At 43.0% G+C, this 121,896-nt stretch overlaps 1 pseudogene; it reads left to right on the forward strand.

The window, feature by feature from the left end:
- The first annotated feature begins 30,064 nt into the window (after positions 1-30,064).
- On the forward strand, positions 30,065-121,510 carry LOC120990972 (annotated as a pseudogene).
- The last annotated feature ends 386 nt before the right edge of the window (positions 121,511-121,896 follow it).

Raw genomic sequence — 121,896 nt, forward strand, 5'->3', positions numbered from 1 at the left:
CTGCACTGCTGAACGGAAAATAATATATATTTTTATGCCACTAATACACGCCAAAAAGGTCTTTAGAACATACACTCACCTAAAGAATTATTAGGAACACCTGTTCTATTTCTCATTAATGCAATTATCTATTCAACCAATCACATGGCAGTTGCTTCAATGCATTTAGGGGGGTGGTCCTGGTCAAGACAATCTCCTGAACTCCAAACTGAATGTCAGAATGGGAAAGAAAGGTGATTTAAGCAACATGGTTGTTGGTGCCAGACGGGCCGGTCTGAGTATTTCACAATCTGCTCAGTTACTGGGATTTTCACGCACAACCATTTCTAATGTTTACAAAGAATGGTGTGAAAAGGGAAAAACATCCAGTATGCAGCAGTCCTGTGGGCAAAAATGCCTTGTGGATGCTAGAGGTCAGAGGAGAATGGGCCGACTGATTCAAGCTGATAGAAGAGCAATGTTGACTGAAATAACCACTCGTTACAACCGAGGTATGCAGCAAAGCATTTGTGAAGCCACAACACGCACAACCTTGAGGCGGATGGGCTACAACAGTAGAAGACCCCAACGGGTACCACTCATCTCCACTACAAATAGGAAAAAGAGGCTACAATTTGCACGAGCTCACCAAAATTGGACTGTTGAAGACTGGAAAAATGTTGCCTGGTCTGATGAGTCTCGATTTCTGTTGAGACATTCAAATGGTAGAGTCCGAATTTGGCGTAAACAGAATGAGAACATGTATCCATCCTCTGATGGCTACTTCCAGCAGGATAATGCAGCATGTCACAAAGCTCGAATCATTTCAAATTGGTTTCTTGAACATGACAATGAGTTCACTGTACTAAAATGGCCCCCACAGTCACCAGATCTCAACCCAATAGAGCATCTTTGGGATGTGGTGGAACGGGAGCTTCGTGCCCTGGATGTGCATCCCTCAAATCTCCATCAACTGCAAGATGCTATCCTATCAATATGGGACAACATTTCTAAAGAATGCTATCAGCACCTTGTTGAATCAATGCCACGTAGAATTAAGGCAGTTCTGAAGGCAAAAGGGGGTCCAACACCGTATTAGTATGTTGTTCCTAATAATTCTTTAGGTGAGTGTATAATTGCACCACTGAACGCCAAATAATATATATTTTTTGCCACTAATACACGCCAAAAAGGGCTGTAATTTTATCACTTCATCAAACAACGGCTAATAAGCCCTTTTTTCCCACTAACACAAGCCAAAAAATGCTTTAGAACATTTAACTGCACCGCACAAGGGCAAATAAGACGTAGAAATATTTCCTTGTAATAAAACCCTGTTAATGGCTGTATCAAACAGCACTTGCATCCTAATAAGAATGGTTTGCTGGAATTACAGAGCTGTATAATGGCAATTTGTATCACCAGTCAGTGCAGCAAGGTGTACTAGGATTGTTCCTATTACCCAAGCTGTAAAACTCCCCTACTAAACCCTGTTCTGCTTCAATACTGTGGAATTTTTCCTCCCTATCCTTTCTCTGAACTTCTATACAGCAAAATAAAAGTTTTAAAGGGAGTCTGTCATCAAAGTTTCACCTTTTTAACCCTTCCCATAGCTTTCAAAAAACGTTACCTTTATGAGCAATTCTGGACTTATAAAACCGGCAAAAACAACTTAGTAGCATATGCAAATGAGGGCTCGTAAGTGCCCAGGGGCGGCGTTACCCTCGTAGGTGCCCAGCTAGCTCAGCCTTATCGTCGCTTCCCCCCGGCCCATTCTTTCCCTCTGCCCGCCCATCCTTTCCCTCTGAACGCTCATCTACTTACTTCTTGTTTCGCCGAGATCCCGCGCCTGCACACTCAGTCCGTCGGCCGGCACATGCGCACTGCGATGCCCATTCCTTGTACGGCATCACAGTAATTAATGCGCATGCGCCGGCTAACGGCGCGAAGCCGGCGCATGCGCATTAATTACTGTGATGCAGTACAAGGAATGGGCATCGCAGTGCGCATGCGCCAGCCGACGGCCTGAGTGCGCAGGCACGGGATCTCGGCGAATCAGGAATGAAGTAAGTAGATGGGCGGTCAGAGGGAAAGAATGGGCGGGGGGAAGCGACGATAAGGCTGAGCTAGCTGGGCACCTATGAGAGTAACGCCGCCCCTGGGCACTTGCGAGCCCTCATTTGCATATGCTACTAGTCCAGGATTGCTCATAAAGGTAACGTTATTAACTGTAAGGCTGCTAGAAAGCTATGGGAAGGGTTAAAAAGGTGAAACTTTGATGACAGACTTTTCTACCACTGTCCCTAGCGTCTGCTGACGTCTCTTCCTGCACTAAGTACACTGGAAAATGGCTGAATCCAAGATGACTGATGCTATTTATAGGGTTGTGACATCACAGGGCTGGCTGGCTGCTGATTGGCTGCATGCATGGCATTGTGGGTGATCCCTTGTTCCCAGAGTTCCTTGCTCCATGTCCTAAAATGTGCAGCAGCCATTTTAGGAAAAAATTTAATTCGTTACCATGAAGCGTGAGGAAATTCGGATTCGGTGCGAATCAAATTTTTCCTGAAATTCTGAACGAATTCCACTTCGTCAACTTCGATTCGCTCATCTCTAAAAGGTACCAAATCCATGTCTTATAGTTTGTAAAATACAATAAGATATTTAACACAGTACTACAGATTCTAACAAATAAATCATGTCTTCAATAAAATCCTCACTTGCAAAAGTCAGAATGGGATTTAAGAGTGACATTTTTCCATTACAATGTAATTGCCTTGCTAGATTTGTGATTTTCCAAACCAGTTGGCTGGGCACTCATCATCACTTTAAACTCTTCAGTATTTAGAGAAGGCATTGATGATTAACCTTCATGGCTGGGATGCTAGCATGCAAAAATAGCTCTATGTCAGAGACAAGCAGCTTAGTGAATTTGTCAAAATGTGCAAAGCGTTCAAAAGACACACAAAATGTGTCAGCATGAGTTATCATAAAAAGACAAGACCAGATAGTGAACAGGACTTAATTAGATTTGATAGAAACATTCATTTATTCAGATTTATCAAAAGGGGTTTTTATCTTTTTTATATTCATTTTTGTTGTTAGCCTTTTGTCACCCTGAAGATATTTTTTAAACTTTTCACTGGCGTTCATGTTGAATGGCCAATGCATATTCGATCCATAAGGCCCCTTTCACACGGGGCGAGTTTTCCATGCACTGAATCCGGACACATTCATTTCTATGGGGCTGTGCACATGAGCAGTGATTTTCATGCATCACTTGTGCATTGCGTGAAAATCGCAGCATGCTCTATATTGTGCGTTTTCCACGCAACGCAGGCCCCATAGAAGTGAATGGGGCTGCGTGAAAAAGTGCGGATGCGGTGCGATTTTCACGCATGGTTGCTAAGATGACAGTCTATTCACTGTATAAAATGGTTATAAGGGAAAATAATTGCATTCTTTAATACAGAATGCTTAGTAGAAGGTCAATTGAGGGTCAAAAAATAAAAAAAATTAACTCACCTCCTCTTGATCGCGTAGTTGCCGATCTCTTCTTACTTCTTTAATCATGAGCTGCCGGCTAAAGGACCTGTGGTGACGTCACATCACATGGTCCAATCACATGGTCCATCACCGTGATGATGGGCCATGTGATGAGCTCAGTGATGTCACCACAGGTCCTTTGACAGGTCCTGAAGAAAGAACAGGAGACCGGCAGCTACGCAATGAATTGGAGGAGGTGAGTTAATTTTTATAAATTTTTTTAACCGTCAATTGACCTTGTACTAAGCATTCTGTATTAAAGAATGCTATTATTTTCCCTTATAACCATGCTATAAGGGGAAATAATTACATCTACACAACGCCGAACCCAAACCTGAACTTCAGTGAAGAAGTTCAGGTCTGGGTACCACATTCAGTTTTTTTTCTCACGCGCGTGCAAAACGCATTGCACCCGCGCGATAAAAACTGAACAACGGAACGCAATCGCAGTCAAAACTGACTGCAATTGCGTACCTACTCGCGCGGGTTTGCCGCAATGCACCCGGGACGCATCCAGACCTAATCCGGACACGCTCGTCTGCAAGGGGCCTAACTTTCAAATTGCCAACAATTGAGTGCTAGCTTATCAAAGACAGCTAGACACCCAGTAGATTTTTTAAACCACATTTAACGTGGCTTTGTACTCAACCCTAGTGCTGTGGGTGTGAACTACAGCTCCGTGTAGTGTTGCTGCCAGCGGCCCCGCTCTCCATTTATTCACTTAGGAGGTCATTTATTAAGACCAGCATTTTAGAAGCCAGTCTTAATAACGTAATGCACTGGGGGTGTAACCGCCAAAGTTATAAATCACTATGGTACATCCACTGCTGGTCTAAATCTACGCCAGCTTCCTTGCTGGCTTAAATTTAGACCATTTTCCATGCCTAACACAGGCGTAGAAAATGAATAAGGAGACAGGCCTGTCATTAATCTGCACCATATATACGCCAAAAATACACAAATTTCTGTTAGTAAATGACCCCCTTAATGTTTGCCCAGACCTCAATGCACTATTGAAAAAAAAAAATAGGACAGCAAAATTCCACCCCCTAAATCCTGCCGCCCTAGATTCATAGGTGGCAATCATATTTATGACCCTGTTGGCCTACATTTCCCACAATACAACTCCTGGAAGACCACATCCATCATTCTCAACATGTTTAAAATTTGATCAGTAAAGAGATGTACAGATTTGGCACACATTCCAAAGCAACTTTAAAAAATTTTTTACACAAAAACTGGCATAAACCCTTGATTATACGCACACAGTGCATATTATGCATGGAATTTTGTGCAGAAAATATGCAGTGTAATACAGTACCGGTTAGCTCAGTACATAAGCCTAAATTTGAGACTTTATGGTAGAGATTTACATTTCTCAGTGCCAGTTCAAAATTTAGCTTCAAGTGACGTTTCTAACCCACTCTTTCCAAGAAGGTGTTATGGAGACTGTGGGAAAGACAAGGCCAGCGGGCCCAGCAAATTTATCTTCTTTTAAGCTAGTTTTTTAGGTGCATCCTCTGGTAGCGTGCGGGATTTCAAGACCAGCGTACAAACTTGTCTTGATAAATATCCCCCTCTGTGTCAAGAAATGTAAACTTACTCATAAAAATACATCCCCAAATTTTAGTAATATGAGCAATTGTGATTTTCTTGGAAACTAACTAACTGAGATTCCCTTTTCAAGAACAGTATAGTTGAGCGGACACCTGGATGTTGTTCAAATGCTGCCTCCTGCTAACATGCTCCATATCAGCAGTTGGGGCCGGTTGTTATGGCGTGGTGACAAAGCTTTTCCACATGTCGGCCATGCTAACCCTGCCTTCTGAGGTGCTGGCGCTGATACAGCTGTGTTAGCGACCTCTTCCTCCTCCCCTGCCTTTGCCTTATGCTTCCACTTGTCCCCCGGCGTCAGTCGGGAATGCTCTCAGGAGCGCGTCTACCAGCGTGCGCCTGTAGTCGCGCATCTTACGATCACGCTCCAGTGAGGGAATTAAGGATGACACAATGTTTTTGTAACGGGGATCCGGCAGGGTGGCCACCCAGTAGTCAGCACACATTAAAATCTGGGCAACTCTGCAGTTGTTGCGCAGGCACTGCAGGATTTAGTCGCTCATGTGTGCCAGGCTGCCCAGAGGTAAGGACAAGCTGTCCTCTGTGGGAGGCATATCGCCTGCGTCCTCCGTATACCCCCAGCCATGCACCAGTGATGGGCCCAAGCTGCGTTGGATGCCACCCCGCTGTGAACATGCTTCATCCCCATCCTCCTCTTCCTCCTCGTCCTCCAGTAGTGAGCCCTGGCTGGCCAAATTTGTACCTGGCCTCTGCTCATACAAAAATCCTCTTTCCGAGCCACTTATAAAAGACTGGCCTGAAAGTGTTAGAGATGACCCCTCTTCCTCCTCCTCGTCCTGGGCCACATGCTCTTCCATCATCGCCCTAAGTGTTTTCTCAAGGAGACATAGAAGTGGTATTGTAACGCTGATAACGGCGTCATCGCCACTGGCCATGTTGGTGGAGTACTCGAAACAGCGCAACAGGGCACACAGGTCTCGCATGGAGGCCCAGTCATTGGTGGTGAAGTGGTGCTGTTCTGCAGTGCGACTCACCCGTGCGTGCTGCAGCTGAAACTCCACTATGGCCTGCTGCTGCTCGCACAGTCTCTCCAGCATGTGCAAGGTGGAGTTCCACCTTGTGGGCACGTCGCATATGAGGCGGTGAGCGGGAAGGCCGAAGTTACGCTGTAGAGCAGACAGCCGAGCAGCGGCAGGATGAGAACGCCGGAAGCGTGCACAGACGGCCTGCACTTTACGCAGCAGCTCTGACATGTCCGGGTAGTTGGGAATGAATTTCTGCACCACCAAATTCAGCACATGCGCCAGGCAAGAGATGTGCGTCAAACCGGCTAGTCCCAGAGCTGCAACGAGATTTTTCTCATTATCGCACACCATCAGGCCGGGCTTGAGGCTCACTGGCAGCAACCACTCGTCGGTCTGTTCTATACCCCGGCACAATTCCTGCGCGGTGTGGGGCCTGTCCCCCAAACACATCAGTTTCAGAACGGCCTGCTGATGTTTACCCCTGGCTGTGCTGAAGTTGGTGGTGAAGGTCTGTCGCTGACCGGATGAGGAGATGGTAAAAGAGGAGGAGGAAGCCGAGTAGGAAGAGTAGGTAACAGGAGGCAAAGAATGATGCCCTGCGTTCCTTGGCGGCGAAAGGACGTGCGCCAAACAGCTCTCCGCCTGGGGCCCAGCCGCCACTACATTTTCCTAGTGTGCAGTTAGGGAGATATAGCGTCCCTGGCCGTGCTTACTGGTCCACGTATCTGTGGTTAGTAGTGATGAGCGGCATGGGCAATATTCGAATTCGCGATATTTCGCGAATATTTGGGCGAATATTCGCCATATATTCGAGAATTCGCGAATTCATGATCTCCAGGCATTATTTTCTTGATTGCGAAAAGATTTGCATAAAAACTCGAATATTCGCGATTACATTTTGCGATATTCAAAATATTAGCGAATTCTCGAAGTGCCGATATTTGCGATTAAAATTCGCAATTAGAATATTCGTGATCAACACTATATGGGTAAGTACCAACACTCCTCGGAGTCTTGGAGCGCGGGTGCCATTTCTGCATGGTTGTTCTGGAATATTCTTTCCATGAAGGTAAAAAAATGTTCTTTTGTCTCTGGTATCCTCTGAAGTTTGTGTTTGAGGGAGATAAATCGGCTGTCAACAAGTTCTTTTTTGTTAGGTAAGCGTTGTCTCCGGGGTTTAAACAGTAAAGGTGCGACCCAGTTTTTTACTTGTCTTTTACTATTCCTTGATCCATGATATCTAAGAACAGCTTGTCTTCTATGGACATTGCGACCTTGTTGTCTAATTTGTTCTGTGGAAGACCGTGCACCCTAAGTGATCTTGCTCACCATCGCAGGTGTGGTCTTCACAGGAGGTATCTGCAAAAGGACAAGGCACAGGAGCTCTGTGTGGCAGTTTTTTTTTATCAGGAAACTACTATGACATGGCTGGCATAGGGAGGGACATCCATTTTAAAGTGTGTTGGTGAGCATATTGTTGACTGAGGTCGGCTTGTGTGCTCCTCCTAGAGAGACGTCTCCTATGATGACCCATCCAGGTCTCTGAGCGTATGGAGCGTTTTGGGGACCATTAATCTGTCCTCTAACCTTATAAACTCGTATTATGTCTCTTCCAAGGAGTAAGACTATACGCCTCAGGTGGGGGTGGTATGCTGCTACCTCTGGTGTAGGTATCTCAGACCGGTAGTCAGGAATGTGATTGCACTCCAGTATGGTTGGCAGGGACAAGCAGGTCTGACCATCCGCAGACTCTACCTTGTACCCAGTTGCTTTCCTCCCCGACGTCTCAATGGTACTGCATATGTCCTTAAGGAGTAGGGAGAACCTACGATGTTGAAGGTGTCGAAGAGGGTGGATTTAGCTAAAGACCTGTTGCTTTGATCATCTAAGATTGCATATACCTTGATCGTCTTATCTCGGTGACCGACTGGATAAACTCTGACAAGGCAGATTTTTGAGTAGGACTTCCTTCCTGCAAGTCCTTTACAGATCTTTGTACAGTGAGAAGGGACTACTGCCATGTCTATGTCGGTGTCTATCTGCTTCCTGTCATTTTCCCCTACTTGGGATGATACCTGAGAGGGTGGTCCAGGGTGTAAAGCTGTGTTGTATTCTGTGCTACCGCATTCTGTGCATGTCACACTGACCTTACAGTTCCTGGCGAAGTGCGATGTTGTAGAGCAGCACCTGAAGCAGATGTTTTATTTGAGGAATTCTTTGCGTTCCTCTAAAGACTTTTCCCTGAAGGCTCTGCATTTTACAAACCGGATTCCAAAAAAGTTGGGACAATAAACAAATTGTGAATAAAAACTGAATGCAATGATGTGGAGATGGCAAATGTCAATATTTTATTTGTAATAGAACTTAGATGACAGATCAAATGTTTAATCCGAGTAAATGTATCATTTTAAAGGAAAAATACGTTGATTCAAAATTTCACGGTGTCAACAAATCCCCAAAAAGTTGGGACAAGTAGCAATAAGAGGCTGGAAAAAGTAAATTTGAGCATAACGAAGAGCTGGAAGACCAATTAACACGAATTAGGTAAATTGGCAACATGATTGGGTATAAAAAGAGCTTCTCAGAGTGGCAGTGTCTCTCAGAAGCCAAGATGGGTAGAGGATCACCAATTCCCACAATGTTGCGCAGAAAGATAGTGGAGCAATATCAGAAAGGTGTTACCCAGCGAAAAATTGCAAAGACTTTGCATCTATCATCATCAACTGTGCATAACATCATCCGAAGATTCAGAGAATCTGGAACAATCTCTGTGCGTAAGGGTCAAGGCCGTAAAAACATATTGGATGCCCGTGATCTCCGGGCCCTTAAACGACACTGCACCACAAACAGGAATGCTACTGTAAAGGAAATTACAGAATGGGCTCAGGAATACTTCCAGAAACCATTGTCAGTGAACACAATCCACCGTTGCCAGCTGAAACTCTACAGTGCAAAGAAGAAGCCATTTATAAGCAAGATCCACAAGCTCAGGCGTTTTCACTGGGCCAGGGATCATTTAAAATGGAGTGTGGCAAAATGGAAGACTGTTCTGTGGTCAGACGAGTCACGATTCGAAGTTCTTTTTGGAAATCTGGGACGCCATGTCATCCGGACCAAAGAGGACAAGGACAACCCAAGTTGTTATCAACGATCAGTTCAGAAGCCTGCATCTCTGATGGTATGGGGTTGCATGAGTGCGTGTGGCATGGGCAGCTTGCATGTCTGGAAAGGCACCATCAATGCAGAAAAATATATTCAGGTTCTAGAACAACATATGCTCCCATCCAGACGTCATCTCTTTCAGGGAAGACCCTGCATTTTTCAACAAGATAATGCCAGACCACATTCTGCATCAATCACAACATCATGGCTGCGTAGGAGAAGGATCCGGGTACTGAAATGGCCAGTCTGCAGTCCAGATCTTTCACCTATAGAGAACATTTGGCGCATCATAAAGAGAAAGGTGAAAACAAAGAAGGCCCAAGACGATTGAACAGTTAGAGGCCTGTATTAGACAAGAATGGGAGAGCATTCCTATTTCTAAACTTGAGAAACTGGTCTCCTCGGTCCCCAGACGTCTGTTGAGTGTTGTAAGAAGAAGGGGAGATGTCACACAGTGGTGAAAATGGCCTTGTCCCAACTTTTTGGGGATTTGTTGACACCATGAAATTCTGATTCAACATATTTTTCCCTTAAAATGGTACATTTTCTCAGTTTAACCCCTTAAGGACGCAGGGCGTATCGGTACGCCCTATTTCCCGAGTCCTTAAGGACTCAGGGCGTACCGGTACGTCCTAACTTGAAATCAGTATTCCGGCGCCCGAGGGGTTAAACGGAACGGGATTTCGGCTGAAATCCTTCAGCCGGCATCCTGTGACAACGCCAGGGGGGGTCATGTGACCCCCCCGTGTCGGCGATCGCAGCAAACCGCAGGTCAATTCAGACCTGCGGTTTGCTGCGCTTTTTGCAGTTTCTGATGCCCGCGGTCCCTGACCGCGGGGATCAGAAACTTTTGAGTGCCTATAATCTATATTTTTCACCCCCCCCTGCACCCCTGCACGATTTTATGCCGGCGGGTGGTGCGGGGGGGGGGTGTCGCATGCGGTGGGGGCGTTGCGGGAGGCGGGCGGTGCGGCAGGCGGGATCGCGATCCCCCGCCCGCCTCCCCATGAATGATCGTTGGTGTCTAGTGGTTATTCCAGGGTGCCAGCACATTGCTGGCACCCTGGTATAAACGGCTGACATCTGTGCAGATGTCAGCCGTTTAACCCTTTCCATACCGCGGTCCGTACGGACCGCTGTATGGAAAAAGTTAACTGTCGTCGGTCAGGGAGCTCCCTCCCTCTCCATCGGGGGGCTGCTGTGCCTTTGCAGCCCCCCGATGGAGAGGGAGAGAGCTCCCAGAGAGCCCCCCTCAGCCCCGTGCTTACCCTTCCCCGTCTGCGAAGTTCTGAGCAGACGGGGAGGGTTCCCATGGCAACAGGACGCCTGCTCAGGCGTCCTGCTGTCCATGGTGCTGAACAGATCTGTGCTAAAAGCACAGATCTGTTCAGTGTAAGTAAAATACAGTACAGAACAATATATATTGTTCTGTACTGTATTATACAGACATCAGACCCACTGGATCTTCCAGAACCAAGTGGGTCTGGGTCAAAAAAAAAGTGAAAAAAAGTGAAAAAAGTTAAGATAAAAAAAAAACATTCATCACTGAATAAAAATTAAAAAAATTAAATACACTACACATATTAGGTATCGCCGCGTCCGTAACGACCTGATCTATAAAACGGTCATGTTACTTTCCCCGCACGGTGAACGCCATAAAAATAAAAAAATAAAAACTATGAGAAAATTAAAATTTTGCCCACCTTACTTCCCAAAAAAGGTAATAAAAGTGATCAAAAAAGTCATATGTACGCCAAAATAGTACCAATCAAACCGTCATCTCATCCCGCAAAAATCATACCCTACCCAAGATAATCGCCCAAAAACTGAAAAAACTATGGCTCTCAGACTAAAGAAACACTAAAACATGATTTTTTTTGTTTCAAAAATGAAATCATTGTGTAAAACTTACATAAATAAAAATAAAGTATACATATTAGGTATCGCCGCGTCCGTATCAACCGGCTCTATAAGAATATCACATGATCTAACCCCTCAGGTGACCACCGTAAAAAATAAAAAATAAAAACGGTGTAAAAAAAGCCATTTTTTGTCATCTTACGTCACAAAAAGTGTAATAACAAGCGATCAAAAAGTCATATGCACCCCAAAATAGTGCCAATTAAACCGTCATCTCATCCCGCAAAAAATGAGACCCTACTCAAGATAATTGCCCAAAAACTGAAAAAACTATGGCTCTTAGACTATGGAGACACTAAAACTTTTTTTGGTTTTAAAAAGGAAGTTATTGTATAAAACTTATATAAATAAAAAAAATTGTATACATATTAGGTATCGCCGCGTCCGTGACAACCTGCTCTATGAAATTACCACATGATCTAACCTGTCAGATGAATGTTGTAAATAACAAAAAAAAAAAAAAAGTGCCAAAAAAGCTATTTCTTGTTACCTTGCCGCACAAAAAGTGTAATATAGAGCAACCAAAAATCATATGTACCCTAAACTAGTACCAACAAAGCTGCCACCTTATTCCGTACTTTCTAAAATGGGGTCACTTTTTTGGAGTTTCCACTCTAGGGGTGCATCAGGGGGGCTTCAAATGGGACATGGTGTCAAAAAAACCAGTCCAGCAAAACCTGCCTTCCAAAAACCGTATGGCATTCCTTTCCTTCTGCGCCCTGCCGTGTGCCCGTACAGCGGTTTACGAACACATATTAGGTGTTTCTGTAAACTACAGAATCAGGGCCATAAATAATGAGTTTTGTTTGGCTGTTAACCCTTGCTTTGTTACTGGAAAAAAAATATTAAAATGGAAAATCTGCCAAAAAAGTGAAATTTTGAAATTGTATCTCTATTTTCCATTAAATCTTGTGCAACACCTAAAGGGTTAACAAAGTTTGTAAAATCAGTTTTGAATACCTTGAGGGGTGTAGTTTCTTAGATGGGATCACTTTTATGGAGTTTCTACTCTAGGGGTGCATCAGGGGGCTTCAAATGGGACATGGTGTCAAAAAAACAGTCCAGCAAAATCAGCCCTCCAAAAACCAAACGGCGCACCTTTCCCTCTACGCCCTACTGTGTGCCCGTACAGTAGTTTACGGCCACATATGGGGTGTTTCTGTAAACGGCAGAGTCAGGGCAATAAAGATACAGTCTTGTTTAGCTGTTAACCCTTGCTTTGTTAGTGGAAAAAATGGGTTAAAATGGAAAATTAGGCAAAAAAATGAAATTCTCAAATTTCATCCCCATTTGCCAATAACTCTTGTGCAATACCTAAAGGGTTAACGAAGCTTGTAAAATCAGTTTTGAATACCTTGAGGGGTGTAGTTTATAGAATGGGGTCATTTTTGGGCGGTTTCTATTATGTATGCCTCGCAAAGTGACTTCAGACCTGTAGTGGTCCCTAAAAATTTGTTTTTTGTAAATTTCTGAAAAATTTCAAGATTTGCTTCTAAACTTCTAAGCCTTATAACATCCCCAAAAAATAAAATATCAATCCCAAAATGCTACAAACATGAAGTAGACATATGGGGAATGTAAAGTCATCAAAATTTTTGGGGGTATTACTATGTATTACAGAAGTAGAGAAACTGAAACTTTGAAATTTTGCAAATTTTTCAAAATTTTTGGTAAATATGGTATTTTTTTATGCAAAAAAATTTACTTTTTTGACCCAATTTTAGCAGTGTCATGAAGTACAATATGTGACGAAAAAACAATCTCAGAACGGCCTGGATAAGTCAAAGCGTTTTAAAGTTATCAGCACTTAAAGTGACACTGGTCAGATTTGCAAAAAATGGCCAAGTCCTTAAGGTGAAATAGGGCTGAGTCCTTAAGGGGTTAAACTTTTGTTCCGTGATTTATGTTCTATTCTGAATAAAATATTAGAAGTTGGCACCTCCACATCATTGCATTCAGTTTTTATTCACGATTTGTATAGTGTCCCAACTTTTTTGGAATCCGGTTTGTAGTAGAGAATATGGTTTCTTGTGCAAGGGGCATTGTTTGGTAAAATCTTTGGGTAAGTTCTCTTCTTAAACGGCCTGTAAGGAGAACCTGTGGAGGCAACGTTAGTTTTGTGGACTGTCACTGGTATTGACACAAGGGGTAGTTGGACATGACAATGTAAAGTCAAAACTGGGATAATTTCTAATCCTTGCCTGTTGAGTAACAGTCTACAAACACCAGGAAGGGGGGAAATGGTACATCATGATCCCTTATATTGGGAACCATGTGTTATCCACTTCTCCTGTAGATTGTAAGGGAGTTTTTGGACAATCGGATTGACACCTCTGGCGGTGTCTAGGAATGCTATCCCCGGCAGATCTCCTTCTGCCTGAAGCGAAGGTTGTAGCTTCTGTACTGTAGGGTGGTAGTTGTGGTCAGCATCGCTTTTTTTGCATACCGTCCTGCTCGAGGTACTACGGTTCAAGGTAGGATCTTTGGCAATCTGTATAAGCTGTCTGACATTCCTATCATAGTCATTTTCTGTCTTGGGATGCTGATGGACGTATTCTGAGACATGCTGTATTGGATCTTGTTCATCTAGGTCTGGCCCAAGTACTTGACTGTGTTTCTCAGATTCAGGAAACTCCAAGGCTTCTAGGAACTCTGCTTTGGGTACTGTGGCTGCCACTTCTTTCTCTGTGGTGAGTTTTTCCAGTGATGCTTGCAGGCATGCTGTCTCTTCTTCCAGTGACTCTTGCAGGCGTGCTCTCTCTTCCATTAATGATCTCTCTTTCTTTTGATGCTTGCAGGCATGCTCTCTCTTTTTCCCTAAATGTTCTCTCTTTCTTTAGTTGCATCTCTTGTGCAGCAAAGGAAGACCTTACTATTGCAGCCTCAGCTTCTACATGGGCGAGAGAAACCTTTTTTTTTATTGAGGACTTGCTAGAGCAGCTTGCTCATGACCTGGTCCTGTATGATGATGCCTGGCTAGCGGACATTGTGTGCCTTTGCTGACTGCTTAATGTCTCTGTGCAGACTCAGTCTAGGTAGGAACAGACTTCCGCGTAGTCTGGATTGTGCTGCACTTGTTTGGGGCTGCACTCTCACTTCTTGTGACTGTATGGCAACCGCTGGAATCTTGTACACAGGACCGTGTGTGTGATGGCTTCTCTGTATAGTCATATCCACTATTGCTTGTGACTAGCATCTGTTTTACTGTTCTGTCTTCATACACATTCACACAGTGTGCAATCTGACATTCAGCATAAACCATTCCTATCTTCCAAATAAGAGGACTGTTCTTTGTACTCTAACTTGTTTATTGGTAGAACAGGATTTTTGATTGGCAAAACAGGATTGTTTTGTAAAACTATAAGAATACAAATAGTAAGTATAAGTATAGATAGCATGTACTATAACATTTGCATTAACACTGAAAGCACATTGTAAAATGGTTGCCTATACATAGGATTACATGTCTAGCTAACAATAGTACTAACTTGTTGAGTAACAATTATAACTAGCTTAACAGCTCTGCATAACGTATGTACCTGAAACAAAGGTAGATCTCTCACCAGATATGATTTTACAAGGATGGTGGAGTTTGAGAAGGAGATATGCAAAACAACAGCTCTGCTGATGTGTCCTGGACACTGGAGGCTTCTCTTTCCCAGGATGCTTTGCACTCCCACAATGCAGTGCACCATCCACAATGCAGTAGTCTTTGCAACAGGAAAAACAAAGTGCAATACAACTTAACACCGCTAGATGGTGCTATAACCACACTAACCACTTGAGAAATACTAAGACTCTGGCAGAATGAACTGGAATCATTTTCTATCCCTGCTGGGCAGAACAAGGGCAATGATGTCTGCATGATGTTTGAATGTTCTTACCTTGCTGATGTGGTTATTTTGGTTTTCTCCCACATTTTTGAAAACATTCTGGGGTTAAAAAAAAGTTTTGCCAAGTTTTAAAGTTATCCCATAACTTTCTAACTTATTGGGGTCAGACTGCTGGGACTTCACCAATTTTTAGAACAGAGCCCCCGGATGTATACAGTATATAAACTCATTGACAAAAATAAAATAACGTCCAATAAGCAGTTGCTGGAATGAAATGAAATTTATATATGTGAGTATAAATAATTACAATATCAGAGCAAAAGGATAAATTAAAAGAAAAACTGTACAATTGAAAGGTAGCTCTAGAACCCTGTCGAGCCGCTTCTCGTCTCTGGATGGAAGATGAGATACATTTGGGTATTGAAGCATACAGGTTCCGTAAGGTATCCTGCAGAACATTTGCCCATAGATTTTGCAATTGGGGCTGTAGATCCCACACACTCCTTGGTTGCCAAAGGTGGTGATCCAGTTGGTCCCATAAATGCTTAATTAGTGATAAATCTGTCAACCGGGCAGACATTCCTGGGAAACCCTTACTGTGTGTGGGTGATCATGATACTTCCATGGCAGTGACATTTCTACCTGGGGGCATTATTTTTTTTGTCACTGTGCGTATGCATTTTAAATTGTACGTTGCCCAAATGTGAAAGTTATTGCCTGCTAATCTATTTCATTTTCTGTGTGTATTTATAAACAGCCTTTATATGAAACATTTATACATTAGAAAACATAAAATTTCATAGCTGTAATGTATAATTTAACTTCATTATTATGTAAAGAAAATATATTATGTCACAGAGACCGGGCCGCTGTTTTTTCCTCATCGGCCAGATTGTTCATGGCTCTAGTTCAGAATGGCTTGTAACTTTTTAATCAGTACTAAGTGCTGTGTGCTGTTTAGCTGCAAGATTAAATTGACTCTGAAAATAGGTTTTACAGCTCTTTCCTAATCTGTTGTAGATATATTCATGATAAAAATGAAACACTCAAACATGTTTTAAACAGGTTATGTTATATTCACAATGACACTTGTCTGGGAGCTTCATCTGCTAACAAGAAAATGGTTGTTTAGAAAAAGTAATTCTTCTTTTACTTTCTAAATATGAAGGGAGATTTTTTTCCCCTACTAGGCTTCAAGCTAAATACTACTATATTCTGATTGTGCACTAATATAGCTTCTGCACACATACAACCAATGGCGCATCTTCAGGGGTACAACAATAGGGGGTAACATAATGGGTATAGTTTCATGGGGTGAGGTGACACATGGTGGGGAGTCATGAAGTCAGGCAAACCAACAACCTTTAAAAAGGAACCCCTCTGTATCCTGCTGCCCTGTCATCTGAATGTGAAAAGCTCACTGGAGTATAGGGAAGGATCCCAAGTTTTGCCCAGATATTTATCTCCAGAGTTGCAGGTGCAGAGGAAAATGACTGCCATCAAGAGATAACTGATAAAGGCAGTCATTTGGAATATTTTGTGAGTGCTCGAGCCAACAAAATATTTGCATACCCTTATAAATCAACATGCCAAACATAAGCCACATCTAACGGTACCAGTAGGATGATGAGATAAACATGTGTCATCCTGTTTCAAGGGGGATACATGATTGTGTACCAGTCTATCATCTAGGTTCTCACATCTCCTATACAGGGCCGTAGATAATTTTTTTTTCCTGGGGGGGGGGTTCAGCTTTCTCAAATTATAAGACTTTATCTAGCAGACACACCAGGGTTTGAAAAAAATATACCAGCCATATCATTCCTAAACCAATCCCCATGTTAGCCATCAGCCCTCCATGTCATATTTCTCCCCGTCTACAGACATTGTCTCCGGCCCATCATGTAACCCCATTTTCACCCATGTCACATTTCTCCCCCTCCAGATGATCTTATGCTAAAAGTAGTGGTAATAGAGTCTCAAAGGTCTATAGAAGCAGGTACACTATTTTTACAAACCTTTGAGACTCTATTAACACTACTATCAACATCAGGTCATTTAGAGAAACAGCATTTTTTTAAATTATGTTTTTCCTTTAGGTGTTAAAACATAACTTTCATTTGATGTAACACCTAAAGTAAAAATCATTTTAAAAGTCTGCTGTGTCTCTAGATGACCTTATGTTGACAGTAGTGTTAATAGAGCCTCAAAGGTCTGTAAAAATAGGGTAACTGCTTCTATAGACCTTTCAGACTCTATTACCACTGCTAACAACATAAGGTCATCTTGAGAAACAGCAGGTTTTTAATTTGTTTTCCTTTAGGTGTTCAAGAAATCAAATAAGTTATGTTTTAACACCTAAAGGAAAAAGATAATTTAAAAAACTTGCTCTTTCTCTAGGTGACCTTATGTTTATAGTAGTGTTAATAGTCTCAAGGGTCTATAAAAGCAGTTACCCTATTTTTACAGACCTTTGAGACTCTATTAACACTACTATCAACATAAGGTCATCTTCTAGAGAAACAGCAGGCTTTAAACAAATCCCTTTAGGTGTTAGAGTAAATTGCAATCAAATGAACGTTATGTGTTAAGATTAGGGTCAGAAGCAGACAAGCAGGGTTTCTTTAGCCTCTTGGGTATCTTATTTTTTACATTGATAAAGCTCCACATTGAGCTTCCAGCAGCGGACAGATGCCAGGGCACTTCTGTGGTCACCTCACCTGGGCACATGGTCTTTGCTCAGCAGAGTCCTGCCATACATGCTGGGTAGATGCTGCCTGGAATGGATTTGTTAGAAGGAGGTCTGTGACGTCACTGGTCACATGCTCCTTCATGGTCACATGATCCACTGTGAGAACGCCTGCCTCCTGCTGTGTTCAGCTCCAGAGAGAAGGGGGTGTGAAAGGATAGACCAATGGCAGGGCAGCTAGCTGATACTAGCCAATCAGCAGCCTCCTGCTCCTATCTGTGGCTTAACACAAGCGCAGCTTAGAGTGAACACTGGCTGGGGAGGGCGCCCGGCAGCGCTGCGCTTCTGCTGGCAAGTGATTAAAAAAAAAAGGTTTGTTTTTCCACTCACCCCTCTCTCTGTGCAGGGTGCTCCCTAAGGCAGCCGCTTGGTCTGCCTGAGGAGGACAGACACTCTGGGGGGGTTTGAACCCCCCTATCCCCCCCTTATCTACGCCCCTGCTCCTATAGGTGATGACTGGCCTGTCCCGCACCGATTCTTCTATGTCAGGATCAGCTCGTAGTATACCCCAATAGTCCTACAGGACTTTTATTCCGGCGGCCTCTTGGCGCGCCCTGCCGTGCTGCAGCTGGAACTCCGCCCCGCCACTATTATAGTCAAAGGGGCCGGAGCGGCAGTTTTCGCACTAGCCACTAAGCCTAATAATAGGCACCAGTTTTTGGTCTCTACAGATCATTTTACTGCAGTTATCTGTTTATCTGTCATACTAATACTGCCTGAAATGATATCACCTCTATGTAAAGATAAGACAGGATCCACTATTCACAGTAGGTGATTGTCAAGGAAAACTCTCCCATAGAAGTCAATAAGGTCCCCTCCAGTCCATTGTGTCTATGGCCCATGGGGATTCCATAAAGACATCTTCTTAATGCTTTCTAAATGCTGTTAAGAACAGCTCAGGCAAGATGGTCGCCCCCATAATCATGTTCAGCAAATAGAATAAAAAATCTGTAATCAGAAAATAAAAACAGATTAGAAAAAAGGATATGGGTTGCTATCTGGTTTTAACTGGCAGATAAAAATTTTGGTGACACATTTCTGTTATGGAAATCAAATATTTTGCCTTTAAATCCTGATATATTTGAATTGTATCTATGACAGGTAAAGTGGTTGTCCAGGATACAGATATCAATGACCCATCGTAAGGATAGGTCATTAATATCAGATACGTGGGGTTCCAACTTCCGGGCACCCTCATTAATAGTGATAAGCGGCATAGGCAATATTCGTTTTCACGATATTTAGCGTTTTTTTTTTTGCATAATAATCGCAATAAATTCGCGAATTCTAGAATTAGTAATCTCCAGTCATTATTTTCGTGATTGTGCAAATCGGCACTAATGATGCGCATATTTTTTGCGCAATACATGCAACTTCACATTTTATCAGGTCTGAGTAGATATTACTGATTGGTGCACTAAGTATTGTTGAGACATCACAGCACTATGTCTGTAGTATGTATGTATGGACAGCAGATAAACAGTAATTCCTATCACACTGCCTAACACCCTGCACTGGAACCAGCTACACTATATCACTATCTTACCTACACTGACTATCTTCCACGGACTATCTGTATTATATATATGAGCTAACTAACTATCGAATGCAGGCATCCTCAAACTGCGGCCCTCCAGCTGTTGTAAAACTACAGCTCCCACAATGCCCTGCTGTAGGCTGATACCTGTAGGCTTTTCGGGCATGCTGGGAGTTGTAGTTTTGCAACAGCTGGAGGGCCGCAGTTTGAGGATGCCTGATCTAATGTAATTGGATAAGGAATAGGATTCAGATGAAAGCACACAGCACAGTAATGACACTGTTCTCTCTCAGAACTGGAAAAAAACAGCAGAAAATGGCTGCTGGGGAGTTGCTTATGTAGTAAAGGGATATGTTGCTAGGGATGTTGCTAATCTCTAACAAAGATATTGCTGCCTTCTCATTGGCCCACAAGCAAGAAGGGAGGTCGCATATTTTTTTGAATATATAGCACTATATGCTACATCTTCGCAAATTCTCGAAGTTCAGATATTCGCGATAAAAATTCGCAATTAGAATATAAGCGATCAACACTACTCATTAATCAACTGCTTGAAGGGACTGCAATACTTGTGTGAGCGCTGAGACCTCTTCATCCGTCCAAAGTCAGAAATGAAGGAAAGCCACTAGGCCTGAAAACCAGGATAAGGGAGAAGGTCACCTTCTATCACCACCCTCATCCTATCCCTGAACTCCTAACCGCATGAGCGAACCCAGATGGTAGGAGGGCTCATGCACCGGAACCTGGGCCCTACTGACCCTATCGGTCCCTGCAATATGGAAGTCAGGAATAAGAGATGGCCGAGAGACAGCAAGCAACAACTGAATGTCAGGTAAGTATCCTGTGGCCAGATGACCACAGACAACAGAACGACAAGATCACTTACCGGAAGCCACAGTTTGCTGTCTTGGAGTTCCCCCTCCAGGGAACCCCTTCCGGAGGTACAACAAACAGGACATGTCTAGCAACCATGCATAATCATCCAAATCATAGACAAACCACACATGGAACAAACTAGACAAACCTCAACCTATAAGTGCAGCACCACACATAACAACAATGGGGAAGGGTAAACATAGGCAAGGACCTTGATGTCCCACAAGGTGGCCTTCAAGGACAGGGCAGCTGGAAATGCCCAGAAAGGAGCATAGCATCCAGCCCCAATAAAGGCTGAAGTGAATCTGCACTCAAGCTTTCAACACCAAGACTATAAGAGCCAAGAGGCCACACCAAGCTCCACCTAGCACACACCTTAACCCCATGCTCACCAGAAGGGAAGGGAAACAGCCTTAAAGGTAAAGCTCACACACATGCATAAACAGCAACACGTTGCCACCGGCAACCAGTATGCACGGCAAACAACCTCCAAGCCGTGACATCAATGTTTACCTGCACGCTGTCTTCCTTGTAGTGGTGGTGTAATTACAGCTGTTTGTCCTGTTCAAATAAATAGGAGAGGAAACTGTAAACTGGACTGCCTGTACAATGGAGATTGCATGCAGGTAAACATTGAAGAGGACACAGCCCTTGCATGAGTGCTGCTGCCCCTTCAAACAACTCATGGGCATGGATGCCAGAAGTCCGATATCCACGTTCTGAAATTAATAAAATATATCCTGAGGATCGGTCATCAATATCTGTAGCGTGGACAACCCTTTAACCCTTTTGCTACCAGCGCCATACATGTAAGGCGCTGGAGCGTGTAAACATGGCTCCCACTCGCGCATGCAGTGGGCACCATGGCCGGCGGGTCTCTGCTGTTTCAAACAATAGAAGCCCGCAGCTAATTACCTTGACTGGCAATAATGCCGATTAAGTGTGATTACCGGCATCTAAAGAGTGAAGAACCCGGAAGTGCTCGCTTCTGGGTTAATACCAGCAACCCCGTGCGGCAATTGGGAATGCCGGCAATTCACTCTAATAGGTTGGGTCTCTCTGAAGAGCAGGCCAACATGAGAAATCAGCAAATCAAATATTACCATGCTGCTAATTGCAGTATGGTAATATTGAATAAAAAAAAAAGTATTGAACTTGGTAGGCTTCTAGACTGGCTACAAAAACATTGAAAAACAGTAAAGGAATATATAAAAAAAAATTAAAAATATAAAAATTTTAATCACCACCTTTCCATAGAATAAAAAGAATAAATACATAAATAATAAAAAATGTAAACATTATGGGCATCATTGCATCAGAAAACACCCATACTATAAAACAGAAAACACCCAAAAATATAAAAATGTTTTTTCAATACGGCGAATGGCGTTATCGAAAAAAGTATAAAAATGGCCAATTCGCTATTTTATCATTGCTTCTCTTAACCAAAAAATGTAATAAAATGTGATCAAAAAGTCACACACATTTCAAAATGGTATAAATAAAAACTACACATCATCTCACAAAAATTGAGCTTCCACACAGCTCAGTAGACATATCTATAAAAAAGTTATAGGGGTCAGAATATGGTGATGTAAAAACATTTTTTTTTTTAAGTTTTAATTTATTTTTACATACACTGACAAGCAAAAGGGTAAAAATGTATTGAACTTTTGACTTTCAGGCTCCATATCTGACCAACCACTACAGCTTAGAACGTGAGAGTACCATCATTTTCTAGACAATCATCTTGGCTATCTCATATATAAATTGGACTTGAAATTATTTAGCATATGATTAGTTATGCAGATTCTTGTCATGTAACTGCACTGTTACTGTTGTGCTCCTAAAATTCTAAATTTTGATTTTTATTATTTTGTTAGTATTTTGTAAATCCACCTTTGGCTTTCAACACTGCCTGAATCCTTCTAGGCATGCTCTTGATCAGATTCAAGCATGTCTCGACCGAGATCTGTTCCCAGGTCTCTTGTACACGTTCTAAATGTTGGTGCATACTGGTCTACTCACTTAGGTACGAATACAGCTTTTTCTTCAACTCTACCCACAAGTGTTCTATAAGGTTAAGGTCTGGGTACTATGGGGGTTAATCCAGCACCTCTACTTCATTGTCATTTAACCATTTCTTCGCCAATCTCGATGTTTGCTTCGGGTTTTTGTCCTGCTGGAACATTATGTTGTCTTTTTCATACCTGTAGTACTCGAGTGTATGAAGTAATTCATCTTGTAGGATACTCACATATAGGTCAGCATTAAGACCACCATCGATCCTGGTCAAGTATCTAATGCCTTTGCCTGTCAAACAACCCCATATCATCAGGCTTCCTCCAGTGGACTTGACAGATTCTTCAATTTCTCAATCCGTTAGCCCCCTTTTCCCTTGTTTCTCCCAGACCCATTTGCACCCATCAGAGCCCAATCTATTGACTTTCATCTCATCGATCCAAATCGCCCATTTCTAATCTTCTACTGTCAACTATACACTGCGTGCAGAATTATTAGGCAAATGAGTATTTTGACCACATCATCCTCTTTATGCATGTTGTCTTACTCCAAGCTGTATAGGCTCGAAAGCCTACTACCTATTAAGCATATTAGGTGATGTGCATCTCTGTAATGAGAAAGGGTGTGGTCTAATGACATCAACACCCTATATTAGGTGTGCATAATTATTAGGCAACTTCCTTTCCTTTGGCAAAATGGGTCAAAAGAAGGACTTGACAGGCTCAGAAAAGTCAAAAATAGTGAGATATCTTGCAGAGGGATGCAGCACTCTTAAAATTGCAAAGCTTCTGAAGCGTGATCATCGAACAATCAAGCGTTTCATTCTAAATAGTCAACAGGGTCGCAAGAAGCGTGTGGAAAAACCAAGGCGCAAAATAACTGCCCATGAACTGAGAAAAGTCAAGCGTGCAGCTGCCAAGATGCCACTTGCCACCAGTTTGGCCATATTTCAGAGCTGCAACATCACTCTAGTGCCCAAAAGCACAAGGTGTGCAATACTCAGAGACATGGCCAAGGTAAGAAAGGCTGAAAGACGACCACCACTGAACAAGACACACAAGATGTAACGTCAAGACTGGGCCAAGAAATATCTCAAGACTGATTTTTCTAAGGTTTTATGGACTGATGAAATGAGAGTGAGTCTTGATGGGCCAGATGGATGGGCCCGTGGCTGGATTGGTAAAGGGCAGAGAGCTCCAGTCCGACTCAGACGCCAGCAAGGTGGAGGTGGAGTACTGGTTTGGGCTGGTATCATCAAAGATGAGCTTGTGGGGCCTTTTTGGGTTGAGGATGGAGTCAAGCTCAACTCCCAGTCCTACTGACAGTTTCTGGAAGACACCTTCTTCAAGCAGTGGTACAGGAAGAAGTCTGCATCCTTCAAGAAAAACATGATTTTCATGCAGGACAATGCTCCATCACACGCGTCCAAGTACTCCACAGCGTGGCTGGCAAGAAAAGGTATAAAAGAAGAAAATCTAATGACATGGCCTCCTTGTTCACCTGATCTGAACCCCATTGAGAACCTGTGGTCCATCATAAAATGTGAGATTTACAAGGAGGGAAAACAGTACACCTCTCTGAACAGTGTCTGGGAGGCTGTGGTTGCTGCTGCACGCAATGTTGATGGTGAACAGATCAAAACACTGACAGAATCCATGGATGGCAGGCTTTTGAGTGTCCTTGCAAAGAAAGGTGGCTATATTGGTCACTGATTTGTTTTGTTTTGTTTTTGAATGTCAGAAATGTATATTTGTGAATGTTGAGATGTTATATTAGTTTCACTGGTAAAAATAAATAATTGAAATGGGTATATATTTGTTTTTTGTTAAGTTGCCTAATAATTATGCACAGTAATAGTCACCTGCACACACAGATATCCCCCTAAAATAGCTAAAACTAAAAACAAACTAAAAACTACTTCCAAAAATATTCAGCTTTGATATTAATGATTTTTTTGGTCCATTGAGAACATGGTTGTTGTTCAATAATAAAATTAATCCTCAAAAATACAACTTGCCTAATAATTCTGCACTCCCTGTATGTACTTTTTTACAAACTCGAGCCGGTGCTTCTTATGACTATATTGAAGTTGAGGCTTCTTCACCTTTTTTCGGGCCACCATTCCAGAAATGTGTAATGCACGTTGCACGGTGCTTGCATGGACATCTGTGATCTCGCTATTATGAAGCATACAAGCCACTGACATTGCAGTGTTTGTCACACCAGAACTGATAGACCTTGTAATGAACTTCTTAAAGGCATTGTCTCACTTTAGCAAATTGAATTTATCATGTAGACAAAGTTAATAAAAGGCACTTACTAATATATTATGATTGTCCATATTGCCTTAGCTGTTTTGATATATTTTTTAATCACATTATACACTGCTCCTTTCCAGGGGTTAGGTCCACCGCTGCAATCCCGCAGGGGTAGTTGCATTCTCTCACTATAAAAAAAGGGCTAGCTGGGACCATGGGAGCATGCATAGGCACACATTCACAGCAGCTTTTGTCTCAGACTTGTGAAAGAAAAATAAACCAAGCCAGCAAAGGAGACAATATGGACAATCACAATTCATTAGTAAGTACCTTTTATTAACTTTGTCTACATCACAAGTGCCATTTGCTGAAGTGAGACAACTCCTTTAATGACCAGGCATGAAAGTATTCTTAGATACTGATATTCTGATGACTCTAATTGCAATAAAGGTCAATCAACCAGTTGTTGGTGTGTTCCTGCACAGCCTGATATTTCCAGCATTGATTGGATAGTGTCAGCCTGTGGAGCGACACTAACCCCTCCCTTCCAAGCTGGTAACACCCAGGTGGACCTTTATTGCAGACTGCTGGTAATTCATTCATAAGAGTAGATGCTCCAGAATTGTTTTATTTTAGAGAATAAAACAGACATGGAAAGTTATCTACTGGGAATGGAGTGGGGGTGTTCTAAAAAAATAAGATGATCAGTAATGATGCTATTTGGTGGAACTGAAAATCTGTCACACGAAATCTAGTCCTTTCTAATAGGCAGTCTTTAGGAGAGGTTTCACTGTATTTCAGTAGCACCATATTGCAGATGATTAGATGCACCAACAAACCACTGTTTAATTTGTTCCTAGTTCACTATACATGTCATATAGGGAAAACAATGGCAAACTTCATTAGAACATTGCAAAAACTACTGTATAACATGGAGAGCATTAACCGCTTCCGGACTGCCTAACGCAGGATTGCGGTCCGGAGGCGATCGACTCAGGCTCCTTCACGCGCCGGCGCGTCATCTCGCGAGAGGCAAGATTTCCTGTGAACCCCTTAAAGGTATATTAGACGCTGTTTTGATAACAGCGTCTAATATACCTGCTACCTAGTCCTCTGGTGGTCCCTTTTGCTTGGATCGACCACCAGAGGACACAGGCAGCTCTGTAAAGTAGCACCAAACACCACTACACTACACCCCCTCCTGTCACTTATTAACCCCTTATTAACCCCTGATCACCCCATATAGACTTCCTGATCACCCCTGTCACTGATCACCCCCCTGTCATTGATCACCCCCCTGTAAGGCTCCATTCAGACGTCCTTATGTGTTTTGCGGATCCACAGATCCGCGGATCCACAAAACACATACGGACGTCTGAATGGAGCCTTACAGGGGGGTGATCACCCCATATAGACTCCCTGATCACCCCCCTGTCATTGATCACCCCCCTGTAAGGCTCCATTCAGACATCCGTATGTGTTTTGCGGATCCGCGGATCCGCAAAACACGGACACCGCGGATCCGCAAAAAACGGACACCGTGGATCCGCAAAACTCGGACACCGGCAATGTACTTTCCGCATTTTGCGGATCCGCACATTGCCAGAACTATATAGAAAATGCCTTTTCTTGTCCGCAATTGCGGACAAGAAAAGGACATGTTCTATAGGCTCTACAAAAAACGCATTGTTCGCCCGATCAGGCCTCATCTTGTGCGCACACTTGCGTTCAGTCCGCCCCACCGCAGTGACAGAATTATAATTTTTTCTGATCACTGCAAAAACACCGTAAAATCGCTGCGGCGCTATAAAAAGATCACTTTTGATTATTTTTTTTTGGCACAAGTTAGCGGAAATTGATTTTTTATTTTTTGTTTTTTTGTTTTTTCTTACAAAGTCTCATATTCCACTAACTTGTGACAAAAAAATAAAATCTCACGTGAACTCACCATACCCCTCACGGAAACCAAATGTGTAAAAATTTTTTGACATTTATATTCCAGACTTCTTCTCACGCTTTAGGGCCCCTAAAATGCCAGGGCAGTACAAACACCCCACATGTGACCCCATTTCAGAAAGAAGACACCCCAAGGTATTCGCTGATGGGAATATTGAGTCCGTGGGAGATTTTATTTTTTCACACAAGTTAGCGGAAAGGGAGACTTTGTGAGAAAAAAAAAATAAATAAATATTTTTCCGTTAACTTGTGGCAAAAAAAAATCTACTATGAACTCGCCATGCCCCTCACGGAATACCTTGGGGTGTCTTCTTTCCAAAATGGGGTCACATGTGGGGTATTTATACTGCCCTGGCATTTTAGGGGCCCTAATGCGTGAGAAGTAGTTTGAAATCCAAATGTGTTAAAAATGCCCTGTGAAATCCTAAAGGTTCTCTTTAGAATTTGGGCCCCTTTGCCCACATAGGCTGCAAAAAAAGTGTCACACATGTGGTATCTCCATACTCAGGAGAAGTAGGGCTATGTGTTTTGGGGTGTCTTTTTACATATACCCATGCTGGGTGAGATAAATATCTCTGTCAAATGACAACTTTGTATAAAAAAAATGGGAAAAGTTGTCTTTTAGAGAGATATTTCTCTCACCCAGCATATGTAAAAAGACACCCCAAAACACATTGCCCTACTTCTCCTGAGTACGGCGATACCACATGTGTGACACTTTTTTGCAGCATAGGTGGGCAAAGGGGCCCAAATTCTAAAGAGCACCTTTATGATTTCACAGGGCATTTTTTACACATTTGGATTTCAAACTACTTCTCACGCATTAGGGCCCCTAAAATGCCAGGGCAGTATAACTACCCCACAAGTGACCCCATTTTGGAAAGAAGACACCACAAGGTATTTTGTGATGGGCATAGTGAGTTCATGGAAGTTTTTATTTTTTGTCACAAGTTAGTGGAATATGAGACTTTGTAAGAAAAAAATCATCATTTTCCGCTAACTTGTGACAAAAAATAAAAAGTTCTATGAACTCACTATGCCCATTAGCGAATACCTTAAGGTATCTACTTTCCGAAATGGGGTCATTTGTGGGGTTTTTCTACTGTCTGGGCATTGTAGAACCTCAGGAAACATGACAGGTGCTCAGAAATTCAGAGCTGCTTCAAAATGCGGAAATTCATATTTTTGTACCATAGTTTGTAAACGCTATAACTTTTACCCAAACCAATAAATATACACTTATTGCATTTTTTTTTATCAAAGACATGTAGAACAATAAATTTAGAGAAAAATTTATATAGAAATGTATTTTTTTTAAAAAAAATTTACAACTGAAAGTGAAAAATGTCATTTTTTTGCAAAAATGTTGGTAAATTTCGATTAATAACAAAAAAGTAAAAATGTCAGCAGCAATGAAATACCACCAAATGAAAGCTCTATTAGTGAGAAGAAAAGGAGGTAAAATCATTTGGGTGGTAAGTTGTATGACCGAGCAATAAACCGTGAAAGTAGTGTAGTGCAGAATTGTAAAAAGTGGTCTGGTCATTAAAGGGGTTTAAGCTAGGGGAGCTGAGGTGGTTAAAGTGGTTGTCCCATCTTAGATATTGGGGTCATATCACTAGGATATGCCCCCAATGTCTGATAAGTGTGGGTCCCACTTCTGGGACCCGCACCTATACTTATAACAGAGCTGGCAAAGTCCCGGAGGGCGCACCTTGCATGTGCGTCCACCCCTCATTCATTCCTATGGGAGCGCCGAGTATCCTAGTGATATTCCACCAATGTCTGAGATGGTGCAACTCCTTTAATGGGGTATGTGGGCACCTTTCATCATATTGGTTCAGAATCATCATAATATCAGTATATGCTTTTGTTTTCCTTTAAGGGGCTGTCAGCTTAGGACAATTTAGGCTCCTCCAACGATAAGATTATTACAGGATACAGCAAGTGTTAAATTCTTCTGCAGGACTACGACAGGAGAAATAAAGCACTGCATAATTTTCCATTTTGAAATTGCGCTGTGTTTGTAATGCACTGACATGCTAGGTCCTCCAGAGCAAGATGCACTATTTTGTAGGCACCCTCCGCTCTGCTAATCGATAACTCTTGAAAAGAAAACTTCTATACTCCAAATTCCACAGTATTTAAAAATAGGGTTTCTAAACCAGACAACCCCTTTGAAGTAGTTTAAATAGTTGGTGTTATACATACGCACTAAACAAACTGAAGGATGGCCTGTTGAATAATTCTACCTGAATATTTTCAAAATGATATCTACAACAAGTTTAAACTCCATACTGTAACTTCTCATCATTATGTCAGTGAAATGAAATGTAACCTCTGCAGTTTCTGCCACGGTTTTTCATTTTGAATGCCATGGACCCACACATGGTTTGGCCCAACTGAATGGAGCTAAATTGTGAGTGAACACCTTCTGTTGCTCCAGTGGCTTTGCTTCTAGTGGCATGCCTTCTAGCATGGGAAGCTGCATTTGGGAGCGTGTCTGTAATGCCCCAGAGGGGCATTACCACCTTTTACACCTCTCAGCTATCTCCTAGGGTTGATATGTCATTATGTGTGTTTATTCCAGGTTCAAGCACTGTGCATTCTCTATTTTGCAACTGTTGTGTGTAAGTGTAATGTGCCTGGTTCACCAGCAGATGGCGGCATTAATGGCAGAGCTATTTTGCCTAGAATGGAGCCCTTCTTTCCATTCTAGCCCTCTCTAGAGAGCGAGGAGTTAATCTAGTTAGAAGTCAGTCTACCCTACCCCTTCAAGGGGAGAGGTCGTGTTGAGTGTACCCCCTCCTAGGGGATGGCTGTGCTCCAGCCAGCAGAGAACCTTCAACTTTGCTGGATATGGAGGCCAAAGCAAAGGGCCTCAACCACCAGGAGGAGAAGTTCCCTGGATAAAGTTAAAGATAAAGACAGTCAGACTACAGAGAGCTAAGTACAGCAGACAGGAAAGGATTCCTATTTAAGTCTGTTAGCACAGCAGAGCCAGAGAGCAACAGATGTAGCAGAGCCGAGTGAGTTTGCCTGTTAGAACTAATGCCAAAACCTGCTGGCAACCAAGACAAAGTTGGAAGATTGTTCCCTGATGAACGTTTATGCAAGTAAAGCTGTTATCAACTTCATCACTAAGTCTGGACTCAATCATTTCTTCAAAATCCCTCAATTATTCCCCCTGTTTGCTCTGCTCCGGACAACAGTGCCTGAGGTTCCATTTTATCCATGTAGGAGCACCGTGACATGTGCACAGCCACATCTAAAGGGACATTATAGACTACCCTTACACCACTCTGGCATTCCAACCCCTGGGCACCACCAACACCATCTATTCAAGGGGACTCGGTCACTTGTTGCTTCAATGCAACTGGCGTCATGACAATACTCACCATCAACTAATGACTAAAAAGGGGACCCCCGACCCAGGTCTCCGTCCGTTGCATTTGGCACAACGAACAGGATCCGGACAAGGTCAATCTGTGTGCCCATGAACTGTATAGCCTATTGGATTTACAAAACTACCTTTAAAAATGACTTTAATGCATTTATTGCGGAGCGGCAAGCTCAAAACCACTCGCGCCGGCATCCGAAGGGTTAATCAGCCATCTTTAACTTTGATGGCGCAGCTTCTTCTTGCCCAGCTAGAGCTGGAAAATCAAGGAATGCCCCCAGTTGGAGCAGGAAAGTCTAGCCCTGCCCACCAGGAGCGATGTTACTGTGTGAAGAGAGGAAGTGGAAGCTCCTCCCAGGAAGCCCCTCCTTCATCTCCAGTTTCTGCCAACACAAGAGAGAGCAGCATGTCGCAACCTTGTCAGCCAGACTGGGGCAGCTTTGTGTGGGGTGACGAGGACCCCGAGGCAAAGTCTGTGGCTGAAGAGATCTACGTATCGAAGGTACAGCGACCTGTGCCAGAGAAGCCGACGGCATTCCCCGTGCCAGCTAGCGCGGTGGAGGCGGTCGGAGTTTCCACAGAAAACACGGCTCATTCAAGGGACTCAACCCCATAGTTCCCAAAGAAAACATGACCCATGCGCAAAACATGTGGCAATATCATAGGGCCATTGAAGACTGGGCCAAAAGAGTATGGGACCGGCTTCAGCCCTGGGACCCGGTACTTGAGAGGAGGACCGGAAGTGTTGTATGGTTTTCGGTCGAGTGGGGGTCTGGATTTGTTCAAGACAATAAGACTGGCCGAGAACTATACGTTAATAGGCGCTCGGTGAAGCGGCCTTACCTGCCGCAAGCCCGCCATAGCCTCTACCTGGGGGACACCATGGAATATACCCCTATGGATTCTCTACAGGGCCTGTTTCCTGTGCCGGTAGTCCGTCTGCTAAAGCCCATGGTACCCCTGACCGCACCTGAGGCGTAACAAAAACATAAAAATATAAAATTTGGGTCAGCGCTGAGTGTTCCTAAGTAGAGGCTAGTTCACAAACATTGACTTCTCCTGAGGCCATTTCCCTTAATCTCTGGCTTCAGCCTCCTCGATCTCTGAACCGATCAGCAGCAGAAACACTTGTTATCCCTTCAAATGGAAAAAGTCTTTTCTTTCAACATTGCACATAAAAAGGTAATAGTCCTGCCCGACCCGGGTTTGGCTCCTGCTTCATCTGGGGCATCACAGTTTCATTCTCACTAGGGCGGTATTTATTGCCCCGTCACACTGGTCACATGTTTCACATGAACTCCCCAAGCCGATATTGATATTTTGGAAATTCTTGTCTATTTTTACCAAATATAAATTCATTTACATTTTATTAATAGCAGCAAAACACATATGCAATATATATATATATATATATATATATATATATATATATATATATATATATATACGTGGAGGAAAGTAGCAGATTTCACAGTACATGCATAGCTAGCTCAGCACACTATGAGCAAGGAGAGGCAGAAGAACAAGTTCTGCATTTTGTTATCCCGAACTGCAAACAGCCATACCAGTGAGGAACTGACATGGAGGTGAAAGGAGGAAACAAGGACAGTGCAAAACAAAGAGAAATGGGTGCAGAATCTTTCAGACCGGGTTCTCACCCAGCCTGAGATGGATGTCTTTGCTAAAGGGTTGAATTTCGCAATCACACCAAGAACCATACCATTAGTTGATATTATTTCAGCCACTGAAGCCTCAATCCACAGCAACAAAGTACCACAGGGTGAGGAGGAACAACTTCGCCTTAAAGTGTCTGCAGCTCTGGCCAGTGCCAAACCACCTCCTTCAAACTTGACTAGAGAAGAAAGGAAGGCGGTTACATCCCTGAAGAAAGACACAAACATCACCATCCTGCCTGCGAATAAAGGAAGATGCACGGTTGTACTTAATACATCTGACTACGATGCCAAGGTGACCACACTCCTGGATGACAACAACACATATGAGGCTCTAAGATGAGACCCAACCAGTGGCTACAAGAAGAAGGTTATAGAACTACTACAACAACTAGAAAAGGACAAAATCATTGATCGGGCCATGTATCATCGCCTCTACCCTGGGGAAGCCCCTCCATGTATTTATGGACTTCCTAAGATACATAAGGATGGGACCCCTCTCAGGCCAATTGTCAGCAGCATCAACTCTGTGACCTACAATGTGGCAAAATACTTAGCCAGAATCCTAGCGCCCTTGGTTGGAAACACACAACATCACATACAGAACTCTCAGGATTTCACCACCAAAATCCAGAACTTGGTATTGGGCACAGGAGAAACAATGGTCTCCTATGATGTTACATCCCTCTTCACCTGCATACCCACTACAGAGGCAATTGAAACAGTCAGGAAACAGTTGCTACTAGACAACACCTTAGGCTGCAGAACAGAACTTAGCCCAGACCAAGTGTGTGCCTTACTGGACCTTTGTCTGAGTACCACCTACTTCAAGTATAAGGACAAGTTCTACAAGCAAAAACATGGCTGTGCTATGGGATCGCCAGTCTCACCTATTGTAGCGAACCTGTATATGGAGGAAGTAGAAAGGAAAGCCCTGACCACTTTCATGGGAATTACATTGAGTCATTGGTTCAGATATGTGGATGACACTTGGGTTAAAATTTATAAACAAGAGTTACAGGCTTTCACCGACCACATCAACTCAGTGGATCATAACATCAATTTCACGTGGGAAGATATGCAGAACAACAAACTGGCGTTTCTGGACTGTCTTATAACAGTGGAAGAGGGAAGGAAGCTGGGACTAGAGGTCTATCGAAAACCAACACACACAGACCAGTACCTGCTATTTGATTCCCACCATCCTCTAGACCACAAACTCAGAGTCATCCAGACTCTACACCACCGGGCAGAGAAAATCCCCACCAGCACAGAGGCCAAGGCGAAGGAATTCAAACACCTCAGAGGGGCACTTAAAACTTGTGGGTATCCAGATTGGGCCTTTGTCAAAACAGAAGGAAGGAGAAGAAAGAGCACCAAGACTACCGGTGAGGGCGAGAAGCATGACAGACGCAAGAATATGGTTATCCCATATGTAGCTGGGGTGTCTGAGAAAATTAAAAGGATTTTTAATAAACATCACATCCCTGTCTGCTTTAAACCCAGCAACACACTGAGGTAACAACTGGATCCCCCAAAAGACCCAACGCCTAAACACAAGATGGACAACATTGTGTACGCAGTCCAGTGCAATGAGGAATGCTCAGAACTGTATATCGGCGAAACAAAGCAACAACTACATCAGCGTATGGCTCAGCATAGAAGAGCCAAAACCTCTGGTCAAGATTCAGCCGTGTACTTACATCTAAAAGAAACAGGTCACACCTTTGAAGACAGTCAAGTACGTGTTTTGGATAAGAAGGCCGATTGGTACAAGCGAGGTGTGAAGGAGGCCATTTACGTAAAAATGGAGAAGCCAAGCTTGAATAGAGGTGGGGAGTGGGGGTGGGGGGGTTAGACATCTATTGTCTGCCACATACAATGCTGTCTTGACACCTTTTTCTGGGAGGTCATTATCACCTACTGACTCCAATTAGGATAATGGAATCAACACCTTTGACCCCATGCTGGGTATAATGACCTCTGACCCCATGCTGGGTATAATTACCAGATGTTGATTCAGTTACATATTTATTCCCAGAGAATTCTTGTACAGTCACTCAGAATTGAGAAAGCTCGTTGGAAGAAAGAGTGAAACGTTTTCAAGAAATCTACAGTAAGTCCAGTTGCCTTGATTTATTCTTTACAGATATATATATAAAAACATCTGACTTCACGAATCCAATTCCTCGATAATAAAAATGAAAAACCTGCGTAGTGGTCTATTCTATGTCTGTCCCAATGATCTATCTTTTCCACTAATTCTCATACAGGATCTCCTAATCGATCTAAGCTTGGGCATCGTAACACAAAACACGCAGTTTGTATCTTTTTCTACATATTAAAACACATTTATTTCACCTCTAAAAAGTATAACTACGACCTAAAGCAGGCATCCTCAAACTGCGGCCCTCCAGCTGTTGCAAAACTACAACTCCCAGCATGCCCGAACAGCCTACAGGTATCAGCCTACAGCAGGGCATTGTGGGAGTTGTAGTTGTACAAGAGCTGGAGGGACGCAGTTTGAGGATGCCTGACCTAAAGGCTTGTGCTTTGTTCCGGAGGAATGCCATATTCCATCTGATAGTGGGTCTTTTATACACTCTGGACATAGGTATCCTAAGGGCCAAGAAGGTACCCCACGGTATGTATTTTACTAGGGAATATTCATATCACTAACTTAGATAAAATTCTAACCAAAAACCAATGAATGCTGTTTTTGTGAGCACCGTATGTCATCTAATAGAATCTTCCTCCTTCTATGTTTATTTCAGAAGTAGGCAGATCCTATTTCCCAAGGCGTACTTGCCCCAAAGTTACTGATGTATAATACAGCAGTGCCAGGAGTCATATTACATCAGTCTCCGCCTTATTGATGTAATTTGTTCTATTATTCTTTTAGACTCTTTTGCCACTATCTTTAGTAGACCCCTAAATATACTTTTTTTTCCTAAAAATATCTACCTAGGGGGGAAATATGTGGAAACATTAATCTGTCCACTATCTACATGATATCCCCCTATACATTACTCTTGAGGTATTACAATATCATATCATACACACAGATTTAATATCCCACTCAATGTTTAAACCTGCAGGCTGCAATGTACCCATATGATATATCCATTCTGCTTCCTTTTTATTTATCTGTTTCACCGGATCCCCTCCTCTACATTTTTTATGTACTAATTCCACCCCCGTATATTTCAAACCAACCAGATTTTTTTTTTTATAAATTCTTTATTAAGAAAATTCAGCATTCCATACAATATGGAGGGTGCAACCTCCTGTCTATAGCGTCAAGTAACAAACAACTTTTTCGTCACATAACTTAGACAAATATAAATGCAAGGATATTATCGTATAATAAAGCCTCCCTTTCCAGGGAACTGGCATACAAGAGAGAGATGGCAAGGTTTGGGCACAAAAGTATATTGGTAATGAAATGTGATAATGGAGGGTATTAACCCTCAGGTAAGACCTGTTTAGAACGTACCAGAGTCCCCACTGAACTCAGCTGATACTATTTGGCCATTCGTTGGAGTTCCTAAATAATTTCCATGCTTCCCACAATTTTGAAAACTTTTGGAAGTTTCTCAGTTCCCAGGAGGAAAGTTCCTCAAATCTGTGGATCTGGTCAACTTTTGAAAGCCATTGCTTGATAGGAGGGGTTTCTGTGGAGAGCCAGAGTCTAGGGATAAGCAATTTGGCTGCTACAATCAGATGTTTCAAAAGACCAAGATTTGGGATTTTATGATTCAAAGGGAAAATGTTCAGAAGAGCTATCTCGGGGGAGGGAGAAAGATCCCCACCACAGATGCGGTTGCTAATTTGGAATATTTTGTTCCACCAAGATAGTAATTTTGGACACTCCCACCAAATATGTAAGTAAGACCCTCTTTCAGCAAGACATCTCCAACATTTGTCACAACCGGATGAAGAATATCGGGAGACCACGTCTGGGGTTTTATACCACCTAGTAATTATCTTGTACCCATTTTCTTGAATACGTACACATCTAGACGCTTTGTGAGGAGAGTTTAAAATAATATGGATTTCTTTAGCTGAAAAAGAGCGTTTTAAATCTCTCTCCCAAAGACCGATGAAGGAGGGCAAAATGGAGGTTGAATGGGTTCTTATTCTGCTGTAGAAACTCGATATAATTTTTGTAGGGTCAAGCGAGTTCTCAACTAGGCTCTCGAACCAATTCAATGGTCTTATCAGGTCGCTATAAGAGACATGTTGAGATAAGTAGGCCTTAAATAAGTAGATGGGATTCCTAAGTGGAAGAGAAGGTGGGATTAAAAGGCTTTCTTTTAGACTATTAAGAGATATGGGCCTGTTATCCTGAAATAGATCTCTCAACTTAACTACAGAATCTCTCAGGTTAGTGGGTAAACTATCCCGAAAAACTTTAGGAGCGATTTGTAAAATATCTCTTATTTGGAGAAGTGGAGAGGGGAAGGGGACATGAAGATGAGTGGCTTGCAGCCATTTCCAGGTATTGTAAGTAGCCTTGATTAATGGGGTTATGTCTGGTGAAACCGGGGGAGGGCATTTATGGCCCAGCAGGAGAGCTTTAAAGGATGTTTTGGCTAAAGATTGTTCAATTTGGACCCAAGATTTATGGGGAACCAACCAGATTTTTTTGATGCATTTTTTTGAAATGTGCGGAAACACTATGGGTTTCCAAAGCTCTTTTAGGGTACTTTCACACTAGCGGCAGGACGGATCCAACAGGCTGTTCACCCTGTCGGATCCGTCCTGCCGCAATTTCGCCTTGCCGCCGGACCGCCTCTGTCCCCATTGACTATAATGGGGACAGGGACGGAGCTCTGGCGCAGCATGGCAGTTCGAGTTGAGAGGCCAGACTAAAAAGTCGGACATGCAGTACTTTTAGTCCAGGGGCCTTTCGCCGTGCTGCGCCGGAGCTCCGCCCCCTCCCCATTATAGTCAATGGGGACAGAGCGGTGGTCCGGCGGCATGGCGAAATAGCGACAGGACGGATCCAACAGGGTGAACAACCTGTCGGATCCGTCCTGCTGCTAGTGTGAAAGTAGCCTTAATATTTCTAATATGTTCACTTATCCTTACTTTTAATTTCCTAAGTGTTCTGCCCACATATTGAAGTTTACAAGGACACTCCAAAACATATATGACTCCCATACTCACAGGATAAGTTTCCTTTTACTTTTAACTCTCTTTGGTTTGCTGTCCCCACGACCATATTCCTAGTTCGATTATTTTTCTCCTCTTTAGATCAATTCTTACACCCTATACAAAAACAGCACCATGTGAACGTACTTCCTGCTGTCTGGAGTCTTTCTTTCCTCAAACAGCTATGGACAATCTTGTCCTTGACTGTGGGTAGTCGTTTGAAAATAAACCGGGTTTTGTTTGGAATTAGGGGGCCTATTACTCCATCATTTTTCAAAATTCCCCAATTTTTTTGAATGACATGTTTAATTTGGGGACATACTGTGGAATATGATGTCAAAAAGGCAAATTTATATCTATCCCCATCTACCGTTATTCTATTTTTCACTTCCACACTTCCTTGTCGTGCTTGTTCCCTATGGAACCTCAGCATCTCTTCCTTGTAACCCTTCTCTCTAAACCTATCTAAAGCAATCTCACTCTGCCCATAATATTCCTTTATCTGGGAACAATTCCTCCTAATTCTCTGAAATTGACCCTTTGGTATGTTTTTTTATCCAGTAATGACAGCTTTTTACATCTACAGTTACAAGAAAAAGTATGTGAACCCTTTGGAATTATATGGATTTCTGCACAAATTGGTCATAAAATGTGATCTGATCTTCATCTAAGTCACAACAATAGACAATCACAGTCTGCCTAAACTAATAACACACAAAGAATTAAATGTTACAATGTTTTTATTGAACACACCATGTAAACATTCACAGTGCAGGTGAAAAAAGTATGTGAACCCCTAGACTAATGACATCTCCAAGAGCTAATTGGAGTGAGGTGTCAGCCAACTGGAATCCAATCAATGAGATAAGATTGGAGGTGTTGGTTACAGCTGCCCTGCCCTATAAAAAACACACCAGTTCTGGGTTTGCTTTTCACAAGAAGCATTGCCTGATGTGAATGATGCCTCGCACAAAAGAGCTCTCAGAAGACCTACGATTAAGAATTGTTGACTTGCATAAAGCTGGAAAGGGTTATAAAAGTATCTCCAAAAGCCTTGCTGTTCATCAGTCCATGGTAAGACAAATTGTCTATAAATGGAGAAAGTTCAGCACTGCTGCTACTCTCCCTAGGAGTGGCCGTCCTGTAAAGATGACTGCAAGAGCACAGCACAGACTGCTCAATGAGGTGAAAAAGAATCCTAGAGTGTCAGCTAAAGACTTACAAAAGTCTCTGGCATATGCTAACATCCCTTTTAGCGAATCAACGATACGTAAAACACTAAACAAGAATGGATTTCATGGGAGGATACCACAGAGGAAGCCACTGCTGTCCAAAAAAAACATTGCTGCACGTTTACAGTTTGCACAAGAGCACCTGGATGTTCTTACAGTTTGCACAAGAGCACCTGGATGTTCCACAGCAGTACTGGCAAAATATTCTGTGGACAGATGAAATCAAAGTTGAGTTGTTTGGAAGAAACACTCAACACTGTGTGCAGAAAAAGAGGCACAGCACACCAACATGAAAACCTCACCCCAACTGTGAAGTATGGTGGTGGGGGCATCATGGTTTGGGGCTGCTTTGCTGCATCAGGGCCTGGATGGATTGCCATCATTGAAGGAAAAACGAATTCCCAAGTTTATCAAGACATTTTGCAGGAGAACTAAAGGCCATCTGTCCACCATCTGAAGCTCAACAGAAGATGGGTGTTGCAACAGGACAACGACCCAAAGCATAGAAGTAAATCAATAACAGAATGTCTTAAACAGAAGAAAATACGCCTTCTGGAGTGGCCCAGTCAGAGTCCTGACCTCAACCCAATTGAGGTGCTGTGGCATGACCTCAAAAAAGCGATTCACACCAGACATCCCAAGAATATTGCTGAACTGAAACAGTTCTGTAAAGAGGAATGGTCAAGAATTACTCCTGACCGTTGTGCACATCTGATCTGCAACTACAGGAAATGTTTGGTTGAAGTTATTGCTGCCAAAAGAGGTTTAACCAGTTATTAAATACAAGGGTTCACATACTTTTTCCACCTGTACTGTGAATGTTTACATGGTGTGTTCAATAAAAACATGGTAACATTTAATTCTTTGTGTGTTATTAGTTTAAGCAGACTGATTGTCTATTGTTGTGACTTAGATGAAGATCAGATCACATTTTATGACCAATTTGTGCAGAAATCCATATCATTCCAAAGGGTTCACATACTTTTTCTTGCAACTGTATATAGCCATTTTGGTCTGTTGGTTTAAAAAAGGTTTTAGTGTGTATTACACCATCTATCACCATGATTTCCAAGTCCAGAAAGTTTACTGACCTTTTGCTAATATTTTCGGTAAATTTGATGTTCCAGGTATTTTCATTAATATAAATAAATTCCTTCAGGGAGGTCTCCTCCCCTTTCCAGACAAACAGGCAATCATCGGTATACCTCTTCCATATGACTAGATTGCCTCCTCCCCTCTCTCTGTTAAATAAGGGGTTGATATAGAAATGCTCCCAGTAAGCCATGAATATATTAGCGAAACTGGGTGCGAATTTCGCACCCATCGCTGTACCTGTAGTCTGGACATAGAAACGTTCCCCATACAAAAAGTAATTATGACTCAGACAGTAATCAATACATTCCAGGATAAATACCTTTTGATTATCCTCCAATGAATCACACCCATTCAGAAAATGTCGCACTGCTTCCAAACCTATTATTTTGGGAATATTAGTATATAGAGATGTTACATCTACTGTTACTAAGTACATATCATCCGTGAAAATCCGTTGTTCATTCAATACTCTCAAGACTTGTCCTGTGTCTTTCAAGTAAGAGGATATGGTGAGCACATATTTTTTGAGGAATATATCTACATATTCAGAGACCCTGCTTGTAATGGAATCTATCCCGGAGACAATTGGTCTCCCGGGGGGAAGGGGGGGGAACGGGTTTACAGGGTCCTTATGCACTTTTGGTAAATATAAATAACGGGTGTGTTGGGGTGTGAATTATTTAGGAAATTGTATTCTTTCTTACTCAGGATTTCTTGTTTTAGCCCTCTATCCAGGGCAGCCAATCAACAAGCGTTTAACTTGTGTGCCTGTAGAAGCCATAACAGCCATGCCTACTAATGGCATGGCTGTGATTGGCCAGTGCGGCATGTGACCCAGCCTCTATATAAGCTGGAGTCACGTAGCGCCGCATGTCACTCTGCTCTTACTAGTGTAGGGAGAGGCTGCTGCTGCTGCTGCTGCGAGGGAGAGAATAGCAAATAATCTATCTGATATCAGAACTTGTTATCTCTGCGATCTACAGCGATTTTTTTTTCTGGGTGCAGTGCAACATTTTTGGACCCTGCCCTGAGCCTAGTGACACATAAAAATAAGTTTTATCCGTCTGTTAGTTAGGTGGGCGTCGGCGGCCATTTTGTGCAAGTTCAGTGTACCTGCACTGCAAATGTGCCAGGGGAAGGGAAAATAATATAGTTAATCCGTCTGTGAGTTCAGGGACCCAGGGGGTGACATATTCAATTTTTTTTCTGTAAAGTACAATCCAAGTAAATCCATCTGTTAGGTTCTGTGGGGACAAATTAAAAAATTTTTTTTGCTAAAAAGTACATTTGCGCCCTGCACTGCATATGTGATAGTAAAAGAAAATCAGTTAAATCCATCTGTTTAATTGTGGGTGAAAAAATCATATTTTTTTTTCCATAAAGTACCTTACGGCCTGTACTGCAAATCTGATAGTGAAATAGAATCAGTAAATCCATCTCTTTCACTGTGGGTGAAAAAAAAATAATATTTTTTTAGCCAGAAAGTACCTTTGCGGCCAGCACTTCAAATCTGATAGTGAAATGGAATCAGTGAATACAACTGGGACATTGTGGGTAAAAAAGAAAAAACACATTTTTTTGTCCATAAAGTACCTTTGCGGCCTGCATTGCAAATCTGATAGTGAAATAAAATCAGTAAATCCATCTGTTTAACTGTGGGTGAAAAAATTATTATATTTTTTCCATAAAGCACCTTTGCGGCCTTTGCTGCATTTCTGACAGTCCAATACAACCGTTAAATACTGCTGTAAATTATTATTATTTTTTTTAAAAACAACCATTTTGTGCTAGATAATACATTTGCGGCAATTGCTGCATTTCTGACAGTCCAATATAGCCTTTAAATACTGCTGTTATATTGTGGTTTTAAAAAACACCCATTTTGTGCAAGATACCACATTTGCGGCCTTTGCTGCATTTCTGACAGTCCAATACAAGCGTTAAATATTGCTGTTATATTCTGGTTTTAAAAAAAACACCCATTTTGTGCTAGATGCTACATTTGTGGCTTTTGCTGCATTTCTGACAGACCAATACAAGCGTTAAATACTGCTGTTATATTCTGTAAAAAATAAAAAAAACACCCATTTTGTGCTAGATACTACATTTGCGGCCTTTGCTACATTTCCGACAGTCCAATACAAGCGTTAAATACTCCTGTTACTTTTTTTTTTTTTTAAAACACCCATTTTGTGCTAGATACTACATTTGCAACCTTTGCTGCATTTCTGACAGTCAAATAAAAGCGTTATAAACTGCAGTTATATTCTGGTTTAAAAAAACACCCATTTCCTCCAGAACAAAGCACAAGCCTTTAGGTCGTAGTTATACTTTTTAGAGGTAAAATAAATGTGTTTTAATATGTAGAAAAAGATACAAACTGCATTTTTTGTGTTACGATGCCCAAGCTTAGATTGATTAGGAGATCCTGTATGAGAATTAGTGGAAAAGATAGATCATTGGGACAGACATAGAATAGACCACTGCGCAGGTTTTTAATTTTTATTTTCAAGGAATTGGATTCATGAAGTCAGATGTTTTTATATATATTTTTTGCATATGTGTATTGCTGCTATTAATAAAATGTAAATGAATTTATATTTGGTAAAAATAGACAAGAATTGCCAAAATGTCAATATTGGGGCTTGGGGTTGGGGAGTTCATGTGAAACATGTGATCAGTGTGATGGGGAAATACATACTGCCCTAATGAGAATGAAACTGTGACGCCCCAGATAAAGCAGGAGCGAAACCCGGGTCGGGCAGAACTATTACCTTTTTATATGCAATGTTGAAAGAAAATACTTTGTGAGTACAATAAAATATTGTGAACTCTTTTACTTACGGGTCTGCAATATGTCCTTTTTCCATTTGAAGGGATAACAAGTGTTTCTGCTGCCGGTCGGTTCAGAGATCGACTAGGCTGAAGCCACAGATTAAGGGAAACGGCCTCCGGAGAAGCGAATGTTTGTGAACTAGCCTCTACTTAGGAACACTCAGTGCCTACCCAAATTTAATATTTTTATGTTTTTGATACTATAGGGATAACGGACCTACTCCCTGATCTTGGGACTGCAGCTCTGATTAGCCCTAGAAACTACACACAAAACTTTCTGGTAATTAGCTATGCACCTGAGGAGTGGCCGGACGATCCCAATGCTAGCGGCAAAGTGCGCTGTCTACAAGAGGCAGACGATGGTGTGCTCCGTTTCAGAGAGAAACCCCAGCCAGAGCCAGAGCCGCTCATTCTAGACCTGCCAGCGCCCCCAACACTTCCTCCACAAGCGTGTGTGTCTACCACATCAGTGACCATCAGCCCGACCGTTGTTAACTATCACCTTCCGTGGAATGTGGAAGCAGAGATGAGGAGGGCAGCGCAAGATTCACCCCCAAGAGAAGAATACCATTTGCTGGCCCCTATACAGCCAGACATACTGGACCCCTTTGGGATGGTAGGAGCAACTGCCTCCGTGAAGCAGAAGATGGCAGCTGCTGTCAAAAGTGTCACTACCCGGTCAACACCAAGTTCAGCCACAGGAGGGCAGTGGCGCTCCACCACTAGAGCCAAAGTAGATTACCAGAGGCAGGACAGACCTCTCATGAGCTTTAGCAGCTCCAGTAGCGAGGAGGACCTGAGGCCCTTCCCATAAAGAGCCCCTTTCCAGCATCATCTTCAGCTTAAAGAACTACTGACTTCTGGGAGCCACTTTGTGGACTGGACCTGAAGGGTGAGGGCCTGTTGGCGTGTTGTTATGTTTTTATGTTTGCAGGTTGCCCCTGTTTTTATCCCTCACCCGGATGGCCATGTGAGTAAGGACTCCCCCCAGTTTCCATCATCTACCTCCCAGTTGTGCTTAATTTTTCCTTTTTCCCCCTTTTTCAGGTTATTTGGGAGCCCCTTTGCCTAAAGGTTCTCATAACCTGTGCTGCTATTCTTATACCCATGTGGATTACAAATGACTCTGCTATCTCATGTGGATTACAAATATTACCTCCTTTGGATTACAAATAATGAAGTTACGTTATTCCCTATGGATTACAAAAGACTTTGTTGCACTTAAAGTTTCAGTTCGGTGCACTTTATCTGCCAACATTGAAGATATGGACTCTAATGTGATTTTATTATTGCACTACCTGATTGCATTAAAAATGTGACTTATATATTTGCCTTATGTACTTGCATAAAATATTTGCACTAACCTTTTACATTTTCAGCAACGTTTCAAGCATTTTTGCCAATTGAGTGTATTCTTTTTCAGGTGCCGCAATGTCATATTATATGCACTTTTTGTACGGACTTTGGTGTAATTATGCAGTTATCCAGATAGTCAGTAGTGTTGAGCGCGAATATTCTAATAGCAAATTTTTTTATCGAATATCGGCACTTCGCTAATTCGCAAATATTTAGAATATAGTGCTATATATTCATTATTTCGAATATTAGTTTTTATTTTATTTTTTATTGTTACCCTAGCCTTTCAAAAGGTGGTACTTTTAAGAGAGGATTCCTTGCTCCCTGCCCGCTCAAGTCAGTGCCCGTTGCTGCCTCTATCTACTCCCCGTGCGCATGGAGCGTCCCCATTGCCATGGGAACGCCTCCATGCAAGAATGTACTGTCGGATTTGAGAATCAAGTTGCAATCGCAATGCGAATAATATAACTTGAATAAATCGCATAACGATTTTAACTTGTACCTGGTTTACAATGGTTGGCTTTCTTGAATTAGCGAAGATGGAGAATATTTCGTTTTAACTAAGAAAAATATTCGTCATCCTCGCTAATTGAAAGTAATTTAGTAAACCAGGTCTAAGTTGAAATCCCAATGCGATTAATTCAAGTTATATTAATCGCATTGCGATTTTAACTTGAAGCTGCTGCTGGGTCTCTAATGGAATGGGTCAGCAATTAACAAAGTTAACGAATATGGAATCTAGCAGTGCTAATTTGTAATCGCAATGCGATAATATTTGCTATTATTATTAACCGCATTGCGAATCCAACTTTTATAATGCACTATTCTGACATACAGTACTATATTTGTTTTATTAGTTAATTCTACCAATACCACCTATAGCAAAATCTCCAAAGGTGGAATTGCAATGCAATAATATTAGTCGCATTTCGAATCCAACACTATTGCTAAAAGATTTGTATTGCTTGTATTGTTATAGTTAACAAGTGACCACGACATCTTATTGGTTAAATGTCCACCATCGGTATTACTGACGGTCACGGACATTAGCCGTGGGTGTATGCAGCCACACAAAGCAGGTGGCCACGGCGCCCGCATAAGGATTGATCCATGTTTAATTATTCTGCTGGATGAAGTATAGCTACGTCATTGGGTGTGAAGCGGTAAATGATTATGGCACAAATTATAGTGGTTACATCACACTACAATGTCTGTAACATGTATGTATGGATAGCAGACAAATATCTCTCATATGCACATAGCACCTCCATTTTCGTGCTACACACTGTATATCCCACGCTAGAAAAAACCTCCAACAACCACCCCTCCCCCCTTAAACCCACCACCACCTTAAACCCCCCTCCATCAACCCCCCCCCCCCCCACCTCCTCACTCACACACAGTTTATGAGAAGTAATGATTGACCTCCAGTATTTCAGTATTCGCTGGTTCATTTACCATAACCCAGGGTGCACCACGTGGAGGCGAACCAGCTGTACACCCCATACCGTACCGTCACTTCACTACACAGGTACACCTCTCCTCACATGGCCATTGGCCAATACCCCATTGCTCATACCCCACACACATACAATTTAAATACAATGTAATGTTATAACGGTAACCTAAAATCAAATATTTTCCATTTATAGCTATAATTTTTTTTTTATTTTGATGACATGATCACATTAATTACTAATACTTGTATTTTAAAAGTTTTGGATTACATGTATGCATGTTGTTCAAGGTCTATGATTGGACCTGGTCCCGTCACGCGTGCTGCTAAGAGCGCCACAGACCGCAGTATTCGGTTTGAATTGTGGCACACACATGACCACCGGCACAAGAAAATAGTCATAGTGAATAAGTGGGGCGACCATAAGCGGCGCCATGTCTATTACCCTGTTTCCATGTAACGGCGGCTGCTGTATGTAAAGATAATGAATTATTACTTTAGCCCAGACTAAATTGTCCGTACTGTAACCCCATTGGTTACAATAAAACAAAACACAATAAATTTGATAGAACAATAAAGTTTAATAAAACAATCTTTAAATAAAGATAAATATTAATTAACAAATAACAGAAGCCCAAAAAAAAATGAAAAAATTAGGTAAACTTTTCATTCTTTTCTGCTCTTGGAGCAGTTCATCAAGGGCCTTTTGGTTGGCCTCCTCCATTAGGCCGAGCTGGTGGGATAATTGGAGCTTCAGCTCCCTTATCTTGCGCATCTGCAGCACCCTGAACTGCCTCATCCGTTCGCGCTGCTCCCGCTGCACTTTTTCAATTTTTTTTTTATCATGTTGTTGTGAGCTGTAAAAGTAAAGGAAATAAAAATTTTAAATGTACTTTAAAAGACAATCATTGATTAGTGTATAAAGCAGATGAAGTTCTGTCTGACCCAGGAAGAAGTACATCAGCGACTTAAAAAGATTAAGACAAATCGCCAGGACCAGATGGCATACACCCCCGTATCCTAAGGGAATTAAGTAATGTCATAGCCAGACCCTTATTTCTGATATTTGCGGACTCTATACTGACAGGAAATGTCCAACAGGATTGGCGCATGGCAAATGTGGTGCCAATATTCAAAAAGGGTCCAAAAACAGAGCCTGGAAACTATAGGCCGGTAAGTTTAACATCTGTTGTGGGTAAACTGTTTGAAGGTTTTCTGAGAGATGCTATCTTAGAGCATCTCAATGGAAATAAGCAAATAACGCCATATCAGCATGGCTTCATGAGGGATCGGTCATGCCAAACTAATTTAATCAGTTTCTATGAGGAGGTAAGTTCTAGACTTGACAGTGGCGAATCAATGGATGTCGTATATCTGGACTTCTCCAAAGCATTTGACACTGTGCTGCATGAAAGGTTAGTATATAAAATGAGAATGCTCGGACTGGGACAAAACATCTGTATGTGGGTAAGTAACTGGCTGAGGGATAGAAAACAGAGGGTGGTTATTAACCGTACACACTCAGATTGGGTCACTGTCACTAGTGGAGTACCTCAGGGGTCAGTATTGGGCCCTATTCTCTTCAATATATTTATTAATGATCTTGTAGAAGGCTTTCATAGTAAAGTATCGATTTTCGCAGATGACACTAAACTGTGTAAAGTAATTAACACTGAAGAGGACAGTTTACTACTACAGAGCGATCTGGATAGATTGGAGGCTTGGGCAGATAAGTGGTAGATGAGGTTTAACACTGACAAATGTAAAGTTATGCACATGGAAAAGTATAATGCAAGTCACCCGTACATACTAAATGGTAAAACACTCGGTAACACTGACATGGAAAAGGATCTAGGAATTTTAATAAACATCAAACTAAGCTGCAAAAACCAGTGTCAGGCAGCTGCTGCCAAGGCCAATAAGATAATGGGTTGCATCATAAGGGGCATAGATGCCCGTGATAAGAACATAGTCCTACCACTTTACAAATCGCTAGTCAGACCACACATTGAGTACTGTGTACAGTTCTGGGCTCCTGTAAACAAGGCAGACATAGCAGAGCTGGAGAAGGTCCAGAGGAGGGCAACTAAAGTAATAACTGGAATGGGGCAACTACAGTACTCTGAAAGATTATCAAAATTAGGGTTATTCACTTTAGAAAAAAGACGACTGAGGGGAGATCTAATTAACATGTATAACTATATCAGGGGTCAGTACAGAGATCTATCCCAGCATCTATTTATCCCCAGGACTGACTGTGACAAGGGGACATCCTCTGCGTCTGGAGGAAAGAAGGTTTGTACACAAACAAAGAAGAGGATTCTTTATCGTAAGAGCAGTGAGACTATGGAACTCTCTGCCTGAGGAGGTGGTGATGGTGAGTACAATAAAGGAATTCCAGTGGGGCCTGGATGTATTTCCGGAGCGTAATAATATTACAGGCTATAGCTACTAGAGAGGGGTCGTTGATCCAGGGAGTTATTCTGATTGCCTGATTGGAGTCGGAAAGTAATTTTTTATTCCCCTAAAGTGGGGAAAATTGGCTTCTACCTCAGTTTTTTTTTGCCTTCCTCTGGATCAACTTGCAGGATAAAAGGCCGAACTGGATGGACAAATGTCTTTTTTCGGCCTTATTTACTATGTTACTATGTTAATCCGTTATATATTGGTTTAGTTAGGATTAATAATAGTTCTTTTGACTTTAGGGTTATGGACTTAGTAGTTACGTTAATGCTTTTAATGTAGATTAATTACTTTATAGTGTTCATGTTTTATATTACTGTTGTGTGTTGTACGTTCTTTGTTGCCTGTTTTATAGTTTTTACACAATTTTTTTGATAAATATTAATATGGTTTTGTGCACTTTATTTTTTAGTCTAAGAAAATTTTTATATATTAGATGCTCGTTACATCTTAATTTAATTGTATGCCTCATTGAGATACTTTACGGAAATCAGTACAGCAGTAACATCAGATTGCTGTAAAAAAAAATTTTTACGTGGATTTAATTTGGGTCTGGGTTTTTGGACTGAGTGCCCAGACAGATATAGTGGCACAGGTCACTCCCGTACTCCATCAAGGGTTTTTATAAAGTGGGGATTAAAAATGCTGTTCTTTTCAAGTGTGGACAGGAGATGTGAAAACTGAACCTGCAGAGAAATGAGCATGGTCTCTGACAGACCCTAAAGAGTGGTGATATACTAATCTTTTTGTTACACTGCTTGGAGTGAAAGCAAAGTGGGGGACTTTAGGTTATGCAATATCTGAAGTCTGAATAAAAATTAGAGGTTGAACTTGAACTTGTTTATAATTGTTTGCTTGAATAAAATCTGCCTGTGGTGAAGACTAAACTGACACCTGTATGTGTGTGGGAACATTGAATAAATTAAAACATCAACAGAATATTTTTACCCTCCTGGCGGGGGGTGGTCACCACCTCGTCTTCTTCCTCCTCATCATCCTCCTCGACCTCATCTGCATCAGGTGGGCTATGGGCCTGATGCCCTGATGGTCCTCCCTGTTCCTGCTCCTCATCCTCTGTCATCTTCTTCTCTTCCACCACCACCTTCTTTCTAAAACGCTTAGCGCGTACTTTCGGAAGAGGAGCATCTGTAATGACCAAATTTTCCAAAAATACCAAGATAAACAAGGAAAGCAAAAAAAAAATAAGGTAACGGTACACAAATTAATCTATGGTGGGATCTGGATTGCATAATGATTACCCCTATGTTTGATTTTACTTGATTTGGTGTTAGATAAAACTACAAATGAAGTCTTTCAAATGGTTTACAGTTGAGTATGTTAATAGCTAGGATGAGGTAGCTGGGGGTATTGGTTCGGAAGGTACTGTTGCAGGGTGAGGTGGACCAAGTCAACTGTTTTGAGATTGGATAAGGGTTTACATCATATATCTGTATCTCGCTGTGAATGTATGTATATATTTTAAAGGAATAATCAGCTACGTGTCCCACGATGTACTAAATCCGTGCTGGAGAGCTTTTTTTGAGGCAGAACAGAAAACCAACTAATTTATTTATCTCAAATAGCCAATGCTACCATTGTACCTGAATACCAGTATAGTCTGTCTTTCACACAATTATCATTTTGCTGTAACAGCCTGCCTACATTCAATATGCTGACTGTGCTGTTAATAGTGTGCCTGCAAAGCTGTATGGTAGGAAATGTCTAAAGCCGATTAGTACGCCTTAGACCTTTTCAAGAGTATGCGGCCTACATAGAGGGCTCTGAGTGCCGCCTCTAGCACCCGTTCCATAGGTTCGACACCACTGTACTAAGTAATCAGTTGTAAAGGGATAGAAATACTTATTTGCATAACTGAACACATAAATAACAATAGGTGGGTGATAGAAAATTTATGTAAGCATCGTACCTGGACAATTTTTGTCTGACCTCTTTGATCAGATCCATCTTGTGTCGTTTAAGGTCCGACCATTTTTTTAAAATTGCGTTTTGGAATGAATGCTGCCATGCAGCTGCCATAGCGGGTATGGTTCTCTCCGTACAATGGCCTGCTTCTCTGTACGGGACCTTAAGTCATCATATCCCTTCTGCAATATATGCTGCAAGATAACAATTAAAGGATGTAATCCCAAAGTTGTAAAATACAATTATTAGTAATTATAGTCATCTCAACCATCAAAAATAAAATTTAATATCAAAACGATAAAAGAGTAGATATTTATATAGTTCCCTATGGAACTATATGAAAGTAAAATAAAAATAAAGACATTTATATTCTAGGCAAATATAAGAACTAAACTCCACAGTGGATGCCACTTTAACAGTGACTTTCACAGTTACCCCCACTTTAACAGTGACTTTCAACAACGGCCTCCCCTTTAACAGTGACTTTGACAACAGCCTCCCCTTTAACAGTGACAACGGCCTCCTCTTTAACAGTGACTTAAACAGTGGCTGCCCCTTTAACAGTGACATACTTGTTAGGTAGAATTACTTACAGTGATCAAAAATTCCAGCTCTTCTGGTTTGAAATTGCTTTTGGCCATTTCAGAGGTTAGTTCCAAAATCTCTGTAGAATCGGTCTCTCTCGACTCTCTTTCCGATCCAAAGACAGGCACGCACGTACAGGCGCACGCACGTACAGACGCACGCACACGATTATTTAAATGACGTATTATCGAGATAACAAACCAAACATAGTAGACTGTATAGGCAGGCAAATTTCATATTGGTACCTTGCTCTAAGTTGTATTCGCGTACGAATGAAACTTAATTCTATTGAGCCAACCAATAGTAAATCAGACCAATAGCTCTAATGTTCCATTCAAATGCGATTACAACTTATAGTGGGGGACCAATTGGAAAGTTGACTAATGTGAACAATTGACTGTTAGAATTAACAAATAAGAAAATAGAGCAGGATTCTCTTTATTGGTTGGTTAGGTTAAATCTGGACAGCTGTAAGTTAAAAGAGCAATGCGAGTAATTTAAGTTCAAATAAATCGCATTGCGAATACAACTTAGAATTGCCAGGATTAACACAGATATCAATCCAACCTATAGGGTGAGTTGACTAAAAGTTGTAATCGCAATGCGATAATAGTTACTACCATTATTCGCATTGCTAATCCAACTTATATAATGCACTATTCATAGATATAGTCATATATCTGTTATATTCGTTAAGTCTACCAATACCTCCTATAGCAAAATCGCCTAATGACGTAGTTGTCATTATCGCGTAATGCGATAGTAACTTTAATACGGTGTTATGCTAAGTTACTTTTGTGGAGCATTAAACATAGGGAGATAAATCGCCTTACTCGATAATGATGTAGTTGTCATTATCGCGTAATGCGATAATAACTTAAATTGAGGAAGATGTAGAATACTTCGCTATCTTCGTTGATGTAGATTCTACATCAACGAAGATAGCAAAGTATTCTACATCAACGAAGATAGCGAAGTATTCTACATCAACGAAGATAGCGAAGTATTCTACATCAACGAAGATAGCGAAGTATTCTACATCAACGAAGATAGCGAAGTATTCTACTTACAAGAACGAAGATAGCGAAGTATTCTACTTACATCAACGAAGATAGCGAAGTATTCTACATTGTAGAATACTTTGCTATCTTCGATGATGTAGAATAAAGAATACTTCGCTATCTTGATTCTTTTATTAATATAAAGACATAGAATATAGCACTATATGTGTGTTAAATCTAGATCTCCAAGATTAAAGAATAGGAAAGTTGCCTTATTAGTTATAAGGCAATTATAAGTTATAATTTATAACTTCTAATTCTAAGCTTAAAAATCGCAATATGCGAATGATTAAATCACATATTAAATCGCGATAAATTCAAAAATGACGAATATTCGATTTCAACGAATATAAGACGAATATAAGACGAATATTCATGCGGATATTCGCGAAATATCGCGAAATCGAATATGGCACCTCCCGCTCAACACTAATAGTCAGCACTTTATTGATTAGCTCATTATGGACTGCCTCTGAGGACATTTGGTATGTCACAAGCACGTCTAACATCGCTGTTGCTCATTATGGGTTGCCTCTGAGGACGTTAAAATACTAATAGTTCTTATTCTCACCTTGTGTTATATAGCCTATAGCTACACAGAGGGAACCAAGTGGTAAAGGTCACAAGCAGATCTAACAATGTGAAGGGTAACCCGCTGCTATTATGTGTATTGAGAGATTAGAGTGCCTTGCCTCATCCTCCTAAGGCCTCATGCACACGGCCGTTGTGCGGCTGTTCCGTGCATTGGGGACCGAAATTGCGGTCCCCAATGCATGGGCAACATCCGTGCAGTGGGCTGGACCCATTTGACTTGAACGGGTTTGTGGTCTGTCCGCACAGCAAAAAAAATATGACATGTCATATTTATTTGCGGTGCGGAACAACGGAAAGAAACACCACGGAAGCACTCCGTAGTGATTCTGGTGTTCCGTTCCATGACTCCGTTCCGCATCTCCGGAATTGCAGACCCATTCAAGTGAATGGGTCCGCATCCGTGATGCATGGTGCACACGGCCGGCAGCGGTGGATTGCTGACCCGCCATTTGCGAGCCACAATACGGCCACGGCCGCCCAATGGCTGTGTGCATGAGGCCTAAGTGTTATATGTTTCAGGGCATTGTGCTTAGCCAAGGTTGTTTATGTCCTAAGGCCTTGTGCACCGCCTTAAGGAAAATTGTGTGTAGCTACCTGGTCAGTCATTAAGGTGACAAAGCGTAAAGCATTATAAGGCCTCGGTGCTAGGAAGGGAACACAGGATGAAGCCAACATTCTATTTAGGGGCATATCATAGCATGTGGAGGGATTACAGTACATGACACCCCCCACGCTCCATATACAACTATGGCCAAGTCATGGAGTAATGAGCGCTTTGTGCAGTAAAGTGGTACCTAATAAAGTGAAGTACATTTACTTGGTTGGTTCGCTGCGAGAGGGAGAACCGTTGAAGACACCCTACTCAGGAGCCTGTAGGTAGCCGTCTTATATGTTAGGGTGGGTTCACACTAGCGTTATGGAGTCCGTTATGGCTTTCCTTTATAACAGGGTTATAATGGAACATAACGGAATCCATAAGACGGAAGGACTGATCCCATAGACTTGCATTATGATGAAATGCAAAATGGACGCTTTTAAAAAGGTATTCCGTTTGCTCTCTGTCCTAATAGAAGTCTATGGGAATCAAAACGGATCCGTCTGGTTCCTGTTATGCAAGACGGAAAACAAAGTCCTGTCGACAGGACTTTGTTTTCCGTCTTGCATAACGGGACCCAGACAGATCAGTTATGTTTTCCCATAGACTTCTATTAGGACGGAGCAAAACGGAATGCCTCTTAACTCCTTCACGACTGCAATCTGTATATATACGTGATAGCTGCACATACCCCGTGCAGCTACAACGTGTATAGACGTCATGGCAGCACTTTAATCCAAGCGCTGCAAAGCGCTTGGATTAAAGCTTCTGCCCCTGCCCTGCTGCTGTCACGGACAGCATACAGTTCACTAATGCCGGCAAGGGACCAATCAGAGTGGCCCCTTGCCGACAATCGATCCGATTGGTTAGTCTGTGCAGACTAACCAATCGGATCGCGGCAGTGAAAAAAATGCCAGTTTCAGGCTCTGATCTGCGCTCTGCAGATCAGAGCCTGAAATCAGGTAATGTGTCCTCGTACCCCCGCCGATCTGTGCCCCCCATCTGTGCCCCTCCAAGCCCCCCCTTGTGTCCGCCTGCCGCTGAAGCGCTTATCTCCTGCCTCCTGCCCTGAAGCGGTCCGCCCCCTCCCGAACCCATACATTCCTCCTGCGCCCTCAATGCTGGCCATGACACCCCCCCTTTTCCAGCGCTGCCCCCATGCCGTGCGGTCCCCCTGCTGTGTGATGGCGGCGGCTCCATTCCTGAGCCGCCGCCATCAACAGAGAGTGTCAGTTCTATGCTGACACTCTGCTGTAACCCCATAGATGCCGTGGCAGCGGCATCCTTGGGATTAATAGCGGGAAGGGGCTCCCCCTCTCCACCATCGGGGCTGCTGCGCCATGGCAACTGGACGCTTTGCAAAAGAGTCCGCTGTTGCCACCTACAGGGCATCTGATTGTATCAAGAGCATTGCAAAGTATAGTACAGCCATCAGCCCCACTGGATCTTCAAGATCCAAGAGGGACTTGATAAAAAAAAAATTGAAAATAATAAAAGCAAAAATAAATAAATAAATAAAAATGTAAAATTAAAAAAATAAATTGCTTTTTCCTATAAAAAATGAAAAATTTTTTTTTTTGAAATACACATATTACGTATCACCGCGTCCGTAACGACCGCCTCTATAAATATATCACATGATAGACCCCGTCCGATAAACACCATAAAAAATAAAAATAAAAAACTGTGTAAAAAAAGCCATTTTTGTCACCTTACATCACAAAAAGTGCAATAGCAAGCGATCAAAAAGGCTTATGACCCCCAAAATAGTACCAATCAAACTGTTACCCCATCCCGCAAAAAATGATACCCTATTTAAGACAATCGCCCAAAAAATAAAAAAGCTATGGCTCTCAGACTATGGAGACACTAAAACATCATTTTTTTGGTTTCAGAAATGCTATTGTGTAAAACTTAAATAAATAAGAAAAAGTATACATATTAGGTATTGCCACGTCCGTAACGATCTGCTCTATAAAAAACTGTCACATGACCTAACCCCTCAGATAAACGCTGTAAAAATAAATAAATAAAAACTGTTCCAAAACAGCCAATTTTTTGGTCACCTTGCCCCATAAAGTGTAATAATGAATGATCAAAAAATCCTATGTACCCAAAAATGGTACCAATAAAAACCTCAACTCTTTCTGCAAAAAACGAGCCCCTGCACAAGACGATCGGCAGGAAAATAAAAAACATATGGCGTTCAGAAACTGGACACAAAAACATAATTTCTTTTTCAAAATTGCTTTATTATGTAAAACTGAAACAAACAAACAAACAAAGTAGACATATTTGCTATCATTGCGTCCGTAACAACCTGCACTATAAAAATAGCACATGATCTACCCTGTCAGATGAATCTTGTAAAAAAAAAAAAGTGCCAAAACAGCCATTTTTCTGTTACCTTGCCTCACAAAAAACTTAATATAGAGCAATTAAAAATCATATGTACGCCAAAATAGTACCAACAAAACTGGCACCTTATCCCCTAGTTTCCAAAATAGGGTCACTTTTTGGGAGTTTCTACTGTATGGGTGCATCAGGGGGGCTTTAAATGGGACATGGTGTCTAAAACCCTGCCGTGCGCCCTTACATCAGTTTACGACCACATGTGGGGTGTTTCTGTAAACCGCAGAATCAGGGTAATAAATGTTGAGTTTTGTTTGGCTGTTAACGCTCAATGTGTTAAAGAATTTTTTTTTTAATAAAATAGAAAATCTGCCAAAAAAGTGAAATTTTGAAATTTCATCTCCATTTTCCATTAATTCTTGTGGAACACCTAAAGGGTTAACAAAGTTTGTAAAATCAGTTTTGAGTAACTTGAGGGGTGTAGTTTCCACAATGGGGTCATTTATGGGGGGTTTCCACTATGTAAGCCCCACAAAGTGACTTCAGACCTGAACCTGGTCCTTAAAAAGTGGGTTTTGGAAATTTTCTTAAAAATTTGAAGAATTGCTTCTAAACTTCTAAGCCTTCTAACGTCCTAAAAAAAATAAAATGACATTTCCAAAATGATGCCAACATAAAGTAGACATATGGGACATGTTAAGTAGTAAATATTTTATTAGGAATGACTGTTTTAGAAGCAGAGAAATAGAAATTTAGAAAATTGTGAATTTTTCATTTTTTTAAAATAAATTTGGGATTTTTTCATAAATAAAGGTGAAATATATTGACTCAAATTTATGACTATCAAGTACAATATGTCACGAGAAAACAATCTCAGAATGGCTTGGATAAATACAAGTGTTCCAAAGCAATTACCCCATAAAGTGACACGTCAGATTTGTAAATTTTGACCTGGACACTGGGGCATCAATGACCCTTGGTCATGAAAGGGTTAAAGGCTTCCGTTTTGCATTCCATCCTATGGATTCCGTCATGTTCCGTTATAACCCTGTTATAACGGAAAGCCATAACGGACTCCATAACGCTAGTGTGAACCCACCCTTAGAATGTCAGTGTATTTCCATGCAGCACTTTGTATTTTTCCAGGTACCCTGAGAGCATACTACTTATATTTACCCTAAGCACAAGCCGAGGGCAGCTTGACTCTTAAGTGCAGGGGAATGTAACGCCCATGAGGTGCATTACCACCTTTTACACCTCTCTACTATCTCCTATGGTTGATTCAATGTCATCATGTGTATTTATTCCAGGTTCAAACACTGTGCATTTTCTATTTTACAACTGTTGTGTGTAAGTGTAATGTGCCTGGTTCACCAGCAGATGGAGGCATCAATGGCAGGGCTATTTTGCCTAGAATGGAGCCCTTCTTTCCACCTAGATACCAATAACAACATCTATTCAAGGGGACTCTGTCCCTTGTTGCTTAAATGCAACTGGCGTCACGACAATACTCACCATCAACTAATCACTAAAAAGGGAACCCCCCCAGGCCCAGGTCTCCATACATCTTTCTAGTGATTGGTGGGGGTATAAGCCCTCGGATCCCTGCAATCACCTGGAGGGGAGGCAAGGAGGAGTGGTAGTGGCAATGATGATGGTAGTAGTACAGATCACAGTTGCAATCTTCATCCTGGCCCCCCCCCCCCCCTGGGTCATGCACGATGAATGAATCGTGTTAAAAAAACGGCTATTTCCTGACTGCAAAGAGTCTTTATAGTGGAGTAGAAACTGTGCCTTGCAGTAACATGCATAGGGAGTCTGCTGTGGTAGTGGAATAATTCTGTGAGTCCGTATGACATGCAGATGACAGGCGTCACTCTTAGAATCATTGCATACTTCACTTATTTGGTCAGTCAAAGGGCCAAAACTGACCAAATAACTAAAGTGTGAACTCAGCCTTACAGGTCCATGTTAGCTCCAAGAAGAAGCACACTCCTTTTACACCGTCGTCGGCTGATTCCACATAGATGTCTACAGAACCTGTTCTATTAAATGCTTATACGAGTAGAGCCCCCCCGACAGAGTGGAGAGGGGGTCAGCAGTAAGTTTGAGTTGATGTCACTGATTGGCTGGGGGTGTCTGATGTCACTTGGGACGAAGTGGATGACCGAGTCAACCATTAAAGAACCGCTGGGTTGCTGGTCAAGACACGACCACTAGATGACACTGGGAGCTCAGGCCTCTCCACTAAGCCCTTTTTTTCCACTAATACAAGCCAAAAAGGGCTGTAATTTTCTCACTTCACCACACAACGACAAATACTTTTTTTGTGCCACTAATGCACAACAAAAATGGCTTTAGAACATATAACTGCACCGCTGAACGGCAAATAGGCCCTTATTTTTTGCCACTAATACATGCCACAGAAGACTTTAGAACATATAACTGCACAGCTGAACGGCAAATATATTTTTCTTTTGCCACTAATACACGACAAAAAGGGCATTAGAACATATAACTGCATCGGTGAACGGCAAATATATTTTTCTTTTTCCACTTATACACGCCACAGAAGGCTTTAGAACATATAACTGGACTGCTGAACGGCAAATATATTTTGCAAAAAGTGCTGTAATTTTAGCACTACACCACACAACGGCTAATAAGCCCTTTTTTTCCCACTAATAAAAGCCAAAAAATGCTTTAGAGCATAGAACTGCACCTCACAAGGGCAAATAAGACGTAGAAATGTTTCCTTGTAATAAACCCTGTTAACAGCTGTAACACCCCAATAGCAAGAACGGTTTGATGGAATTACAGAGCTGTATAATGGCAATTTGGATCCCCAGTCAGTGCAGCAAGGTGTAATATGATTGTTCCTATCACCCAGGTTGTAGCCTCCCTTCTGAACCCTGTTCAACATAAATGCTGTGAAATTATTCCTCCCTATCCTTTCCCTACTCCTTCAATAATCATTTCCTGCACTTGTCGTTTTTTTTGCCAAATGCCGTTGTGATTTGTTACCACGAATCCCAAGGAAATTTGTCTTTGGTGTGAATCAAATTTTTCCTAAAACTCGGATCAAATTGCTCTTCGTCAGCTTCGATTCGCTCATCACCAGTTACAATAAATAAAGTCTATCTTTACGGAATTGATTATGAGAGTTGCAGTACAAGCAGTAGCAATTGGTACAGTCCTGAGATACGTATATCACAGAGCTTACTTCTCCCCAATAGCTGTGTATGGACTATGTAATAGTCCCTGAGTCTCTGTCTAAACACATTGCAGTCTTTCCAAGATAACACAGGCGTGCTGTTCTGTGCTGGTCTCTTTTCTTCAGGTGTTCTCCTATGATAAAGCATTTTCAACTTGTAGGATAACAGGCTGAACTGGATGAACAGATGTCTTTTTTCATCCTTATAAACTATGTTACTATGTTACTCTGTTAGCTGTCAGAGATAAAGAGATAAAGGTTCTCTGGGCTCTGGTCTAGTATGCAGGAGGCTGCACATATACAGTAAGTCTTATCTGTAGCTGTGCTCTACTAAGACTCTACTAACCAGGGGTTGGGCAAGGTTCATAACGCTGGTAACCTAACAAAATCTGCCAGTGGAAACTATATATAGCTCATATACCATTTTTCGCCCTATAAGACGCACCTAGGTTTTTAAGGAGGAAAATAAGAAAAAAATATTTGAACCAAAAGGTGTGCTTTTGGTGGGTTTTGAACTAATGGTGGTCTGTGGATGACACTATTATGAGGGGGGGAAAAAGAGACAATGCAGCAGCACCCTTCAAATAAGATAAAGTACAACAATGCCATAGTTACAAAAATTATAGTGCTAATGCTACGCTTATTTATAAAGTGAGATGCTTGGCCAATGCATTTTGTACAAAACCATCTGAGCCCGTCTGCCGTACATCAAGGCGATCTCTGTTAGACGGGTCCTAACACTAAATACTACCTGTTATGCCCCATAATGGCCGCCATAAAATTCAGGGAGTGTTGGATCCACATGCATGCTGGATCCACTCTGCCTTTTACCATTTTTGTTGCCATAATGGCCTCCATTACAAGGGATGCAGGTACCAACATGCATGCTGAGCCCACTCTATACCCTTCCTGGTGCTAGACAGCTTGCAATGAATGCAGTGAGAGCAGGCTACAGCTTTATACTGAAATAATTAAAATCAGCCTATGGGGCAGACAGGCTAATCAGGAGTGCACGACTCGCTGGAGTGCCACATCTCCAGCATTGTAAATCTGCAAAAAAAGGGGGTTAGTCAGCACCTCCCAGTGCGCAGGTGCACGCTGCCATGGCAAAGACCTAGGGAAAAAAGAGACAATGCAGTCCTGAGATACGTATTACAGAGTTTACTTCTCCCCAATAGCTGTGTATGGACTATGTAATAGTCCCTGAGTCTGTCTAAACACATTGCAGTCTTTCCAAGATAACACAGGCGTGCTGTTCTGTGCTGGTCTCTTCTTCAGGTGTTCTCCTATGATAAAGCATTTTTAACTTGTAGGTTAACAGGCTGAACTGGATGGACAGATGTCTTTTTTCATCCTTATAAACTATTTTACTATGTTACTCTGTTAGCTGTCAGAGATAAAGAGATAAAGGTTCTCTGGGCTCTGGTCTAGTATGCAGGAGGCTGCACATATACAGTAAGTCTTATCTGTAGCTGTGCTCTACTAAGACTCTACTAACCAGGGGGTGGGCAAGGTTCATAACGCTGGTAACCTAACAAAATCTGCCAGTGGAAACTATATATAGCTCATATACCATTTTTCGCCCTATAAGACACACCTGCCCATAAGACGCACCTAGGTTTTTGAGGAGGAACATAAGAAAAATAATATTTTGAACCAAAAGGTGTGCTTTTGGTGTGTTTTGAACTAATGGTGGTCTGTGGATGACACTATTATGGGGGGATCTGGGGATCTGTGGATGACGCACTGTTATGGGGATCTGTGAATGACGCACTGTTAGGTGGGATCTGTGGATGGCACTGTTATGGGGGCATCTGTGGATGGCACTGTTATGGGGGCATCTGTGGATGGCACTGTAATGGGGGCATCTGTGGATGGCACTGTAATGGGGGCATCTGTGGATGGCACTGTTATGGGGGCATCTGTGGATGGCACTGTTATGGGGGCATCTGTGGATGGCACTGTCATGGGGGCATCTGTGGATGGCACTGTCATGGGGGCATCTGTGGATGGCACTGTCATGGGGGCATCTGTGGATGGCACTGTCATGGGGGCATCTGTGGATGGCACTGTCATGGGGGCATCTGTGGATGGCACTGTCATGGGGGCATCTGTGGATGGCACTGTTATGGGGGCATCTGTGGATGGCACTGTTATGGGGGCATCTGTGGATGGCACTGTTATGGGGGCATCTGTGGATGGTACTGTTATGGGGGCATCTGTGGATGGTACTGTTATGGGGGCATCTGTGGATGACACATACCGTATATAGCATCTTATGCTATGTATGTGTCATCCACAGATATCCCCATAACAGTGTCCCTGTGTACGGTAAATAGTGACCCCAATACAGGGGGTGGAGGCAGGCAACTGGTGTTGAAATCTCGGCGGGGCCCCTCAAACAGGAGACTCTCAAGCACCTTCTCCTGGAACTCAAGGAGAAGTTGAGGGTTTCTTGAGCCTTTTTAAATAAAACAAAACTATTATAGGTAGCAATCTGAATGAGGTAGTTTGCTACCTTTTTATACCAGACCCTGTTTTTTCGCTTCACCAGGTAGGGTTGAAGCGCCTGGTCCGAGAGGTCTACACCTCCCATGAATTTATTATAGTCTGTCACACAGACTGGTTTGTGTTTGTCAGCAGTAGCCCCCCTCTCCCTAACTGCTACTGTGATGTCTGCGTGCACGGTGGTGAGCATGTAGACATCCTTACTGTCCTTCCACTTTACTGCAAGCAGCTGGTCATTTGCAAGGGCGAAGGATGTTCCTTTCTCCAAACGCTTGGACACCAGCAGTTGTAGGTATCCCACTCTATTTTTGCGGACTGTCCCACAAGCCCCTGTGTTTGCAGCATGGAAGGATTTAAAAAGTGGTAAGCTGGTATAAACATTATCAGTGTACACGTGGTACGCTTTGTGTAGGGATGGCGTCAATAGATCCCACACAATTTTTCCAGATGTCCCAATATTTTCGGGGCAGCCTGGGGGGTTAAGTTGGGAGTCTCTGCCCTCATATACAGACAGAGCGCAGGTACAGCCGGTTGTGCTCTCGCACACCTTATATAATTTTACCCCATATCTGGCACGCTTGGAGGGAATAAACAGACGGAAGGAAAGGCGGCCTTTAAAACTAAAAAGGGATTCATCGACGGATAGATTCTTATCAGGGTATATAATTTTAAGAATAAATCCTTAAAGGAGGGAAATAAGGGTCTCAATTTATTTAGGCGATCATAGGCTGGGTCAGTTTCTAAGGGTGACTTGGGAATTATCTGAAAAATGAATAAACCGCTTTAGGACTTCATTGTGGTTTCGGGACATAACCGCTGCAAACACAGGGGTTGAGTGGACAGTACTCGCAGCCCAATTGGATCGGACAGATGGCTTTTTTACAAAGCCCATGTCCAGGGTAAGCCTTAAAAATGTTTTAATTTCAGGGACACTTGTGGGGGTCCACCGTCTTATATAAATAGACGTGGGCTTTTGTACAGCAAACTGTGTGGCATACAGATTAGTCTTCTGCACAATTAATTCCAGGACTTTATCTTCCACAAATAAATGAAAAAAATCATAAAGGGTAAAATTGGTGATGTCCACATTAATTTGGGGAGTAGGTAAAAATTGGCGTACATGGGGGGAAAATTATGATGCAGGAACCCTCATAGTAGAAGGGATGGGAACGCTGGGTAGAGAATGAGATGAGGTGGTGACTTCTACCAGCATAGGGCTATGGGGTCTGGGGATGGAAGCGGAACTAGAGTCCCCGCTATCGGAAAATATTTCCACCTCTGAAGAGGTGTCGGATTCAGAGTTTTCAGAGCATTGAAATTCATATACCTGCTCTGTACTATATAATCTTTGAGCCATTTTTTTATTTACTAAAAAGCTCAGAAAGAAAAAAAAATATACTATATATATCCCACCCTAAAAATGAAATGTTCACTAGCGTCAGTAGCGGTGCGTCCACTGACCGACAATTATGGACGGACCCTAACAGACTAACAGATGCCCACTGACGACTAACAGATGGACAGTGACAAATGGCCTCTGACCGCCAGTGATAGACGGGCACACGGTCCCTAATGAAAGGAGGTAAGAAAAACAAACGAACCAGCACCTCCATAATAAGTAAATTTGAGAACGCAGGTGCACGCTACCTTGGCTGAAAGACAATGGAATTAGTAGAACTACAGGTAACAGCACACTGCTAGTCAATTGCACAAAGATATAAGCAAATACTGAATAAAATAGCTGCTTGGTGGCCATACTTACTGCAAGGGCAGTTAGAAGCTCTTTGCGCATATAATTGATCAAAAATATGTCAGGCCCATCTACCAGACAACAAGGTGGCTTCTAACCAGATGGGGCCTACTCTAACATGCCTCTCCTGGGCTTACAGCCTACAATCTGGGCAAAGTAGCACCCAGCTATATCCTACACATGCCTCTCCCACGCTGTCGGCCTGCAATATGGGCAAAGTAGAATACAGCTATACAATCTATCTAATTAAAAGCACATGGCAAATGGATGGTGGTGCAGAGACGGAGAAAGCTGGCGCATGCGTGATTACACTACTTGAGGCTGCTGCCAGGACACAGCATGGGCCCGGACGTGAGTAACATCAGCGCATGCGCGAGACTACAGCGCACTTAGAAAAAAAAAAAGACGAGGACAGCAGTGAATAATTAACAGCAGGGCGGTGGTGGGCTTGGCGATAATGGGCACGGCTGGGCAGCTCTATAAGCTAAAATGAGGTGACAGAATCCCTTTTAAATGTTTGAGGGCCATATTGCCATGAACAGGGTGCTGGGAGACCCAATCGGGGCATAATTCAAAACCATCTCTTCTCTCAGAGGAGAGAGAACGTGTGCAGGGGCGGCAGCAACTGGCTTATAGTGTACGCATGCACCGGGCCGGAGCTCCAGCGCTTGATTTAAGCGCTAACTTGGGCTGAAGTGCAGCTGTAAAAAGGCGGAGCTCCAGCCCAAGGCCCCTTAGTGGCCGCCGTAAAAACATGTATGGGTGGTCACTAAGGGGTTAAACATCTGGCTATATACTTCTGCTGCAATTAAATGCCAGCCATTTATTCAAATGAATTCTGGCTCATACAGAAGGGTCCTGAGCAGGGTTGCCAACCAGAATTTTTCTTTTTTCCTTAAAACTTATCCCAAACTCCCCTGCAGCCAACATTTTTTACGGACAAATTGGAAAGCCATAATTAACCACCTCAGCCCCCAGTGCTTAAACACCCTGAAAGACCAGGCCACTTTTTACACTTCTGACCTACACTACTTTCACCGTTTATTGCTCGGTCATGCAACTTACCACCCAAATGAATTTTACCTCCTTTTCTTCTCACTAATAGAGCTTTCATTTGGTGGTATTTCATTGCTGCTGACATTTTTACTTTTTTTGTTATTAATCGAAATTTAACGATTTTTTTGCAAAACAATGACATTTTTCACTTTCAGTTGTAAAATTTTGCAAAAAAAACGAGATCCATATAGAAATTTTGCTCTAAATTTATAGTTCTACATGTCTTTGATAAAAAAAAAATGTTTGGGTAAAAAAAAAATGGTTTGGGTAAAAGTTATAGCGTTTACAAACTATGGTACAAAAATGTGAATTTCCGCTTTTTGAAGCAGCTCTGACTTTCTGAGCACCTGTCATGTTTCCTGAGGTTCTACAATGGCCAGACAGTACAAACACCCCACAAATGACCCCATTTTGGAAAGTACACACCCTAAGGTATTCGCTGATGGGCATAGTGAGTTCATAGAACTTTTTATTTTTTGTCACAAGTTAGCGGAAAATGATGATTTTTTTTTTTTTTCTTACAAAGTCTCATATTCCACTAACTTGTGACAAAAAATAAAAACTTCTATGAACTCACTATGCCCATCACGAAATACCTTGGGGTCTCTTCTTTCCAAAATGGGGTCACTTGTGGGGTAGTTATACTGCCCTGGCATTCTAGGGGCCCAAATGTGTGGTAAGGAGTTTGAAATCAAATTCTGTAAAAAATGACCTGTGAAATCCGAAAGGTGCTCTTTGGAATATGGGCCCCTTTGCCCACCTAGGCTGCAAAAAAGTGTCACACATCTGGTATCTCCGTACTCAGGAGAAGGTGGGGAATGTGTTTTGGGGTGTCTTTTTACATATACCCATGCTGGGTGAGATAAATATCTTGGTCAAATGCCAACTTTGTATAAAAAAATGGGAAAAGTTGTCTTTTGCCAAGATATTTCTCTCACCCAGCATGGGTATATGTAAAATGACACCCCAAAACACATTCCCCACCTTCTCCTGAGTACGGCAATACTAGATGTGTAACACTTTTTTGCAGCCTAGGTGGGCAAAGGGGCCCATATTCCAAAGAGCACCTTTCGGATTTCACAGGTCATTTTTTACAGAATTTGATTTCAAACTCCTTACCACACATTTGGGCCCCTAGAATGCCAGGGCAGTATAACTACCCCACAAGTGACCCCATTTTGGAAAGAAGAGACCCCAAGGTATTCGCTGATGGGCATAGTGAGTTCATGGAAGTTTTTATTTTTTGTCACAAGTTAGTGGAATATGAGACTTTGTATGAAAAAAAAAAAAAAAAAAAATCATCATTTTCCACTAACTTGTGACAAAAAATAAAAAATTCTAGGAACTCGCCATGCCCCTCACGAAATACCTTGGGGTGTCTTCTTTCCAAAATGGGGTCACTTGTGGGGTAGTTATACTGCCCTGGCATTTTCCAGGGGCCCTAATGTGTGGTAAGTAGGTAAATGACCTGTGAAATCCTAAAGGTGCTCTTTGGAATATGGGCCCCTTTGCCCACCTAGGCTGCAAAAAAGTGTCACACATGTGGTATCGCCGTATTCAGGAGAAGTTGGGGAATGTGTTTTGGGGTGTCATTTTACATATACCCTTGCTGGGTGAGAGAAATATCTTGGCAAAAGACAACTTTTCCCATTTTTTTATACAAAGTTGTCATTTGACCAAGATATTTCTCTCACCCAGCATGGGTATATGTAAAATGACACCCCAAAACACATTCCCCACCTTCTCCTGAGTACGGCGATACCAGATGTGTGACACTTTTTTGCAGCCTAGATGCGCAAAGGGGCCCAAATTCCTTTTAGGAGGGCATTTTTAGACATTTGGATACCAGACTTCTTCTCACGCTTTGGGGCCCCTAGAATGCCAGGGCAGTATAAATACCCCACATGTGACCCCATTTTGGAAAGAAGACACCCCAAGGTATTCAATGAGGGGCATGGCGAGTTCATAGAAATTTATTTTTTTTTGGCACAAGTTAGCGGAAATTGATATTTTTAATTTTTTTCTCACAAAGTCTCCCGTTCCGCTAACTTGGGACAAAAATTTCAATCTTTCATGGACTCAATATGCCCCTCACGGAATACCTGGGGGTGTCTTCTTTCCGAAATGGGGTCACATGTGGGGTATTTATACTGCCCTGGCATTCTAGGGGCCCTAAAGCGTGAGAAGAAGTCTGGAATATAAATGTCTAAAAAATTTTACGCATTTGGTTTCCGTGAGGGGTATGGTGAGTTCATGTGAGATTTTATTTTTTGACACAAGTTAGTGGAATATGAGACTTTGTAAGAAAAAAATAAAAAAATTCCGCTAACTTGGGCCAAAAAAATGTCTGAATGGAGCCTTACAGAGGGGTGATCAATGACAGGGGGGTGATCAATGACAGGGGGGTGATCAATGACAGGGGGGTGATCAGGGAGTCTATATGGGGTGATAACCACAGTCATTGATCACGCCCGTGTAAGGCTTCATTCAGACGTCCGTATGCGTTTTGCGGATCCGATCCATCTATCAGTGGATCCGTAAAAATCATGCGGACGTCTGAATGGAGCTTTACAGGGGGGTAATCAATGACAGGGGGGTGATCAATGACAGGGGGGTGATCAGGGAGTCTATATGGGGTGATCACCACAGTCATTGATCACGCCCCTGTAAGGCTTCATTCAGACGTCCGTATGCGTTTTGCGGATCCGATCCATCTATCAGTGCATCCGTAAAAATCATGCGGACATCTGAATGGAGCTTTACAGGGGGGTAATCAATGACAGGGGGGTGATCAGGGAGTCTATATGGGGTGATCACCACAGTCATTGATCATGCCCCTGTAAGGCTTCATTCAGACGTCCGGATGCGTTTTGCGGATCCGATCCATCTATCAGTGGATCAGTAAAAATCATGCGGACGTCTGAATGGAGCTTTACAGGGGGGTAATCAATGACAGGGGGGTAATCAATGACAGGGGGGTAATCAGGGAGTCTATATGGGGTGATCACCACAGTCATTGATCACGCCCCTGTAAGGCTTCATTCAGACGTCCGGATGCGTTTTGCGGATCCGATCCATCTATCAGTGCATCCGTAAAAATCATGCGGACATCTGAATGGAGCTTTACAGGGGGGTAATCAATGACAGGGGGGTGATCACCACAGTCATTGATCATGCCCCTGTAAGGCTTCATTCAGACGTCCGGATGCGTTTTGCGGATCGGATCCATCTATCAGTGCATCCGTAAAAATCATGCGGACATCTGAATGGAGCTTTACAGGGGGGTGATCAGGGAGTCTATATGGGGTGATCACCACAGTCATTGATCATGCCCCTTTTACGCATTTGGTTTCCGTGAGGGGTATGGTGAGTTCATGTGAGATTTTATTTTTTGACACAAGTTAGTGGAATATGAGACTTTGTAAGAAAAAAATAAAAAAATTCCGCTAACTTGGGCCAAAAAAATGTCTGAATGGAGCCTTACAGAGGGGTGATCAATGACAGGGGGGTGATCAATGACAGGGGGGTGATCAATGACAGGGGGGTGATCAGGGAGTCTATATGGGGTGATAACCACAGTCATTGATCACGCCCGTGTAAGGCTTCATTCAGACGTCCGTATGCGTTTTGCGGATCCGATCCATCTATCAGTGGATCCGTAAAAATCATGCGGACGTCTGAATGGAGCTTTACAGGGGGGTAATCAATGACAGGGGGGTAATCAATGACAGGGGGGTGATCAGGGAGTCTATATGGGGTGATCACCACAGTCATTGATCACGCCCCTGTAAGGCTTCATTCAGACGTCCGTATGCGTTTTGCGGATCCGATCCATCTATCAGTGCATCCGTAAAAATCATGCGGACATCTGAATGGAGCTTTACAGGGGGGTAATCAATGACAGGGGGGTGATCAGGGAGTCTATATGGGGTGATCACCACAGTCATTGATCATGCCCCTGTAAGGCTTCATTCAGACGTCCGGATGCGTTTTGCGGATCCGATCCATCTATCAGTGGATCCGTAAAAATCATGCGGACGTCTGAATGGAGCTTTACAGGGGGGTAATCAATGACAGGGGGGTAATCAATGACAGGGGGGTAATCAGGGAGTCTATATGGGGTGATCACCACAGTCATTGATCACGCCCCTGTAAGGCTTCATTCAGACGTCCGGATGCGTTTTGCGGATCCGATCCATCTATCAGTGCATCCGTAAAAATCATGCGGACATCTGAATGGAGCTTTACAGGGGGGTAATCAATGACAGGGGGGTGATCACCACAGTCATTGATCATGCCCCTGTAAGGCTTCATTCAGACGTCCGGATGCGTTTTGCGGATCGGATCCATCTATCAGTGCATCCGTAAAAATCATGCGGACATCTGAATGGAGCTTTACAGGGGGGTGATCAGGGAGTCTATATGGGGTGATCACCAGAGTCATTGATCATGCCCCTGTAAGGCTTCATTCAGACGTCCGGATGCGTTTTGCGGATCGGATCCATCTATCAGTGCATCCGTAAAAATCATGCGGACATCTGAATGGAGCTTTACAGGGGGGTGATCAGGGAGTCTATATGGGGTGATCACCACAGTCATTGATCATGCCCCTGTAAGGCTTCATTCAGACGTCCGGATGCGTTTTGCGGATCCGATCCATCTATCAGTGGATCCGTAAAAATTATGCGGACGTCTGAATGGAGCTTTACAGGGGGGTAATCAATGACAGGGGGGTAATCAATGACAGGGGGTGATCAGGGAGTCTATATGGGGTGATCACCACAGTCATTGATCACGCCCCTGTAAGGCTTCATTCAGACGTCCGGATGCGTTTTGCGGATCCGATCCATCTATCAGTGGATCCGTAAAAATCATGCGGACATCTGAATGGAGCTTTACAGGGGGGTGATCAATGACAGAGGGGTAATCAATGACAGGGGGGTGATCAGGGAGTCTATATGGGGTGATCAGGGGCTAATAAGGGGTTAATAAGTGACGGGGGGGGGGGGTGTAGTGTAGTGTAGTGGTGCTTGGTGCTACTTTACTGAGCTACCTGTGTCCTCTGGTGGTCGATCCAAACAAAGGGGACCACCAGAGGACCAGGTAGCAGGTATATTAGACGCTGTTATCAAAACAGCGTCTAATATACCTGTTAGGGTTTAAAAAAAAACACATCTCCAGCCTGCCAGCGAACGATCGCCGCTGGCAGGCTGGAGATCAACTCTCTTACCTTCCGTTCCTGTGTGCGCGCGTTCACAGGAAATCTCGGCCATCGCGAGATGACGCATATATGCGTGACTGTGCGCAGCGCTGCCACCTCCGGAACGGGATCCTCCGTTAGGCGGTCCGGAGGTGGTTAATAGAGAGAAGTAATAATGTCTATAGCTCAATATATTAATAACAACAATATCAGCAGTTACTGTGAGATGTAGAATTGTGATAATTACCGCAAAAATAATAAGTCAAATACCACCAGCCTAAAAAAAAAATCATGGACACATCTATTTTTTTCATGGACACAGGAAAATAGACACCTATTTTTATGGACTGTCCAGAAATTTCCGGACGGTTGACAACCATGGTCCGGTGCAGGGAAACCTTCTCTGTGATGTTTATATGTCCTAGTAGGGCTTTGGACAGATGTTTACTTAGAGATAACCCTTTTTATATATTTACTTTAATATTGCATACTGACAGCATAGCACCATATATTGTATTATCACTTAGGTTATGTTCATACGATGGATTTTGCCGCTGAAATTCTGATGCCCAGAACTGTTCCTGCCTCCCATTGTTTTCAATGGGAGTCCATATTGCCATTTTCAAAGCCTTTGGTTTAACCCCCTGTATGACAGCTGTCATGTTTTTAAAGATGGTGCCCGCTCCAGAGCAGAGTGAGTGCCACAGCTAACGGGTGCCTACTGTTCCATATATCATTTAGCTAATGTCTGCTGCGATATCTCGGGGTCACTTAGCTCTCCAGGATTGCCATCTTCTCCGCTTAGACGGTTGGCACACCTCAAGAAGCCACTCCAACACTGCAGATTTGGGTGCAAACTGGCCACAACCAGCTTTATTGTCACTTTAACAGCAGACCAAACATAAATCATAAACACAAATCCTACGCCGTCTGGCCACTGACTGTACAGTAGTTCTCCCTCTCTACCACCCAGCTCCCCAAAACACTGCGGTGCTTACCCCACACAGGGTTAGCGGGTCCCAGCTCCCACAGGCCTTGGCGCAGCCTGCTCCTTCCCCAGACAGGGAGCACTGATTGAGGAGCTCAGCCCACATTTACCTGAGCTCCTTAGCTGGCTGCTAATTACCTTCATTACCAGCCTAGCTGCTGCAGACAGTGGGAAAAACCTATTTTCCCAGCCTTTCCTGTTCTCACCCAGGCTCCTCTGGGTGAGATACACCATTTCAATGGCCGTCATATGGCCTTCTGGTAGCTCCACTGCCACACCGCGATCAGTCGTAATGCCGACCAAAAACATTTAAACCCTCCTCACATTTGACCACAACGTCTGAGAGGACTAAAACCCAGAAGCACACGCTTCCGGTCAGGAACTCCTCTGCCGGGGGGAGATTGGTGAATTTGTTCCTTCACAGTAATGAGCCTGTACCTGTACTAAGTTTCCAGGCTCATTACTTGTACAGTATATTACAATTCAGGCCAGCAGGTGGTAGCCCTGAACTGTAATAAGCAATTTCTGTATATAATAAGGGTGCAAATTCAATTTTTTTTTATACAAATTGCAATCTAATGATTGCAAATTGGGGTCTAGTTGGGGACTTAGCAAAAAGTTTTGAAAAATATACAAAAAATAAAAAATTTCTAATCACCCCATTTACCCCAAATCAAAATAAGAAAAAATAAACATTTTTAAAAAATAACATCATGGGCATCGCCATGTGCAAAAACACTCGTATTATTAAAAAGCAAAAAATATCCCATACAGTGAATGGTGTAACGGAAGCAAAATGGCTGATTCGCCTTTTTTCATCTCTCCACTTTTAAGTTTTTGTTTTTTTCAGAATTAAAAAGAAAGAAAAACTATACAAATGTGGTATCGCTGTAATTGTACTGAGTCGGAAAATGAAGAGCACAAGTCAGTTTTACCGCATATAGAATACCGTAAAAACAAAACCCATAAACCATTGACTGGTAGCTCCTGATAGCAATGGACATGTTGTGTTAGACAACTGTTCACATGGTGCAGTACTGCGTGGTGGCCTTTGTTTTAGTGGCGCTGTGCTGGTGGGTTGGTGGGACTCAGTGCCATGGGTGGCATTGTCAGACAGCAGGGTTGCTGTTTAACTCCTGGGTCCCGCCGCCTATTAGGGCAGTGCCGCCTTGTCACCGCATTGTGCTGCGCCTTTTTGTCAGAGTAGGTCTCACTCAAAGAGGCGACCTTGGCGTGGTGAGTGGGCTTATGCCTTTTGATCAAAATGTACACTAATGCCTCTTGTACAGCATGCAGTATGGGGGGCTGTACACTTCAATATGGCACTGAGAAGCGAGTTTAATTAGATCAAAGCATAGCATTGTGGATATGCGATCCAGTTCTGTTTTTCTCGTCCTGATAATAACAAAACCCATAAAACTGTGACGGAATTGTGTTTTTCTTTTTTTTACAATTCCACCCCATTTGGACTTTTCTTCATGCTTTCCTCTATGTTGCATGCCATATTAAATTGTGGCATTAGAAATTACAACTTGTCCTGCAAAAAGCATGCCCTCATATGACTATGTGAACCAAAAAATAAAAAAAGTTATGGGTCCGGGAAGGCAGGAAGCGAAAAAAAAAAAAAACGCAAAGAAAAAAAAACCTGAATATTGCTGCATCAGGAAGGGGTTAAAGTCACAACTGCACCAATAAAGGAGATATCCTTTCTTTGTGTAGTGTCAGGATGGATGCCACTGGAAGATGCGTCAGGAGTCCGTTCGTGGCTTTACTAAATTCACTGGAGCTAAAATGCGAGTAATTCTTCAGCATAGAGAGTGAAAACCTGTAGAAGAAACTGCAGCGGCTTCTGCTGTAGAATACTTGACGGATTGTGCATCTGAACATACTGTTATTGTATTAAAAGACAAATCTGACAGTTTTCACTCTTTCACTCTTACCATTCAAACCCATAAATATTCAAGTTATATCTCCTCCTCTGCACTTTTCTGGTCTCCGTGTTGATTGAATAAGACAATATGGAGTAATTGCATAATGATAGTTATTATTCAAATATAATCATGTGCAAATACACTTTTATTATCTATTATAATGATCACATCCATATTTTATAATGATCACATCCATATAGCCGTATCTTTTTTCCCCCACTACAAACCTTTGTTTTCTTCAGCTCTTAGCAAGACTTTTGCTTTTCATAGTAATGGTGCCACACAGTGGTGAAGCCAGAGAACAGCATAAATATTTTAATTGTTTGGTGTTTTCTTGGTAATATATAACCTTGTTTTTATGTTCTTTTTAGTTTAAAAAAGCAATCCGTGTAGTCATATTGTTTGAAAAGATTTCACTTCTTAAATGAAATCTCATTTGCATATATTAAAACTTCATTTTTCTCAGCAATATGGGCGTATATGACCATGGGACCAACACAGATGGCTTCAGCTGCCTAGCACACATGTAACAGGTCAGCCAGTTTCATAAGTACAAATCTGCTGACAGATGCCCTTTTAAAAATATAGACATATTGTGACATGGATAATTTAGAAAAACTCTCCAAAATATTTTTAAAAAAATGTGATTAAGGGTGCTTTCACACTTGCGGCAGAGCGATCAGGCAATCTGCATGCAACTGGACAGCATTTGTAGACAGATCCGGATGCGGGTCGGTCTCACAAATGCTGTGCAAGAACGGATCTGTCTGTCCGTTTGTCATACGGACAAACGGATCAGTTTCTATTTTTTTTCACATTTTTAAAGGTCTGCGCATGTGCAGACAGGAAGGACGGATCCGGCATTCCGGTATTTTGAATGCCGGATCCGGCACTAATACATTCCTATGAAAAAAAAATGCCGGGTCTGGCATTCAGGCAAGTGGTCAGTTTTTTGGGCCGGAGATAAAACTGTAGCATGCTGCGGTATTATCTCCGTCCTGAACAGTCAAAAAGAAGACATCCTGATACATTCTGAATGGATTGCTCTCCATTCAGAATGCATGGGGATTAAACTGATCAGTTCTTTTCCGGTATAGAGCCCCTAGGACGGAACTCTATGCCGGAAAAGAAAAACGTGTGAAAGTACCCTAACACGAAAATGTGATTTACCAATAGGTAAATTTCTGATGACACATGTACACCTTCTGTGGCAATTTTTTTATACTTACATTTTACTCATTTGGGAGTTCATTTTTTCAATTGGTCTTTATTCAGCAACATTTGACTAGCTGTGAGAATCATACTTTCACTTTCACTTTGTGCCGTTCATCTAATAACTGTTATCTCTAAATTACTAATAGCTCAAAACACTTATTTAAATCACATTAGTATCAGTAAGATAAAAATTGAGCGTTTATAAGGTCAGAGATCAGCAATATGGAGCCGTCAACTGAGCTGCCTGATGGAACACAGTAAAAACACATAGCATGCTACATCCAATGTCGGGGATTTCATTAGCCATGTTTTTAATCCAATTTTATATTTTTAGTTCTTTTAAACACATGTATTTGTACTGGCCTGCAGTAAAATTGATATCTTGTAATATACCTCCAGCCACATAATCACTTGATCTTTTCTGTCCGGTGAATGCCTTATGTTTGGGGCCTGTAGTCCAGTGGCCTACAGTAACATTTTTAGCCATTGACTGCATAATGTACCTCGAGCCACATAATCAGAATTTCTTTTATGTCAGGTGAATGCCTAATTTTTAAGGCCCATACTCCCATGGCCTAAAATAAAAAATTTCTAGGCTCCAACAGGGCACATTTAAGAGAATTTCCCTTTAAGATGCATAAAAATGTCCCCTGATTAAGACATATTTCTCTCGCATGCGCCGTGCGCGGCTGTATTCGGCGCATGCGCAGTGAATGTCTGACCGCTTCCCTGCTCAGACATCTCCACTGCGCCTGTTCCTTGAAGCACTATGACGTCATCGGCGCAGGCGCAGTGGAGATGTCTGAGCAGGGAAGCGGTCAGACATTCACTGCACATGCGCCGAATACAGCCGCGCACGGCGCATGCGAGAGAATTTGTCCGCTGCGTCACACGGAGGATCGCATTCAGCAGGAGATGGGCGGGCTGGAGGGACGCGCTGGGCGGCGGCTGTTTATGAAGGTAGAAGGAGCCTCTAGGTGCTAATGACGCCCACATAGCACCTAGAGGCTCATTAGCATATTTATAAAAGTTCATTTTTTAGCAAAACGGCTGCCCCAAAAGCTGTTATATTAGGATGGTTGGCCAGAGCAGACACTAGCGGATCGCTAGTGTCTGACAGCTAATTATGTCATACGAAGTGATAGAAACCCTTTAAGGTCTTCAAGTTCCAGATTCACAAAATAAGGATACAATTTTTTGAAGACCAATTGACTTCTATAGATCCAAGGTCTGCATTTTGAGGACCAGAATAGCACATGTTCTATCTTGCGAAACTGACATACAGATGTGGAAAACACATGGGCGTCATCTGTGTGCTTTCCACATCCATATGTCAGTTATGCAAAAGATAGAACATGCCCTATTCTGGTCCTCAAAATGCAGACCTCTAATCTATAGAAGTCAATGGGTCTTCAAAAAAATAAAGACCGCACACAGAAAGTACTGTATCCTTATTTAGCAGATACGCGACTTGCAGACCGCAAAAAGGATAAGGTTGTGTGCATGAGGCCTAATCCTATCTTTTTTGGTCCTGACTGCTGAAGTGAAGATTGTGACCTATCATTTGTGATACACGAGTGATATGACCATGATCAGCCTAGGAAACAAGGTCCATGTGCAGGCCACATCTCCCAGGCCAACCGCACTCTCCTGACCCGTACTGAGTGCATCACAGTAATTTATGACACAGCCAGTCTCTATCTGATCGTGGGGTATATACAGTATACATGATTGGGTGAGTACATGAAAAATGTCCCGCGGTCAGATAAAGACTGGTTGTACTATAAATTGCTATCATGCAGTCAGTTTAGGTCAGGCAAGCTGTGTTTGGCCTGGAAAACATGACTGACACATGGTACTGTGCATGAGTCAGTCTTCACATACTCTGGAAGCCTGTACACTGACAAGATGGCCAATGCTCCCAGCGCATGCGCAGGTATCAGGAACAAGGAAGGATGGCAGGAGGCGGTCATGTCAGTGATGATGCGCCATCTCCAGCTTCAGAACAGAAAAGAACAAGATGTTGAGGCACCAGAAGCCCGGGAAGTGCTGCAGGAGTGGTCATGTGACTGTGAAGAGGATACTGAAAATGCCAGTGCTGCAAATAGTATTCATTAAATATTACTCCACAGGACAAATTTTGAAGGAGGGACCAGAGAAACACTTTAAGGACTCCGTTTCTCGCCAAACAAATTCAATACAATATCACAACATGCTAGAAAAACTCTTGACAGGCTGCAGTTTTTCATCACTTCACCTCCCCCCAAAAAATGTATAAAAAGTAATCAAAAAGTCACACACCATGATAGTTTCAATAAAAACTACTGATCGTAAAAAATGAGCCCCCACACAGCTCTGTAGACATACATTAAAATGTTATGGGGATCAGAATATGGCAAAGTTAACATTTCAGAGTTTTTTTTCAGCATTAAAACACAAAAAAATAAAAATAAATGTGGTATAGTTGTAATCGTACTGACCTAGAGAATGAAGATAACATAGGGAATGCCGTAAAAATAAAACCCATAAAACTGTGGTGGAATTTTATATTTTTTTTTATTCCACCCCATATGGCTATGTGAATGAAAAATAAAAACATTATATCTCCTGGAAGGCAGGGAGTAAAAAATAAAAACGCTAAAAATGGAAAATCGACATGTCAGGAAGGGGTTAATTATACTTCAAATGTGTAAATAGGAGTATAAAATTCCACTACAAGTAATTATAATATCAAAGGCAAAATAGCTGCAAATCCTGTCAATCACCTGCAGCCTGGTCCAGAATTATTCAACGTTTTTCGAAATTAAGACATTTATTCTTTCTTTTTGGTATAGTGCTAAGCTGAAAGGAATTACTTGCACTGCTGCTTCTACTACCTAAGGCCTCTTCCACACGTCCCTGTGTTCCCGCATACGGCAGGGCCGCAATACACGGGACACCGGCCGTGTGCAAATCCGGAGATGCAGTGCGGAACAGAACGGAAGCACTATGGAGTTCTTTCATGGGGTTCCGTTCCATGCTTCTGTTCCGCAAAAACTTGTCCTATCTTTTTGCGGAATGGACAGATCGCAGACCCCATTCAAGTGAAAGGGGTCGCGATCCGCATGCGGCTGGCCCACAATCGGTGCCCGTGCATTGTGGACCGCAATTTGTGGTCCGCAGCACGGGCAGCACACGTTCATGTGCAAGAGGCCTAAGACTAAAGAATAACTTTTTTTGTTTTTGTGAAGTTAGAACCTGATAAAATAGCTACTGTGTTATGAAGACAATGTTGTACCTCATAGATTTTCATTGAAGTGATTTTGAAACCATTTCTCTCAGATTATTGTCACAGCCTTTGCAATGTGTTGTGGTTGCATCATGTAGGTGCCTCCTCCTTTCTCCTGGGGCACAGCAACCGTGTCAAGACGCACACCAAAGGCCATGACAATTATATTATCTGCTCCAAGCCTTACCATTACAGAAGCTGCAGTATATGTATTTCAATTACCGTATCTTGTGTTTTAAGAAGTCAATGCTGTACTACAACTAAGGACATACACACATCTCACAGGGCTTAATATGGGATCCCCACTCCACCCAGTTTCCCATGTGTGCTTCAGTCACTTCCAGGCAACGCAGAACGCAAGCCACAGTGCCCCATTTCTCAGCCTAATTTACATTTTCTTTTAAGTGGAAGAAATTTGAATAAAAAAAAAACTGTAATAAAAATGTTGCCCTTCTATGGCAGAAAAAGGGGAACAGGTCATTCTGAGCACCATATTTCTCACAATATACAATGATGAATCTGCTGTTTGCCTGCAGCCACCACTAGGGGGAGCTCAGGTTTATGATGGTTATACGATGAGGCATCAGACCTCCAACCCGTGAATATTTCCCTGTGCAATAAATATCCGATTTGCACTGTCCAGGAGATAAAAAACAGCCCAGACTGAACTTGGGTTGTCAATATCTAAAATCTTTATTCCACAGCACATACCTATAGGGCTTTGGGGGGTGGGAACATAGTGTCTGGCAGGATACAAGTGAAACTTTGTTAAACAAAACTGGTATCTTCTATATAAAATACATGAAAGGGTTATTTTACATATTGACCAAGGTTAATCTAAATGCTAATAAGTTGAATGACTTATCATAGGTTGCTGTCATTGTATGTGAGATGTGATTTTAAATAGCCTTATGTTAAGGGAGGAATGTGCTATTGTGTTCACCAACTGGCAGGGTGTGAGATGTGCTAATTCGGGGTACTGTATTCCACAAGAGATGAGGCTTGTAGACCTTGTATAATCTGCGATGTATCAATAGTAAAATTATGAAAAATCCCTTTCAGGAATGTAAATACTTTCCATAAATCCCTTTGCAGTGAGCGCCACCTAATGGCCACTAGATTAAAAAATATTATTTTCTTGCCCTGAGAAGAGAAAGGAGTTCAGCATCGGGCCTCATAGAAAACGCACGGTCTGTCTACATTGAAGGTACTGCAATGACCACAACTAAATTTTGAATCTGACTGATCCATCTTTGAAATTTGGACATTATCTCACCACTGTTATTCACTTTAGAAAAAAGACGACTGAGGGGAGATCTAATAACTATGTATAAATATATCAGGGGTCAGTACAGAGATCTATCCCATCATCTATTTATCCCCAGGACTGTGACTGTGACGAGGAAACATCCTCTGCGTCTGGAGGAAAGAAGGTTTGTACACAAACATAGAAGAGGATTCTTTACGGTAAGAGCAGTGAGACTATGGAACTCTCTGCCTGAGGAGGTGGTGATGGTGAGTACAATAAAGGAATTCAAGAGGGGCCTGGATGTATTTCTGGAGCGTAATAATATTACAGGCTATAGCTACTAGAGAGGGGTCGTTGATCCAGGGAGTTATTCTGATTGCCTGAATGGAGTCGGGAAGGAATTTTTTATTCCCCTAAAGTGGGGAAAATTGGCTTCTACCTCACAGGGTTGTTTTTTTTTGCCTTCCTCTGGATCAACTTGTAGGATGACAGGCCGAACTGGATGGACAAATGTCTTTTTTCGGCCTTATGTACTATGTTACTATGTTACTGTGGACATCTCTCCACTGTTTTCCACCTCCCATGGTTTCTTTCCTGATCTCTATAATGTAACCATGTTTCAATTGGTTTATTATACCTTTCGATAATTAAGTTCTTTCTCCTTCTACTTCCGTGATAAATTTGTGCCCAGGAAACCACTACTATTAGTATCAGAGAGCAACTACTAAAGAACTATTACCAGACTGCTTGAGAACTTGATATCACACAGTTTTTTTTTTAGTTTTTTTTTATATCTGTGGAATTTGTGCTGCAATAACAAAAAGTATCTTTTTGAATAGAAATATTCTTCCTAAACATGTTTGCTTTGCATTATTCTGTGATGTATGGAGTGAGGATTAACAGCTCTGAGAGCAGAGTTCAGTGGAGGTTTGCATTAAGTGATAGCGTAGCCTAATTTTTGTTTTTCACTTGCATTAGGTGACAACATTATTTATTTTATTCACTGTAAAATGAAGACTGTCTGAAAAAAATCTAACCGCAGCATATCCAGTAGCTACCACAAGATGATAGCATAGCATCACTAGTATGGAAAGGTACTGACATCTCATCAGATAATATATCTTAATGGCCAAAGCAAAATTATGATTTTCTATTTGAAATAACAAAAACTGTGCTATAGACTTCAACATTCAAACAGCAACACATCCAAATAAATTGTAAGTGAAATATTTGATATTCTGCATAAGCAGTCTTTTAGAAGATTTCTACATATTTCATGTTTTGTGCAAAGTATGATATAATGCCCTGATTTTAGCTATATGTACTTCTCTAATCCCACCAAATTTACCTACAATTCATATTTATTTTCTCGTCTTTCTCTTTTTAATTTTTTTTTAATTTTTGCTTTTTTTCTCCCCCTCCCCCTTTAAAATCTTCAATGCAATGGCAGCACTGGCAAATTTTGATACAGTAACACTGACGTGTATAGCTATGGGTAAAGGCATGGTTGTAATTAAGAGATGGCTGGGATTATACATTCCCTTTTGTGAACTCACTGGTATTAATGCACTGAAATGTGCTGAAAAGCTAAATTCTAAATGGTAGCAAAATTGAAAATGTTTTTTAGAAAAAAAAGGGCAGATTGTGCAGTGTTTGCAGCAAAATATAGGCAGCTGGTGCTGGGAAAAAACGTAAAAAAACACTTATGAACTGTAGAAACAAGGGGGGTCTTTAATTAAGACTGGCGTTTTAGATGTCGGTCTTAATAACTCCTATATCTGGCGGTGGATCCACCAAAGTTATGAAGAGGCACAGGCTAAATGTAAGACAGATTCTTAGACCAGTTTCTACGCCTAAAACAGGTGTAGAAAATGATGAATGAGAAGGGCCTGCCAGCCGCTCCCCTTCCCCCACCCATATCACGCCCACTTTTTAAGACCTGGTGTGAGCGGGGAAATGTCACATATTGCAGCACAACTAACCGTTCTGCCGCAATCTGTGCCAGAAATTCACCTAATGTAGGCATATTTCTGGATCATTAATAGTGTTGATCACGAATATTCGAATCGCAAATATTATTTGTGAATATTGGCACTTTGAGAATTTGTGAATATTTAGAATTTAGTGATATATATTCATAATTTAGAATATTCTAGATTTTTTTTTCATCAGTAACATTAACATTAGTAAGAGAAGACATTAATACTAAATAGGTGGGTTCAATTATGCAGAAATAAGTTATGGTGAAGAAATGTCATCTGTGCAGGACTGAGAACAAAAGGAAATAGTACGACTCCAGCCAGATGCAACATCAACTGTAAATCACTTAATGGGGGCCTAAGTGGGATTATTAATTGTGTTTTGTTATGTGCATGATTTACCTCCCGCCCAATAACCAACCTCATGGTCCACAGGAAAATTATCCTGAATGAAATCGGCCCCTGGTGCAAAAAAAATTGGGGACCACTGATCTAATGCATATATATCAATGATATGGAATCTGCAGGTATGATTTTGGATTATTTTTTTGCTGCAAAACAATTTTCTTTGTTACAGTTATATATAATTTTAGTTATGTTTTGTTGTCAACAAGATCTGTGAAGTATAGCATAATTATGTAGTAACAGTATGATTCTTTTTCAATAAACCAGTGGCATATCTGGGTTACATACAGTAGCAGGTTTTGGGGGGCGTGTCCTTCACGCAATTGTAAGATTGTGAAACAGCTCTTATTGCATGAACACTGTTATTTTGCTGTTTGGCCACAAGAGAGATTAAGATTGCAGGCTTTGGGTGACCGCACCGCTCAAGTTGAGGTCAAGATGGCAGAGATCACCATCTCACATAACTCCTGTCATGACCGGCGTCACGCAAAGGGAGGGAAATGGGAAGGCCCTGTCCAAGGGAGAGGGAAAGGTGGTGACCCCTGACTCACCTTGAGGCTGGCACCTGACTGCCCTGACATCCCTAGACGGGTTCCTCACCCGTACGCCGATCACGTGCCTAAACCCTGGCTTTCCCTAAGATGAGCCCTACGTAGTGAACAGGGCGGTGGGATCACTAGTCCGCACCACTGACTCTAAAGGAAAACACCAAGGAGAGGACAGACAATACAGACAAAACATATAATCCCAGGTGGGCGACAACAGCAGACAACAAAAGCCTAACAGGGATCCGGAGGGTAACGCTCTGGAACAACAACCAGGGATCACAGCTACTCAGCTCCAGTGGGTCAGTATAGAAGTCCAGGCAGGAAGCTCTATATCTGGCAACCAGAGAAGTGGGAGAGGGGAATATAAGGAGGTTGGGAATGCTGGACAAGAAACAGCTGAGGAGAAGAAGCTACGGATCCCTGAGTGAGCCAAAAAGGGTTGCAAGGCAAACCCAGAAAGCTACCATTAAGAAACAGCACTATCTTTATACATAGAGCGCGCAGCCACCCGCTGCGACTTCCTGACCCCGTGTATAACGGAGTCAGACGTGGCTCTTGACACCCTCGTGACAACTCCCTTATAGACCGCACATGAAGCTTTGGAGGAAGAGTGTGCGAGACTGGCCACTAAGATATGGAACAATGTCTGTCTCCGGGATGTCCTGGAATCAGTGGCTCCAGAAGCCCTTGAGGGCCTATTGAAGGAGCTTATAAAAGCTGCCATTCCTACGGTGACAGAGCTTGATCTCACCGTGGATAGAATCCACAGAATCCTGAAGCCATCTGGCCTTGACCCGAGTACCCCAAGAGATGTACTGGCCAGAATTCATTTTTATCATATAAAAGATGCCTTTCTCCGCAAACTCTGTGAGAACGCCACACCATCGGAATTGTTTGCAGGAGTTTCGGTTTATCCTGACTTGTTGTCTAGCACCTTGGCTAAACGTAAGGAGTTTGCACCTGCTACTAAGATCCTGCAGGAGAACAACGTTCGGTACAGATGGGGGTTCCCGGTGAAACTTTAGATTTACCATAACAGCGTACTCCACACATGCAAATCACCGCAAGCAGCTCAGTCTATGCTGCATTCGTGGGGCCTTATATCCGCCTTACCTTAGTCTCCTGCCGTTACCTCTACCAGACCGGATAAAGTGGCTCCTGAATGGGAAAAGGTCTGAAATGATCCACATCCTCTACTCCTCCTGTTTGGGACACTGAGATGCCTCACCAGGTGCCTGAGCCCTGTTGGGCAGATGACCCCATGGGTTCCAGCACTTCATAGTGGGTCCTTCTTCTACCTCCTAGCGACTGATGACGTCGCCTGCAGATAAGACTTCTGCAAGTTTTCACCGATTATTAGAGTTTATTTGTTATTTTTAATTTTTTAATTTTTTACATTTTTATATTCACCTTTGTCGCTCCCTCTACTGTATGCCGCCTTTGGATGAGTCAGCTCTCCTCCCTGCAATCTGGATGACAATCTTGATGACAGGATCTCTCACCTATCTAGGGACATTCCAGCATCCTCTCTTCGCTTATTTAATATGGGTTTGAAAATCATTTCTCTTAATGTAAAGGGATTGAACTCCCCTTTCAAGGGATCATTGTTCTGGAATGAGGTCCAATCCTTGCATTGTGATATATTTATGGCACAGGAGACACACCTAATTGAGTCTGACTCCCGCAGATGCTCACATCGGCGGGAGTCCTCACATGTTCTTTTCTCCATCTATGAAGAAGAGGAAAGCTGGGGTAGCTGTGGGGGTCAGATCGACTGTGGCTTTCCAGCTGCATGCATGTATTTCTGATACAGCGGGAAGATATATCATTCTTAAATGTTATTTGGGCAATGTATTGTACATTGCGGCCTTGTATGCTCCCAATTCCAACCAGATCTCTCATCTCCGCATATGCTTCAAGAAAATGCAGAAAATAGCTGTAGCGGTGGAAATTATAGGGGACGACTTCAACATCCTAGTTAGAGATGAGCAAATTTTTTAACAATTTAGTTCGCCAAATTTTTCGGGAAAAATTCGGTTCAATCCGAATATATTTGCCACGAATTACATTAACCCCTTAAGGACCGGGCTCATTTTCACCTTAAGGACCAGGCCATTTTTTGCAAATCTGACCAGTGTCACTTTAAGTGCTCATAACTTTAAAACGCTTTGACTTATCCAGGCCATTCTGAGATTGTTTTTTCGTCACATATTGTACTTCATGACACTGGTAAAATGAAGTAAAAAAAATTATTTTTTTTGCACAAAAAAATACCTAATTTACCAAAAATTTGAAAAAAATTAGCAAATTTCAAAGTTTCAGTTTCTCTACTTCTGTAATACATAGTAATACCCCAAAAAATTGTGATGACTTTACATTCCCCATATGTCTACTTCATGTTTGAATTGTTTTGGGAATGATATTTTATTTTTTGGGGATGTTATAAGGCTTAGAAGTTTAGAAGCAAATCTTGAAATTTTTCAGAAGTTTACAAAAACTCAATTTTTAGCGACCAGTTCAGGTCTGAAGTCACTTTGCGAGGCTTACATAATAGAAACCACCCAAAAATGACCCCATCTAAGAAACTACACCCCTCAAGGTATTCAAAACTGATTTTACATACATTGTTAACCCTTTAGGTGTTGCACAAGAGTTATTGGCAAATGGGGAGGAAATTTGAGAATTTCATATTTTTGTCAAATTTTTCATTTTAACCCATTTTTTCCACTAACAAAGCAAGGGTTAACAGCCAAACAAGATTGTATCTTTATTGCCCTGACTCTGCCGTTTACAGAAACACCCAATATGTGACCGTAAACTACTGTACGGCCACACAGCGGGGCGTAGAGTGAAAGGTGCGCCGTTTGGTTTTTGGAAGGCTGATTTTTATGGACTGGTTTTTTGACACCATGTCCCATTTGAAGCCCCCTGATGCACCCCTAGAGGAGAAACTCCCTAAAAGTGACCCCATCTAAGAAACTACACCCCTCAAGGTATTCAAAACTCATTTTACATACGTCGTTAACCCTTTAGGTGTTGCACAAGAGTTATTGGCAAATGGGGATGAAATTTGAGAATTTCATTTTTTTGCCTAATTTTCAATTTTAACCCATTTTTTCCACTAACAAAGCAAGGGTTAACAGCCAAACAAGATTGTATCTTTATTGCCCTGACTCTGCCGTTTACAGAAACACCCCATATGTGGCCGTAAACTACTGTACGGGCACACAGTAGGGCGTAGAGTGAAAGGTGCGCGGTTTGGTTTTTGGAAGCCAGATTTTGCTGGACTGGTTTTTTGACACCATGTCCCATTTGAAGCCCCCCTGATGCACCCCTAGATTAGAAATTCCATAAAAGTGACCCCATCTAAGAAACTACACCCCTCAAGCTATTCAAAACTGATTTTACAAACTTTGTTAACCCTTTAGGTGTTGCACAAGATTTAATGGAAAATAGAGACACAATTTCAAAATTTCACATTTTTGGCAGATTTTCCATTTTAATATTTTTTTTCCAGTTACAAAGCAAGGGTTAACAGCCAAACAAAACTCAATATTTATGGCCCTTATTCTGTAGTTTACAGAAACACCCCATATGTGGTCGTAAACTGCTGTACGGGCACACGGCAGGGTGCAGAAGGAAAGGAATTCCATACGGTTTTTGGAAGGCAGGTTTTGCTGGACTGTTTTTTTTGACACCATGTCCCATTTGAAGCCCCCCTGATGCACCCCTAGAGTAAAAACTCCAAAAAAGTGACTCCATTTTAGAAACTATGGGATAGGGTGGCAGTTTTGTTGGTACTAGTTTAGGGTACATATGATTTTTGGTTGCTCTATATTACACTTTTTGTGCAGCAAGGTAACAAGAAATAGCTTTTTTGGCACGTTTTTTTTTTGTTATTTACAACATTCATCTGACAGGTTAGATCATGTGGTATTTTTATAGAGCAGGTTGTCGCGGACGCGGCGATACCTAATATGTATACATTTTTTTTTACTTATGTAAGTTTTATACAATAACTTCATTTTTAAAACCAAAAAAATGTTTTAGTGTCTCCATAGTCTAAGAGCCATAGTTTTTTCAGTTTTTGGGCGATTATCTTGAGTAGGGTCTCATTTTTTGCGGGATGAGATGACGGTTTGATTGGCACTATTTTGGGGTGCATATGACTTTTTGATCGCTTGCTATTACACTTTTTGTGACATAAGATGGCAAAAAATGGCTTTTTTTGCACTGTTTTTATTTTTATTTTTTTACGGTGGTCATCTGAGGGGTTAGGTCATGTGATATTTTTATAGAGCCGGTCGATACGGACGCGGCGATACCTAATATGTATACTTTTTTTTTATTTATGTAAGTTTTACAGAATGAGTTCATTTTTGAAAAAAAAAAAATCATGTTTTAGTGTCTCCATAGTCTAAGAGCCATAGTTTTTTCAGCTTTTGGGCGATTATCTTGAGTAGGGTCTCATTTTTTGCGGGATGAGATGACTGTTTGATTGGTACTATTTTGGCGTACATGCGACTTTTTTGATCACTTTTATTACCTTTTTTGGGAAGTAAGGTGGGCAAAATTTCAATTTTCTCATAGTTTTTATTTTTTTATTTTTATGGCGTTCACCGTGCAGGGAAAGTAACATGACAATTTTATAGATCAGGTCGTTACGGACGCGGCGATACCTAATATGTGTAGTTTATTTTATTTTTTTAATTTTTATTCAGTGATAAATGTTTTTTTTTTTATCTTAACTTTTTTCACTTTTTTTTACATTTTTGTGACCCAGACCCACTTGGTTCTTGAAGATCCAGTGGGTCTGGTGTCTGTATAATACAGTACAGAACAATATATATTGTTCTGTACTGTATTTTACTTACACTGAACAGATCTGTGCTTTTAGCATAGATCTGTTCAGCACCATGGACAGCAGGACGCCTGAGCAGGCGTCCTGTTGCCATGGGAACCCTCCCCGTCTGCTCAGAACTTCGCAGACGGGGAAGGGTAAGCACGGGGCTGAGGGGGGCTCTCTCCCTCTCCATCGGGGGGCTGCAAAGGCACAGCAGCCCCCCGATGGAGAGGGAGGGAGCTCCCTGACCAATGACAGTTAACTTTTTCCATACAGCGGTCCGTACGGACCGCGGTATGGAAAGGGTTAAACGGCTGACATCTTCACAGATGTCAGCCGTTTATACCAGGGTGCCAGCAATGTGCAACCACTAGAAGCCAACGATCGTTCATGGGGAGGCGGGCGGGGGATCGCGATCCCGCCTGCCGCACCGCCCGCCTCCCGCAATGCCCCCACCGCCTGCGACACACCCCCCGCACCACCCTCCGGCATAAAATCGTGCAGGGGTGCAGGGGGGGGTGAAAAATATTTATTTTAGCCACTCTAAAGTTTCTGATCCCCGCGGTCAGGGACCGCGGCGATCAGAAACTGCAAAAAGCGCAGCAAACCGCAGGTCTGAATTGACCTGCGGTTTGCTGCGATCGCCGATACGGGGGGGTCAAATGACCCCCCCCTGCATTGTTACGGGATGCCGGCTGAATGATTTCAGCCGAAATCCTGTTCCAATTAACCCCTGGGGCGCCGGAATACAGATTTTAAGTCAGGACGTACCGGTACGTCCTGGGTCCTTAAGGACTCGGGAAATAGGGCGTACCGGTACGTCCTAGGTCCTTAAGGGGTTAAAAAGACTGCTATTTCCTGGCTGCTGAGAGTCTTTATAGTGGTGTAGAACACTGTGCCTTGTAGTAACACGCATAGGGAGTCTGCTGTGGTAGTGAAATAATACTGTGAGTCCGTATGACATGCAGATGACAGGTGTCGCTCTTAGAATCACTGCATACTTCACATATTAGGGCAGTCACAGGGCCAAAACTGACCAAATAACTAAAGTATGAACTCAGCCTTACAGGTCGATGTTAGCGCCAAGAAGAAGCGCACTCCTTTTACACTGTCGTCAGATGATTCCACATAGATGTAAACAGAACCTGTTCTATTAAATGCTTATACAAGTAGAGCCCCCCCGACAGAGTGGAGAGGGTGTCAGCAGTAAGTTTGTGTTGACGTCACTGATTAATTTGCCCTTCCTCTGATCCGTCAGAACAATAACCCCCAAAAAATTGATCCAGTCTGTGGAGCATACGCCTTCACTCGGTCAGCATTAGCTTTTAGTAAGCCAGGTGAGGGTGGCATAAAATGCCAATTATTACAAAAAAGTAGCTAAACCAGGGTCTTTTAAAGGCAAAAACAGGCGTCGGGGGAATAATGAATTTCTTGCTGTGTTTATGTCTATTTATACATTGCTTTTTTATCATTATTATTTAGGAGGGTTTACATAAGTTAGTTTGCAGTTTGGGTAATTGGTTGCAATAATACATAGCAGGATAATGTGCCTATTCTAATATGTTTAGGAAGTAAGGTTCATGAGCAGTAGGTGGGAAGAACCACAGCAGAGAGGAAATGTATTCAGGATGTCAGATATGTTGTAAGAGACGTGGTACAAAGTGTATAAAGTACATAATGTCCATGTGTGATATTAACCTAGCAATATTTTGTACTTGGAGCACGCAACATAAAACGTGTTGTCTGAAGCAATGGAACTATCTACTGTCTATTAACTGTCCCTTTTCTTTCAACCACTGAGATCATCACTCAACACAAATAGAACAGATTCTAAATAAAGGAATATTATGGTATGGCTGTTAAATAGTGAAATTAACAACTTTGCTAGGGTCTCTGGTGCCCTTCAGCACTGGCTCTGCTGGAATGGCCACCCGAATTGCATGTTATTGCCTGTCCAGTTATAGTATGTTACCTTGATCAAACATTTTGTCTAATCATTTTTTTATTATTTTGCTTTTTTGTTTGGGTTGCTTTGCATGGGGGTGACAGAATTTCCTATATCATGAATGAAAGAAAAAGTGGGGGATATGCATTTCCTTTTCTGTAGTTTGCCATAAAATGCAAAAGGTGTAATTTTTAGCTATTTATACTTGTTGTTTATAGCATGGTTGTAGATGATATACTCAAATTTATCTACCCACAAAAGCATTTTTGATATATGCATATAAATATGTATGCCATAAGTCAATGTCTGATTGATTAACCCCCTAACTGACACATTAAAATTAGAAAAACTCTTTTGAATTTTTTTTAATTTTATTTTAGATTTTGAATGTGTTTCTCAAATAACTATATAGTAGTGCACAGCTCAGTGGACTTAACTCCTTCAGTACTGAGCCACTTTTCACCTTAAAGGGAACCTGTCACTTGGATTTTGGGTATAGAGCTAAGGACATGGGTTGCTAGATGGCCGCTGGCACATCCGCAATACCCAGTCCCCATAGCTCTGTGTGCTTTTATTGTGTAAAAAAAACGATTTGATACATATGCAAATTAACCTGAGATGAGTCAGAGCTTGAAAATATGACTATTCTCTGGTCGCACAAGTAAGATATGACTCTTTTAAGGTAATTTGCATAAAAGGCGGGAAGTACAAAAATGCGGAATACTTATTGAATTCGTCTGCAAATAAAATTAAAAGTGCAATTTATATGTTTAGGGTAACACAATGAACATTTACAAATGCTCAGTGAGGGTAGCATAGTAAAGGTGACAGGTTCCCTTTAAATCCCAGGCTGATTTTTGCTAATCTGACATGTGTCACTTTATGTGCTGATAACTTTAAGACTCTTTTACTTATCCAAACCATTCTAAGATTATTTTCTCGTCACATATTGTACTTCATGACAGTGGTAAATTTGAGTCAAAATAATTCATTCTTATTTATAAAAAAAATACCAAATTTACCAAAAATGTGGAAAAATTAGCAATTTTCTAAATCTCAATTTCTCTGCTTTTAAAACAGATAGTGATATCTCATAAAATAGTTATTACTTTATATTTCTCATATGTCTACTTCATGTTTGGATCATTTTGTAAGTGATATTTTCTTTTTTTGGGACATTAGAAGGCTTAGAAGTTTAGAAGCAAATCTTGACATTTTTCTGAAAATTTCCAAAACCCACTTTTTAAGGATCAGTTCAGGTCTGAAGTCACTTTGTGAGGATTACATTTTAGAAACTACACCCTCAAGGTGTTCAAAACCTGATTCTGTAGTTTACAAAAACACCTCATATGCGGTCATAAACTGCTGTACAGGCACACAGCAGGGCGCAGAAGGAAAGGAACGCCATATAGTTTTACCCTGCCCTGAGCCCAGTGACAGAGAAAAGTAACCAGCACTGCATATGTGCTTTTGTGACATTCAAATCCAAGCTTGAAATGCTGCAATAATAATCTGGTTTTAAAAAAAACACCCTTTTTTTTTTAGCAATATCCTACATCTGGTGCCTTTGCAGCATTAGTCAATGTGCAATTTAAGCTAGAAATACAGCTATAATTTTCTGGGTTTTTAAAAACACAGTTTTTGGGCAAAATACACAATTTTACAGCCCTTGCTGCATCTGCACGTGTGAAATTCAATCGTTATATACAGCTTTCATATTCTGTTATTAAAAAAACACACATTTTGGGCAAAGAACTTAATTTTGCAGCCTTTGCTGCATATTTCATTGTGAGATACACCCTTTAGATACTGTGGTTCTATTCTGCTATTAATAAAACACCTATTTTGGGCAAAAACCTTTAATTGTGGCCTAGTCTGGATCTGTACGTGTGAGATACACACTTTAGATACTGTGATTCTATTCTGTTATTTGAAAAACAGCCATTTTAGGCAAAAATCTTAAATTGCGGCCTAGTCTACATCTGTACGTGTGAGATACACACTTTAGATAATGTGGTTCTATTCTGCTATTATAAAAATACAAATTTTGGGCAAAAATCTTTAATTGCGGCCTAGTCTGGATCTGTACGTGTATCTTACACGTACAGATCCAGACTAGGCCGCAATTAAAGATTTTTGCCCAAAATTTACATACTGTGGTTCTATTCTGCTATTAATAAAACACCCATTTTTGGCAGAAATCTTTAATTGCGGCCTAGTCTATATCTGTACGTGTGAGATACACACTTTAGATACTGTGGTTCTATTCTGCTATTAGAAAAACATCCCTTTTGGGCAAAAATCTTAAATTGCGGCCTAGTCTACATCTGTATGTGTGAGATACACACTTTAGATACTGTGGTTCTATTCTGTTATTTGAAAAACAGCCATTTTGGACAAAAAACTTAATTTGCAGCCTTTGCTGCATATGTCATTGTGAGATACACCCTTTACATACTGTGGTTCTATTCTGCTATTAAAAAAACAACCAATTTGGGCAAAAATCTTTAATTGCTGCCTAGTCTACATCTGTACGTGTGAGATACACCCTTTAGATACTGTGGTTCTATTCTGTATTTAATAAACAGCCATTTTGGACAAAAAACTTAATTTTGCAGCCTTTGCTGCATATGTCATTGTTAGATACAACATTTAGATATTGTGGTTCTATTCTGCTATTAATAAAACACCCCTTTTGGGCAAAAATCTTTAATTACGGCCTAGTTTGCATCTCTTCGTGTGAGATACACCCTTTACATACTGTGGTTCTATTCTGCTATTAATAAAACACCCCTTTGGGGCAAAAATCTTTACTTGCGGCCTAGTCTGGATCTGTACGTGTAAGATACACACTTTAGATACTGTGGTTCTATTCTGCTATTAGAAAAACATCCCTTTTGGGCAAAAATCTTAAATTGCGGCCTAGTCTACATCTGTACGTGTGAGATACACACTTTAGATACTGTGGTTCTATTCTGTTATTTGAAAAACAGCCATTTTGGACAAAATACTTAATTTGCAGCCTTTGCTGCATATGCCATTGTGAGATATACCCTTTACATACTGTGGTTCTATTCTGCTATTAATAAAACACCCCTTTTGTTCAAAAATCTTTAATTGCGGCCTAGTCTGCATCTGTACGTGTGAGATACACACTTTAGATAGTGTGGTTCTATTCTGCTATTAAAAAATCACCCTTTTTGGGCAATATCCTAAATTTAAGAAATATGAGGAGAGCGTCAAATAAGGGACGTGGTGCTGCTGGTGGAGCTCCTGTTGCAGGGAGAGGACGTGGTCGATTCTGTGCCAGCTACACGCACAAGTAAAACCCCTTTCTCAGGTTCGAGTAGGTGACAAAACCTGCAGCAGTATTTAGTCGGGCCTAATGCGGCTCTACGAATGGTGAGGCCAGAACAAGTACTGGCGATAGTAGATTGGGTTTTTGACAGTGCCTCCAGTTTCTTCACATTGTCTCCCACCTAGTCTCCTGCTGAAAGATCAGAGTTGGCACCTACAGCCGATGTCCATCAGTCTTTCACCTCACCCCCTTGCAAATCAGCCAAGCAGTCTGAGCCCCAAGTCATGCAGCAGTCTCTTCTGGTTTTTGATGACTGTTAGCAGGGTTTCCCAGGGCCATCCACCTATCCCTGCCCCAGAAGTGGAAGAGATTGAGTGCACCGATGCCCAACCACTTATCTTTCAAGATGAGTACATGGGAGGACCATCGCAGCACATCTCGGATGATGACGAAACACAGGTGCCAACTGCTGTGGCTTTCGAAAGTGTGAGGTTGACAAGGAGGGCAGGGGTAAAGACTGGGTGGAAGATGATGTGAAGGACCCCATATGGAATCAAGGTCATGCGAGTGACCTGTGTAGTTCGGAGAAAGAGGCGGTGTTCGCACAGAGCCACCAGCACAGCAGAAGAGGGAGCAGGGTGCAAAAGCGGAGCGGCCGTCCCCTAGACAGAACGCATGCTACTGCCCACCGCAGCAAGGGACCGAGCACACCAAAGCCAGCTCCAAGGAGTTCCCTGGCATTGCAGTTCTTCAGACAATGTGCTGACGACAAGACACGAGTGGTTTGCACGCTGTGCAATCAGAGCCTGAAGCGAGGCATAAACATTCTCAACCTGAGCACAACCTGCATGATCAGGCATCTAAGTGCAAAGCACGAGCTTCAGTGGAGTAGACACATCAAAAACTAAAGGTCTCTGGCTCCTCCTGCTTCCTCTTCTGCTGCAGTCTTGGCCTCTTCATCCACCTCTGGAGTGACAGTGGCACCTACCACCCCGCAAACAGAGGATCTGCCAGCAACACCACCATCTGGGTTACCAAGCATCTCCACAATGTCCCACGGAAGCGTTCAGCTCTCCATCTCCCAAACACTGAAGCGGAAGAGGAAGTACCCCCCCTACCCATCCCTGGCCCTGAATGCCAGCATTTCAAAATTACTGGCCTTTGAAATGCTGTCATTCCGTCTGGTGGATATGGAGAGTTTTAAAAGCTTTATGGCCACCACTAGCCCAGCCGCCACTACTTTTCCAGGCGTGCTGCAGCGTACTCAAGTTAGGGTTAATAGTGTTCCTGGGTGTTGTAGTGCAATTGTGACCACTAACCTGAGACAGCTGACTCTCTGCAAGGGCAGGTAATGATAGGTAATGTTCGTGACGCCAGTGCCAATTAAACGGTGGCACGCCGTTTGCTGATAGCAGGAATAACTGAGGAACCACGTGATGTTAAAACAGAACTCAAACTTTAGTAGTCATCATACATGGACGCAGATGGAAGCGCAGTTCCTTTGAAGACAGTTGGTTTCAATACATTTGATGCAGGCAATATATAGCAAGGTGACTTCAGAGTGTTAAACACAGGACTTGCAGTACAGGCGGCTTGCACTCTATTCCTGACTGATCCTGGAACATAGAAACTCTTCTCCAAGGCCCAATGCCCTAGCTCTGGCTTATATCCTTGGTTTTATAATGATCAAGTACCTCCTCTGTTATCTTTAGTACCTCTTGCTTTTCTGGACTTGCCTCTGTCTCTCCCAGCACTGACTCTAGAAACTTCTGAACTCCCTTCCTAGGCTAGGCCCTAGCCTATTTATACTCAACTGGGAGCTCCCTCTGCTGACAGGAACAAGAATTGCTTGCAACAGGCCTAACTGGTTTAAAGGGGAAATACACATATAATCTAGCAGTGTCGGGTAACCTACCCGTATGCTGCACACCCCCAGACTTTAACGTGAGTAAGGCCTCGTACTCACACACACCTTCCTGAACCGGCATAACATGGTACATAACATAAGCATTACATTATAAATATAATAAATAATTATTTCACACAGAAAACATAACATTGGTAACTTCATGAACAAATGACGTAAGGAAAAGGCGCGTCTTCTTGCTTCTTAGGCACGGCCGCTGACCTGGCACAGCGGACTTAGGGTGAACCAGGTTAGTCCATTTTCTTTGGTGGCAGTATAATAACGGAACTACCCAGGGGTTTCCTGTGGGTGTATCACAGGCAAGGGCTCACGTGGGGGAGTCCATTCTTGCGCACAAATGTCAAGCAAGGTATTACCAGTAGCAACTGCTCGGGAGGAGACACCACCAGTATAGTCAAAGTCTCCTAAACGGACTGGCGGACGTCCCCTGGTCATCCGGGTGGACCTTCTCAACACAGGGGTCTCCTCTTCCCTTAGCAACGAGGTAGAAGAGAGAGGAGCAACAGGAGGGTCTCCATCAGTGAGACCTTGGTCAGGAACAACAGGAACAACAGGAACAACAGGAACAACTAGATCCACTAGAGGGGAAACTGGATCCGGGGCATCTTGAACCGGCTCTTCTGGAGGTGAAGATACAGTAGGAGCGGGCACCAACAAGTTCAGCCACGGTGTCAGAAGCCAATGCATGGGATCAGCGTCATACCTTAGATTACTGACAGCCTGCATAGGATCCTCGGGCGGTACTGATGACTCTGACACAGGGGATTCAGATCTAGAACTCTCGGCACTAGGTTCTGGTGTCAGGCAGAGCTTTAACCGGTTTCTGTGTACAATTTGGGATCCCCTGCCTTCCCGGGTGATCTCATAAGTGTGAGTTCCAACATTTGGGATTGCAGTGACAACATAGGGACTTCGCTCCCATTTACTGTCCAGTTTACTGGTACGGCGGTTATTTTTTAACCATACCACAGCCCCTATTGTCAAGGGTTCTGCATGGGCTGCTTGATCATAGTCTTTCTGCTGTCGGTCCCTAGCATAGTCCATACGTTCCTGAACAATGGCTTTGGCTGTATTCAATCGCCTTTGATGCTCAGCAACCCAGTCGGTGTTAGGTAATGGGTTAATGCAATCAGGTACATGTATGTCCAATGAATGATCAGCAGGCAATGTCCCTTGGCGCCCAAACATCAAATAAAAAGGGGTATACCCAGTGGAACAATGGATGGTATGATTGTACGTGAACATGAGCTGTGGCAACAGATTAGGCCAATCTCCTCTGGTTTCAGGAGGTACGGCCCTCAGCATCTCTATCAAGGTCTGATTCATTTTTTCACATAATCCATTACCTTGAGGATGGTAGGCCGTTGTCCGGATCTTCTTACAGTTGTGTAAGCGGCACAGTTCATGGAATAGATGGGACTCAAAGGCAGGTCCTTGATCGGTGAGGATCTTTTCTGGACATCCGTAGGGCAGGAGGAAGTGTTTCCAGAACAGTTCGGCTGTAGTCTTGGCTGTCTGGTCTCTCACAGGCACCGCTACAACAAACTTAGTGAAATGGTCAATAATAGTCATGGCATAAGCATACCCTGAGCGACTAGGCTCCAGCTTCACATGGTCGATGGCGACAAGTTCAAGAGGACGGGTACTTACAATGGGTCTCAGTGGTGCCCTCTGATCATGGTGCTCACTTCGTTTTAAGGCACAGGCTACACACTCCCGACACCACTTCTCAATGTCTTCTCTCATGCCCACCCAGTAAAACCGCTGGCGGATATTAGCCTCAGTCTTTTGGACCCCAAAGTGACCGGATTGATTGTGGTACATCTCCAACACCATACCTGCATCTCGTCGGGGTATGAAAATCTGGTGTACTCTTTCGTTGGACACTGGGTCTAGGCTTCTCCGTAGCAATAGGCCCTTTTGTATGAAAAGTTGATGGCTCTGTCTCCACAGTTTGATGAGCTCAGGATCTGCACTCTTACGCCGAATCCTCTCAGGGGCTCTGCCACTAGTAATGAAGTCCAACAACTCACCCAGCACTCTACTTTCAGACTGTAGTTTCACCCACCTTTCTTCTTTAGGTTCAGGCCTACTGGAGGGTGAAGGAACTGCAGCTCTGTCATTGGTAGCTCGAGCCTGATCCTGTTGAGCAAATTTGTTATAGAAGGCCGGCATCTCTACATCTTCCCAAGCATCTCGCACATCATCAGGAGCTGTCTCTGTGGGAAGCCTGGATAAAGCATCAGCATTATCATTAGTACGTCCAGCACGATATTTTACAGAGAAATCATAGTTGGCGAGGCGAGAGGCCCATCTCTGCTCCAAGGCCCCTAATTTAGCTGTATTTAGATGTGCCAGAGGGTTATTGTCAGTGAATGCAATGAACGGGGTGGCGGCTAGACAATCTTTGAATTTTTCAGTCACTGCCCACACTAATGCCAGGAACTCTAGTTTGAAGGAACTATAACCCCTCAAGAGTTCCTGGATAGGATCAGCTATTTGAGCAAAATGGGGCATAAACCATCTATAGTAGCCTGCAAAACCAAGGAAACCCCTCACTTCCTTGACGGTAGTAGGAACCGGCCAATTACGGACAGCCGCTAGCTTATCAGGGTCAGGTTGCACGCCCTCTCCGCTTACCACATGCCCCAGGTATTTTACTGCAGGTTTGAGCAAGTGAAACTTGGATGGCTTTACCTTCAGGCCATATTTGATAAGGATTTCAAATACTTCTGCTAAATGTTTCAGATGGTCTTCATATGTTTTTGAGTACACAATGACGTCATCTAGATACAGCAGCACCGTTTCGAAGTTTTTGTGACCCAAACACCGCTCCATTAGTCTCTGGAAAGTTCCTGGGGCATTACATAGCCCGAACGGCATACAATTGAATTCGAACAGGCCCATGGGAGTAGTGAAAGCAGTCTTTTCCCTATCTGCAGGAGCCATGGGTACTTGCCAGTAGCCACTGGTCAAGTCCAAGGTAGAGAAATAGGCAGAGGAGCCCAGAGCAGTTAGTGACTCCTCAATGCGGGGCAGTGGGTATGCATCTTTGTGGGTTATTTGATTAATTTTCCGATAATCCACACAGAAACGGATACCACCGTCCTTCTTCTTTACAAGGACCAGGGGTGCCGTCCACGGGCTACGGCTGTCCCGGATTACATTAGAGTCTTTCATCTCTTGGATCATTTCTTTTACAGTCTGATATGAAGTAGGCGGTAAAGGTCTGTATCTCTCCTTGATAGGAGGATGTGAGCCAGTAGGTATGGTGTGTTGTATGGCACTCACCTCTCCATAATCAGTAGCATGCTTACTGAAGGCCTGGTGGTGCTCCTTGACAAGCTGTAGGATCCCTTCTTGTTGCTGTTGGGGGGTAGTCTCGTCCCCGACATGGAGCTCTTCCCACCAGGGCACTTGTGGCTGGGTCACTGACGGGCGTCCACTGCCTGCAGCTGGCGGCTTTTCTGTCACTGGAAGACGAATGATGTCTTGGAAGGACACCTGAGAAAGCTGGGCAACACGGCAATGCGCCACAGGATGATCACTCAGGTTAATCAGACGGACAGGTACTTTACCTTGGGAGACGTTCACCAGGCACTTGGCAGCTCTCACATAAGGGTAATCCTCCATCTGGATTGGTTCCACCAGGGCTGGATAATCTCGGCCTTGGACTCCCAGGACAGCACGACACCATAAAAGAGTTTGAGAATTAGGAGGCAAAGTCACAGGCTTAATATCACTAATCCTGGCAGTACAAATTTCTCCTTTCCCATTAGCAAACCTCTGCTGGGCACTTAACACAGTAATAGTCTTTTGAATTACCCTCTTGGATGCAGAGGAAGCAGTGGGCAAAGTCTGATGTAATACGGCAAGTATTTCTGAATAACAGTTTTTGAAGACATTGGTGCCTAGAATGACAGGGTGTCCTCCTCTGTCGCCGGCCTGTACTACTATCACGCCCTGTTGCGGTAAGGTTACTTCTCCCACCTGCAGGGTGGGTTCCCAGTATCCGTGAATCTTTACTGGTTTGCCATTGCTGGCGATAATCTCTACCCAGGATTCAGGCGGCTGGATCAATTGGTCGGTGTCCCAGAACTTTTCAAATGCAGGCAGCTGAATGGTAGTGACCTGGGACCCGGTATCCAATAGGGCTTCAAAGGAGACCCCGTTGATCTCTATGTTGATTTTAGGATGGGATCCTACATACCGTGGCATCCAATTTGGATCCTTTGGACCTAGTGTTCTACCTCCCGAGGGGTGGTCCTCAGCCTCAGGGGTTGCCCGTTTAACTGCCAGCATGTGGATTCTGTGTGTCCCACCTTTTTGCAGTATGTACACTCAGGCCGCTTGCGATTTCTATTACGCCTCCCAGGATCCCTGGGGTGAGTCTCTTGGTATGGAGGTGGGAACGGCCTAGGAGGTGACAGGAACTCTTCTTCTGACATTATGGGTTTTTCCCATTCCTCTATTTTTCTGCACACTCTCTCTAGACTTTTGGTGAGGTGATTTACTTGCTCTGTCAACATGGTGATAGTATCGGTAGCTGACGCTTGAACAGCTTGGCCGGCCTCAGCTTGGTTAGTGATAAGCGGTTTTGGCCTGCAGGCTGATGACTCAGGTGGGGTGCTCAACTCCGGAGATACTGCTGACCCCAGAATTTTTATCGCCAGTTCTTTAAAGTCCAGAAAGGTACTGTTAGGGTGCTGGGCGGACAGCATCTTTAATTGGGTCCTTATTTGTTCACTAGACACCCCGTTGATAAATTGTTCCCTCAAGGTCTGGTCCTGATTATCAGCCTCTTTGGGATCTATCTGGATTACAGCCCCTAAAGCCTCCTGAAGTGATAGGGCATAGTCACGGAGGGACTCACCGGGCTTCTGTTTCTTGCCAAAGAAGTGCATCTTTATCTCTGAGGCAGTCCTGGTTTCAAAAGTGGCCCTGAGGCGGGTGAATATCTGCTCTAGAGTACTCCGCTCAGTAGCAGGCCAGGATAATACCTCCCTGCGGGCAGCTCCCTCCAGCTGCGCTAGCAGGATTTCCATTTGCTGATCGGCATTTATGGGGTACAGTTTGAATAATGCCAGCAACTTTTCTTTAAAGTCTCTCAGGGTATGGGTCTCTCCTCTGTAGCGGGGAAACCATGGGGCCCCAAAATAGTAAGGCATGGTAAAGGGCATCATGATGGGGGCTATAGGATGATTAGGAGCCGCAAGCTCTCCCGGGGCCGGCTGCTCGGGCACTCCCGGTTCTGACATGTTAGTCTATTGAGATGTGGCCGCTGGCGACTAAAGGGGCCGGAACAATCCCCTTCCCTCCGGTTACAAGTCCTTACCGGTATCGCCGGGTTTGCGCAGACCAAATCTCGAGAGACTCCGGACGTCCTGAGTACGCGGTGACGTAGAAGAAGCAGGGCCGCGGCGGTGCGATGACGAAGAGGGGCGGGATTCTCTGTGTCTTTGAAGGGATCCGCCCACGAAGGTCCTCAGCAGCGCGGGAAACTTTACTCCAGGCGGCCGGTGGCCATCTTGGTCACCATTCCCTGACAGCAAGCAGGGTTGTAAAAAGTCCATAAAACCACACTCCGATGTGGCGATTTCCTTCCTCTTGATAGCACAACACTGCACAGTGCTTTTTGGAGGTTTTAGGGACACTTTTGGTATGTTTTTCAGTCCACAAAGTCCACTTTAATAAAACAGGCAATTTGTCACTTTGGTCACAGGGCAACTGTATAAGGCACAAAGTTCACGCTTCTTGCACTAGAAAGCGTGCGCATCCTGTTCGTGACGCCAAAAGAGAGGTGCAGCGTACTCAAGTTAGGGTTAATAGTGTTCCTGGGTGTTGTAGTGCAATTGTGACCACTAACCTGAGACAGCTGACTCTCTGCAAGGGCAGGTAATGATAGGTAATGTTCGTGACGCCAGTGCCAATTAAACAGTGGCACGCCGTTTGCTGATAGCAGGAATAACTGAGGAACCACGTGATGTTAAAACAGAACTCAAACTTTAGTAGTCATCATACATGGACGCAGATGGAAGCGCAGTTCCTTTGAAGACAGTTGGTTTCAATACATTTGATGCAGGCAATATATAGCAAGGTGACTTCAGAGTGTTAAACACAGGACTTGCAGTACAGGCGGCTTGCACTCTATTCCTGACTGATCCTGGAACATAGAAACTCTTCTCCAAGGCCCAATGCCCTAGCTCTGGCTTATATCCTTGGTTTTATAATGATCAAGTACCTCCTCTGTTATCTTTAGTACCTCTTGCTTTTCTGGACTTGCCTCTGTCTCTCCCAGCACTGACTCTAGAAACTTCTGAACTCCCTTCCTAGGCTAGGCCCTAGCCTATTTATACTCAACTGGGAGCTCCCTCTGCTGACAGGAACAAGAATTGCTTGCAACAGGCCTAACTGGTTTAAAGGGGAAATACACATATAATCTAGCAGTGTCGGGTAACCTACCCGTATGCTGCAGTGCCATCCCTTCCCTGCACAACCAAGTGGGGGACAAAATCAGGTGTGCACTGCGCAACGCCATCTGTGGCAAGGTGCACCTCACTACGGATACGTGGACCAGTAAGCACGGCCAGGGACGTTATATCTCCATAACAGCACACTGGGTAAATGCAGTGGCGGCTGGGCCCGAGGCGTATAGCAGTTTGCTGTATGTCCTTCCACCACCGAGGATTGCAGAGCGCTTCAGTTTGCCTCCTGTTGCTTCCTCCTCCTACTCCGCTTCCTCATCCATTACCGACTCCTCATCTGGTCAGCGTAATACATTCACCACCAACTTCAGCACAGCCAGGGGTAAAAGACAGCAGGCAGTTTTAAAACTTATCTGTTTGGGGTACAAACCCGTTCTCACCCTGCTGCTACTTGCCTGTCAGCGCTGCAGGCTAACTTTGGCCTTCCCGCTCACCGCCTCATATGCAACGTGCCCACAAGGTGGAACTCCACCTTGCACATGCTGGCCAGACTGTGCGAGCAGCAGTAGCAGTAGCGATAGTGGAGTTTCAGCTGCAGCACGCACGGGTGAGTCGCTCTGTGGAACAGCACCACTTTACCACCAATGACTGGGCCTCCATGCGAGACCTGTGTTCCTTGTTGCACTGTTTCAAGTACTCCACCAACATGGCCAGTGCCGATAACGCCATTCTCAGCGTTACTACCCCACTTCTATGCCTCCTTCAAAAAACGCTGCTGGTGATGATGGAAGAGGATGTGGCACAGGAGGGGGGGTTTCTGCACCCACAAACGCCAGGTACACAATTGTCCAGCCAGGGCACAGTTCTGGAGGATGACGAGGAGGAGGAGGAGGGGGAGGAGATGGAGGAGGAGGAACCATGTTCACAGCAGGGTGGCACCCAGACCAGCTCATGGCCATCACTCCCTTCCAGAATATATCAGAACAATACCAGATTACCTGGAATTCAGGAAGCTGGTTAAGACCTGGCTATTTGTGTAGGATGACGTAGGGGCCCATCAATATAGCCGTCCACAAGCGCTTCGATCGGATTGAGTTCCTCTAGAGCTCTATACAAGGACTTAGTAACATAACATAACATCACTGGTGCGTGGCTGGGTGGATACAGAAGATACAGACGATACACCTCCCACAGAGGACAGCTTTTAGTTGCCTCGCAGCCTGTCACACATGAGCGATTACATTCTGCAGTGTCTCCGCATAGACTGCCTAATTGCCCACATTCTAACTTGTGCTAACTTGAGGAGGAAGAGGTCGCCAATGCAGCTGGGGAACCACCAGCACCTCAGAAGGACAGCAAGCGACATGAGCTGTTTGAAGCTGTCTGTCTCCACCAGCCTGAATGACAGCATTTCAAAAGCCAGTAGTTTAGAAATGCTGGCATTCAGGGCCAGGGATCGAGGGTGGCTAGGTGGGAATTTACGCTTTCTCTCAAAGGTTTGTGAGATGGAGAGCTGAACGCTTCCGTGTGACATGTTGGAGATGCTTGGTGACGGAAGTGGTGTTGTTGGTGGCACATCCTCTGTTTGCTGGGCAGCAGGTGCCAACGTTCCTCCAGAGGCGGAGGAAGAGGCCGAGGCAGCTGCAGAAGAGGGAGCAGGAGGGGCCTGAGCCTTTTCTTGGTTTTGAAGGTGCTTACTCCACTGCAGCCCGTGTCTCGCATGTAGATGCCTGGTCATGCAGGTTGTGCTAAGGTTCAGAACGCTAATGCCTCGTTTCAGGCTCTGATGGCACAGCGTGCAAACCACTCGGGTCTTGTCGTCAGCACATTGTGTGAAGAAGTGCCATGCCAGGGAACTCCTTGAAGCTGCCTTTGGTGTGCTCGGTCCCTGGTGATGGTGGCCAGTAGCAGACAAACTGTTTTGGCGATGGCTGCTCTGCTTTTGCACCCTGCTTCCGCTTTTGCTACGCTGTTGGCTCGGTCTCACCACTGCCTCTTCCAAACTCTGAAAGTCAGTGGCACGACCTTCATTCAATGTGGGGCCTAGGACCTCATCGTCCCCTGCATCGTCTTCCACCCAGTCTCCCTCCCTGACCTCCTTTTAGGTCTGCACACTGCAGAAAGACGCAGCAGTTGGCACCTGTGGTTCGTCATCATCAGAGACGTGCTGAGGTGGTATTCCCATGTCCTCATCAGGAAACATAAGTCTTTGTGCGTCAGTGCATTCTATGTCTTCCACCCCTGGGGAAGTGCTAGGTGGATGCCCTTGGGAAACCCTGCCAGCAGAGTCTTCAAACAGCATAAGAGACTGCTGCATGACTTAAGGCTAAGACAGGTTCCCCGATATGCACGGGGGTGATGTGACAGACTGATGGGCATGGGTTTCAGGCGCCACCTGTGCACTTTCTGCTGAAGACTGGGTGGGGGATAATGTGAACGTGCTGGATCCACTGTCGGCAACCCAATTGACTAGTGCCTGTACTTGATCAGGCCTTACCATCCTTAGAACGGCATTAGGCCGAACCAAATATTGCTGTAGATTCTGGCGGATACTGGGACCTGAGGTAGTAGGTTCAGTAGGACGTGTAGCTGTGGCAGAACGGCCACGTCCTCTCCCTGCACCAGAGGCTCCACCAACACCACCACCACGACCATGACCGCATCCCTAATTAGATGTTTGCCTCATAGTTAGCGTTCACCAAGCAAAGTAAAAAGTCTGTTAAAAATAATTAACCGCCAATAAAAAACCTGATGTAGGGTATTGCACTCAATTTTTTAAAAAAAAACTCTATATGACAGCGGTATTTGTGGCCTAAATCTCACAGTTACTTATGCACGTCTAATCCCAGATGTGCAGTATATCAGAGGCTTTTTTCACCCCAGTATGCCAAAGCCGTATTTCTGTCCTAAATGTGACAATCACTTATGCACGTGTTATCCCAGATGTGCAGTATATCAGAGGGTTTTTTCACCCCAGTAAGCACAAAACCATATTTCTGGCCTAAATGTGACAATCACTTATGCACGTGTAATCCCAGATGTGCAGTATATCAGAGGCTTTTTTCACCCCAGTAAGCACAAAGCCGTATTACTGGCCTAAATGTGACAATCACTTATGCACGTGTAATACCAGATGTGCAGTATATCAGAGGCTTTTTTTTTAACCCCAGTATGCCAAAGCCGTATTTCTGCCCTAAATGTGACAATCACTTATGCACGTGTAATCCCAGATGTGCAGTATATCAGAGGGTTTTTTCACCCCAGTATGCCAAAGCCGTATTTCTGGCCTAAATGTGACACTCACTTATGCACGTCTAATCCCAGACGTGCACTATATGAAACAGATGTATTTTTTTTTACCCCAGTAAGGCCTCATGCACACGACAGTATTTTTTCACGGTCCGCAAAACGGGGTTCCGTTTTTCTGTCACCGTTTTTTCATCCGTGGGTCTTCCTTGATTTTTGGAGGATCCACGGACATGAAAAAAAAAGTCATTTTGGTGTCCGCCTGGCCGTGCGGAGCCAAACGGATCCGTCCTGAATTACAATGCAAGTCAATGGGGACAGATCCGTTTGACGTTGACACAATATGGTGCAATTTCAAACAGATCCGTCCCCCATTGACTTTCAATGTAAAGTCAGGAGTTAATATACCATAGGATCAGAGTTTTCTCCAATCCGATGGTATATTTTAATTTGAAGCGTCCCCATCACCATGGGAACGCCTCTATGTTAGAATATACAATCGGATTTGAGTTAGATCGTGAAACTCAGATCCGACAGTATATTCTAACACAGAGGCGTTCCCATGGTGATGGGGACGCTTCAAGTTAGAATATACTGAGAACTGTGTACATGACTGCCCCCTGCTGCCTGGCAGCACCCGATCTCTTACAGGGGGCTGTGATCCGCACAATTAACCCCTCAGGTGCTGCACCTGAAGGGGTTAATTGTGCATATCATAGCCCCCTATAAGAGATCAGGGGCTGCCAGGCAGCAGGGGGCAGACCCCCCTGCCTCCCCAGTTTTAATTTCATTGGTGGCCAGTGAAAATAATACAATAGAGGGAGGGAGGGGGGCTCCCTCCCTCTATTTAATTATTTTCATTGGTGGCACAGTGTGCGGCCCCCCCTCCCTCTATTGTATTATTTTCATTGGTGGCACAGTGTGCGGCCCCCCCGGCCCCCCCCTCCCTCCCTCTATTGTATTATCATTGGTGGCCAGTGTGCGCCCCCCCCGGCCCCCCCTCTATTGTATTAATATCATTGGTGGCCAGTGTGCGGCCTCCCCTCTCCCCCCCCCCGATCATTGGTGGCAGCGGAGAGTTAGAAGCATCATACTTACCTGCTGCGCTGTCTGTGACTGGCCGGGAGCTCCTCCTACTGGTAAGTGACAGGTCTGTGCGGCGCATTGCTTAATGATCTGTCACTTTCCAGTAGGAGGAGCTCCCGGCCGGTCACAGACAGCGCAGCAGGTAAGTATGATGCTTCTAATATTGCTAAGTAACCATAGATACCATGGTTACCAATCGGAGCCCCAGCGATTAAACTGGGACTCCGATCGGAGCTCTCCGCTGCCACCAATGATCGGGGGGGGAGGGAGAGGGGAGGCCGCACACTGGCCATCAATGATAATACAATAGATAGAGGGAGGGGGGGCCGGGGGGGGGCCGCACACTGTGCCACCAATGAAAATAATACAATAGAGGGAGGGAGGGGGGGGCGGGGATGGGGCCGCACACTGTGCCACCAATGAAAATAATACAATAGAGGGAGGGAGGGGGGGCGCACTGGCCACCAATGAAATTAAAACTGGGGAGGGAGGGGGGTCTGCCCCCTGCTGCCTGGCAGCCCCTGATCTCTTATAGGGGGCTATGATATGCACAATTAACCCCTTCAGGTGCAGCACCTGAGGGGTTAATTGTGCGGATCACAGCCCCCTGTAAGAGATCGAGTGCTGCCAGGCAGCAGGGGGCAGTCATGTACACAGTTCTCAGTATATTCTAACTAGAAGCGTCCCCATCACTATGGGAATGCCTCTGTGTTAGAATATACTGTCGGATTTGAGTTTTCACGAAGTGAAAACTCAGCTCTGAAAAAGCTTTCATACAGACGGATCTTCGGATACGTCTGTATGAAAGTAACCTATGGCCACGGATCAAGGACGCGGATGCCAATCTTGTGTGCATTCGTGTTCTTTCACGGACCCATTGAATGGGTACGTGAACCGTTGTCCGTCAAAAAATAGGACAGGTCATATTTTTTGGACGGACAGGAAACACGGATCACGGATGCTGCTGCAAAACGGTGCATTTTCCGATTTTTCCACGGACCCATTGAAAGTCAAAACGGAAAACGGCACAACGGCCACGGATGCACACAACGGTCGTGGGCATGAGGCCTAAGTCTGTATTTCTGGACTTGCAGACATGCAGATAGCCTGTGCACTATCGTTGCATAAAATGGCTGCCGATTATGTATTGATATTGACTAACTGAAGAAAAAAAAGTTCATTTTCAGTAGTAGTTGGCTCAGGGCAGGCTTAAAAAAATTGTGCACTGCACCCACAAAACACATTTGCTGTAGATCGCTGAGTAAAGAAGCATTTCTGAATCTTCATAAGATTTCTCCCTGATCTCTCTCTCACAGCAGCTGCAGCCTCTCCCTACACTAATCTGAGCAGAGTGACAGGCGGCGCTACTTGACTCCAGCTTATATAGAGGCTGGGTCACATGCTCCAGTTGGCCAATCACAGCCATGCCAATAGTAGGCATGGCTGTGATGGCCTTTTGGGGCAAGTAGTATGACGCTTGTTGATTGCCTGCTTTGCAGCCTTTCAAAAAGCGCCATAAAAATCGCCGAACACCGAACCCGAACTTTTACGTAAATGTTCGTGTTCGGGTGCCGAAAACCCTAAAGTTCGGTACGAACCCGAACTTTACAGTTCGGGTTCGCTCAACTCTACTGGCTACCACTCGAGGGCGCTGTGCTGTGTAACTCAGGGGTCTCAGTCTACGGGCTGAGTGGATGTAACTTTATGCTATGTTCACTGCATTTTCAACTATATGTGATATCCTGTTTAATACCACTGTTCAGTAAAGTTTCTGTTTCTGCACAAGCTGGTGTCGGTGTTGCTTTCCTTGTCCCTGACTTCGCTGTATCCTGGGAAGCCCACCCCGGTACACGGTCTTACAAGGTGACTATGCAAGGCTCCCACTGAAACTGTACATGCTGTCTCACCCTGTGAGGCCCATGCTCCCTCTGTTTTTGATTCTACGTTTATCCTAATGAACTATGGGAGTGGTTGGAAGGACACCGGGAGCTGATTCTGAAATAACAGTATAACTAACAAACTTTTTGGAAGGAATTAGACCTGGTTGATTTAACCCTAAACAGCATATATTCCCTGCCCTGGGAAATGCTACGCTCACTGTTGCTGCCTGCACATTCATTTCACTTTGGCAAACAGCCCTTATAAGGTCCTCTCAGGACTCCCTGGTAATCTGTGGTGTGCACTACACAGTTCACCCTCTGGCTTCTGTCCCTGTTGGTACACCAGTGTCGGAATCTCCTATTCCGGCTTTCAAGCCAGAGCCCCTTGAACCTAATGTTTCATCAGCTCAACCTTAGCTGCCTCCCACAGCACACATTTACCTCTCTTTACTGGGTCCTGGCCTCCTTCAGGTTGCTGAATACATCTCACACAGCTCCCTCTGCTGTCATGGGTGTAGTCCATGCATTACACAACCTGGGCATCTGACTGATTAAGTCCACCTTGTGGAGGTCCATGGTGAAGAATGTTAGGGTCTCCTAGGTTCCTCACTAGTGTTGAGCGTAAATATTAAAATCGCAAATTTTAATCACGAATATCGCCACTTCGAGAATTCGCAAATATTTAGAATATAGTGCTATATATTCGTATTCGCGAATAGTGTTGAATATTTTAATCGTGAATTTATCGCAAATTTATCATGAATATATTACATTGCCTATTTTCACAATCGAGTAAACAATGACTGGAGATCACGAGCTCTCGAATTTGCAAATTTATGGCGAATGTTCTGCCAAAAATTTGCGAAATATCACAAATTTGAATATTGCCTATGCCGCTCATCACTATTCCTCACCTCACCTTAGTCAGTACAAACTGTAGCCCCTTATTAAAGGTACGTCAACCTGACATTAGGCTTTAAATGTTATTCGTGATTCATACAACCATGCTTGGACCGGGAAACACGGCCCATGTGTCGTTGCATCTCCCAGACCAACCATGGCTCCCCTGACCCCAAGTGACTGTATCATAGTGATTCGAAATACAGTCAATTTCTATGTGATTGCAGGTCTATTCTATTGTGCGCACATGATGATAAGAGTACAGTACAATAGATCTGCGATCAGACAGTGTGACGAATACCACACCTCGTGCCCGCTTGACGTCACCTACGTCGAGCTCACGTTATGCGGTATAGTCATGGATTACCAAAAACGTGAAGTTACGCCCTCCAGAGGAGCTTGTAATGTCAGCTTGGTACAGTTTACACACACACCTCCTGTCCACGCGGGCACAGAGAGTCAACAAGCTGAGAGAGCCTTTTCACTGCCGCAGTGAAAACAGCGCTGTCTCAGCCCGGGAAATCTGCCACCAGCTTCTCGTTTGATATAAGCCCGGTCCGCTAACGGTATTATATAGGGTCAGAAACCAACCCGCAGTAGCTTATAAATAGGCCAAAACACGGACGTGGGGATTCGTGATCGAGATACAAGATAGTGTGCCCGTAAGGGCACACTAGATTTAACACAATATACACAGAGAATATATACAGTGGTCTGAGGTTACAGATATAGATTATATGGGTACAACAGGGTTAAGCAGTGTAAAAGTCAGTTACCGGGTAGATGAAAGTTCCTTTTGGTTGTGAGATGTTCTTTGCTGGAGTCCACATGAAGGGCCGTGATCTCAGCTACTTCTAGGGTTCCTCTAAACACATTTGCAGGATGTGACCCCTCTTCAGAGAAAGACCCGCCTGCTTGCTGGCACTAGACATTTAACCTGTAGCCGGCCCCTGCCCTTCCGGCCTCAGGGACGGGTCCACTCCCCCTCTTCTGAGCTGGCAGCAAATGACCTACAAAACCCTTTAGGGTTCATAGCTCCAGACCAGAGGGTCACAGGGAGATGGTTCTGGGACCAACGGATCTGCCTGGGTTCCGGCTACAAGTAGAGTCCAAACCTGGTACCGTTATGTGTTTTCTGTGGGGAGATATGGATATCTCCTTTCCCTTACCTTGCCCTATTAAACAAAGACGGCACGTACATCATGGCCACTGGGACACAAATATGTATCTGGTTTGCGCCTGCGATGGCCAGGCGATTCATAATTCCTTATGAAATGTAGGTGTCAACATGTCTGGGAGGTCGCATTCATCCTGACAGGGCTGACACCTCCTGCTGGGGGTTTCCCTGCAGGATTTAGCTTGGCTCCACACTGGTGGACTGAGGTGTGACCTTCTCCACCTGGGGCCTCCTTGAAGCGTGGAGCCTTGGGGCTTTCTTCCTTGCCAGCTGACCATCAGATGGCTGGGGGGTGGAAACTTATTTTGCGTCTACACTGATGAACCTGCCAAAAGGTGAATCAAATGACAAGCAGGGCTGGGGGCTTTGAAGCAGTGTCCTCCTGTGGAGTTCACTACCTTCGCTATCTGTCAGCAAATGGGGGTGTGAGGACATGGCTGACAGTAAATATGAATCCATATTCCTCACAGAAATAAACTGACTATATCATAAATAACTATGATGCAGTCAGTCCCGGTCAGGGGAGCCACTGTTGGTCTGGGAGATGCGGTGGATACACGGGCAGTATTTACTGCACGTGTGAATCAGGCCTTAAACTCTCTGAGAATTTCTTTGGCAGCAGTCTTCTCAAACCAGCTCTGCTCCATCTTGTCTAGGAGAATACTGGTTGCAGATCCCACACAGACTTCTTTATATTATACAATTCAGGCCCACTCTTTATATATCTGTTGCATTACGTAGCCTCAGACACACTTAAAGATTCTTTTCGTGCCTGTAAAATAATAACTAGGACGGTCTGTGTTTGTAGAGCTGCAGAGATAACCTTTCAAAGTGAGTTGCGTGCACTGAGCACAAATCTCTTTCAAAGTAAAAGCAACATTTTGCTTTAGTCAAACATGGAAAAATATCAGGTAGGCTTATATATTAATAAAAACTCTAGTCATTACATAAAATATATTTCCTTTTTGCTTCTATGTAGGAATTGTGGCAGGCGCAGCACTATGAATTGTCTTTTGCGCTGTGGCATTAGAAGAATTTTGATATCTCTGACGTTTAGTCTAACCAGACTGTCTATTACTCTGTAATTCCTCTAGCACCGTTCTATGTAAACAGTAGGTTTAAAGAGCGCACCAAATGCTTGAAATACCATATTTATCGCCCTATAAGACGCATCGGACCATAAGACACACCTAGGTTTTTGAGGAGGAAAATAAGAAAAAAAAAATTTGAACCAAAAGGAGTGCTTTTGGTGGGTTTTGAACTAATGGTGGTCTGTTGATGACACAATTATGGGGGATCTGTCAATGACGCACTGTTATGGGGGTCTGTGGCTGACACTTTTATGGGGATCTGTGGATGGCACTGTTATGGGGCATCTGTGGATGGCATGACATTGCTATGGGGGAATCTGTGGATGGCACTGTTAGGGGGGGGTGGGATCTGTAGATGGCACTGTTATGGGAGCATCTGTGGATGGCATGACACTGCTTTGGGGAGGGTTTCTGTGGCTGACACATAAATAGCATCCACAGATCCCCCCATAACAGTGTCCCTGTGTAGTGTGAATGACCCCCAATACAGGGGGTTGGGGCGGCATCTAGTTTGTAATGGCAGAGGGCCCGGTGCAGCTTGAAATTGGACAGATGAGAGGTGCTTCAGGCATCCAGATGAAATATAGGAAGGTGCAAGTCAGCCCAATATATTGATGGCATCTACCAATAGTATACGGATAGTATAATAGCTACCCTGTATTCCACAGGATCACACAATTGCTTCTGGTGCAATATCTGTGAAGCTCATTGAATCTGTAATTAAGGTTTGAGACCCAAAAGAATTTCAGCCAGAAAGAATCACCAGTATTCTGGTTGAACTGCTCAGCTATAATGCACCATATCATATACCGTCAAGTTTTTCAGCCAATGAATTGGCCTGATGATAAATATATTAATAATATAATAATAATAAATATTTATTATCAGGCCAATTCGTTGGCTGAAAAACTTGACGGTATATGATATGGTGCATATATGATATGGTGCATTATAGCTGAGCAGTTCAACCAGAATACTGGCGATTTTTTCTGGCTGAAACTAACTGCTACTAACCAGGATCAATAATATTGGATCATATTATCTGGAACCTGGACACCACTTCTTTGATGAGTGGCATGTACATCCCTTGATATACATCTGCACTTATTTTAATATATTGTGTTTCTTTTTATTGCAGTTACTATTTTATCTATTGTGTAAATCACCTTTTTTACCTATATATTAATAAATATCTGCTGTTTCCATATATAAAGTGCCGGTCTACATCTCCGTCCCCCTTGAATCCTCTGACTGGGTGAGTCAGATCAGACCTTGAGCACCTTACATATTGCACTAGGGGGTGAGCCACCATACTCGTCGTGTTTTAAATACCTATTTTGGTCTCCTTGCTTCCATAAAACACAGCTCTTAGTGGAGTGAATGTCTGTTCAGCTTCTCTCTCTGGTGATTCCAGCAACTCCTGCTAGGGGAATTTCCCACACAGGCTGTGTGTGAGGCTGGCTGTGATTGGTCAAAACTCCTGCCCAGCAGCAACAGTTTAACTCTATGATTTCTGTTGTTTCTGCTGTGTCATTGAGCTTACCTCACATCCATATAATGGATCTTAAAGGCATATTATCTTTTCTGCTTCTGTGAACACAATATATAACAGTTTTATGACATCCAAACATGAAGTCACAGTGAATAACTCTGCTTTTGTCTTTAACACACGAACATAGGAACTGTATTAAGGTTTTTGGCAGGTTTAGCTGTGTAAACATATAAGCTATATTAGCAACCTAGGACAGGTCTTAGCTGGCCAGCTACAGGAAGCATTCTGATGATCTTTTATTCATAGCATTGCCAGAAGTACATTTATTCTTAGGCCACTTTCAAACTGGCGTTTTGGCTTTCCGTTTGTGAGATCCGTTCAGGACTCTCACAAGCGGTCCAAAACATATCCATTTTGCCCTAATGCATTCTGAATGGAAAAGGATCAGCTCAGAATGCTTCATTTTGCCTCCGTTCTGTCTCTATTCCGCTTTGGAGGCGGACAAAAGTGAGCCAAAAGGATCCGTTCTGGCACACAATGTAAGTCAATGGGGACGGATCTGTTTTCTATGACATAATCTGGCACAATAGAAAACGGATCCCTCCTCCATTGACTTTCAATGGTGTTCAATACGGATCTGCCTTGGCTGTGTTAAAGATAATACAAACGGATCCGTTCTGAACAGATGCAGACGGTTGTATTATCTGAATGGATCCGTCTGTGCAAATACATGATGGATCCGCACCAAACCCGAGTGTGAAAGTAGCCTTAAAAACACAACTCACCCCTTTCTGCAGTTAGCAATCTTTGTGTGCACAGAGATATGTTCAGCAACTTGGAAATAATTTTGTATCAAAATTTAAAAGACCATCTTACAGGAATCCGAAGTGTAAGCCGTGTACCGGGATGGGATCCCCAGGATACAGCGAAGTCACAGACAAGGAAAGCAACTCAGACACTGGCTTTTGTAAACAAAACTTATTTACTGAAACACAGCAAAATAATCTACAGCTCTAAAATACAGTTAGCATGAAATAAAGTTACATATACTCAGCCTGAAGCTGAGACCCCTGTGTTGCACCGCACGGTGCCCTCTAATGGTAGCTGAATCGAACAGTCTTTCAGTCTAACGTGTGGTACCACAGAACAGGTAATCCATTCTTCAGCTCTCAACAGTACTCCTGGAAGACATCCGCTCTCCTGGTTAGCCTTTGTATCCTGGTCTCGATCAGCTCCCTTTGGCTGCGGTACTGGTCACAAAAGAATGCTTTCGAGCACTTGGATGCGGAGAGATTCACCTCAGTCTGTCTTTCTCTCTCCTCACAAAATGGCAACTGCCTGCTGTCTTCTCTGCAGCTTGTTAACGACACCTCTCATGCATATTGTAATCTGAGAAGAGAATGAGCTGTGCATGGGAAACAGCGACCTCTTGTGGCAAAACAATAAAACAACAGTCTAGAACTTAAATAGAACAGTATTCATGCAATGAAAGCTGCTTCTTAATCTCACAGATGTGCAGCGACCCGAGTGTCCTTATTATTTGTGGGGTATAATACTCCAGTGAGGTTATTTAATATGCCAGGTATTGTAGCAATATATCACAGAGACACCCTGCTATATATAAGTATATATCCAGACTTTTGTTCCTTTAAGACTTGTTCAGGTTAGGTACTTTACCGCTCCACAGTTGTTGCAGCCGTCGGTGCTGTGTGCTGTTTCTGTGCGCTGCCAGGACATACGCGGCATCCCACGTGGTCCACAAGCCTCCACAAGGCGTCCCACGTGACAGAGGTAGTATAATTATTCTGGGTCCTAGGGTCCAGACTGAAGATGCGGCAGCTTTTATGTGTTATTCCTGGCCAAGAGTAGAACTTCAAACATCCACAAGATACTGGCCCTCATAGGTCTCTCACTGTTCTGTACCAGACGCGTTTCAGGACTAAACGTGCCCCTTCCTCAGTGGTTGAACAGTGAGTGTCAAAGGCTCCTTTTTATATGGTACATGGAGAATAAAGCAGTGCTTGCTGGGACAGTGAGATGACCACAATATATAAACCTGGATTCTTAAATGTCTCTGGATAATATGTGGGACAACTATAGGATACTCCAACTACATAAAACATACTGCTACACATATTTCCAAAAATAGTATCCTTTAAAACATTATCTTTTAGGGGGACTCTTAAAAGCGCATGTAAAAGACACATATATAAAAACGCATATATAAAATTATGGAAAAAAAAAACATATAGGAAAAAACATAAGAAAACGCATATGCGATTTCACCACGCTTTTCATGTGCTATTTAAGTCATCTATCAAGGTACAAATATAAATCCAGATATATCTCACACAATGTTGATGGGGAGAAATGTCTGGAGGAATTTACAAGTGAATGGGGGAGGCAGCCTGCCGGGAAGGAGAGATTGGGGTGCTGATAAGCAGCCAGACACCCGATGTCCCATCACCAACAGGCCGCCACCCCAGAGTTCTAAAGAAATCCAAACAATTCCAATATCAGCATTCAAACCTCTTGGTATCAGGGTGTTAAAATCAAATATTCTTTTAGACTCCATTCTGGATATGTGTGCGATGTGGTTACCTACCCTCCAAGGCCTCTTAACTTTTTATAATGCCGTATAAAACAAAGTGGAAAGGTCACAATTATGTTGTTCTTTAAAATGTTTTGACAGGGAATGTAATTCGTATCCTTTTTTAATATTTGCCATGTGCTCTGCTACCCTCTTTTTTGCAAAGGTTCATGTATTTCTAGTTACAGAGTGCCCCTTGGTTTTCTATTTTGCTAAAATGCTAAATTAATAAGTTATGGATAGTTCATATCACCGTGATTTTTCTGTTCTTTTGATCCGTCAGAAGAACAGAAAAATAAATAAAAAAATTGAGCCATTTGAGCCATTTCCGTCTGAGATACTTTTTTTTATAGAGTCCGTTTTTTTCATTATTTTCCTGTTCTTCTGATGGATCAGAAGAATGGAAAAATAACGGTGATGTGATCTTTCCCTAATTCTGTTGAAGAGTTTCATTTCATGGTTCCCTCGCCTAATTGGGTTCTATATCCTTTTGATGCCTTGAAAAACAAAGCGAACATCTCTAAAGTGCTTAGATACATTGGAAATATTAGCAGTTGAATATCACATCTTAAAGGTAACATCTTATGTGGGTGTTCAAATGGTTTGTGATGTGTCCCATCAATAATTCCTTCTGTGTGGTGTAGGGAATGAATGTACTTTTTACCTAGGCATGCCGCGCATTTGTGATGACCACGTTTATAAGAGGCGAACAAATGATGTTTCCCATTTGGTTTGTATTTGGGGATCACTAAAGAACTACAGGGAGTGCAGAATTATTAGGCAAGTTGTATTTTTGAGGATTAATTTTATTATTGAACAACAACCATGTTCTCAATGAACCCAAAAAACTCATTAATATCAAAGCTGAATATTTTTGGAAATAGTTTTTAGTTTGTTTTTAGTTTTAGCTATTTTAGGGGGATATCTGTGTGTGCAGGTGACTATTACTGTACATAATTATTAGGCAACTTAACAAAAAACAAATATATACCCATTTCAATTATTTATTTTTACCAGTGAAACCAATATAACATCTCAACATTCACAAATATACATTTCTGACATTCAAAAACAAAACAAAAACAAATCAGTGACCAATATAACCACCTTTCTTTGCAAGGACACTCAAAAGCCTGCCATCCATGGATTCTGTCAGTGTTTTGATCTGTTCACCATCAACATTGCGTGCAGCAGCAACCACAGCCTCCCAGACACTGTTCAGAGAGGTGTACTGTTTTCCCTCCTTGTAAATCTCACATTTGATGATGGACCACAGGTTCTCAATGGGGTTCAGATCAGGTGAACAAGGAGGCAATGTCATTAGATTTTCTTCTTTTATACCCTTTCTTGCCAGCCACGCTGTGGAGTACTTGGACGCGTGTGATGGAGCATTGTCCTGCATGAAAATCATGTTTTTCTTGAAGGATGCAGACTTCTTCCTGTACCACTGCTTGAAGAAGGTGTCTTCCAGAAACTGGCAGTAGGACTGGGAGTTGAGCTTGACTCCATCCTCAACCTGAAAAGGCCCCACAAGCTCATCTTTGATGATACCAGCCCAAACCAGTACTCCACCTCCACCTTGCTGGCGTCTGAGTCGGACTGGAGCTCTCTGCCCTTTACCAATCCAGCCACGGGCCCATCCATCTGGCCCATCAAGACTCACTCTCATTTCATCAGTCCATAAAACCTTAGAAAAATCAGTCTTGAGATATTTCTTGGCCCAGTCTTGACGTTTCAGCTTGTGTGTCTTGTTCAGTGGTGGCCGTCTTTCAGCCTTTCTTACCTTGGCCATGTCTCTGAGTATTGCATACCTTGTGCTTTTGGGCACTCCAGTGATGTTGCAGCTCTGAAATATGGCCAAACTGGTGGCAAGTGGCATCTTGGCAGCTGCACGCTTGACTTTTCTCAGTTCATGGGCAGTTATTTTGCACCTTGGTTTTTCCACACGCTTCTTGCGACCCTGTTGACTATTTTGAATGAAACGCTTGATTGTTCGATGATCATGCTTCAGAAGCTTTGCAATTTTAAGAGTGCTACATCCCTCTGCAAGATATCTCACTATTTTTGACTTTTCTGAGCCTGTCAAGTCCTTCTTTTGACCCATTTTGCCAAAGGAAAGGAAGTTGCCTAATAATTATGCACACCTAATATAGGGTGTTGATGTCATTAGACCACACCCCTTCTCATTACAGAGATGCACATCACCTAATATGCTTAATTGGTAGTAGGCTTTCGAGCCTATACAGCTTGGAGTAAGACAACATGCATAAAGAGGATGATGTGGTCAAACAACTCATTTGCCTAATAATTCTGCACGCAGTGTATAATTCCTGTGTTGTGCACTATTAGTGTGGGGCACTATTACTGTATGGATGCAAATGGGGGTAATGCTTCTTCTGAGGACAAAGAAACCATTCTTACAGTATGGGCAGCATAGTGGCTCAGCGATTAGCACTGTTGCCTTACAACATTGACATCTGGGGTTTGAATCTGATCAAGAACAACATCTGCTCAGAGTGTATGTGTTGTGTCTTTGTGGATTTCTTACAGGTACATCAGCTTCCACCCACACTCCAAAATCAGATTGGGAGACTATATGGAATTTAGATTCTGAGCCCCAGTGGGGGCAGGCACCAATGTGAGTGATGACAATCTCTGTCCAGCACTTGAAATATGTTGGCACTGTATAGATGAATACAAAACTGTGTGGGCAGCTATTACTGTGTGGGACACAAGTGGTGGGTGGCTGAGAAGCCAATTATTTTTGTGTGGTGCACTGTTACTGAGAATAACAGGTAAACTGAATTACTCCAATCCAAGAAGACATCATCCCTGAATCACTGGCTTTAATTGTACTGTATTGATTCTACTCACAGTATGATTATACTCTGCAGAGTATATGGTATCACCATACTGTGACCACTGTATGGTCACTGCATGACTGTTGTAGATTGGGAACTTAAAATGCCCCTTGGAAAAAAGTAAAATAGGCCCAATGTTGAAAGAAGATCCAAATTGACAGAAGGTGGTATCAACACAAGTAGGCGGGGCCATAAGTACCAAAGGGGTTACCGGGGGTCCGACACCCAGCAAAACGCCAATCAGCTGTAATTACAAGAAGGCATTCCATTCACTTCAATTGTAGAGGAACGAGCAGTCCCATTCACTTTGCTTATTGTAATTACACCTGTTCACCGTTGCGATGTTGATGGCGAGCAGGTAAAGTGTGAAGATGTCGTTTCTGATCATTTGAATTCCATTTTGTACCTGTGAATGCATATGCAAGGGAGTAAGGCTTTGTCTACGTATTTTATCAAGGTTATTTTAGGATTCTGACTCACTGCAGACATGGGAACTGGTCGCTCCAAAGTCTGGGGTGAGAGCAGATGGACAACACGTACACAGTGAAAACTATAGGGTGCATGCTCTGGCTATGTTCCACTAGGGCAGGGATGCTCAACCTGCGGCCCTCCAGCTGTTGTATAACGACAATTCCCACGATGCCCTTCTGTAGGTTCATAGCTGTAGGCTGTCCGTGAATGATGGGAGTTGTAGTTTTACAACAGCTGGAGGGCCGCAGGTTGAGCATGCCTGCACTAGGGAATGGAGCTTTTTGTTTAATCGGTATAAAGCTGTAACCCTTCAGGAAGGAAGTCAGAAGCTCATCCTATGGGGGGGGGGGGGGGGGGGGACGACACCTCATGTATGGACCTAATCAGTGTTTTCCTGATTGAGACTCCTGAAGATAGGTCATCAATAAAAATATCCTGGAAAACCCTTTTAATAATGCCTTTATAGTGCCCATTATTAAAAATGCCCCCATAGTGCCTGTAGAAATGCTTGCTATATTGCCCTTAGTAATTCTCGCTATAATGCCCCAGTTTGCAAGTAAAAATAAAAGATTCTAATACTCACCTGAGTCCCATTGCACACCACTGTCTGCAATGCAGGTCACAGGTCTCTTCCGGCCTGCGGCATTAAATTCTCCCATTGCAGGAAGGGTGATGAAGTGACAATGACATCATTGCGCCCCCTGAGCTCTGAATTTGTGAAGATGTTATTGCTTAACAACTGCCTGTGTTGTTCTACTGCCTCATAGGCTTCCAGCCTAATGCCTTGAGGCCTATGATGGTAAACGCCGGGGCACAGAAACATTGGCTCCTGTATCCCTCTGCAGTTCTCAACTGTTATCATCGTCCTGAGGATGGCAACATAATAGAATTCAGAAGGACGCCTGCTGCAGTTGCCCGGGGACATAAGTACCTGACACTCCAAGAGTTAGTTAATGCAAGGAGCATTCAGATTGCTATGTACACGGCTGGCCATGTGGAGGGTTCGGGGCAGCTCTCTGGGAATTGGCCAATATACCTGACCAGTCTGCCCCTGCTGTATGATGATATTATTGGTCTTTGTGGTAGTTATATTTGATCTTACAGTATATTATAATATATTATGTGTTCCTTGTATAGTTTTTTTTTGGTACATGTGTGCCTGTATTATTCAGAGACTTGCTATTATATTTCCACTAGTGTTTATGATGGGGCAAATTATTTGTAGGCAAAGCTGTTTTATCTATAGGTATAAGTTTTAGGCCCCACAGCACTGATTTTTATTATAAAGTAATATCCAGATGCAGTCTACTGATGAGAAAACGTATCTGTTTGGTATATTTTTTTATAGCATAACAGGAGCAAAATGGATAGAATAAATGATATAAAAATAAAATGAAAAAATGACATGCAAAACTACTGTTTCAAATTACTGAGAGCTCTTGGAGGCATGTATCTCACATAAACTTCAGAAGTACAACAGAGTGGGGCAACACATGATAGGTTAGCTCTTCATTGATGATCATGGACCAATACATAACCTATGATGTGTCTGATCGACATGTTATTGGACTATGGGCAAATGATGCTAAAGATAGCCAGTCCATTTGACTCTGGAAACCATCTGCATAAGATAATTCTTGGATAATCCTATCTGAGTCATGTAATTTTATAGTGGCTTTCACCATCAATAAATCTGCAGTAGTGAGGAGATAGAAAAGATGGCCAGGCTTTTAAAACATTTCCTTTGTGTTCACTGCATAAAGGAAGGAGAGAGTATAGAATGGAATGACTTGAACTATAGACAGGTAGATGTGCTGGAGGGGTTTGCTTCTGTCATTTGAACATGCTGTTACAACTCAAGTATCTGCTGATGAAGACCTATTGTTTAGGACTCGCAGGAAAAACAGTGCACTCATCAGTAATGTGTTTGATGATGGATAAGCCTGCAATCCTCAGGAAACACTTGCTATACTTTTATTAGCTTTTTTGGAGCAATAATGACAGAGCCAGATTACTGGTAATTTAATCCCAAGAACAAACTTAATAACTTGACCCATATGAAAATAGAAAAATGCATAAATCATTTTGGTACATTCAGATTCAGAAGATAAAAAGCAGAAGATAATAAGCATCAGTGGATGCAAGCTTCACATAAAAAAACAGCAGACAATGATCAATACAACGTAATAAAAATAACATGACATAAAAAAGTAATTGGGATTAAATTACCAGTAATCTGGCTCTGTCATTATTGCTCCGAAAAAGCAAATAAAAGTAAAGCGTTTCCTGAGGATTGCAGGCTTATCCATCATCAAACACATTACTGATGAGTGCACTGTTTTTCCTGCGAGTCCTAAACAATAGGTCTTCATCAGCAGATACTTGAGTTGTAACAGTATGTTCAAATGACAGAAGCAAACCCCTCCAGCACATCTACCTGTCTAAAGTTCAAGTCATTCCATTTTATACTCTCTCCTTCCTTTATGCAGTGAACACAAAGGAAATGTTTTAAAAGCCTATCCGGTTTGTTGTATTTCTGCCAAAACTGCCATGTAGCCCTAGCCGTAGTAAAATCTGCATAATACTAACCCAGGTGACATAAAGCGATCACCAGTTACTGGCGATCACTTAGGTTAACCCCTTCCCCACCAGTGTAGTATATATTAACTATCACTATACCAACACTTGTCCCCATACAGCTGAGGTGATTGCTGCATGTAAATGATGATCAGGCAATTATCGGGAACGTTTAATTGGTTTCCCTAAATGTCCTTCAACACAGACCATCGATCATGGCTGATTATCAAGGATGAATGTTTGTATAAATGCTTGTTCCCGATAATTGGCCTGTGTAAAAGGTGCCGGTGAAGAGCAAACACTCGTATATCTGGTGATCATGTCGTTTTGCCGACACCACAAATTATCGTTCCTATGCAGAGAATGAGTCCGCGTCCACAGACGGCTGGCACCCGGTCGTGTGCATGAGGCCTTAGGCTGAGTTCACACCAGTTATTTGATCAGTTATTTCCATCAGTTATAGTGAGCCACAACAAGGTGCGGTGCAAAAACACAGAACAGGTGCAGATCTTTCCATTATACCTTATCTCTGTGTAGGATCCACTACTGGTTTTGGACCACAATCACTGATGAAATAACTAATTAAATAGTTGAAGTGTGAACTGAGCCTAAAAGATGTATGTACAGATTAATACTGCCCTGCCTACTACCACTTAAAACTCTGAATAAAAATGTGTGTGAAGGAACCTTAAAAGTATATTTGCTTGCAAATTGCGGGCCGTAATGCACGAACACCCACGGCGGGGCAGCCGCAGCGGATCACGGACCCGTTAACTTTAATGGGTCCGCGATCCAGCCGTTCCGCAAAAAGATAGTACATGTTCTATCTTTTTGCGGAACGGACATACGGGACAAAACCCCACGGAAGGACTCCGTAGTGCTTCTGTAGGGTTCCGTTCCGTACTTCCATTCCGCAGTATTCCGCATCTCCAGATTTGAGGACCCATTGAAGTGAATGGGTGGGCGTCCGTGATGCGGAATGCACACGAAGCGGTGCCGTGTATTGTGGATCCGCATATACGGTCTGCAATACGGCCACGGAGCGCACACGTTCGTGTGCAATAAGCCTAAAGGTGAGAGATTTGTGCACATTAGCATAGTTTTTCACACATCATTTCTGCGTTCGGAAAAAAAATATTGCAGCATGTTCTATGTACTGCATTTTTCACACAGCTCTGGTTCCATAGAAGTAAAAGGGCTTCAGTAAAAAACGGATTGCTTCTGGATGCAATGCATTTTTCACTGGTGGTTGCTAGGAGGTGTAGATTGTTATTCTTCATTTATTTATTTTTTACGTGTGTGAAAAACGCATCAAAAACTGATTGCACCCGTGTGGAAAAAACTGAAACATTGAACGCCTTCCCAGACAAAACTGACTGAATTTGCCTGCAAAACCATCAGTTTTTTCTTGAACAGACCTTGAGAGAATCCGTAACGCGCGTATGAAAGAGACTTAATAGGATGCCACCATTGTAACATGTCAGTTCATGAAATTTCTTTCCTCTTAGTTATTCCACAATGTGAGTGGTATTATTGCAAAGTAGAAGCATTTAGGGACCACAGCAACTCAGCCATAAATAGTAGACCACAGCAACTCATGCAGCGATCGGGCCGCAGGGGCAATATCTGAGTGTTGGTGGGCCGATGGGGGTAGTAGTTGTTTATTCAATGTTTTGTAGAGCTCCCTGGGCCTGTGTGCAGTGAATGGAAAGACAGCACCAGTTCCTTCGGGGCACACTCTGCTGTCCAGGGACTCCCGCCAGATGGTGGTTGAGGTTCCCTTGGTGGAATGGTTTAAGGTTCCGTGGAGGCAGGGTCCCGGGTGTTTGTAACGCCAGCATCGTTAGGTGCAAAGGAAGGTGGTAGAAAGGATGAGGAGTCGATGGTTGTAAACAACGGAACCTTTTACTTAATCAATTGCCTTGAGGTAGTTAGTGCAGTACATTTACATGGCAAGGGTGACAACCCATATGATGCATACACGATTGGCTTAGCTGCAATCCTAGTAACAGGTTTGACAATAGGTGCATTGAGATTTTCCTTTGGATGGTCTGAGAGAGTTCCTTTCTAACTGTCCACACTCTAGCCACCAGATACTGGATATAATAATGACTCTTATTTGTGTTTGGCAACCGACAGGGTGGTCTCCCTAATGGCAGGCATGAATCCTCTGCTCCATTGTTTGCACTGGTTGCTTTCAGAAACACTGGTCCACAATGTCCATAAAAGTATGTGGTAATGGACAACCTTGCGCCTAGTCGTCCGGCTGTGTCCAGGTGCTTTTAGGCTTTTCCCGGTCACTGACGCTGTGGAATCCATAAGCTAATGCTGCTACTATCTCCACTAGACTTTCTCTATATTCGCAGTTTACTCTGGTCTGTGCTAGGTAGCTGTAAGGATGTTCTCCCTCCTCCCTTAGCTTGGCCAGGGCAAAGGGGTTAAAATTAGCAGCTACATACTGGACTTATCCGGTTCTGCTCCTGACTCCTTCACTATCTCTCTCCTTACTCCTCAGCCCACTTCCTTCTTTCTACACAGAACTGACACACCCTAAGGTGTATATATATATATATATATATATATATATATGGTACCAGCACCATCTAGGGGTGAATGGATGCAATGCAACTACCAGCCTGTTGTAGGGAATTTGCAGCTTAACACATAGAAAATATAATGGCATAAAATGACATACATGGGATTTAAGTGGCCCACTTCCAAAACAGAGTGGGACACTGCACTCAGCCATAAAGAGGAGACCACAGCAACTCAGCCACAAAGAGGAGACCACGCAACGTTACAGAGCAGGGTCACTGTGTGTGAGACACATAATGCATAAAAGTAAAATTGCTCTTCTGACTCAATAACTGCTGAATTCCAGAATTCCAATTTTGGCAAATTTTGGACAATTATTTGCTTCCAACTTTGCAGGAACAGAATGGGCAAGGTCCCGTCCTGTTCCAGAATGACTTTGCCTCAGTGCACAAAGCAATATCTATAAAAACATGGTTGACTGAATTTGGTGTGGAAAAACATGACTGCACTGGACCCCACAGAGTTCGGATCTCAACCCAATCGAACACCTTTGGGATGAATAAACAAAACAAACCAAACATTAGAAGCACACATGACACTTTAGTCAGCAGAGTATAGTACACTGCTGTTGTGCTGCAGTATACCCAAATATAAATTACTTGGTACAAGCTCCAAAGACCATAAACAACCTACATAAGAAAATGAGCCAATAATGTACCCATGAATTATAAATATATAAATATTTATTATAACACATGTTTAAAATGAATAAAACTACATGATACAAAGATAGGTGACAGAAAAGATGCCATTCCTGAGCCAAAAAATGTCTAGTGGGAATTAAAATAAGATACACAAGAATGTCTGGACTACTACTTCAAAATAAGCATAGTGCATATACAATGGAAAAGCCCAAATTATTAATTTGATAACTGAGCCCAGTCCATAAAAAAGGTAAGACCATTGACATATGCGGCCCGAGGCGAAGGCACGTGTTATAATAAAGATTTATATTTTTAGAATTTATGGGTACATTATTGGCTCATTTCCTTATGTAGGTTGTTTATGACCTTTGGGATGAACTAAAATGGAGATTGTGATCGGTGCCTGACCTCTCAAATACTCTTCTGGATGAATGGGCTAAAATTCCCACAGACACAAATCTTGTAGAAAGCCTTCCCAGAAGGAGGAGGGTGGGACCAACTAGATATAAATTCCTATTTAGCATGTAATGTCATAAAAGCTTGTGTAAATGTAACGTGTAGGTGTCCCAAATTCCGTCATCCATTTATCCAGTCAGATAAAAAGGTGTATTATGCTCAGGAAGAAGCGCGAAAGCGAAAACCTGGGTCGGGCAAGAGTACGAATTGTATCTCATCAACTTGTGATATGCTTCTAACAAAGATTGGCTTGGTGAGTATAATAAACATTTTTATATGACTGGAGAAATCAGTGCTTCACTATTGGTGCGATCTCTTGATATCCTACAGGAGTGTGTTGGAGAAGAGGAGTGCATTTGTGGAGGTTGATACTGCTTCCTATGTCCAAATATGCGCATGACTTTGTGCTAGATTGAAGATTCCCCTATTGGCAAAACAGCAGCGCGGTCCTACATTGAAAAAGCACAGGATGACAACTGATGGAACAGGATCTGTATTTTTTACAGGATACAGTTTTTCTTCTTCTCTCTCTTCTTCTGCTGGATCAGAAGAGCGGAAAGTTAAACGGTGATGTGAATGCACCCTAATGCTACTTTCACACTTGCGTTTTTGCTGGATCTGGCAGGGTTCAGCAAAAACGCTTCCGTTACTGATAATACAACTATCTGCATCCGTTATGAACGGATCCGGTTGTATTATCTTTAACAAACCTAAGACAGATCAGTCATGAACTCCGTTGAAATTCAATGGGGGATGGATCCGTTTTCTATTGTGTCAGAGAAAATGGATCTGTCCCCATTGACTTGCATTGTGGGTCATAACAGATCCGTTTTGCTCCGCAGCACAGAAAGGGATGCAAACCGTGG

This window comes from Bufo bufo, chromosome 2 (assembly GCF_905171765.1).
Source record: "Bufo bufo chromosome 2, aBufBuf1.1, whole genome shotgun sequence".
In the NCBI taxonomy this organism is placed as follows: Eukaryota; Metazoa; Chordata; class Amphibia; order Anura; family Bufonidae; genus Bufo; species Bufo bufo.